We start from the raw sequence: 144,179 nt of genomic DNA, 5'->3' as shown, positions 1-144,179 counted from the left end.
GAGCATAAATATTCACTATGCTAAGTGCTTCTTGGTTTACTGAACCTTTGAGCATTATGTAGTGTCCCCCTGTGTCTCTTTTTATGGTTTGGATTCTTACTGCTGTGTAGGCAGCGTTCCTCGATGGCTTAGTGACCAGCAGTGGTGAGATGTTTCAGTCACTGGAGTGGGGGTTGGAGCCTCAGTGAGGGCCCCAGGCTGCTTTGACCTGGATTGTCAGGGCACCCTTAGCAGCTTTTTTTTTTTTTTGGTTTAGTAATAAAATAGAAGAGTTTAAAAGGTTAAAAATTTAAAAATAATTTTAAACAAAATTTTGGGAGGAAAAAGAAAACACTGGAGAGAGAGGAAGAAGGAGAAGCTAAAAAGAGGAGAGAAAAGAAGTGATAATAGTGGAAGGAGAAAAGAGATAGAAGGAAACCCTGTAGGAAAGGGGCAGAAGAGAAGTACTAACAATAATGGAAACGGAGGAAGAAAGAAGAGAGAAAAGAGAACACAGAAAGTAAAAGAAAGAAAAGAGAAACACCAGCATGAAATGTATACATATATACATACATCTATACATATTTAAATTCCCCCCCTTTTCCCTCCAAGTTCTAGTGATGCCTAATAAAAGGCAGAGGTGGACAAGACCTCACTGCCCCAGGACGTGGTGCTGATCTGGGCTCTGGAGCCGGGTTATGTGGGGGGAAATGCTCTTCAGATCAGCAAGCCCTCCCAGGTCCCTGCAGGCCTGTAGAGTTGAGTCTGTGGGCAGAGGGTACACAGGCGGGAGAGGCCACAGGGGTGCTGAGAGAGCCATAGGCCACAGGGCCCCCTCTTATGCCAGCTGGGAAGGGCTGGGGCAGGCTTAGACGCTGGCGCTGGGGACCCTGCAGGGCACCCTTGTGGTGAGAGCCGGCTAGGGCGCACAGAGGGCTCCGGCGGGGACCACAAAGCCGTGTCCTAGGCTCCCTAGCAGGTGGACGTTTTTCCACGCTTGAGCTGCTGGCCCTGTGAGCGGAGGTGGCTCCTCAATGACGTGGTCCGAGCTGGCTCGGACAGCAGTGGCTCTGGCGGGAAACAGCGGCAATGGCACCTGCCCTCCCCACTGGGAGGGCAAAGTCGCTCCAGCAGAAGTGCCATACCCTGACGTCGCGCTCCCAGTAGGCAGGGGCGCCCACTGTTGCGCCCGGGGCTGTCAGCGCTGGAAGGGGTGCCCTGTGGCAGACAGGCCTAGCACCTGGCCTTAGGCACGAGAGTCTCCGCGGTGACGCAGGCCAGCCTGAAGTGGTTCCGGCGGAAACGGAAACGCAGTTTTGGGGTAGAAGCAGAATGGGCTCCAGCTGTAGGCCCTGCGGGCGGGAAGTGCGCAGCGCAGGTTCCCGGGCCTGGAGTGGAGCGAGAGCTAAGCTGATGGGGGCAGGCGGCCCGGTAAGCCGGGTGCCGGTGGAGAGGTCTCAGGCAGCAGTGGGGATGGATGGTCCCCTGTGGGAGTCGCCCAGGCAGCCCCTGGTGGCCTGCAGGTCAGTTACCGGGCCTTGAATGAATGGAGGGAGGCACATGGGCCCAAGGGCAGATTGCTGCCACTGGGGGAGAGGGGAACTGTGGGAAAGGGATGTTTCTCTCCTATTGGGGTCCCGAGAGTGGGCAGCTACTGTAGGGGGTCCCACCACCACTGCACGTGTCTTGGCAGAGCAGGCAAGCGACTGCATCCAGTCTGTGGATGGAGTGGGGCTATAACTAGTCACTGCCACCATGGCGGCAGCCTACTGACCCAAGATGTTCCACCAATCGGGTCCTGGATCACCGAGGCCCCCGACCTGGCTCAGGACAAATGCATGGGGTGGGGATGGGGTGCTGTCCCTGGAGGGATATTTCACTCACCAGACTCTTACCACTCGGCTACCTGGACACCAAACCCGCTTTGTTCGAAAGAGCTCTCAGAGTATGTAGGTCCCCTGGTCGGCCATCTTCCCAGAAGTCAATAAATGCCTTTCCTCACTTTTTAATGAGCATTTGCTTTTGATGTGTCTGATGTCTTCCCAAAACTTGTCTGGTTTTCTCTAGTTATTCGTATTCAATGCAGTCAATCTATTATTGAAATTATCTCTAAAATCAGATCAGTTATATTGAAAGTAGCACTTTGGCTATAATGGACTTTTAAATTTTTTATTCAGTTTGAACTTCAACTTGCAAATGAGCAATTGGTCTGAAATGCCATCACCCCATGACCTTGTTCTAATTATGATATTCAGCTGCTTCGTCATCTCTTTCTATTGATGTAGTCATTTTGAGTTCCTGTGCATTCCATCTGTCAAAATCTCATGTATGGTCACTGTTTACCTTGTTGAAAACTGTATTTGCAATAAATAAGTTGTTGGCCTTCCAAAATTCTGTCACATCACTTTCTGGGTTGTTTCTCCCACCAAAGCCATGTCTTCTACTTGCTGATTCTTTTTTGTTTGTTTGTTTCCAAGTTTCTCATGCTAATCATTAGTTATTATCAATGCATCTTAATTGCATGTTTGATCAATTTCAGACTGTAAGTTGGTAAAAACCTTCAATTTCTCAATCTTTGGCATTTTAGTGGTTGGTGCATGAAATTGAATCATCATCACACTAACTGGTCTTCCTTGTAGTCTTACGGATGTCGTCCTGTCTCTGACAGTGTCACCCTCCTGGATAGATCTTGAGATGTTCTTCTTGTGGATGTGATGCCATTCGTCTTTAATTTTTCATTTCTCACAGAATAGACTATCTGATCATTCAGTTCAAAATGCCCACTATCCATCCACTTCAGCTCACTAATGCCAGAATAGCAATATTTATGTGTTCCATTTCATTTTTGACAACCTCCAATTATTCTTGATTCATATTTAGTACATTCCACTTTCTGATTCCTAATGGATGTTTCAGCTGTTTCTTCTCATTTCTAGTTGAGTCACATCAGCAAAAGGAGATCCTGAAAGCTTTTCTCCATCCACATCATTAAGGTCAACTCTATTTTGAGAAGGTACCTGTTGTACTCTGAGTGTCTTTTGGCCTGAGAGACTTATCTCCCAGCACTACAGAATTCAGTGTTCCATTGCTATTCATAAGGTTTTTATTGACCAATTTTTAAAGAATTAGAGCACCAGGTCTGTCTTCCTAGACTGTCTTAGTCTGAAAGCTTTGCTGAAATCTGTCCATCATGGGTGACCCTGTAGTTTTGAAATACCAGTGGCATCACTTTTGGCATCACAGTAACATGCGAGTCACCACGGTACAGAAAAATGGTGGGCTGCTTGTCTAGTGACTACAATTTAAGAATCACTGTGCTAGCAGAGGAGTCCCTGAGTGAGACAAATAGTCGGTGTGCTTAGCTTCTAACTGCAAGGTTAAAGGTTTGAGCCCAAATCATGAACACTAGACTAAGGTAACATCATAAAAAATAGAGAAAAGTTTGGAATTGTCCAGGAGTTTGTCTTCCTTGGATCCACAATCAATACTCACAGAAGCAGCAGTCAAGAGATCAAAAGACAAATTGCATTAGGTAAATCTGCTGCACAAAACATCGTTAGAGTCGTGAAAAGGTAAGGTGTTACTTTGAGGACTAAGGTGCACCTGACCCAGGGTATTTTCAATTGCGTTATATGCATGTGTCAGTTGGACATTGAATAAAGAAGACCAACAAAATCAATGCATTAGAATTGTAGTGCTGGAGAAGAAATGTTGGAAGTACCACGGACTACTGAACGGCCAAACAAATCTGTGTTAGAAGTATGGCCAGAGTGCTCCTAGAGGCACAGGTGTTGAGACTTCATCTTAAAGACTTTGGACACACCAAGAGAGATCAGGCCCTGGAGAAGGACATCATTTCTGGTAAAGTAGAAGGGCCGCAATAGAGATGGATTGACAGCATGGCGGTAACAATGGGTCCAAGCATGGACACAATGATGAGGACAGAGTTCCCTTCTGCTGTGCATCAAATTGCTATTGGAACCAAGTCAAGGGCACCTAACAACATGAAGTCTTTGAGTTAAAATTATAAATAGTTAATATTTTCATATGACTCAAATATAAAGGAATAGATATACAGTGAAAAGCCTGGTTCCCACCCATGCCAACAGCTACCAATATGTCCTTCTAGTGAGATATAGCGCCTCTGGCTTGCGGACACAGATGACTTGTACTCGCTGTACACACATGCGCCTACTTTAAAAAGTTAACGATGTGGTTTTGGGTGATCTAATTTAAGTGCTTACTCGCTTTTTTTGCTAACTGTACAGCACAGTACACTATTGCATGGAGGTGTCATGCTTTATTTCATCATCACTTATTGATCATCATTTAGGTGGTTTCCAATCCTGGGCTTTATAAACACAGCTGCAGTGCATAATCTTGTAAAAATGTCCTTTTATATGTGTGAACACATTTGTAAGATAAATTCCTGGAAGTGGAATTAGTCAAAAGATATTGCACAAGTTGTGTGTATATAGCAACTTGATATAGATAGATACTTATATATAAATATATCTCGGAATTACTCATACATGTGAGTAATATATTTAGCCAAATTACCCTGCCTGGAAGTAGTTCCAATTTATGCTCCCATCAGCAATATCTGAGTGCCTGTCACAGATTGTTATAGAAGTTTTTGATCTTTTCCAAGCTGAAGGGTTAAAAATAGTTCTAGAAGGACTTGAGCACAGCAGGACTTGTACAAGAAGGTACATAGTAACCATCTATGTGATAGTAAAAGGCTGGAATTATTCAGAAGCCCATCATCAGGAGAGTTTGGGAAAAGGTGCTGTATACTCCTACAGGCAATATTCAGCTATTTAAAATACATGCTGGTGAAATATCTCATAGACATGTTGAGCAAAAGAAGCAAAGCACATAATACGCGTACCATTCCATTTATGTGAAGTTAAAAGCTGGTTAAAGGAATCCCTGGTGCTAGAAATCAGAAGGGGCTGCTGCAGAATGTAACTGGGTTTATTTGGAAAGAGGCATGAAAGAACTTTCTGGGGCAATGGAAATGTTCTACATTTTGTTTGGATGGTGGAAGTTTGTGGGAAGGAGAGTTTTCCTGAGGGTTCAGTCTGCATCCAATATTGACATTCTACCTGAGCTAGCTACCTTGCTCTGCACCATGCTTCCTGCTCATCATCACCTGACCTCAAGATTCTATCACCCTAAAAAAAAAAAGATTCTATCACCCTTTGTAGCCTGTGAAGAGTCAGCAGCCTGCCAGCTGACCTGCTGCTCTGGGATTCATCAGCCCATGTAGCTGCACCAGTTAGGAGAAGTCTCCAGTCAGATCCTTGATTCATGGCCTTGGAATATGGCAGCCTTTACAAACATATGAGATATTTCTTTGCTAAATATAAATAGATATAGATGGATTGACTGATGTATCAATTGATATATCTATAGCTCTCTGTGTATACATAGGCATATATATACATATACAGATGTGAGCCTGTGTGTGTGTTTTGAGAAACCAGTCTAAAATATTTGGTACCAGGAATGGGGTGCTTGTATATACTAGTCTTTGCAGCTAGGTTTGCGAAATCATGGAACAAGAGAGCTGAGTGTGTTTATGATGAGACTTACTGGTGGTGTTGAGTGCCTCCAATTTATAGGCACTTATACCTACTTACAGGTAGAGCTGTAGCGCTTGGAAATGCTAATCCAAGCAGAGCAGAGGCTGGTTCAGCACTAGAGGCCCTAGGCACTGAGGGATCGAGAGGCCAAAGAATGAGGAAGCAGAAGGTGACAAGACAAGGAATGCAGGTAGCAGAGTTACCTTAGTCTCCAAGAGTAGGGCCTAGCCTCTGGGATCTCAAAAGATTAGGTCATGACCTTTGGGCTTTTAAAGGGTAGGGCCACTCCCTCCTGAGTTTCAAAGAGTCATATCTTTACCCTCTTGGCTCCAGCAGAATGTGGAACTGCTATTTATGAGTTCCAGGGAAATACCACTGGATCCATTGCCCAGAGTTGAGAGGTCAGGGCTGTCATGCCCAAAGAACAGAAGATCAGAAGCTGCTGGGGCTGCTGGAGTGGGATGGCCACTCAAGTGGAATAGGAAAATGGAGCATCCCAAATCCAGGGAGTACAGGTACCATCCCAGTGATCCTGGAAGGAGAAGTTGAGACCCAGACCCAGGGGATTTCTACCCAGAGTCCAGCGAGGATGGAAAATACTGAGTCTGGAGAGCAGGGCCATTGCTTTGCTGGTCTCAGAACACAGAGGATTCAAGTCTTGATGGCTAATGCGAACTGTTTTTCTGGGAGATTGACTAGCTTAGTGCCTCTTATTTTTTCTCTCCCTCTCACTCCCCCCATTTGTAATGGAAATCTCTATTTTGTCTGTGGTCCACCACTGTACTTGGGAAGCAAATAACTTGTGCTCTAGAAGAACAGATGATACGGAATTTTGCCCCCAGATGAAATTTGGACTTAGAGTTCATTTAAGACGTTTGGCGTGATGTAATGGAATGGAGTGTTTGGCACGTGGCCCATGAGCTGAGAAGCTCCTGAATCCAGGAAAAGATCGAGACACTTGGGGATCTCTAAGGAATGCTGGACCCACAGACACTGAAAGGAGAGGAAACCTTCCTCCAGAGCTCACGAAGAGAGAAAGCCTGGACTTGTAGTTCTGGTGGTGCAGTGGACACAGCGTCCTCTGCATGGGGGAAACACGGTGCTCTCCACCCCCATAAAGAGCTGTAGTCTTGGAAACCTGCAGGGGCAGTTCTCTCCTGCCCTGTAGGATCACTGTGAGGTGGCATTGTGGTTCGATGGCAATGAGTTTGGTTTCAGTCTCAGCAACAATGAGAGCCTGGATTTCTGTGTGTTGAAACCATCCGTATGTGGTATTTCTCTGAAAGCAGCACCGGAAAACAACACAAAGCACTTATTGAGGACGCTCAAAGACTACGATCTTACAAAACAAGAGACTCTAGCCTTCATTATGAATTATGCATCAGCATAAAGAAAATAAGACTCCCCACAATGGGAACAATAAGCAGTATCATGGCGAATAGGAAAAAATTGGTATTTTCAAGGTTTTCGTGTTACTTGGATCAACAATCAACAGCCGTGGAAGCAGCTGACAAGAAATTAAACCATGTGATTGATTACACTGGTCAAATATACTGTACAAGACTTATTTAAAGTATTAAAAAGAAGAGATATCGCTTGAGGCTCCCCCAAATGGAATTGTATTCCTTTAAAACAATCTTCCTTTGAGTCACTGGATCTGGGGGCTCAGAGCCACGGTCTCAGAGGACCAAGGTGGATTGGCATAAGACAGTCCAACAAGGATAATGTGATACATCCTGCCTTGGTCGGGAGTAACTGAGGTCTTAAAAGCTTGTGAGTTTGGTCCTACTTGATGCTTGCCTTCATGAAGACATCATGAAGTAAAGTGTGGTGAAGAAATCAGACAGTGCCCGGCTGTCAGGAAGAATAGCCTCTGGAGTCTTAAAGACTCATTTTCAAACAAGTAGCCAGCCTAGTAAGGCATCAACGAAGTCTGCATGGAAGAAGCTTATGTGATCCAAAGATTGTAAATAATACAATCCGAATCTAAAGAGGAAATTGTGTCAGAACTTAAATTGTGAACAACCAGTGTGCAGAAGGCTATGGATGACAATGAAAACCCAAAATCCACTTCCAGGGTCCACACGTGGATTAAGCCTGTGGTGAGGCCCTCTGACCACGGCCGAGGGATGTGACCAGCCCTGTTACCACACAGAGAGCTTTGTAGAGTCGATTAGGCCACCTGGCATTAGTTATCGTCTGAACTTTTTTCAGTTTTTCATATTTTCTGCTTTCTTTTAAATGAGGTTTTTCTGTCTGGTTAGTCATTGTCATTGGGTTTTGTTTGTTAGCTTGTTTGCCTCCTCTGTGTTTTCTATGACTTCCTAGATACGGAATCCAGGATGGGGAGATGTACAGAGACAGACACAGGGTTGATTAATGCCTAGGGTCCTGGCAAGGACGGATGGGGAGAAACGAGGTGCTAACAACAGTGAGCACAAGGAGGAAATGTTCTGAAATCAATTGTCATGATGGTTGCATAAATCTTAATGTGAGTGAACAATTAAATTATATGATATGAGAAGTATATGCCAATAAAGCTATTAAAAACAATAAATAAGAGGGAGAAAGTATGAAATAAACAAATGAAAATAAAGCAAAACAGTCTTCCCAGAAATTCTCATATCTCATCGTCAAAAAGCTAAGTTCTCGGTGCACGCCTAGAAGTAGGATTTGGGAAATGTAGCCATTTATCACAGAACAACGTACTCTGCAATCTGTTACTAGAATGAAATAGGGATATTGATTTTAGGATAAATAACTTGTACTCTTTCCATTAACTAATAAGGTTGCAGCAGGCACTAATTTTAGCTTACCCTACAGAATTGGCTTTTTCAGTCCCTCACGGCTTGAAATTTAGACTCTGTTAACTTAGATCAGAGACTTCAGACAAAGAAGTCATGTTTTCTTTCTCTCACCAGTCTTACCATAAATTCTTCCCTTTCTTGTAGGACATCACTGAAATATTTATGCCAACTCTTTATCACAAGCTAAGATTCTGATCTCATACTTCTATTGACCTGAATACAGCCCCAGGCTGCGGAGGGGAAGAAGTATGCACGATGCATGGCCAACGGAAACTTCAGTGCCATCGGCCAGTCTCGGGGTAATGGATCCAGTTACGATCCTTGTTCCTGCACCAGATGCTCTGTGACAGCCATGCAAGTCCAAGGAGACTTTCAGCAGACTCCCCAAAGTATTGGAGCAAGTCACATTTTCTTTTCACTACATAGCAATTTTCCTTTTGAGGACGAGAATAGGGCACACCTGGAGCCCAAGGCAGTTAAAGTGCCTATGCGCAAGGCATTATAGGAGCCATCTAGCTAGAAAGTGCCCAGCACAGTCATGGAAAACTGGGACCAAGGAGCTTATTGAAAGCACTACGCAGGTGGCAGATACTCCCAGAATGCTTGACCTTGCTCCACTGCTACCCCTCTGCACACCCCCACCCACAGCTTCATGGGGAACATCTCATAACAGTTTAAATGGTATCGCTGACTGTTACTGCCGTCATTGGGGGTGGTCTTAAAGAGTAGTCAGGAAATGTTATCTGTTTTCCATTTGTCCTCACAAGAGAGGTGACCTTATTATATATTTAAGGTGGACTTATTATATTAATGCTTAATCGTTAATGGTTTGAATGAATAGTAGGGGATTTTGGAAGGACCACGTTTGGAGATTGCTGACAAGATGATTTGAGATGTGGGCGGACTTTTCTAACTGGTGTCAGAACATGAAGATATCTCTGTCGCTTGTAAACACTCCGGAAATGCTTCCAACATGTCTCCACCAGCATATCTATGGATTTCCTGAATTCTTCATAAACCATGATGGTATCCCTACAACATTACCCCAACCAAGGAATTCGCATTGTGGCAAAAGTAGTCAGACAACATGCTGATTCCTTGGGGAGTCACTGGTCTCACCATAGCGCATCACTCACACAAAGCTGTTGTTGTTAGGTGTCATCGGCTCGGTTCTGACCCAGAGTGACCTTATGCACAACAGAATGAAACCCTGCCTGGGCCTGTACTGCTCCAACCCACGGTTGCAGCCACAGTGTCAATCCAACTCCTCAAGAGCCTTCCTCTTTTTGCTGCCTCCCTGCTTTACCAAGCACGATGTCCTTCTCCGGGGACTGGCCTCTCATGAGAACATGCCTAAGGTATGTGAGATGAAGTCTCACCACACTTGCCTCCAAGAAGCACTCTGGCTGTACTTCTTCCAAGACAGGTTTGCTTGTCCTTTAAGCAGTCTAAAGTACTTTCAAAATTCTTTGTCAGAACCATAATGAAAAAGCATCGATTCTTCTTCTATCTTCCTTATTCAGTATCTAACTTTCATATTCATATGACGCCATTGAAAATACCATGGTTTGAAGGGGAGGGTATTGTTTATATCTCCACAGGGAAAGAGGGACCAGATTTCAACCCAGTGCTCCAAGATGTGAATGCAACATGCCGGCGTGGAGTAGGGAACCAGTGGAGAGGTCAGAGGAACCGACCCCAATCCCAACTATTATGTGGACATCTGCCCCTCCCCCCAGAAGAATTTATTTCAAAGGACAGCACTGAATCTGCAGCTCCTGAGAAGAACATATCTGATCGGAGTACAGGGGAGCAGATTAAGGGGGAGGAGGGGAGAGTGGAGCACATTCTGGCCCATCAAGCCTTGAGGATAATGTTCCTGATTAGAACAACCAGTCTAGAGAGAGGACCACATGGCCAGCCCACTATGAGATATGACGTCCCTCACTGACCCATAGCCAGCACCAGAGACACAGTGTGGGAATTGTGCCCGATCTGATCCCACCACATCGAGGTAAAACACTAAGGGGGTGCAACAGAAAAGTAAGGGAATGGAGCAGTGAGGTCCCCAGGGAATGCCGAAGGTGGACTTTGGGGCCAGGGCTTGGTGCCCCAACAGACTGGACTGGAAAACACTCCTAACGACCAACAAATAGTCTTTGAACTAACTACAAGCTTTTCTTTCTTGTGTTTTGTTTTTTTGTCATTGGCTTGTTGTTGTTGTTGTTGTTTTGTTGTATATTGTTGCTCGGTTTTGCTCTGTCTTGTTTTTGTGCATGTTTTTATCTCCGCATGTCTGTCTAAATAAGATAGGCTGGATGAACAATCTGGTGGAGAAAATCGGGACCGACAGTTCTGGGGGGCCATGAGAGAGGGGGAGGTAGGGAGAAAGGTAGTGGTGTTAACAAATCCAGGGACAAAGGAATAACAAGTGATCCAAATCGGTGGGGGAGAGGGTGTAGGAGGCCTGGTAGGGCATGATCAAGGGTAATGTAACCAAGAGGAATTACTGAAACCCAATTGAAGACTGAACATGATGGTGGGACAAGAGATAAGTCAAAGGAAACAGAAGAAAGAGCTAGGAGGCAACGGACATTTATAGAGGTCTAAATAAAGGCATGTACATATATATTTATGTATGAGGATGGGGAAATAGATCTATATGCATATATTTATAGGTTTAGTATTAAGGTAGCAGAAGGACATTGGGCCTCCACTCAAGTACTCCTGCAACACAAGAATACTTTCTTCTATTAAATTGGCATTCTATGATGCTCAGTCTCCCGACACAACCGCTGAAGACAAAGCGGGTGAATAAGCAAATGTGGTGAACAAAGCTGATGGTGTCCGGTTATCAAAAGATATAGCGTCTGGGGTCTTAAAAGCTTGAGGGTAAACAAGCGGCCATCTAGCTCAGAAGCAACAAAGCCCACATGGAAGAAGCACGCCAGCCTGTGGTATCATGAGGTGTAGAAGGGACATCATCAGAACAAAAAAATCATATCATTGTGAACGAGGGGAAGTGCGGAGTGGAGACCCAAAGCCCATTTGTAGGCCATTGGACATCCCCTTACAGAAGGGTCTCAGGGAGGAGATGAGCCAGTCAGGGTGTGATGTAGCAACGATGAAAAATACAACTTTCCTCTAGTTCCTAAATGCTTACTCCCCACCACCACTATTATGATCCCAATTCTACCTTACAAATCTGGCTAGACCAGAGGATGTAGAATGGTCCAGATAGGAACTGGAAACACAGGAAATCCAGGGCAGATGAGCCCTTCAGGACCAGTGGTGAGAGTGGTGATACCGGGACGGTGGGTTGGAAAGGGGGAACCGATTACAAGGATCTACATGTGACCCCCTCCCTGGGGGACAGACAACAGAAAAGTGGGTGAAGGTAGACATCAGACAGGAAAAGGTATGACAAAATAATAATTTATAAATTATCAAGGGTTCATGAGGGATGGGAGGAGTGGGGCGGGAGGGGCAAAATGAGTAGCTGAGGCCAGGGCCTTAGGTGGACAGCAAATGTTGAGGGCAATGAATGTACACATGTGCTTTACACAATTGATGTATGTATGGATTGTGATGAGTTGTATGAACCCCTAATAAAGTGATTTTAAAAATACCATGTTTTGGGTCAGGCACACTTTAGTCTTCAAAGTATAGCAAGCATGCAAATTATCTATCAACATTGCAGAGGGGGAACCTGAAGATGGCTGCCACATCCAGCCAAGGAAGACAGAAAAAGCTAGCTGTGTAAAATAATTGAAGGCAAACTCTTGTCCTTCTTGAAACTATGTATCCACAGTAATTATACAGAACCATTTCTCTCTTAGCCCAAATATAGGTCCAAGAAACAAGTGGTAGAAATAAGAGCCACATCGACTTATACCCAACCTTTTATATCTAAACACCTACTGCAAATATTCTTGCTTTATGCTTCCTCAACTGTGGGCTTGGCTGATTTAGTACCCAAGGAGACCCAATAGAGACCTACTGAATTAGAAGCTGAGACAGCCACGTGACCATTTCAAACATCTAAAGTCACCAAATAAACAGGTCAAAAAGGAGATGTCAATTTAGCCTAGGGTGACTGATCCTAAACATCAATGAGAATCTGCTTGCTACTCCAGAGTAGGGACAGGAGGACTGCTGAGGGACCCAAGACATACTCTGAATTACCTCCTAAGTCAGCAGTTCTCAACCTGTGGGTCATGACCCCTTTGGGGGTTGAACAACCCTTTCACAGAGGCCACCCAATTCATAACAGTAGCAAAATGACAATAGCAACAAAAATAATTTTATGGTTGGGGGGGGTCGGTTGAGAACCACTGTCCTAAGTACGATGACTTGTGTTAGGTCCCACTGGATGCCTGACACAACAGTCATGCCCTCTTCTTTCCTGCTAACAAAACTGCAATGTTTTCCTGAACTTGATCTTAGCCAAAAAGCTGAGAAGTGATAAACTGCAATATTTTCCATTATCAAGTTGTCATGTGCTTTGGAGGTGAAGTTGAATCCACACTCCCACTTCTGCTTTCCACCCTTACTAGAGTGTTGCCTGGAGTTAATGACTTTCTTCTAAAGAATAGAATTAATAGGAGTGGGAGAAAATGTCGCTTTGTAGGGGAGAAACTTGGGAAACACAGCCTTGGACAGGTGGTCAGGGTTAAGATTCTCAGGGAAAAGGCATGGTTTCATCATGTGCCTCCTGATATAAATGGATGATATGAGTGGCCACCTCTGTGAGAGTCATTCCAAATAACTAATAATTCCAGGATAGTAAAAAGAAAAACACCAGACAAAATCAAATATGATACAGCCTACAGAATACCTAATCAGTATTCTGAGTCGTCTTCAGTCTACTAACCATAGGGTTTGAGTAATAGTAATGTACCAATGTTGGCTTCTTAGTTTTGACAACTATTCTTCCGTCTTCCTTACTCAATGTCCAGGTTTCACATGTATATGAGGTAACTGAAAATACTCTGGCTGGGTCAGGCCCACCTTAGTCCTCAAAGAATCATCCTTGCTTTCAACACTTTAGAGAGGTCTTGTGCAGCAGATTTGCCGTAGGAGTTACATGTTGGGCTGCTAACCCCATGGTGAGCAATTTGAAACCATCAGCCAGCTCCACTGGAGAAAGATGAAGCTTTCTACTCCCATAAACAGTTACAGTCTTGAAAATTCGCAGGGGCAGTTCTCCCCTGTCCTATAGGGCCACCATGAGTCAGAACTAATCCGGGGGCAGTGGTCTTGGTTTTTTGAATGGGTTATTTGATCTCTTGACTCCTCTCCCATGAGCACTGGTGTGGATCCTTGCACGATGAAATCCTCGACAATTTCCATCTTTTCTTTTTGTATCACGAGGTTACCTGTTAGTCCAGTTTTAAGTGTCTGTGCTCTCTTGACATTTAGTTGTGATCCCCACTGACCGCTGTAATCCTTGATCGTCATCCGTATGCTGGCTCCCCTTCTTAGAAATATCTGCTTGTGCTTTTGGCGGTCCATGGTGTATTCAGTGTGCTTGGCATCAATTCTTCTTTGGCCTTCCAAAGTGCTTCCAGTCCTCCTCACCTTCAGCAAGCAAGGTTGTGCCCTCTGCATACTACAAGTTGTTAATAAGCCTTCCTTCGTCCAATCCTAATGCCAAATTCTTCTTCATATAGCCCAGCCTCTTTGATTGTTTGCTAAGCATGCAGATTGAATGTATGCTGAGAGGGTCTATCCCTGACGTACACCTTTCGTGATTTTAAATCATGCATAATTCCTTTGTTCTTTTGTCCAACTGTCTCTTGATCCAGGCATAGGTTCCATGTGAGCACAATTCAGTGTTCTGGAATTCCTCTTCAGGCTATCCATAACTGATGATGACCCACAGAGTAAAATGCCTTTGCATAGTCAATAAAACACATATAAACCTCTTTCTGATATTCCCTGGTTTCAGTCAAAATCCATCTGACATCAGCAATGATATCCCATATTCCATGTCCCCTTCTGAATTATGCTGAATTATTGGCAGCTCCCTGTCAAGGTACTGCTGCAACCATTGTTGGAAAATTTACTTGGGGGTAATATCAGTGATGTTGTTCTAAAATTTGCGCGTTATGTTGGGTCAACTTTCTTTGGAATGAGTACAAATATGAGTCTCTTCCAGGCCAGGTAATGACTTCCAAATTTCTTGGCATAGATGAGTGGGTGCTTCCAGTGCTTCACCAGCTTGTTGAGACATTTCAATAGGATGCTCCATCAATCCATAGAGCCTTGTTTTTAACTAATGCCTTTACGGCTGCTTGGACTTTTCCCTTCAGGACCATTGGTTCTTGCTCATATGCAACCTGTAGAAATAGTTGAATGTTGACTCGGTGTTTTGATACAATGATTTGATATGTTCTTTCCATATTCTTTTGATGTTTCCTGCATAGTTCAAAATTTTGCCCAAAGTGTCTTTAAATACTGCAACTCATGGCTTGACTTTTTCTTGAGGTTTTTAAGATATGCTGAGTGTGGTCTTCCTTTTTGGTTTTCTAACTCTAGGTCATAATGCTTCACCACTTCTTCCGTTTACCTTAGTCACTTCACGATGAAGAGCACGTTTCAGTCTCTTCTGACGTCCACTTTGACCTTTTCTTTCTTTCCTGTCTTTTAATGACCCAGCAGCCATGCCCTTCATGCTTGCTTGCTTTCTTCATGTATGACACCCTTGATGCACCCTCACAATACATCTTGACTACTTCCATTAATGTTTAATGAGTCAAATCTGTTCTTTGAGATGTTTTCAAAATTTAGGTGGGATATACGTAAGGTTGTATTTTGGCTCCTGTGGACTTGTTTTTACTTTCTTCAGCTTCAACTTGAACTTACATATGAGTAACTGATGATCTGTTCCACAGATAACCCTTGGCCTCTTTCTGGCAGCTGATATTGAGCTTCTCCATTATCTCTTTGTGTGGATATAGTCCATTTGATTTCCGTGTATATCGGGAAAAGGTACTTGTTATTAAGGAGTGGTGTTCTTGAAAAATTCTCACATATGATCTCCAACTTCATTTCCACCACCAAGATCATATTTTCAAACTACGGTTCCCTCCTCTCTGTTTCCAGCTTTTGCATTCCAATCACCATATATGCATCTTGGTTGCACAGTTGATCAATTTTTTACTGGAGACATTGGTAAAATTCTTCATTTTCCTCATCACTAGCTTTAGCGACTGGTACATAAATTTGAATAATAGTTGTACTGAGTGGATTATCCTATCACAGACAGCATTGCAATCCAATGACTGTGGTGTCACTTTTGGACAATGACTGTGGTGTCATTCCTCTTGAATTTGTCACTCCTGGCATTGTAAACCATATGACTGTTTGAGTCAAACTGGCCAATACCAATCCATTTCTGCTCATTAATGCCTAGATTACCTATCTTTATGTGGTCCATTTCATTCTTGCCTACTTTCATTTTTCCTAGGTTCATACTTCATACATTTCAAGTTCAAGTCTTAATAGATGCTTATAGCTATTTCTTCTCATTTTGAATCATGCCCCATCAACAAATGAAGATCTCAAAGAGTTTACTTCATCCACGTTTTTATGGTGGCCTCTACCTTGAGATGGCAAATCTTCCTCAGTCATGTTTTGAGTGCCTTTTGACCTGAGAGACTCATCTTCTGGCAGCATATCTGATGATATTCTGATTCTATTTCTTGTGGTTTTCCATATCTGACAATGTCCCACTGCTACTCATAAGGTTTTCAGTGGCTAATTTCTCAGACGTGGACAGCCTATTTCTTCTGTCTAGTCTGTTCCTAGTCTGGAAGCTCTGCTGACTGTTGACGTTAGGTGGCCCTGCTGGCATTTGAAATACTAGTGACATAGCTTCCAGCATCACAGCAACACACAAGCCAACACGCTATCACAAACCAACAGGCAAGTAGTAGATGTAAGATACTAGCAAATTGGAAATTGTGTATGGAGTAGATAATAAAATGATTAAGTGTTCAAATGATAATTAATAAGTTGGTGACTCAAGCCCATCAGTCACTCCACAGGAGAAAGATCAGTCCAGCTGCTCCCGTGATGATGATTGAGGTAGTTTGTTTATTGTGCCAACCAGGCCGATAAACACATGTGGGGTTAATTGAAAGGCGGAGGGATTAATTGCTCTGTGAGCCTTGCCTTTGGAGTTCTCAGGTCTCTTGCTTTGTGATGGTCACAACAGGGTGCAGCTGCCTTAGCCAGTTCGCTGCTTCAGCTGGCAAGGCTCACTTCCTGCAAGACATCCCCAAGGAGAAGCCACATGGACCTGCCCCGATGCAGCCATGGGTGCTGGGGCAGCCGTGTGGAGACCCCTGCCAGCCCTGAGATGCTTACACATTCACCGATTTGGCTTTCCTCCTGCAGTTGGCGTCATTGCGTCTGTTTTGTGAGATGGAGGAGAACTTTGTGGATTGATGTTGGACATATGAGTTAATGTTGACTTGTGGACTTGGGCAGCACTGGGTAAGGATGTTTTCTTGATGTGCACGTACCCTGTATATAAGACTCTCTCTTATACATGAGTTTCTGTGGATTTGTTTTTTTTAAGTACCCAGACTAACGCAATGATCATCTTTGAAACCCCATGCTGCAGTTCTGCTCTACCCTGTAGTAGCAATGTAAGTCAGATTTGACTTGATTGAATGGTTTTTTTGGCATAGGCTCTATCTTAAAACTTTTCTATAATCCTAAAATCATCCCCAAACTAAAAGGTTATCAAAAATAATAATTCCACATGGTTGGTTCTTTTCAGAAGTTAGTTTTGTAAGAATAATTTAGCCCTCCTTAATTTTGGAATACTTTTTATCCCATTATAAGTTCTTCTCTCATCTCCTTTAAATCACTGCTTGACTATCACCTTATCAATGAATCCTTCTTTAACCACCTTATCAAAAGTTGCAAACCCTCTCTCACGTGGTTTCTCTAACCTGTCCTGCTTTTCCCCATGACACTTATCATGTCATACCATAAAAATAGTTGCTCTATGTATTGCCTGCCTCCGCCAATCCGCCACCTATAATATTTCACAAAGGGAGGGATTTAATTTTTTTTCACCACTAGATCTCTAGCACTTAGATACAGTTGAACAAATGAATTAGTAAATATCCTTTTATCTTAGCGTATTGATTGAAAACAAAAGGTTAATTAAACAATACACATGTCCACTGATTCAAGAAATGGAAGACTAGAGTTTGTCCTAAGGAAGCAGAATAAAGGGCTCAAATAGAAAGGAAATGTTTAGAAAATTATGGTGGCAACATATGTACAAATATGCTTGATACAATTGATGTGTGGAATGTGTTATAAGAGCTGTAAGAGCCCCCAATAGATGATTTACAAAGAAGGAAAAAAAAGAAGCTGAATAAAAATAAAAAGAAGACGAAGAGGCAGGAAAACCAAGAATTTAAGCCTTTTATAATGAAGGTTTAGGTTACTGTACTGAATAACAAACTCCAAAACCAAATTCACTGCCGTTGAGTCAATGCTGACTCATAGCAACCCACTGGGTTTCCTAGACTATAACTGTTCACAGGAGTAGAAAGTCCAGTCTTTGTCCCTCATAGCTGCTGGTGGGTTCGAACTGCTGATCATGTGGATCACAGCCAAATCTGTAACCACTACACCACTACAGCTCCTCTCACTGAATAACGAGGCTCTCTCAATTGAGATGTTGAGTAATAAAGAGAACAAGAAATAGGTACTATAGAAGGAAGTCCTAAATATAAAATTCAGTTTCTTGAGTAGTTTAAAAACAAGCACTATAGCATCTCACTTTATTTTCTTTCCTGATATACCAGGTAAATGTTTATGTATTTTAACTAATTTCCTCCTTTTAGTCCTCTTCCTTTTACCTCATCAGTTTATATGTGGTGTAACAGTAGGCGGTCTGCAAGAATGGATCTTATCCAAAGATCCTAAGCAGACATCGGTGAAGTAACTTTGAGCCTTTCCGTCACTCCTTTTGAGGGCAAAGGGATTGATCCATTTTCAGCCATATGATACTGCATTATGTAAGCTTGCAGCTTTTAAATTTACACTTGCGAATGAAAATAAATGTATGTTGACATTTGGAAATGCAAATATTGGAAGAAGAATGTATATTGACATTGGTCAACCAAACTAGTGGATTCCAATGGACATCTATTTTTCTCTTTGGCCACACAATATTTGAACTCCCTATCTTCAGCTAATACTTATTTTCAAACAAACAAACTATGTGTCCAGGCATGGTGATCCCACCTGTCGCAGAGTGTGTCCTCAAGCCTGTGACCTTTCCAAACAGGTTGCCTGGATTTCCTTATGAGGTGACTTTGGGTGAGTTCAAACTGCCAACCTTTAGAGCCACTCAGGACATTTGTACTTACCATTGGTAGAGTGCTCATTATGTGTCAGATAGCATTTTAAGTTCGTTGCCTAAATTAACTAATAAAATCTTCACAGTCACCCTATGATATGGGTATTATTCCTCTTCTTCTTCTTCTTACTTAAAGACCAGAAAATTGAGTCACAAGGATATTAAGTAACTTAGCCAAAGTCATAAAGTTTGTAAGTGGCAGAACTGGACTTTGTACTTAAGGAGTTTGACTCGAAGTTCGTATTCATATCCATTATTCTATATGGTCCCAACTATATTAATTACTATGTAATGATATGGATGCCTGTGAAAGCAACAGTCAAGAAATCAAATGACATTGCCTTGGGCAAACCCAATGCAAAAGGATTTCTTGAAAGGGTTCAGAAGCAAAATGCCACCTTGTGGACTGAGGTGCACCTGCCCCAAGCCATGGGATTTTCAGTCACCTCATATGCATGCAAAAGCTGGACAATGACGAAGACCAAAAAGTCATAGAAGCGCTTGAATTATGGACTGCCAGAAGTCTGAACAAATCGGTTTTAAAAGAAGTATGATTAGAAAGGAGGGTGAGGAGACTTTAGACTTTCTCAGGGTCCCTGGAGAAAGAGATCATGCTTGGTAAACAGAGGGTCAGCAAAAAGGAGGAAGTCCCTTAATGAGACAATGGACATAGCGACTGCAACAATGGGCTCAAACATCGCGAACACCGTGGGGGTGGTGCAGAGTCAGGCATTGTTTCCTTCTGCTAGTCAAAGGGTCGCTAGGAGTGGCAACCAACTCAGCAGCACGTAACAACAACATACTGGTTAAATTCTCATCCTTCATTTTGATATTTCTGATAGAATCCACCTTCATTTTAAAAGCATTTAGAAAAATTGTATCCCCAGATCTCTTGGCAATTAGGTCATGGGCCCATGGCCTAGACTTCATCAATCAGAGGCACTACCTGGTAGGCAATTATGACAAGAAGTAAAAGCTCATTGAGAATTCTGTCTGCCAATACTGGTATTACATCAAAATTTAACTCCCAGACAACAATTGCTGTTGTCTTGTCCAGTGTCGGTGTTGTTACTTACACACAGTGTTAAGTGGCAGCAGCGAAGCTCATAGATGGGATGGTTTAGTCTTGGGGTAAGAAGTACTTTTCATCATCATTGTGCACCTCTTATGCTAGTTCTCCAAGTCATTCCGTGTTTCTGTGAGCTACTCGATATCCTTTTCTTTAAAAAATCGCTAATATATATGAACTCTGTGACATAGTGACTTATGAGCTGGGCTGCTAACTGCAAGGTTAGCAGTTCAAAACCACTGGTCTCTCCATGGGAGATAGATGAGACTATCTACTCCCATAAAAAGTTACAATCTAGGAATCCCACAAGGGCAATGTTACTTTGTCCTACAGGATTGCTATGGCTTGGAACTGGCTCAATGGTAGTGAGTTTGATGAGTTTTGAAAATATGTCTCTGGATAAAACAAAGACAGACACATGATGCCATGTTAAAGTGATCGAGTGCTAACTAAAGATCTAAAGAGCAGTGATCTGAATCAGCTTCCATAAAGATTTACAGCCTCAGAACTCTATGGGACAGTTCTACTCTGTCCTATAGGGTTAGTATGAGTCATAATCAACTCAACAGCAGGGGGGTTTTGGGAGGGGGAGGAATATATGTGTGTGTATCATATACAAATGTTTATTTACACATATACATAAATATTTACCTCTGCAAGTCAGTGATATTAATTATATTTATCAAGTTATGCCACTCTCATTCCTATTTGTTTCCTTCATCCTTAACAGAAAGAAGTTCAGTGCCCCCTGGGCAATAACTCTCTCTTGCTTTCATACGAATGAACTTTAATATCTATACATTTGTCTATTATAGATATGTCATATAAGTAGGATCATATGATATTGCACCTTTTGGTGTTGCTGTGAGGTGCCAACAGTCAGCTCCAACTCACATCCACTCTATGGTATAACAGCGCTAACCACTGACTGTGCCATCTTCACAGTTGTTTCTGGTTGAGCCCATTGTTGGTGCCACTGTGTCAGCCTATCTCAGTGAGGCTTGTTGTCTTTTTGCTGACCCTCTACTTTACCAAGAATGGTGTCCTTTTCCAGGAGCCAGACTCTCCTTATAACATGTCCAAAGTACATGGATGAAGTCTCGCCATTTCATTTCTAAGGAACCTTCTGCCTGTCCTTCCCCCAAGGTAAATTTGTTCACACTCTGCCAGTCCGGGATATACTCAACACCTTTGCCGATGCCTTGATTCAAATGCTTCAGCTCTTCTTTGGCCTTCTTATTCATTGTCCAACTTTCATATGCATGTGTGGTGATTGAAAACATCATGGTTTGGGTCAGGTCCACTTTAGTAATCAAAGTGACATCTTCTTGGTTTCATACTTTCAAAGGGCCTTGTGCAGTAGATTTGTCCAGTGTGATACATTATTTGATTTCTTGACTGCTATTACCATGAGCATTGATCCAAGGTCCCAGTAAAATTAAATCTTGGGTAACTTCAGTATTTTATTGGATTATCATAATGTTGTCATGTTGAAATAGGACAAGCTGATGAAGCGCTGGAAGCTCTCACTAAGCTGAGAAATACACAAATAATAGAACAATATCATTGATTCACATGCAAGTAAAGTTTTGCTGAAGATGATTCAACAATGGTTGCAGCAGTACATTAACAGGGACTACCAAAGAGGGCTCAGAAAAAGATGTAGAACAAAGCTTATCATTGCTGACACCATATGGATCTTGGATGAAAACAATGAATATTAGAAAGAGATTTGCGTGTGCTTTATTTACTGTGCAAAGGCATTCAACTCTGTGGGTCATAAAACACTACTAGTGGACAGCCTTGCGAAGAATGGTAATTGCAGAACCACTCCAGTGTGCTCATATGGAACCTGTACATGGACCAGAGGCAATTGTAACAAGGAGCACAAGGAAATACTACATGGTTTAAAATCAGGAAAGGTGTACATCAGGGTTGTATTCTTTCACCATATTTATTCTATCTGTATGCTGAGCAAATCACCAGAGAAGCTGGTGAATGTGGCATCAGGATTGGAGGAAGGCTTGTTAACAATGTGAGATATGCTGAGGACACAACCTTGCTTGCTGAAAGTGAAAGAGACATGAAGCACTTGCTAACGAAGATCAAGGATTGCAGCCTTCAATATAGATTACAACTAAATGTAAAGAAAGCCAAAGTCTTCACAACTGGACCGATAGGTAACATGATAAATGGAGAAAAGATTAAAGCTGGGAAGGAGTTTGTCTTGTTTGGATCCACGATCAATGCTCATGGAAACAGCAGTCAAGAGATTAAATGATGCATTACATTGGGTAAATCTGCACAAGTCCGCTTTAGCGACTTGAAAACAAGATGTGACTTTGAGGACGAAGGTGTTCCTTACTCAAGTCATGATGTTTTCAATCACCACAATGCATGTGAAAGCTGGACATTGAATAAAGAAGACTGAAGAAGAATTTGATGGATTTGAATCATTAAGTTGTTGAGGCATATTGAAAGTACTGTGGACTGCCAACAAAAAACAAAACAATCTATTCTGGAAGAAGTCCAGTCAGAACGCTCCTTAGAAGCAAAGATAATGTGATGGCCATGTTATCCGATGAGACCAGTCCCTGCAAAAGGCCATGGTACTTGGTAAAGTGGAGGGGCAGTGAAAAAAAAGTAGACCCTTGACAGAATGGATTGAACAGTGACTGCAACTATGGGCCCAACAACGATGGGGTCAACAACGATGGGGTCAACAACGATGGGCCCAACAACGATGGGCCCAACAACGATGGGCCCAACAACGATGGGGTCAACAATGATGGGGTCAACAACGATGGGCCCAACAACGATGGGGTCAACAACGATGGGGTCAACAACAATGGGGTCAACAACGATGGGCCCAACAAGGATGGGGTCAACAACGATGGGCCCAACAACGATGGGGTCAACAACGATGGGGTCAACCATGATGGGGTCAACAATGATGGGGTCAACAACGATGGGGTCAACAACGATGGGGTCAACAACGATGGGCCCAACAACGATGGGCCCAACAACGGCTGTGAGGTCGGTGCAGGACCAGGCAGTGTTTCCTCCTGCTGTACACAGGTTGCTGTGAGTTGAAATTGACTAGATGACACCTAACAGCAATGTGAGGTCCTCTACTGGTCCAGTTGTGAAGATTTTGGCTTTCTTTAAATTGAGATTCAATTCATACTGAAGGCTGGAGCCTTTGATCTTCATGAATAAATGCTTCAAATGCTCTTGGCTGTCAGCAAGCAAAATTGTATCGGTTGCATGTTGCAGGTTATTAATGAACCTTTCTCCAAACCCAATGCCACATTTTCCTTCATATAGTCCAGCTTCTCTTATTACTTGTGTTGCATCATATTGAATAAATGTGGCACACTTTTCCATGACTTTAAACCATGCAGGGATAGGCTCCGCATGAGCATGATTAATGTTCTGAAATTCTTATTCTTCATGATGCTACCCATAGTTTGTTATGATCCACACAGTCCAATGCCTTTGTGTCGTCAATAAAACACATGTAAGCATCCCTCAGGTACTCTCTGCTTTCAGATAGGATTCATCTGACATCAGTAATGATGTTCCACATTCCATTCCCTCTTCTCGCTCCAGCTTAAATTTTTGGCAGTTCCCTGCTGATATATGATGGCAGCAACTTTTTTTTAAATTATTTTAAGCAAAATGTACTTGCATGTGATATGAATGATATTGTTCAATAATTCCTGCATTCTCCTGGGGCACCTTTCTTTGGAATGGGTGCAAGTATGGATCTCTTCCAGTCACCTGGCCAGGTAACTGTCTTCCACATTTCTTGGCATAGACGAGGGAGTGCAAACAACATAGCTGGCATCAATTTGTTGAAACATTTCAAGTACTATTCCATCACTCCCTGGATCCTTGGTTTTTGATAACATCTTCTCTACAGTTTGAACTTAGTCCTTCAATATCATAGATTCTGGATCACATACTGCCTCTTTAAAACGATGAAACATTGACCAATTCTTTTTTGGTACAGTGATTCTGAGAATTCCCTCCATCTTCTTGTGATGTTTCTTGCAACATTTAATATTTTGCCCATAGAATTCATCAATATTTTAATTTAAGCTTTGAATTTTTTTAGTTCTTTCAGTTTGAGATATGTTTAGTGTTTCCTCCCTTCTCCAGCTGCCTTTTGAAATTTTCTGCTCAGCTTTTTTCTCCATCATTCCTCCTGTATCCCATCTTTTACATGAATGTCTCTTTGCTTTCTCCGTGTAGGATGTTCTCAGGGTCACCCACAATTCATCTGGTCTTCAGTCATCAATGCTTCAAATCTGTTGCTTGAGATGGTAGATAAATTCAATTGAGATCTACTCGGGGTTGTATTTTGACTTATAGAGTTGTTGGAAACTTTTACCTGAACTTGCATATGAGCGATTGATTGTCTCTTCTACAGTTGCCACCTGGCTTTGTTTTGACTGGTGATATTGAATTTCTCCATCATTTCCTCCCACAGATAAAGTCTGTGTGATTCTTGTGTATTCCATCTGGTGTGGTCCACGTGGATAGTCATCCTGTATGTGGTAAGAAAAAAGTATTTGTGATGAAGTTGTTGGTCTGGCATGATTCTTCTCCATCTTTGTTTCCATCACCAAGGCTATATTTTTCAAATACCACCTTTTCCTCTATGTTTCCAACTTTCTCATTCTGATTGCCAGGAATTATCAGAGTATCTAGATTTCCTGTTTCATTAATCTCAAACTAAAGAAGCTAATACAATTCTTCATTTTCTTCATCACTGGCTTTAGTGGTTGGTGCATAAATTCAAATAAAAGTTATATTAACTAGATTTCCTTGTAGACATATAGATATTATCCTCTCACAGACAACATGGTACTTCAAAATAGATCTTGAAGTCTTCTCTTTGACAACGAATATGATTCCATTCATCTTCATTTTGTCATTATAAGCCTAGTAGGCCATATGATTGTCTGATTCAGAATGGCCAATACCCATCCATCTCAGCTCGCAGATGCCTTAGTCCTGTGAGTTGTATTTCATTTTGAAGGATTCCTAATTTTACTAGGTTCATACTTTGTACATTGCACAGTCCAAATATCAATGGATGTTTACAACTGTTTCTTCTCATTTTGAGTCATGCCTCATCAGCAAATGAAGGTCCCCAAAGCTTTGCTCTATCCATGGTCAACACTACTTCCCAAGGCATATTTTGAATGAGTGACTTCCAACCTGAAGTACTCATTTTCTAACACTATATGTTATCCTGTTGTCATAACATTTTCAATGGCTAATGCCTCAAAAGTGAATAGCATATTCCTTCTTCCTCGTCTGTTCTTAGTCTAGAAGCTCTGCTGAAACCTGTTCATCTTGGGTGTCCTCACTTGTATTTGGTATACTGGTAGCTTCGCTTCAACAGCAGAGCAACTTCAACACGAAAGCACCACAGTACGACCAAGTGAAAACAATTGTCCTTTAAGTGAGTGACTTACTTCACTCAGTATATTTTCAAGGTCCACCAATATTGCAACATCTGTCAGAACTCCATCTATCTGTATGTCTGAGTAAGATCCCATTGCATACAGAGATCCTGTTATCTCACTCACTTCCAGGGAATCTGTTCTGACTCATAACAACTCTACAGGACAGGACAAAACATCCCCTTTGAGCTTCTGAGACTTTAACTCTTTGGGAGTTGACAACCTCGTCTTTCTCCCAAGGAGAGGTGGGAGGGTTCAAACAACAGACTTTTTGATTAGCAAGTCAGTGCTGAGCCCATTACGCAACAGTCTCCTTCCATCCATTTCTGCACAATTTCCTTACTCAGCACAATTTCTTTACTTCAGCACAATTTCCTTACTCATGGAGGTTGGAAGGCTTCCTTTTCTTTGCTCATTTTTGAGGTCTTCCCAACCATTTTTCAAATGCTTGATCCGTCTAAAAAGTATTAGTTTTGTGTGGGGAATATTTCCCATAAACTTGCTGCAAAGCTTCAACGATTTGGGATGATGTTTGCTTGAGTTTTGTTAAAAATTTGGTACTATTTGATATTATTCCTGACACAAAAGTAACCTTTTATTTTTAAGTCACTTTAATGAGAATAAGACAAATGTGTTACTGAGAGAACTGGTCTGCCGGGGTGTATTTAAACACATTTGGTTTGGGACAAATTCATTCATGTATGAGCTGGAATTCTAGTTAGTGAAACTTTTGACTTATGTAAAGTCCTTTCTTGAGGATGATGGACTCAGAAATGTGTAGGCTCTAGGCACTGGAAATCTGGTGGCACCGTCCAGCCAGAAGCCTGTGTTATGATGATGGTGGATTGTAGGCTGCGCTGCTTCTTGGAAAAAGTTCTGCGCGCTCTGCTCTGCTGGAGTTCAGACATATCTTACTTGGCGTACTAATGGAATGGCCGTACATGACCCTGTTTTGAGGGACACTAAAGACACCGTGGGGAGAGAAATTATCCTAGAAGAATAAGGAAAAATCCATGAGCCAGCAAGGAAAGAAAAGATCATTTTAAGGAGGACTTTTTACATGAAGCCAGGCTTTCTCAGACGTTGGGCATTCGCAGACTACATTTGGGGGATATAGTACACCAAAATTAAAATAACCCCACTCTTGTTGAGTTGAGTCCAGCTCATAATGACCCAATAAGGCAGAGAAGAACGGCTCCATAGGACTGTAATTCCTGGGCTGTATTCTTCATGAGAGCAGAGTTACACATCTGTCTCCCAAAGATCACCTGATGGGTTCAGACCACCTTTGTGGTAGAATACGAGTGCTTCATGACTGCACCACCAAGCTCCTTTAATTGGTATGCGGTGGAGTACACATCTCACCAACGTGTTAATAATGAAAATTTAAATACTTAAAATTAATAATGCTCAATTAGCAAATATTTGTTATTCATAGTTTTACAACAGCAGCAAACTTAATTCCTATCAATGAAAGGAATGATCTTTTGAAATCTTTTACTCTTTTGGCTGGATGACATCATTTGAACCACCAGATTCCATATCCAATTGGTTTCTCCTCTCTATTTCTGCTTAAACCCCAATTATAAGTTATCAGGTATGTCAGGAAGAGTTTGGCTCTGGCAGATAGTGCTACCAGTTGGGTTGGGTAGGGACATAGAAATCACAGAGAGATGACTCACCGAGGACTGCTTTGATCTCTCTGTCATAGGCGAAGTCAATAAGCATATCGTCCAAAAAGCTGAAGGGGTAGCTCCGAGCTTGGATGTCAATGCTGAATGAATTCCCAGTCTACTCTGGAAAGCAGCTCTTCATGCTCCGTTGCCACCCTTGGAGGTAATTTTAAAATATGCCCAATAATACATCATTGATTTCTTTCTCCCTGTGTAGAAAATCACTAAGTGCTGGAGAAAAGACAAACTTTCTGCAACCAAGCTGTTTATACCATGAAGAAATTCTAATGTCTTATCCTCTCTATTAAAATTCATGATCACTCAGCCCTAGGGCAATAGGTTCAAGCCATTAAAGACAATAAACCTATCACTGAGCTACACCAGCTGAGCAAAACACTTGAAGTTTTAGAAATAGAGCTTATGACATTATTAGTGTCATGAAGAAATGTTTTCATTTCATCGCCATTTCGAAACTCTTGAGAGCTGTTTTTCTTCCCAACAGCAAAAGCACTTCGGGGTGAAGAATCCATCTTGGACTCGCTGCCCATTTCTTGACCTAGCAAACTTAGCAGACATGCCTCTAGTGGGAATTACTTGGATGGATTCACAAGTCTCACTATTTCCATCAAGCTTGACGCAAGATCAGAGTAAGTACTGTTGGTCCCCAATCGCTCTTAATGTATAGAGAAGTGTAGGAGTCACCTCTTTCCCGTGCAGAGCCAGGAATTCCCCCTCCTTGCTGTGGACAAAGTGAGGTGGGCTCAGCCTAGGGTCCAGCATTTGTTTTGTCCAGTCGACATCCCACCTCACAAACTAATTAGAAGCCAAATAGCCAATTCCCTCAGTAGAGCATGTTTTTATAAACAATAAACAATCTTTCCTCCTTCACATCTATAAAAGAGGGTGAGGGGTCAGAGAAATCGGTTGCCTGTGAGTTGATTTCAACCCAGAGTCCCCTGTGTATAACAGAATACAACTGCTCCATAGGTTTTCCTTGGCTGTGATCTTTATAGAAATAAATTTCTTGCGCGACACCACTGGTCAGAGTCAAACTGATGACCTTTAGGCTAGTAACAGATCACCAACCACTTGCATCTCCCAGGCAGTATCATACACATACCAAGAGCTAATTCATGCTGGACATGCCAGTGGTTTCATTCCATGATGTTGTTTCTGTTAGATGCCAGTGGGTCAGTGCTGATCTATAGTGACCGTATGTGCAACAGCAAGAAACACTGCATGGTCCCATGACATCCTCTCAACACTGCGTGATTGACCCCGTTGTAGTAAGCACTGTGCCACTCCATCTTGCTGAGTCTTCCTCTTCTCCCCTGACACTCTACCTTTCCAAGCAGGATGTCTCTCCTGGTACCATGTCCCAAGTACACCATACTCACGTCTCAGGAGCATGCTGGCTATACTTCTTCCAAAGCAGATTTGTTCCTTTTTCTGGTAGCTCATGATATGATCGGTATTCATTGCCAAAATCCTAATGTAAAGGCACCCATTCTTTTTTGGTCTTCCTTAGTCATTGTCTAGCTTCCCCATACACATGAGGTGATTGAAAAGGCCATGACTTGGGTCAGGTGCAGCTCAGTCTTCAAAGTAACATCTTTGCTTTCTAACACTTACAGGGGATCTTTTAAAAAAAATTTGGGAGGCAACAAAGTTAGCCAAATTCAACACATTGTTTGATTTCTTGACTGCTGCTTCCATGGATATTGATTGTGGAACCCAGTCAAATAAAATCCTTGACAACTTCAATCTTTGCTCCATTTATAGTGATATTGCTTTTGAGTTCAGTTGTGAGGATTTTTGTTTTCTTTTTTTTTTTACATTTTATTAGGGGCTCATACAACTCTTATCACAGTCCATGCATATACATACATCAATTGTATAAAGCACATCCATACATTCCCTGCCCCAATCATTCTCAAAGCATTTGCTCTCCACTTAAGCCCTTTGCATCAGGTCCTCTTTTTTTCCCCCTCCCTCCCCGCAACCCCCAGTTTTTGTTTTCTTTATGTTGAGGTGAAATCTACATGAAAACTGTAGTCTTTGGTTTTTGTCAGCAAGTACTTTTAAGTTCTCTTAGCTTTCAGCAAGCAACCTAGTGTCATTTGTGCATTGCATTCTGTTAATGAGTCTTCCTCTGATGTTGATGCTGGGTTTGTCTTTATGCAGTTCAACTTCTCAAATGATGTGCTCAGCAGACTCATTGAATAAGCACAGTGAAAGGAGGGGTATAGCCCTGACACACACCGCTTCTGGTATTTCCTTCTTCTATTCCAGTGACTGCCTCTTGGTCTCTGTCGTTGTTCTATCACATCAACTGTCATGTCCAATGTCATCATTTTTTAAATGAATGTTTTAATAACTCATTCTGATTTCTCTCCATATATATCCATCATCCACTTTTGGCTGATTTTATAAGCTTCTTGTCAATAGCGTACCTTATACTTCTTTTCACTACAAAAAAAACCCCAACAATTTACTGCCATTGAGTCAATGCTGACTCATTGCCCAACACCCTCCCCCCCCCCCCCCCCCCCCGGTAGGTTTCCAAGATGAACTGCTTACAGGAGTAGAGTTCAATCTTCTCCCATGGAGCTGCTGGTGGTTTCAAACTGCTGATCATGAGGATCATAGCCCGATGCATAACCACTCCACCATCAGGGCTGTTAATGTAGTTTTGGCCTCTTCTCTGCCTTTAGCAACAACATTAACCAGTTGGAAGTTTACTAAAGGGGTTTCCACCATGGTATTACTCTGGGTACTTCAGAGAAATAAATCAACAGAAACTCATATGTATAAGAGAGAATTTTATATAAAGGTTAAGCGCACATCAAAAAAAACATCCCAAGCCAGTGCTGCCCAAAGCCCACAAGTCCAACATTAACCCATATGTCCAACATCAATCCACAAAGTCCTCCTCCATCTCACAAAACACACACATTGACGCCGACTGCAGAAGGAAAGCCAAATCAGTGAATGTGTAAGCATCTCAGTGCTGGCAGGGTTCTCCACACGGCTGCTCCAGCACCCAGGGCTGTATCAGGCTAGGTCCATGTGGCTTCTCCTCGGGGATGTCTTGTAGGAAGTGAGCCTTGCCAGTTGAAGAAGAGAACTGGCTAAGGCAGATGCACCCTGGTCCGACCATTACAAAGCAAGAGATCCGAGAACTAGAAAGGCGAGGCTCACAGAGCCATTTATCTCTCTGCCCTTCAATTAAGCCCACATGTGTTTATCGGCCAGGTTGTCACAATAAACTAACTACCTCAATGCAAGAAGTTTGATGACCTCATATTGCGATTTGAAAAAGTTTCATACCAGACAGCACATTAGGAACCAGGGAGAAACTGATTGCCTATCCAATAAATCCAATTTCTAAATTAATCATATGTTCCTTATTTGCATTCCCCTTTTGAAAAATCGGATGGCCTCCCTTATGCCAGCACATGGACACATTCGACATTCATGCTATCTCACTGTTAAGTCACATTATTCCTTTGAGTGTCAGTGTTTACATTATTGTGTTCACCTCCATATTCATTCTTCAGGGAACCACTTTGGAGCCATCTAGCCAGCCCTGTGACTACTAGCCATCTAGCCAGCCCTGTGACTACTAGCCATCTAGCCAGCCCTGTGACTACTAGCCATCTAGCCATCTAGGAACTACTGTGACACACTTGGTGAGTGGTTACGTGTTGAGCTGCTTTTTTCCTTAGAAACAACGACTATGTGTTCCTTGATAGCTGCGTAGGGACCACAAGTAACCTGTGGGTCTGTCCACTCTACTGACCTCCAGGTTAATAAATCAATAATGCTTGTTCCATTTCCCAGCAGCTCTGGTTGATTTTTTTTCTTTGAATTTAGAAAACACATTATTTTAAACACCTGCTTGCCCTCTTTTTTGATTCTTGCCCAAATTCTTTGCAATATTGTGTATAATCTAGTATCTCTGTAGGAGTTAAATAGATAGATATAAGCCAGACCCATTGCCATTTCAACTCATAGCAACCCCATGTAGAGCTTTTAAGACAGTAAAGCTTTTGGAGACCCGAGGCCCAAATGTCGACCACTGGAGATCCCCCTCATAGAGGGGTTTAGGAGAGGAGATGGGTCAGTCAGGGTGCAATGTAGTACCGATGAAGAACACAGCTTTCCCCCAGATCCTGGATGCTTCCTCCCCCCAACTACCAGGATCCGAATTCTACCTTGCAGGACTAGATAGGGCAGAGGTTGTACACTGGTGCATATGGGAGCTGGAGGCACAGGGAATCCAGGGTGGACGATACCTTCAGGACCAGGGGTGTGAAGGGCGACGCTGGGAGAGTGGAGGGTGAGTGGGTTGGAAAGGGGGAACTGATTACAAGGATCCACATATGACCTCCTCCCTGGGAGATGGACGGCAGAGAAGGGGGGGAAGGGAGACTCCGGATAGAGCAATATATGACAAAATAACAATCTATAAATTATCAAGGGCTCATGAGGGAGGGGGGAGCGGGGAGAGAGGGGGGGAAAAAAGAGGACCTGATGCAGAGGGCTTAAGTGGAAAGCAAATGCTTTGAGGGTGATTAGGGCAAAGAATGTGCGGATGTGCTTTATACAATTGATGTATGTATATGTGTGGATTGTGATAAGAGTTGTATGAGCCCCTAATAAAATGTTTTTTTAAAAAAAGACAGTAAAGCTTTCTTGGGATAGACTATCTCACTTTCCTCACCAGGAGGAACTGGTGGGTTTCGACTGCTGATTTTGCAGTTAGCAGCCCAGTGCCAGATCCACAGTACCATGAGGACTGACACTTCCCTTACTGGTTGATTGGTCCAGCAGGAAGAAGAAAGTCATAAATATCAGTATCTTTCCAGAGTTCTCAGCATCCAGCCTATCTTCCTTGTAACTCATCTTTCATCAGCGATAATTACCTAAAACATAAAAACACCATACCGGGATTCAAACCCTTCATGCATTTACATTAGCCAGAGAAAAAGTCCAAGTCTTAGTAGACTCATTCAATCAGTCACTGGCTCATGGTTTTTGTTTTGTTTTGCTTTATTGAGACAAGAATGCATTTATTACTCCACTGAGCAGTAAAATTAATATACAAATTTCTCATGATTCATCAACCAGTACATGAAGTAAGCAATATCATATGTTCCCAGCCAATTTATTTGCTTACTCTGTCATGATCTTTCTGTCTACTATTATTTCATGTTGTGTTGACCACTTTGTACTGTTTTTATTTTTTTTATCCAAAATGGGTTTTTTGGGATGGCTCCCACTAATCTTGATTCAGGGTCTTTTGGTGCTGCTTCTGTCTGGAGGAACATCCTTCTATAAGCCTTGCTTTTCTTCCCTCAGCTGACAGGACAGTAGAACAGCCAACATACAGAACTACTGTTTGTGCATGGCTGAAGACTGTAGTGATTTTACACCACAGAGCAAATGAAGAGGGAAGAAGCGAGTGAAAAAAATCCTGACCTACGAAGCCTTGAGGACGATATCCCTGCTCAGAGCAGCCAATGCACAGAGAGGACGATATGGCCGGTCACACTGTGAGACACGAAACCCCTCACTGACCTATAGCCCTACAGGGGACCACGCTGGAGACACAGTGTGGGAATTGTGCCTGATCTAACCCCACCCTCCTAAGGCAAAACACTAAGGTTGCGCAACAGAACAGCAAGAGGAGCAGAGCAAGGAAGTCCCGAGGAAATTCTAAAAATAAACTATGAGTCAGAGCACCGCACCCCATCAGATTCAACTGGAAAATACTCCTAAAGGTCAACAGACAGACCTTGAACTACTTACAGACTTTTCTTTTTTGCCACTGGTTTTTTGTTATTGTTGTTTTCTTTTCTTTTGTTGTTTTGTTTTGTTCTCTTGTTTTTTGTGCATATTATTATCTCCGCAGGTATATCTAGATAAGATAGGTGGAATAAACAATCTGGAGAAAAAACAACAAAAAAAACTCCAGGGGGACATGGGAGAAGGGGAAATGGGAAAAGGAAGTGGCTGTTAGCAAATGCAGAGACAAGGGAACAACCAGTGATCCAAAATCAATGGCAAGGAGGCTGTAGGAGGCCAGTTTGGGCTTGATCAAGGGCAATGTAACCAAGAGGAATTACTGAAACCCAAATGAAGGCTGAGCATGATAATGGGACAAAAATAAAATAAAAGGAAATAGAGGAAGGAACTAGGAGGCAAAGGTCATTTTAAAAGGTCTAAATACAGGCATGTACATATGCAAATATATTTACATATGATGATGGGGAAATAGATCTATGTACATCTATTTATAGATTTATATTAAGGTAGGAGATGGACATTGGGCCTCTACTCAAGTACTCCCTCAATGCAAGAACACTTTGTTTTATTAAACTGGCATTCCGTGATGCTCACCTTCCTGACAAGATCGTTGAAGACAAAGCAGGTACATAAGCAAATGTGGTGAAGAAAGCTGATTGTGGCCAGCTATCAAGAGATATAGTATCTGGAGTCTTAAAGACTTGAAGATAAACAAGAGACCATCTAGCTCAGAAACAACAAAACCCACAGGGAAGAGGCACACCAGCCTGTGTGATCACGGGGTATTGATTGGATCACGTATCAGGCATCAAAGAACAAAAAATCGTATCATTGTGAATGAGGGGGAATGCAGAGTGGGGACTCAAAACCCATCTGTAGGCAACTAGACATTCCCTTACAGAAGGGTCACAGGGAGGAGATGAGCCAGTCAGGGTGCAGTATAGCACCAATGAAACATATACCTTTTCTCTAGTTCTTAAATGCTTCCTCCTCCACACACACTATCATGATCCCAATTCTACTTACAAATCTGGCTAGACCAGAGGATGTACTCTGGTACAGATAGGAACTGGAGGCACAGGGACTCCAGGACAGATAAACCCCTTATGACCAATAATGACAGTAGAGATACCAGGAGGGAAAGGGGAAGGTGGGGTAGAACCGATCACAAGGCTCTACATATAACCTCCTCCTGGCTTAAGTGCAGATTGGAGACCCAAGACCCATCTGTAGGCAACTGGACATCCCTTACAGAAGGGTCATGGGGAGGAGATGAGCCAGTCAGGGTGCAGTGTAGCAATGATGAAACATACAACTTTCCTCTAGTTCTTAAATGCTTCCTTCTCCCCCTCCCCCAAGATCATGATCCCAACTCTACCTTACAAATCTGGCTAGACCAGAGGATGTACACTGGTACAGATAGGAACTGGAAACACAGGGAATCCAGGATAGATGATCCTTTAGGACCAGTGCTGAGAGTGACAATACCAGAGGGGTGAAGGGAGGGTGGGGTGGGAAGGCGGAACCAATTACAGTAACTACATATAACCTCCTCCCTGAGGGACAGACAACAGAAAAGTGAGTGAAGGGAGATGTTGGACAGTGTAAGATATGACAAAATAGTAATAATTTATAAATTATCAAGGGTTCATAAGGGAGAGGGGAGCAGGGAGGGAGGGGGAAAATGAGGAGCTAATACCAAGGGCTCAAGTAGAAAGCAAATGTTTTGAGAATGATGAGGGCAACAAATGTACAAATGTGCTTGACACAATGGATGGATGGATGGATTATGATAAGAGTTGTATGAGCCCCCCAATAAAATGATTTTTAAAAGAAACCAAAAAATTAATGAAATAAAATAAAATCATTGGCTCATGTTTTACATCTGAACAAGACAGGACCACTTGTAGTTCCTACCAAGGTTTTGTCCCATTTGTTTTCACATATGTATATTCTTGAATGCTGCCCCACCTCATTTCCAATTTTTCTTGTATTTAGAGCAGGTATCATATCACCTCTTCCAGGAAGATGTCCCTAAAATTCTTGTTTGGGTTAAAGATTCTTTATCCCTTATCAGTGCTCCCGTAGCACTTTCTGGATTTTTATCTCACAGTTCTGGTCACAAATTATGTTGACATTCTGTGGTGCTGTCTTCTTCTAAACTATTAGCTCTTCAAGGTCAGCAACCTTGTCTTACTCTGATGTATGTGTCCCCAGTGTATAACCGTGCCAGCCAATATATGTCCGTCAAATGTCTTTGTTGAGTTAAAGTGAACATAGATCATAGTTTCCAACTAAGAAATTTCTACTCATTTTATAATCCATCCATAAAAGTTCTATGAGTACTCAATAAAAGTAATCATTTTAAAAATGATCACTGCCATCGAGTCAATTCGAGTTCATAGCGATCCTATAGGACAGGGTCGAACTGACCTAGTAGGCTTCCAGAACTAATACTCTATAGGAATAGAATGTTTTCTCTATCTCCCAAGGAGCAATTTGTGGTTTCAAGGTCAAGAGCCCAACTTGTAACCCACAATACCACTAAGCCTTCTCAAATTTAATCAAAGTATCTAATATACTGATATTAGAGAATTCGCTATTGTTTTACATGCAATATGGGGTTTCAAGAGTCCTCCGGGACTGGAATACTACCTGACTGCAAGTATCAGCATCTGGACATCTGCCACAATGCTACCATACTCCCTAAAAGTCATGCTCAGCTGAATATCTTGACCAAACAAATTCATTCATTTTGTCACAGTCACAAAACTCCACAACAAACCATGTAAAATAGGCCAATGCGTTGCTGTCAGCAGTGGATGAGCCCTTTGCTGGCAGAAAACTGCAAGGTGCATTCCTTCACCCAGAACACATTCTCAGGTTATCTCTGAATAGTCCCCATGTTCCAGCCCATTACAATGCATTCCCTCCACAACCGCTTTTGATCCGGCCTGATTAACAGCTGCTTCGTCACCATATAATCACCATGACCCACTTCCCACGGGATATTATCCTTGCCTTCAGCACACCTTGCTCACTCATGCTCAGGTGATAACAGTTTCAGAAGGAAAAAAATAGGTTTTGAAGAGAGCACCCAATTTCTAAGTTTGAAGGACATGAAAGAGAACAGGGAGAAATGCTTCTATTATCAAAAAGGATGAATTTTCTATCAGCATCACAAAGATCTACCACACTCTTCTCTAGCCTCCAAGATGGAAGTCTTGCCTGAATCAGCAATCTAGACACCAACACTTCCCGCCATGGCTGGCGAGTCAGCCTTGGGCTTCCTGTTCTCCAGAATTGCTGGCCCAGGGAAGTCAAGGACCAGGCCCTGAGAAGTATCTACTGCTAACTGCAGTTGCCAGACTTCCGGTTGTTCAGGTTCAACCTCCAAAGAACTGCATCTCGGCCTCCATTTACAAAATCATTTTCGCCTGATTTACAAAATCATTTTCACTGAAGTACATGTGAGTTTTTTTAACCTGCACATGAAATAGGATGGTGCTTTTGTTATGAATCTGTACTTAAGGAAATTATTCGGCATTTCTGATAAAAACATCAATGGCCACAATGCAGGCCCTGTGTGTCACAAACCTGAAGAGACTACGGAGGCAGGATGACGCAGGGTGCCTTCCTGGACTGGCTCTCGGGACAGAAAAAGGTACTCGTGGAAAAGCTAGGAATTGAGTGCACTGTAGCATCGTGCCTGTGTAATCCTCAGTGCCAACAGACGTGCCTGCCAGAGGGGAGACCGCCGGGCGCTTTACAGGAACTCTCTGTACCGTCCTGGCAACTCTTTCTGTAAGTCCAACATGATTCCAAAATAAAAGTTATTTTAAAAAGATAAAAATTATATGAAAAAAAAACAAATAAATTTAGAGACGAGACAACCCACCCCTCTCAAGAGAGTCTGGTCGGCGTCTTCCGTGGTAGATAGGTGCGGTTGTTGCTATTGTTGTTAGCTGCTGTGAGTCGCCAGACCATTCCCCGGCCCTGAGCCATCGCACAATCACGTGTGTGTTCGGGTCCATTATCACGGCCGCTGCATATTTTGGATGCCTCTCAACTCTGTGGGTTTGCTTTCCAGTTCTGGATAGGACAATGTTCTATTGGGTTCCAGAGAGTTTTTATTGACTAATCTTTGGAAATAGATTGCTAAATCTGTCTTCCGAGTCTGTTTTATAAATAGCCATCATTTATTGTGTATGTGTTGTTTCTTTTACCTTTGTTTCAAAAATGCCAGAACTAAATTCTAGGCTGCATTTGATATGCAGGTGATAGCTCCTAGGGTCTTCCTATTTCTCCACTTTTCTTGTCCCCAGGTGCCCTTTTCTATTAAGAATAAGACCTAACCTTGGGGCATCTTAACTGCTGCTGTCATAAGCCACTTCTAATTTTTTGAAGGAGGAAATGGTATGTTAATTATAAACCTAAAAATTGGCCAAGGCAGGATAGAGAAGACTCAGGAAATCATGTGCCCAAATGCGGGGCTGAAGGAATCAGGTTCCTTCAGGCAGAGAGATGAGTCAGAGGAGAAATGACGGTTGACTTCAAATAATGGAAAGTTTGCCTTTTCCAAAAGCAAGAAAGATTTGCTTTCCCAGAAGCTAGCCCTGGGGTGGACGCCACTCAAAGGCACTCCCCGTTGAGCCGACAGATTATCAGCTGACCGACTGGGCAATGGTCAGAGCTGCTTTCCTGCTACTATCGAAAGGCTTTTGTAGACGATCTTTACTAAGGCCTCCAGACGTGAGCATTATGCAAATGAGGAACCTACTGAAATGTAGATCCTCATTCAGTAGGTTTGAAATGGAACCCATGGTTCTGTAATTTCAGAAAGCTCCCAGGTGATGTTGATGCTCCTGGTCCACGGGCCACAGGTTGAAGGGCAAACTTCTTGTGTAGACCTTCTGTCGAGATTCCTCACTGAAGATTTCTTTCAGCTGAAAATTTTGAGATTACATCAAAGTGGTCCTTATTATAGCTCGGAGGCGGAAATAAAATGACCCATTCAGTAATGGGTTATTCTAATAAGTTAGACATTGAATAAAGAAGACAGAAAGAAATCAATGCATCTGAATTGCGGTGCTGGAGGAGAATATTGAAAGTATCGTGGACTGCTAAAAGGACAACCCATCTGACTGGGAAGAAGGATGGCCGGTGCTCCTCAGAGGCAAGGATGGCGAGACTTCATCTTACATACTTTGGACATGGTGTCAGGAGAAACCAGTCCCTGGAGAAGGCCATCATGCTTGGTACAATCGAGGGGCAGCGAAAAAGAGGAAAGCCCTCCATGAGATGGACGGACACTGGCAGCAACAATGGGCCACGCCTAGGAACGATTGTGAGGACGGCGCAGGACCATCCTCCGGGTGTTGTTCTGTTGTGCATAAAGTTGCTACGTGTTGCTATGGCACCTAACAGCAACAATGTACAGTACAACAACATTAGTAACAGGTAATGTTCATGAAAGGCTTACTCTGTGTCAGGAGCGGGGGGAGGGGGGGGCATCCAGAGGTCTTTATTTCCTTTAACCCTCCGACATAGCTCTTCAAGCTAAAATCACCAGAGAGTTTATTATGCCCTCCTGGCCATGCTTTCTCACACTGACCTGCCTCTAATGGGGATGTTTCTAAACTAGCTGCTGTGTGAGATCCCAAAGGGAGAATCTAAGCTACTTACACTGTTTGGGAAAGGGGTTTGTGTGACCAAGTCAGGTGACCGACTTAATCAATGGCCATGGCCTTCCAAAACAACTGAATGATTCGTTGAGAAGATGCCAGGTCCATCTGTTCAGGAAGGCAGACTCCTTTCCCTCAGCTTCCCTGGTTTCAAATAGAGCATCCTCCTTTCTCCATATACTTATTTGGGTTAACCTTGTATCACGTATGCAAGTGCCTCTCACAAGCTGTCTGACCTTGGGCTAGTCACTTAACTTCTGTTCACCTTTCACACTCTTCAGGCCATTAGGCTGAAGACGCTTAGGTTACTTACATCATAGATGGTAACAGAAGCTGTAGTGAACAATATCCTTCCCAAAGGTAGGTGGCGCTACTAAATCCCTGATATCTGTGAATGTGACCTTGTTTGGAAATAGAATCTTAGCAGATGTCATCAGCTAACATGAAATCATATTGGAGTTGGGCAGGTCCTAATCCGATCTAAGGTGTCCAGATGAAGAGAGGCAGGAGGGGCAGCCATGTGAAGAAGCAGGCACAAGCTAACAGACCCTGGAGGGACAAGACAGGATCTTACCCTAGAACCTTCCAAGAGAGCAGGGCCTGGCCAACACATTGCTGTGTAGTCTCCAAACCACGAGATTATCCACTTCTGTGTTTCCTAGCCACCCTAGGAAACCAATACAGAGGTGAACTGATATTTTCAATAGCATCCAAAAATCATATGATGAGCTAAGGATCATGGAAATGGTTCATCTTGGACTTTAACTTTTTCTTTACAAAATTCTTACTCATGAGTAATTCTATTTTATTTGTCCTTAAAGGCCTTGAGCAGTAATTCTTGACACCCAATTTTGATATCTGCAAAATGGGAATGTGAGACTTAGCTAACGATGAAACTCTTCTGACCCTGACGAGTTACTACCCTATTTTCAGGTCAGTGAACATGAAACTCATGTCATCACAGCTTCCGTTCCCAGATTGCTGTCACCACCGCACAGAGGATCGTTTGGAAATGGAATAGCACTGGCCCTAAGGGAGTCAAAATCAGGACATTTGGGGAGAGGAGCTTGGTCACCAAACGGGATAGCATAAGCAAAATAAATAGTGTCTACTGCTGAAAAGAGAGAGGAGCGAGACCTGCAGCCCATCAGACAGCATCTCTCCCCTCCAGTTATCAAAAGACAAAAGAAAGAAGCAATGCACTCGGCCACTGGGGTGCAGTCATAACCATGGGTTATAGCGGAGGAGGGAAAATGGTATTTCAGTTAGGGCTTAGGATAGAAAGATTTCTGCAGCTATGCTTATGGAGAGAGAAATAAAAGGGGATCCTAATCAAGAGGACATCTTATAAATAAAGTCAGAAGCAACCAATGTGAAACTCTAACTTTCTATAAGATGTGAGTAAGGGCCGAGGAGGTGAGCAGGAGAAATCCGAAGGAAGGGCTAGAGTCCTTCTCAGACTTAGCCTCCTGAGGAGGGTGGGGGAGACCTGGAGGGCTCTTTCAGCCAGAGGAAGATCGTGGCTATGCTTTGGCAAGATTGCTCTAGGAGTGAGGGATTGTAATTGAAAGGAGAGGAAATTGAGGCAGGAAGCTAGTTAGAAAACGACTGCCGTGGTACAAGCTCACACCATCAAAGGGCTCGATTAGAGACCAGACAGAAACTGGACACGCTGTGCCACGACGTTGTTTGAGAGATGACCAGAGTTTGAGGCCTAGCTTTCCACAAGGTAGATGGCAGCACTAAGCCAGAGAGGCCACAAGTGCATAGCACTGCACAGCTCCCACACAACTTGCCCTGCCACCTCTCACACCGGGGCTCCGCTGCCTCCCAGTCTCTTCCCAGCGTGGTCCATTCCCCATAGCGCCTCCAAGCACTTCCCCACTTGCTCAAGAGTCTGTAATGCTTCCCAGTTGAATTCCTCAGATTTTGGCAGAAAGGGGAAAGGAAGGACTTCTATTTTGCCAGCATTCTTTTTTTTTTTAATCATTTTATTGGGGGCTCGTACAATGCTTATCACAATCCATCCATTGTGTCAAGCACATTTGTACTTATGTTGCCATCATCGTTCTCAAAATATTTGCTTTCTACTTGAGCCCTTGGTATCGGCTCCTCATTTTTCCCCTGCCTCTCCGCTCCCCCCTCTCTCATGAACCCTTGATAATTTATAAGTTATTATTATTTTGTCATTTCTCACACTGTCCAACATCTCCTTTCACCCACTTTTCTGTTGTCCGTCCTCCAGGGAGGAGGTTATATGCAGATCCTTGTAATCAGTTCCCCCTTTCTACCCCACCTTCCCTCCACCCTCCCAGTATCGCTCCTCTCAGCACTGCTCCCGAAGGGATCATCTGTCCTGGATTCCCTGTGTTTCCAGTTCCTATCTGTGCCCAGTGTACATGCTCTGGTTTAGCCAGATTTGTAAGGTAGGATTGGTATCACGATAGTGGGTTGAGACGAAGCATTAAAGAACTAAAGGAAAGTTGTATGTTTCATCATTGCTACACTGCACCCTGACTGGCTCGTCTCCTTCCCACGACCCTTCTGTAAAGGGATGTCCAGTTGCCTACAGTTGGGCTTTGGGTCCCCACTCTGCACTCCCACTCCCTCACAAGAAGGACTTCTATTTTGCCAGCATTCTTCCCCCACCTTGGACCCTGGCGCCAGCCAAGTAGTTCTGTTTTCAAGCTTATTTGAGTGGCTGACTGAGTCTTATCTCTCTCTGGCGGTCCCTTATGTCATTTACTCTACTCACGCCCATCATCAATATCCCTCACTTTCTTCAAAGACCACCTTGGTACTGAAATCTGTGACTAACCCAAACATAACCATTATCAACTGAACGTGCCCACCCATTTTGGTTCCTTGCCTCTCCCTTCTCACGGAGCTCTGGTGGCATAGTGGATTATGAGTTGAGCTGTTAACTGCAAAGTCAGCAGTTCAAATCTTCCAGCCACTCTGCAGGAGAAAGACAAGCTTTCTCCTCCCCTAAAGAGCTACAGTCTTAGAAACCCATAGGGCAGTTCTACTCTGCCCTATAGGGTCATTGTGAGTTGGAATCAACTCAATGAAAATAAGTTTGGTTTGGGGTGTGGTTCCTGCTCAAGGAGCCCTGACAGCACTGTTAGGTAAGCATTGCACTGCTAATCCCATGGTTGGCAGTTCAAAACCACCAGCTGCTCCTCAGGGGAAAGATGAGGCTGCCTGCTCCTATAAAGATGTATAGTCTCAGCAACCCTTCAGCAGGTCACTATGAGTCAGGTTGATCGTGGCTTCTTCTCTCACTGCTGAAGGGCCACAGCACTGGAGATGACCCCACTGCCCAAAGGTCCCTGCGTCAACATCCTCCCATCTAGGTGGGAGCAAGCAGAAAGACAGAACTCTAAATGCTACTGATACTCCCATCTCCCAAAGTTCGACCCATTCATGCTCTGAGGAGGCTGGGCAGGGAGAAGGGTGGGATGTTCTAAGATGCCAACCTGCCACATGAGAGTGCCCGTGTCAACCTCCCTTAAACCCAACTGCCCAGAACACTGCAGATCTCAGGAAGACCATCTCTCCCTCCTGTCAGCAATCTGCCAGAAACCGTGACAGTCCCAAGAGAAGCGGCTATTCAGTGGAGCAGAGGAAGATAAATACTAGAGATAACTGTGCGGAACCCTGGAGATTGTGCCGGGAAGCAGCCATCTTTAATTACCTGGCTATCTGGAGATAAGAATAATGGAAAGTGTCAGATAAGCCATTAGGTTTTAAACCCCTTCTGCAGTAAATGTGCAATTTTAAGTGGCTGTTTACAAGGCATTAAGGATCCCAGTGAAAGGTTTTCAGGAAGCAAGTAAAATTGAAGAATGAGAAAGACACCATAAAGTCCTCCACCCTGCACAGAAAGACTCAATCTTCCCAAATGTGACAAGTGGTATCCAATCACTCCCTAGGGATTCTTGGTCCTTCTGTAACTTTAGCAGTCATCAGAATTCTTTTTCTACCATTCCATGCAAAACATTATCCTTCCGAGGTGTTCTGGTTGACTTTGAATCGCATCGGGCAAATAGCCCCAACCAGGAGCACAAATGCGGAATCCAACCCACTCCAGCTGAAAGAGTCAGCTATAGCCCGGTAAGTGAGTGGCTATGAAACAGCGTGAGAAGCCCAAAGCACGTGAGAGATGACCCAGTGACAAATTCAACTGCCCTATTTTTCCCGCTGAGGGCAGTGAATCTCGTGGAGGAAAGAACATGCCCAAGGCCACACAACTACTTAGAGGCAGACCTACACCTGATCTGATCTCTCGAGTCCCAGACTCTGTCTAACCTGAAATAGAAGTCCCCTCTGGTTTTTCCGTTCTTTGGTATAACCTGTGCGGGGAATGGGGATGCATCGCCAGGTCTCCCTTCAGGAAAGAGCTGCAGTCCCACTGTAAGCAGAGGGGTCAGCACATGGGCACCAGCTCTCAGATGGACCTAAGGCACAGATGTCTGAACCATCCAAGGTCATACCCTTCCTGGGCAGCCCACCTTTAGTGACTGGGGAAGACAGGAGGTTTCTATTCAATAAAGCTGTGTCCAACTTTGCTGGCTGTTGTTCACGGCACCGCTCCCACTGTGTTAGCCGAAGCCTATCAGACCTGCCTCATCCTGTGACTGCTTGCCTGTCCTTTTCTTTTCCGGGTGTTGATCCTTCCTAAACAACATGTCTCCCAATCCCCCACCTCAACATTTGCTTCTGGAGAACTCAGACTGCCCCACAGCCTCCCTGCTGGCTCCTTCACCATGCCCACCCTCCATTGGCAACCACTAGGCCCCACCCCCACCCCCAGCTCATTCATCTTTCTTTCACCTACCCTCATTTTAGGATTCAGTGTTAGGCCACCAATTGCAGATGGGTTTGGTTTAGTTGGTTTGTTTGTTTTTTACATCTTTTATCCTGAATGTTCTCTCTTATCCTCAGTAGCCACTTCATGGAGTGTGCTCCTCTTAAACCTCCTCAACCACGCAGCAGAGCAGGGCAGAGGGATGAGCAGCCTCACAGCTGGACCATCTTCTCACAGGCCCGTGCCCCTCGGCCCAAACCCCTCCCAGAGCCCTCGTCTAAGCCAGTTGCTGAGGGTTGGTCCAGCCGGTTGAGTGTAAACGCACACATTGCTCCCACGGAGCAGCCTGTTCATCCTAGGGAGCTGTGGCCCGCACATAGGTTGATGGCATTGTTGCCATATTGACTGTGCCCAGAGAGATGGGAAGCTTGAAAATTAAGGCATGACTTGGTGGGCCAGCACAAGATGCTGGTGTTTCCATCACATTTGGCTATTTGTGCGTAGGGTGAACATATGTCTGGTGTAATCGGAACAGTTCTGGCTTATGTTACTAATCACACCATGTTTCACTCTCAAGTCTCCCATTTTCAATGAGAATGTGTTCAGACAGAATACAGGACATAACCCTAGGTGCACGGAAATCAGAATGCAATCAGATATGTGTATCAGGTGTGTATGTTGGGAAGTAGGGGGACAACAGTTTGGGATGTCACCACACAACTCACCAGGAGACTCGTCATTCGGTCCCAACTCCACTCAACACAGATCTCCTTGTTGTCTCTTGTCTTTCCCTAACCTTAGGCCTTTTGAAGCAGGGGGAAAGCATGTGATGCGCTGAGTGGGGAGTAGAAAGAACACGGACAGAACAAATGAGTTTGATGGAACCTCTGGAGCAGAGACCAGTGCAGAGGCTCCCTTAACCCATTATTGCTTTATCTGAAAATAGAAGATGTATGGCAAGCCCCGCCACCAGCTCTAATTAGCAACTCCTCTGAAAAAGTTCACATTAGGAAGGCCAGGGTAGCATGGGAGGCAAATGTGGAATCAAACTCAAAATCATGATTGAGACCAAGTTTACTGGTCAGATGGAGACTGCTGGGACCCCTAAGACAGCTTCAGGTCTAGAAGGGAACTCACCTCTGTGTTAGGCCCAAAGGGCAGCATGTGCCCAGGAACAGAGTGTCAGGAAAGAGGAGGAAAGGACACAGACATGGAGGAGGTGGGGTCAGTGATGCTACCCTGATGGATGGCAACGGGAGAGTTAAAGCAAAATATGTAAACATCGTTGAATGCAAAACTATGATGCATTCTGTACACCCTCACCTGACTTCGCTTTTCTACTAAAAAGTTCACATGTTTAAAGAGAGGGGGAAACAACTCAGCCTATCCATTCATATGTGATTGTTGAGAATGTGAAACAGAAAAAAATGCTATAAAGACATTTCTCAAAATTATAAAGCTGCATTCGGATGGCAAGGGTGGATTTAGTGGTTACCAGTAACTATTGGCTGAGTTAATGATTGATTTAATGGTAGGGAGGGAGATGTTAGACATCACTATCATCAACACGTAGCAATGATAACCATCCTTTTTTTTTTTAACCCCCTTCAGTCAATGAAGGTATATTCTGAAAGCAAAATACTTCTCTTGGTACAAACTGCCTGCAAGGAGGTAAGAAAATCCAGACTCCGGCTAAGCTGCTGGAGACACAGTGGGCCTGATGGCAGCCTCTGGGCAGGGGGCCTGTGGAGACAAAGCCACCAAGCACTCAGTCTTCTTTAAGAGCCAATTATGGCTGTCACCTCCACATTGATCTTAATCTTCTTTGAAACCACTGTTCCAGGCACTGCCACCTCTTGGGATAATGGTTCCATAAGCTACTTCCCTGCAGAACTCGTTCAGAATGAGAAAAAACAAACCCATGGTCACTTGATTCACCGCATATTATCACGTTCACGCTTAAGCTTCACCGTTCCAGATGGAGAGGTCTGATATTTTCAGCCACATCCCCCAAGGACAAACCAGGCTGGCACCTAAAACATTCAAAGGCCTGTGGAGTCAATGCCAACGCCCAACGAAATGGGGCTTAACCCCACAGTTTAGTGGTTAATATGTATATGGTTCTAATTGGGAATTTCATTTGTGTGAGAGAAGGCAACACATATTGAAGTACTTGCAAGTAACCGTGTCATGTTCTGAATTGAATGTGAAGACTTGCAAGTATGATTTTTACTACATACTAAGTGGTAAATTTTTTCCTTGGTAATAAAACTCCAAGAGCATAGTTGAAAACAGCAAGAACTCTATCTGCATTCATCATTCCACCCTCGGCTCAGAACCTCTAAGAGCTACTGAGCCTAAGCAACAAAGTGAGGCCCACTCTGCTCAAATGAATGGGCTCCCATCCTATAGGGCCCCTACTTTCCGACAATAGAAAACAAACCTTCAACTGTACAAAGTGAGCTGCTAACTGCAAGGTCGGCAGTTTGAAACCACCAGGCTCTCCACAGGAGGAAAACAAGACTTTCTACTCCCGCATACAGCGATGGCCTCAGAAAGCCACAGGGCCCCTTGTGTCCAGCGGTCGAGGGTGCCTAGGAGTTGGCATCGACTCGATGGTGTGAGTTGGGTTGTAGTTTGGTGTTAACCTACTCTATTCCCTGACTCCTGTGCACACAGTGTTGGGGTGCCTCGCCCTTCCTCTCCAGGCTTACCAACCTTGCCCCCACATTCTCCTCGGCTGCTTTTCCCAATTCCCTTCAGCTATTCTTATAGAGTTCTAATTACTTGTAAGGACTGATATTTCTGGACTTTTGTTCTAAAAACAATGCGTACTGATTCATTTTTTTAATTACATAAAACGTGCTCTATCTTGCAATCACCACATGGATCCAGCGGGCTCCTTTGAAACACTAAGATCCCGTATGGGATCTTAGTGATTTTATTTTTCCTGTGTCTGAGGGCGTTTTACGATTTCATTCTCATGGGAAGTATTTCACTGTGATTTATCATCATTCACCAGTTTATTCCCAGCCACGCTTTAAAAAGACAAATAATTTTTAAAACCAGGAAACAATAGAGATAGAACGTGGAAGAGTGAGATAAAACATCATTCACCGGTCTTCTTGTTCTCTAAAGGATGACATCATCTTTCAGGAAGTTATCAAAGAAGACAGCGACACCATCTTTGTGGTCTACCTTCCACCTTCATTGACGATTAAAACTTCAGAATTTTTCACCCTAAAAAGCAAAGAGAAAGAAGGAAAAAAATAATGGGTGGAAGAAGACATTTCAAGTTGACAGACAAGCCAGAAGATGAATGCAAAGAAGCAGACCTCTGCCCTCTGACCTCTAATGATGGGGGTGACATTTACCCTTTAAATGATATCGCAGACAGTGGCATGCTCCTAGATAATTTTTTCACAAAATTAAGAACCATGGTCCTAATAGCATATTTCTAAGGACAAGAGGAAATGTGGCATTTGTAGCTAGTGAATCAGTCAACAGAAAAGACTTCATCACCAGTATTTTGTGACGAGAACTTGGACCTTGCCATTGTGCTAAAAAGCCATGTGACAGACTTAGTTCCTTTTCTATGATGCTTTTGCATCAAACCTTACTTGACGATCAGGATTTGCTAAGTCGAAGTTTAAATCTATCCTTTCCTCCTGTGCGATAATCATCAAGCCCAAGCCAAATCAAACCCACTGCTTCTGAGTCCATGCTGACCCACAGGACGCCTTCGCAGGGTTTCTGACACTGTAAATCTTTTCTTTTCTTTTTTTTTTAACATTTTACTAGGGGCTCATACAACTCTTATCACAATCCATACATGTACATATATCAATTGTGTAAAGCACATCTGTACATTCCTTGCCCTCATCATTTTCTAAGCATTTGCTCTCCCCTTAAGCCCTTTGCATCAGGTCCTCTTTTTTTCCCCTCCCTCCTCGCTTCCCCCTCCCTCATGAGCCCTTGATAATTTATAGATTATTATTTTGTCATATCTTGCCCTATCCAGAATCTCCCTTCACCCACTTTTCTGTTGTCCGTCCCCCAGGGAGGAGGTCACATGTAGATCCTTGTAATCGGTTCCCCCTTTCCAAACCACTCACCCTCCACTCTCCCAGTATCACCCTCACCCCCTGGTTCTGAAGGTATCATCCACCCTGGATATAGGAGCTGGACACTGTAAATCTTTACGGGAGCACACAAGCCTCATCTTTCTCCTAAGGAGCAGCTGGTAGATTTGAACCACCAACCCTGTGGTTGGCAGTAGACTGCTTCCCTGACAATACCACCAGTGCTGATGATAACTGGGGGTGACTGTTTTTCCTGGTGTCCTGATAGCAGAAGAGCAGCTGGATCCCATCTCCTTGAAGCCATCTCTGGCTATTCTAGTCCATCCAGAGCGTCCCCTTCCCTGAGTGACTCTTACTAATGCACCTCTACCGTAACAGGTGTTAGATATTAATTTTATATTTACTTGAATTCTCACCTAAACTAAATGGTAAGTTCTTTGTTTCTGTATTCCATCAAGTCCATTCTGACTCCGCCATAGATCTCACATGACCGCATAAAACTGCCCCACAGGGGTTTCTTGGCTATCATGGTAAGGAAACAACAGATTGCCGGGTCTTGCTTTCCTGGAGTCACTGGGCGGGTTCGAACTGCCAACCTTTGGGTCAACTGAGAAGCACTTAACCTTTCCACCACCAGGGTTCGTTCTAAGTCTTCTGGGGAAAATGTATTTGTGAACAAACACTTTACTACTGTTGCTGATGCTGTTAGGCCATGGGCAAGTCATCATAGACGGATTAGACATCCTTCCTACCATGACAGCCCTGGCCCAGGTCCTCAACGGTGGCAGCGCAGACCTGAGAGGGCCATGAAAAGCGATTGAGCTTCAGGGTGAGACAGACCTGTGATGGGTTCTGATACCATCACTGACTATCTGCATGACCTTGCGGCTGCTCTTCACCCCTCTGAACTCTGTTCTCTTGATCTGAGATGGGGGTAGCGTTTCTTTCCCTGAAGGGGTGTTATGAGGATTAGTGCAAAGACATAGCACACAAGCTACTACGCAGCTGGGGGTAGTGTTTCTTTCCCTGAAGGGGTGTTATGAGGATTAGTGCAAAGACATAGCGTACAAGCTACTACGCAGCGGTGCTCAATTTTAAAATGATTTCATTGTGATTAGTCTTTTGGCCCATAGGCCAGTCTTCTCTTCCCAGCGTCCTCCCAACAAGTTGTCCACATTACCTGGTTCATACTTGGCAGTCACAAAGTCAGTGCACGGGGGTCCTGGTGCCATAGTGGTTACACCGTGGGCTGCCAACCCTGAGGTCAGCAGCTCAAAACCACCTGAGGTAGGTAGTTTATTGTGCCAACCCAGCCGATAAACACATGTGGGGTTAATTGAAGGGCAGAGGGATAAATGGCTCATGAGCCTCACCTTTCTTGTTCCCGGGTCTCTTGCTTTCTGATGGTCAGACCAGGGTGCAGCTGCCTTAGCCAGTTCCTTGCTTCAGCTGGCAAAGCTTACTTCTTGCAAGATATCCCCAAGGAGAAGTCGCATGGACCTACCCCGATGCAGCCCGGGGTGCTGGAGCAGCCGTGTGGTGACCCCTGCCAGCGCTGAGATGCTTACATATTCACTGACTTGGCTTTCCTCCTGCAGTCAGCATCATTGCGTCTGTTTTGTGAGATGGAGGAAGAATTCATGGATTAGTGTTGGTCATATTGGGGTGTTTTCTTGATTCCACTTACCCTTTATATAAAACTCTCTCTTATACATGAGTTTCTGTGGATTTGTTTCTCTAAAGTACCCAGACTAACACACCACCAGCCACTCCTCAGGAGAAAGAGGGGGCTTTCTATTGCCACAAAGAGCGACCGTCTCAGAAACTCACAGGGGTGGTTTAACCCGGCCTCTATGGTTGCCATGAGTCAGCATCTGCTCCATGGCAGAGAGCTTGGTTTGGGGTTTGTTCACTTTTTTCAGCCAGCGTTCACCCAATTCTTTGCCACATGTATTTCCTCTCACTCCCTAGTAAGGGTGTGAAGTCCAAAAAAAAAGAGAGAGAGAGAGAATCCTGTCCTCCATTAGTGCCATAGACAATTTACTTCTGTGTACCAGGAGCCAGGGGCTGCACCCACAGGAGCTAACAAGGGTGAACACATGGCAGATCTGCAGCACCCATCTGTATCAGGATGTCAGGCTGTCTTTCACACGCAAGCTAATAAGGAATTGGAGTCTGAAAAACTGGGTTCGAGTCTGGACTCTTGTCATTGACTAACATGTGACTGTGAACATAGTACTTAATCTAAGAACCCCTTCTTCAATTGTAAATTAAAAATAAAAGCACCTATTTGGCATGGTTACCTTTTTTTTTAATCGCTTTATTGGGGGCTCGTTCAACTCTTATCACAATCCATACAAATATCCATTGTGTTAAGCATATTTGTACATTTGTTGCCATCATCATTCTCAACACATTTGCTTTCTACTTGAGCCCTTGGTATCAGCTCCTCATTTTTTCTCCCCCTTTCCCGCTCCCCCCTCCAAGAACCCTTGATAATTTATAAATTACTATTATTTTGTCATGTTTTACACTGTCCAATATCTCCCTTCACCTACTTTTCTATTGTCTGTCCCTCAGGGAGGGGCTTATATGTAGATCCTTGTGATAGGTTCCCCCTTTCTCCCCTACCTTCTCCTTACCCTCCTGGTATTTCTACTCTCATTATTGGTCCTGGATTCCCTGTGTTTCCAGCTCTGCTCTGTATCAGTGTGCATCCTCTGGTGTAGCCAGATTTGTAAGTAGAATTGGGATCAAGATAGTGGGGTGGAAGAAGCATTAAAGAACTAGAGGAAATTATATGTTTCATCGTTGCTATGCTATCCTCTGACTGGCTCATCTCCTCCCCGCAGCCCTTCGGAAAGGGGAGGTCCAGTTTGGGCATGGTTATCTTGATGCCTGCATGGTATGTTTGCGAAATTAGTTATTCCGACACAAAGTAGGAGATCAGTAAACATTAGTCATGGAGACACAGGGCCAAAATAAACAAAATTGCTAGGGTTTTTCTCTGTTATATTTTGTTGTTGTTGTTAGCTTTTATTGGTCTTTTGTGTGTGTTTTGTATGTTTGTTGTTATATAAAACCCAGAGTATGTGAGTCTATAGAGATGATAACTGGATTGATGGTTCTTCGTGGGTACGGCAGGAGAGGCTGGGGAGCTAAGGAGCTGATAACAGGGAGTGCAAAAAAGATGAAAATGTTCTGAGGTTGATTGTAGCAGTGATGTACAACACTTCTTGATATGACTGAACTATCGAATTGTACCATATTTGTGTGATGTCCCAATAAAACTGTTTCTGAAGGAATCTAAAATAAAATAAATGAATAAGTAGAAATAAAACGGCTGTGCTCCCACCAGCATTGTAATGCAGGTAGAACTGGGTTCTGATGAGCTCCCAAAGGTAACATGGCCACAAACTGAACTGAACCCTTGGTCTTGGAATTGGTGTTGTGGAATATTACAGGTATTTCCAGCACCCCCGGACATCCTGATGGAGAGAGAGAGAGAGAGAGAGAGAGAGAGAGAGAGAGAGAGAGAGAGAGAAGCCAGTATGTTTGCTCTCTGGGTCCCTTCTCCCCCCACCCAACCCCACCCCCAGCACTGGGACAGAGAGTGATGGGTAACCAATTCATGTTAGGCCACTCAGATTCTCTCTTGATTGACTCCAGATCTAGGGCAAGATAAGTACAAGATAATTCTGGAACACCTTGTGCCAGGAAACACACACACAGAAATGTTTAAAGACTAATGGGTTTAGTGCAGGAGGACACTGGAACCAGTTTGAAGAGGCTCCTACTGGTCAAATTTGAGGCAATTTCAGCATCAAAAAGAATAATTATAGTAAGTACTTATGATGCATTGACTTTGAAAAAATAGCACGAAACTACACATCTATATTACTCCTCAAGAGAAAATAAGGAGAAAAGAGAGAGGAAATGAGGGAGGTGTCTTGACAGTGAACACCAGCTTATTAATGAGAAGATATGATGATAGAATTAGAAAATCATCATTTTGCCTGCCCCAACAGAATACTTGACTCAGACGAAAAATCATCAGAAAATATCAGGTAAAACATTGTGGAGAAGCAGACAGGTCACACAGGCTCAAAGTTACCACTCCACAGATTTCTGATTGACCAGCAGCCAGTCTATTAATTAAGTCATCAAGCCCCACCACCAACAGTGGCCTCCTAATGGGCTGAAACAACAAGTGACCACATCACCGAGGGGTTTTTGGTGTGGTTTTCTTTTCTTTTGGGGGTGGGGGCAGTTTCAAATCTAGTAACAAAAGCAACCAGACAAATCCAGAAGGAGGAACTTTTGCAGAACAATTGTCCTAAACTCTTCAAAGTAGTCCATGCCAAGAAACCCCCCCAAAAAAACAGGACTGATGGTCCAGAGTTTTAAAGGATTAAAAAAATGCAATCAGCAAACCTTGATTGTGTCCTTTATCAGACCTAAGTGTACATAAAGGGAAGTTTTTTTGTTTTGTTTTGTTTTTATTTTACATCATTTTATTGGGTGCTCATACAACTCTTATCACAATCCATACATACATCCACTGTGTCAAGCACATTTGTACATTTGTTGCCCTCATCATTCTCAAAACATTTGCTCTCCACTTACGCCCTTGGTATCAGCCATAATGGGAAGTTTTTGAGTTCCATGGGAAACTTTAAATACATACATGATGCTAGATGATATTCCTGAACTGTGGTTCATTTTCTAAGGTGTCATAAGAGTATGGTAACTGGGGAGACCAAACACTGTCATTGAGTCATTGTGACTCATGACAACCCTATAGGGCAGAGTGGGTTTCCGAGACTGCAACTTTTTAGGGCAGTACAAAGTCTCATTTTTCTCCCACAGAGCAGCTGGTAGTTTAGAACTGCTGACCTTATGTTTAGTAGTCCAATGCCCAATCACTACACCACACCACCAGGGCTCCTTAGGGAAGACAAAAATGTCTTTGTCTTAAGAGATGAGTGCTGAAGAATTCAGACATGAAGCAGCATGAATTGTATCTGCAACTTTTCTTTCAAATACATTAGCCATAAAACTAACTCCTCTGGCAGGGGAGATACCATGCTCAGGAAGGTGGTTTCCCAGGGCGAGGCTTGTCCATTGCACTCCGGATGTGCTGACCCCTGCGATTTCCCCAAATGTGGGAAACTCGACTGCAGAATTTGTGGTAGTGGGGGACTGCATTCACGCTCTCCCCTGGAAAAAAAACAAACAAACTCCTCTCTCTCTCTCTCTCTCCCCCACCCCCCACCCCCTGTGTGCCTGCATGTGTGCGTGCTTTTGCATGCGCATGTTTCTCTGTGGGGGGGACACAAGAATATGGCAAATACAACAGTTGATGAATCTGATGGAAGATGTTATTGTTCTATACTTTCACCTTTTCAATAGACTTGAAATTCCTCAGGAGTAACGTCACAGGAAATCACCTCTCTCCTGAGAATTTACAATGGGAGTTTAGAAATGTTAAAAAAAAAAAAAAAAAAAAACTAAAAACACACACATTCAGTGTTGGTTTTTTGAACTAAATACCAGTAAACCCAGAACTGTGAGTCACTGCCTTCTACCAAATGCTTAAAAGAAAGGAGCAAAAAAAAACGGGAGGGAGGGAGGGAGGGAGGGAGGGAGAGAGAGAGAGAGAGAGAGAGAGAGAGAGAGAGAGAGAGAAGGGGGATGATGCAGTTGCAAAGATAGATGGCACAGCCAGACAAAAATAGGACTGTCTTGTTTCTAGAGTCTGGTGGCGCGGTGGTTGAGTGCTCAGCTGCTAACTGAAAGCTTTCTGATTCGACCCCAGCAGCTCTCTTGTGGGAGAAAGATGCGGCAGTCTGTTTCTGTCCACGTCACCCTGGAGCCCAGTCGGACAGGAGCCGGCCCCAAGGCAGTGGGCTTGGTTTTTAGGCCTGCTTTCTGCAGACTTGGAATAAGCTAGCAGCACCTCCTGCCCTTGCCAAGGTTCTCAGAGACATTTCTGTAGCTAAAGTCCTCCTTTTTCACTTAAAATCATTGGAGTGGATTTTTCTGTTCCGTGCAACTAAAGTGTGTGCGTGCATACGTACGTTGGAGAGGAGGTGACAGAATTTGAAAGATAGCATGCATAGAGAAACATTTGGTGATCTTGAAACCCCAACATGAGCAGGTGTCATCTCTGAAAGGTAGACTTTTCAGATGAGTTCCAAACTCCCCTTTTTATACTTTTAATAATATAACATTTAATCCAATTTTAAAAATTTAAGTATAATCCAATTTTTAAAACAATCAGCCTGTGCTTCTTTGGCGTGGAGGGGAGGTACACTTTTCTCTCCCACAGGTGGTTTTTCCAGTTCAGGAAATTCCTGGGACAATCGTCTTGGGGTGAAGCATTTATGCATTCAGCAAGCATTCACACAGGCGGGCATAGTTTGTCCCTTGCAACGACTCTGGTTCTAGCTTAACGATCTTTCGATCTAAGCTTTGTCTCATTCTCTCCCTATTTTGCTACATAGATATTACAGCAACCGCACAGAATAAACTATGGAGGGGAAGCAAAGGCAGAGCCATTGTGTCCGTGGTCTCCTTCCCTCTCGTTTCCCACTGAGAAGCACACGGATGACTTTCGCCTGTTATAATCATCTGCCCTTCCCTTTACTACCTTCTCTGGATTGGTTCATTCATTCTTCTAAACCCTTCTGAGATCGAGTCACCGGGTGGGGAGCAAGGGGGGCCTGCATTGCTTCACCTGGGATGCATCCTGGAAGCTTCCAGGGCTGTGGGGTGGTGGCGCACAGGGATCTGCTTCACCCTCATCTCATCCCAGCTCCTCTGGTCCGTGTGTGCAGAGTGAATGAGCAAGAGTGCACCTCTGCTGGGAGGAAGGGGCCCCGTGTGTGTGTGTGTGTGTGTGTGTGTGTGTGTGTGCACACTCATGAAAGCCATGGAATGCAAATAGGAACGCCTCCCCCCCCCCAGCCCAGAGCCCTGCCTGACTCAGAGCCCTCTGGTGCCTTTGTCTCCAAGCAGCAGGGAAATCAAGCAGAAAATTCACTATTAATGGTTCAATAAAACATTCAGGTCCTGCATGCAGCCCCAGCGGAGGCCCGCCTGGCAGCCCAGAATACAGATGTGCCTCCTCAGGAGGGAGCCCGCTCTGACTGTCACTGTGGTGGCTGGGACTCCCGGGGCCGGGGCCGGGGCCGAGGCCGGGCTGGGACCGACTGACCGACGGACCGGAGAAGAGGCAGGAAACGGCAGAGCAAAGTTTTGTCAAGTGCCAGTTCGTGGCTCTGAGAAAGTTGCTCTCCTGGAGTTCTGCACTCTGCTGTGTCTGACATGACACAGAGGTTAATCGCCTACCTCTCCCTCCCAGAAACAATTCCATTATCTTAACCGACCATGTTCGTGCCTTGCTCCCGAGGTTCAGGCACAGACACTTCGCCAGGGATTCTAATGGCGGCGGCTTGCACGGGTGCTGCTGGCTTCTCTTGGATTGCCACGGGGGTAGAAAGAGCTGTCCGTGCCAGGGGGCTGGAGGGCGAACAGCAGAAGCAGTGTGGGCAGAGGAGGTCACACAGAGCCCTTTGGAAATAGAGAGAGAGAGAGAGAGAAAGAGAGAGAGAGTGTGTGTGTGTACCTACAGAGCGAAGCCGCATCCACTCATTCATCAGTCTCTGTGTACCTTCAACAATGCTGGGTACCTTTTCACGTTCTGTCTCCATTCAGGAAACGTCTTTTAATTGATGTGAAAAATTAGCCTCGAAGATCCATTATTTTATTTTGAAAAACACTAGGGCATCTTTTTTTTATTTCTTCCAAGGTGGGGTGGGATTCTCTTTCATCTTTTCTCTTGCAGAGGCATGAAATCATTTTGGGAAGATAGAGATCTCGCTGGAGCACCAGCAATTTCATGAAATGCCAGCTCTGCCAGCTTAGAGGCAACGCCTGCTGGATGTGAGGCAGGGGAGGGGTGAAGAAGGGGGCCCTTTGTGGGGGGCGGGGTGCAGGCTCCTACAGAGGCTGTCTCTAGGCTGGGGGTGGAGCGGGAGAGATTGGAGTTGATCTAGAAAGAGGAACTGTCAAGCGATTAGCAGATTTTCATGTGACACTGCTGAGAAAATGGAAAGCGTTCTGTGCCGTTGCCGACCTGACTGTGTGTGTGTGTGTTTCAGGATTTGGGAGTGACAGTCCTCCACACAGAACTGCCCACACAAGGACACAGCCCCCTGCTTGCTTTTACAAATAAGGCTTGTGTGCCGCCCCTAGTTTAAGACTCCAAAAACATTCCCAGTGTCTACACATGGCCTGGGGAAAGGGCAACGCCTTCAAGCCCCCACGCAAGACCTTCTCTTAATTCACTCGGCCTGCATTCTCAGCTCCATTTCCTGAAGCTCTCCCACAACACTTCTTCCGTTCTTGTTCACTCTCTCCCTATGCAGACCTTACCATCCTTAAAGAGCCTGCACTAACCTTCCTTGTCTGCCATGTCTTTCCCAGCATCCCCTTAGAAGGGAGTCCATCTCCTTTAAACAACCAGAGGGTGTTCTGCGAACACTGCTAACTGAAAGGTTAGAAGTTCGAGTCCAGCCAAAGACATCTCAAAAGGCAGGCCTGGAGATCTGCTTTCACACACACACACACAAAAAAAAAACCCAACCAAACATTATAAACCCTGCAGAGCACAGTTTCACTCTGACACAAGTTAAAATTAATTCAATAGCAACCGGCCTTACTGGTAACTGCCTCACACATAGGGGCGCTATCGGACTGGGTAGAACTATCCCTGAGGATTTCCAAGGCTAACTCTTTACCGAGTAAGAAGCCCTGTCTTTCTGCCTCCGAAGGGCAGGTGGTTTCAAATGGCTCAGCTTGCAATTAGCAGCCAACTAATTGACTTTGGCTCAATGGTGGTGAGTTTGGTTTCGGGTTGCCTTATACATCTGCTTAGTTCCTGCAGAGCATCCTCCCGCCAAACGGAAAGTTCTGTGAGTGCCGCCCTGTATACAATATGCTCTGAATCTGCTGCCCATGTATCTGTGCCTTGAGCACGTTAATAAAGCCCTCAAGGCGTACATGATGGATTGACTTTGGTGTAATTGGCCCTGTCATCAGCAGAAGAGGAACAGGATGGAAGTGCATGTGATTTCACTTAGGTGGCTGACTGTCTGTCCTCCTTGGTAGAAAGACAAGTTGAAAAAGCAACAGACAACAGGAGGATTCACAGTATGCCATGCAAGCTGAAATATGAAAATAAGCCATTGTTTGAGCACAGGCAAAAGTGCTGTGGAAGTTCAGGAAAGGAAAAGGCCAATAGTTGATTCCATATAAAAAGTGCTTCAGATGACCTTGAAGTATAGCTATTGTCTTGATTTAATATTTTTAATTTTTAACAGTTTTGATTGGCATATGATTCATACAATTCAATAGTTCAATAGCATGAAGAAGGGTTCTGCAGTCACCACAACCATCGGTTTTACGACAGCTACTGTATTTTGAACACGTGTGGTACCTTGTAGTTTTCAAAGTCCTTTGACTTTGCATTAACAGAATGACTCCTCGTACCACCACCATTGGGCCTTACTAGTCCAAGACTAGGAAAGCAGGAGCGAGTCCATCAGAGTCAAAGGAAAGTTCAGGCACTAAAGTCTGAATACAAACCCGGGTGTGCTGAGTGGCAGGCCAATGTGCTATCCAACCGCCTACTAGTTCCCAACATTATCATAACCTGTCCCTGCCTTAGCATTCCGCACCAAAATGAAAACGCAATCTTAAAGAAATAGGCAAAAGCTACTGTGTACAGACTCAAGGGAGAGAGTGAGCTAGGGCTTCTGACAGTGATCAAAGTGCATTGATTACACTTGATAACATATCAAACATAAAAAAATGAGTGCAATGAAAAATCACTCAGGTCATAAAGCTGAGCAGGAGTCCCTGGGTGGCACAAATAAGCGGTGAAGTCCCTTAGTTGCTAAGAAAGTTTGGAATCTTCAGGCCATGCAGAAAGCCTGGGGATCGTCACTGAAACCCCTGTGAATCACAACTGGTGGTGATAAAACCGAGTGTCTGTGAGAACAGTATTATTGCGAACAGGAGTCAGCCAGAGAGGACGTGACAACTCCCTCAGGCAGAAGACGAGGCTTTCTACTCTCAGAAAGAGTTTCCCTCGGGGAAACCCACTGGGGAAACCCACTGGGCCGGTTCTACCTCTACCCTGTCCTAGAGGGTCACTGTGAGTCAGCATCGCACCCGGTTCTACCTCTACCCTGTCCTAGAGGGTCACTGTGAGTCAGCATCGCCCTGAGGCCAGTGAGTTTGGTTTTGCTTCATGAGGGCAGAGGTAACAGCTGAGTGAGAACCTTCTGAACTCCATAATGGCCTCTCCTTCCCTTTCTGGAACTGATGGGGACAATTCCAATCCCCCCCCCCATCCCTACACTTGTGCATATTGAAGATCACCACCACCTTTCCACATGCCCAGAACCGTCAAGTTACCCTGAGTGAACATTTCATTTAAAAAAATAAACAGCAGTTTCTTGGGGAAAAAAACCATTTTATTAGGGGCTCATACAACTCTTATCACATTTCATACATATATCAATTGTTTAAAGCACATCTGTACATTCATTACCCTCATCATTTTCAAAGCATTTGCTTTCCCCTTAAGCCTTTGGCATCAGGTTCTCTTTTTTCCCCCTCCCTCCCCGCTCCCCCCTCCCTCGTGAGCCCTTGATAATTTATAAATTATTATTTTGTCATATCTTTCCCTGTCCGACGTCTCCCTTCACCCACTTTTCTGTTGTCCATCCTGCAGGGAGGAGGTCACATGTAGATCCTTGTAATTGGTTCCCTCTTTCCAACCCACTCTCCCTCTACTCTCTCAGTATCGCCCCTCACACTCCTGGTCCTGAAGGGATCATCTGCCCTGGATTCCCTGTGCCTCCAGCTCCTATCTGCACCAGTGTACAACCTCTGCTCTATCCAGACTTGCAAGGTAGAATTCGGATCATGATGGGAGGGGGGTGGAGGAGGAAGCATTTAGGAACTAGAGGAAAGCTGTATTCTTCATCAGTGCTACATCACACCCTGACTGACTCTTCTCCTCCCCTAGACCCCTCTGCGAGGGGGTCTCCAGAGGCCGATAAATGGGCTTTGGGTCGCCACTCTGCACTTCCCCCTTCATTTACTATGGTAGGATATTTTTGTTCTGATGATGGCTGATACCTGATCCCTTCGATGCCTCATGATCGCACAGGCTGGTGTGCTTCTTCCATGTGGGCTTTGTTGCTTCAGCAGTTTCTCTCTCCCTTCTCCCTCAACCCTCCCTTTCCCTTCCAGTCTGATCTTCAGTGAACACTTTATTCAGTCCTTTCTAGTTCTCGAATGGTCTGAGCGGCTGAAGTAGATGGTCACCATTAATGAGCTCGAGTCTTGTCCCCCAGGCTAGCATCTCAAGGGCAAAGACACCTTATTGTTGACCTTCTTAAGATCTCGCCTCCGCTGGCACAATACATGACTGGCCGTTCACCTACATTTACAAAGGCAATTAATTGGCTAGTTACAGTGTACCATATTCACCTAACCCTTCTTAAAATCTTCCTGATTGCCTGCTTATGAAACTCAGTTTGCCGAAGGAAATGTAAAAGCCAGTCCATTTTTCTGAAGCAAAGTTGCAGTGCAACACGTGTGTCTCTCTATTTTTAAAAATCCATTTGTGTTCTGATTTTAAGTGTTTTAAACTATGAAGAGGATTTGCCCTCTTAGAAAATAAGCGGCAGCATTTCCAGCTAGGACCCTGCTCGGTGGTTACTAAGGAGACCAATGGGCCATCGTAATTAATCAGCGTATCCAGCAGCCACATACCTGGTATGGGGAGAGGCGCGCGACTTTGAGAGGGGAAAATTGCTCCGTGGGTGGAAGATCATAGAGTTCGATGTGGGAACCCAGCAACTCCCTCTACTGAAATATTTTGGTGGCTGTTTGAAAATCATCTAAATCTGCCCCCAAACTTACCTGTCAGGACGGCACAATCTGATCTCTGCAGCCCCTCTGGCTGGCCCATCTCTAGTACAAGAGGATGCTGAGCTGCCCTGAGCTGTACTGACCTTCCTCTGTCTGGAATGAAGAGAACAGGGCTGTGTCTCTGTGACCTGTGCTCTCCAACAAATTTAATAAACGCCATTATTATCGTCATCAATATCGTCGATCAGGAAAGCAGAGGCAGCGCTACTCTGTGACTGGCAGATGCCCATAGATTACAACCCAGTGGTGCGGAGTCTCTCCGTTCAGACAAAGTGGAGAGGAGAAAACTCGCTCCTCACTCACTGGCCATCCAGTCTCTCCCGATTCAGTCTTTAAGGGAACAGAAAGCCTTATCTTTCTCTTATAGAGCAACTGTTAGGGTTGAACCGATGTCCTTGCGGTTCGGGAACCAACACATATGTAACCCAGTATGCCACGAAAGTGTGATCTTGCAAAGCCATGTGGTTAAGAGACTTTGAATAAACCACATACTTTCTCCCCTTTCTAGTTCTGTCTTGCTTTTCTGAGAGCAAAACCGTCATTTTTTAAAGTGAAGCCCACTGCCATGAGGTGATTCCAACCCTACAGGACAGAGTAGAACTTAACCTTCTGTTTCTGAGACTTGAAATTTCTTAATTTTATTTTGTCAAAAGATTATCTTATTGGGGGCTCTTGCAGTTCTTATAACAATCTATACATCAATTGTATCGAGTATATTTATACATATGCTGCCATCATTATTTTCTGAACATTTACTTTCTATCTGAGCCCTTGGTATCAGCTCCTCTTTTTTCCTTCCCTGCTCTCCATCCCGCCCCCAACCCCCAAACCCCAGCCCACCCCCACCCCCACCGGAGACTTGAAATCTTTAGAAGCAAACAGTCTCATCAGCTTTCTCCTGCTGAGCGACTGGTGGGTTCAAACCACTGACCTTGCAGTTAGCAGCTGAATGCATAATTCACTTTGCCACCCAGGAATCTCAAGGTTCTCAAATTCCCACATTAAAAATGAAAGAACCTCAAGCTCACTGCCAGAGAGTCCATTCTGATTCATAGTGACCCTGTAGGACAAGGTAGCATTGTCCCTGCAGGTTTCTGAGACTGTGATTCTGTATGGAAGTAGAAAGCCTCATATCCCTCCCAATAAGTGCCTCGTAATTTCAAACATCTGACCTTGTAGACAGCAGCCTATCTCATAACCCATTACTCCACCAAGGCTCTTCCGAATATTGCAAAGACCACAGCAAATAAATGACTTAGAACAAATGTGCTGTGAAAGGCTCCCTTGTGCACTTCAGACGCTTAGGCACCCTATGAGACAGGGTGGCGCAGCTCCTGTGGGTTCCGAGACTGCAAATTTTCATGGGAGTTGAAAGCCTCGTCTCTCCCTCAGAGAGCCTGCTGGGTTTTCAACTGCTGACCTTGTGGGTAGCAGCCCCATTGGTAACCCACTGCGCCGCCAAGAGGCTCCTCCCCCACATCATGATGGCTTTGAACTCTCCACCTCGTTCTATTCCTGCCGTTCTCTGTGTAAGAGACAACAGATTGTCCAAACACAAAGAACCACCAAAGAACTTCCATGTCGTTTGGTTCACCTCTCCCACTCTAACTATGGAGAGAAAAGTTCAAAGAGGTGAGTTTTTCAGTCTCCCCTCCCACTCCTCCTCCTGGCCCTTACCTGAGAGGGAAGAAGAACATTTGCCTTCCTGAACAGCCGACCATGGCTAGGTCCTCATGGTCAAATATCCCATGTGAGATGACATCCTATTGCATGTAACAGAAAATCCACAGAAGTCGGTGAAACAAAAGAAGGATTTTAATGATCGATGACTCCAGTTAATGGTCCCCGTGCACCGTCATTCTTTATCCTGTCACTCTGTCATCCTGCCCCCATTCTGGCTCTGGACTTGAACTTGTAATTGACTTTATCCAGTAAGTGCAACAAAAGCTGTAGAATCAAAGCTCGGGCCTCCAGAGCTTCTACACGCTTTTGCATCTTCTTGTGCTTGATTGTGTGTGCTCATGCCTGCAGCTCAGCCTTGCCATGAGAACATGCCAGGCTAAGCTGGAGGGATAGGAGATACATGCAAGATAAACACATAGAGAAGACCAAGGTGCCCCAGCCAGCCAGCCTCCTGAAGTCAGCTTGCAGCAGATTGCAGATGTGTGAGTGAGCCAAGCTGAGATCAAAGGTACTGCCCTGCTAATCTCAGCCTAAATTGCCAAACCGCAGCCTCATGAGCCAAATAAATGGTGTGTTGGCTTAAAGCTCTGAGTTTGTGCGTGGTTTGTTATGAACGACGACCAACTGAACCCTGGCTGGTATCTTAAATAAAGAATGGTGTTGTTTGGGTTTTCTCTTTTAAAAGTCAGAGGGAGACCAAACAGGGCTGGCTTATTTGCTCCACAGCCATGAATCCTTCTCTTCATGCCCACGGCTTCCATTCTCAGTGCTGTCTCATAATCCAAGATGGCTGCTAGGGCTTCAACCACCCCAGTGCTGTTCCAGGCAGGAAGGTGAGACACCAAAGTTGGTTTGACTTCCTTAAAAAGAATTTTCCTGAAGTCTCAGCCAATGAATAGCTTAATTCTTATTGGCCACCCCTAGAGGCAAGGGAGGCTCCATTTGCCTTTAACTGAGCATGTATGCCACCCAGAATAAAAGCAAGGATATTATTAGAAAGAACAACAGAGGCACAAGTGTTAGGTAGGTGGCCAGCACTCTCTGCCATCCATGTGTGGAGTCGGACTCCAGGCCTGGGCCCCAGGGTATACCTGGACACAACACTGGCAATGTACAGGGCAGTGCAAGTGCTCCTTTTCCAAAGAGCTTCTAGTGATACGTGCTCGAGCTTCTTGGCCAACATCGGCTCCAAGATAGGCTCCAATGCTGGGGTTATGGGATGCTTCAGGCTGTCTTAGGAGAGCCAAGGTGAAGGATGTGGTGCATCTTCCTAGGACAAAAGAAGGAGGGAATCCAGACTCTCTAGAACGGCAAGGTCCTCAGCCGGGGCTTACTTCCACCCACCTACCTTCTTACAGTCCACCCCTTACCTCAGCAGCAGAAGCAAAGGAGGCTCTGCCCTGAGGGCAGGGCCCTAATCAATAGCTTCAAGTCCAATGGGGCTTGGTGGTGACACCTTAAGCTATAGAAATAGCTTTTGCGACCCTGCTCTGTGTGACACCAGACACTGATACAGGATCTCTAGATTGAGGTGTGATTATCTAGTGTGCAAAGTGTAGGGTAAATGTGATGCATAAAGGCCTCATGTTCCAGCTACCAGGTTTGATGGTACTGGCGGTTACATGTTGGGCAGCGAGCCTAAAGGTCAGTGGTTTGAACCCACCGGCTACTCCATAGAGGAGAGATGCAGCAGCCTGCTTTTATAATGATTCACACCCCTAGAAATTCCCATGGGGCTGTTATACTATGCCATATCAGGTCACCATAAATCGGAAACGACACAGCATCAGTGGTTTGGGGTTTGGCTTCCTGTCCCAGCTAGAAACAGAATGTCATCGTACTCCTCACAGGCTTCCTGTGAGGCAACCAGACCCATTGTACAGAAGAAGAAATGGAGGTTTGCAAAGATAAGCGCGTTGCACTGACAGGAAAGCAGCACTTCAGAGACATCCACCTGATTCTCCAGCCTCAGCACTTGACCCTGCACCTCCCCGAAGGCTCCTGGGAAACGGCTTCTGGCCTGGCCCTTACACTGGCCTTGTTGTGACATCAGGAGGGCGAGTCGCTTGGCTCCTGGGTTCCCCCAGAGCATGAGCTCCCCCTCCTTATCCCCCCAGACAGGAAAGGTTGTTCAAGGAGACTCCAGGCTTTGGGGTCCGCCTCATCACTGTCACCGGGAGTCTTTTCCCTGGCTGTCTTGCCAGAGCTCTCGTCAGTCCTCCGAGCGCCTCTGGAAGCAAAGGGAAGGCAGCTGTGGGATTCCTGGCTGAACCGAGTCCAGGTAGAACAGGCTGGAAAATGGACTGATGGGGACGGTGGGGATGTCACAGGTTTGACTGCACAGCAAGGGGGAGGAGAAGCAGTCAGGAAGGATGGTAGGTTCTGCTGCTCAGTTGATTAAGGGGGTCAGCGTGTGTGTGTGTCATCGAGGTGGGCAGGGAAGGGGAGGGCTGTGCGTGTGTGAGGGGGGGTGGGGGGAGGATATATATGCTGGCGTGGCTGACACAGCAGCACCGAGCCTCGCAGCTGAGGGAGCCCGGCCACCCACAGCTCTCAGGTAAGGCGACTGCATGCACACCCCAGCCCTGGGACAAAGTGCTCAGAGCCCCAGGACCCGGGGAGAGCAGGCCGCCAGGGGCTGTCTCCTCAGCCTCTCCCTTTTGTCCAGTTGGGATGCTGCTGGCCTTCTGATTAGATTATTCCTTCATTCATCTTCTCTGCTCGGATGGGTGGTGGTGGTGAATTTTGGGGGCGGGGGAGGGGAGATTGTTTTTGACTCTCGAAGGGAAATGCAGAAGAAGAAAAGAGGTGAACTTAGAAAAACGAAGGAAAGTTTGGGTTCCCCAGTTTGTGCCCCCACTTTGTTAATGGCTATTTGTTGAGAAGGGGTGAGAAGGGCACCCTTCTTGGAGCTCAGCTAAGTGGTAGGCAGGCACTTTGGCAGGGGGCTTGCCTTGGCTCCTTTCTGAGGGGTTCTGTTCAGAGGCTGACTTCTCTCCCTTCCCTGATCTTCCGTTCAGGCTGCTGTTCCCCGTCCCTGGACTGCGCATTGTTTGTGGTTGAGTTTGTAATCCTAAGAGAAATCTCCCTTATGTACTGAATAGAAATGGCTAACGAGGAGGTTGATTCAGACCTGCGGGAGGAGGGGGCACTTCACCTGGACGTTGCTGAGCTCAGTGGTCGCTGGGGGTGGATTCTGTAGCGAATTTCTGCAACGATGCCCTTGGTCTCCGAGACCCACCCCCAGTCGTTTGGGGGGCTGAGCGGGGATCCTCTTTCTTTGTTTCTTGCTCACTCTCGCATCCCAGCTCCCGTGGAAAACTACTTTCAGAAGTCACAGCATCCAAGCTCGCTCCCCTCTTTCGCTCTCCTCTCTCTTCCTGTCTCTCTCTCCCTCCTTCTCAGCCGCCTTTCTTTCTCCTTCGCTCTTTGTGCGTCTCTCTCCCTGGGAGTCTCGCTTCCCCTCATTACCCAGCCCTTCCCGCCCCCCCACTCGGAACATGTGCAAGTTCGGGGGGAATTTCAAGTAAGGCAGGATGATTCGGGAAGTGGACTATTTAAAGCAGGCTGCTTTGGGCTTGAATACCCTGATCCTAGGTTTAAACATCTGTGTTTAGCTTCTTTGAGCAGCTCATAATTGCCCCAATTATAACCAATAACATTGTTCGGCGCCCTAACAAAAGATGAGCTTTGCACGGCATTCACCAGCAAGCCAGAGTTTTCAACATACAGGGGAAAGTAACTGCCTGGCTTCTGATCCAAAGCTCCCAGGGAAGACACGGCTGTTTCTCCTTGCTGGTGGGTGGCGGCCGAACGCCCCGCGCACGTTACAAAGTGTGGCAGGGAGGGCGTCTACAAGCCTCCCCATACTGAGGTAGTTTGAGCAAAAAAGACGAGTGCTCCTTGTGCTTGCCGAGTGCTCTGCCGGGAGAGCCCCTGCAGACACGGTCTGCAACCGCCACCTTCGGGAGAGGAGCCGTGCCCGCGGTTCCGTCTGCTGTCTGAAGGGGGCGCTGCGACGCAGCCTGTCTCGGGGTGTCCAGTTCTCTGCCGAGAGGCAGGCCCCTTGCCACGGAGGGATTTAGAAAATGCAGAGGTTTTGCATTGACAATGAAGGGAAGGGAGTCATCGCAGGATTAGGCTCAAACCGGTGCTCTCTGGAGCCAGTCACACACACAAAAAAACCGATTCCCTATTCCATCAGTCTGGTATTTATCACGGGGCGGGCACTCCACCAGAGGGAAATTCGGCAATGGTGCTAAGAGCCCCCCTTTACATTTGTATAAGGATTTGCATTACAGACAGCACTTTCACACCCATTGTCCTGAGCAACACCCTGGTGAGGCAGTGCCCTATCTGCCAGGGGCAGGTGAGGAAAATAAAGCTGAGAGGTTGGAAGCTTGGTTGAGTGCGAGACAGAAGCCAGCCCTCCTGGCCCTGGTGCACATCTCCCCTACAGTCCCCTACAGTGCTTATAAGCTAATTAGGAGGCAACGACATGAACACCACAAACACACACATGAACCAATTAGAGAACAATGCAAGACAGAGTGTAATTAAGTCCTAGATGGTGTATACAGGCAGCAGGCGCTGGAGGGTTTGGGCCTGGGAGTGGGTGGGTGGGTGGGAGGGCGGGGGTTGGAACGTTTAGCTCTGTGGGGCTGTTGGGTAGTGCAAGAGCTCTAAAGGATGTGTTGGATTACTAACCACAGCAAGGTCGGCGGTTCAGTCCCACCAGGCACAGGGGGAAGGTGGGGTGGGAGGGAATGAGATTGCCTTTCTTTAAAGAGGTAATCTCTGAAACCCTAAGGAACAGTTCGACTTTGTTCTGTAGGCTTGCGGTGAGTCATAATCAACTGGGTGGCAGCGGGTTAGAGTACAATGACTAAGTGCTGGCATCTGTCCCCGTAGATGACAGCCCAGGAAACCTCACAGGGCAGTTCTCCTCCTCGCTTCCAGAGGCTCACTGGGAGAAGGGTTTTTGAAGGAGCCTGGCAGTGAAGCAAAAGCTGAGCACTGGGCTACTAATCCAAGGCAGTGGTTGAAACACACCCACAGGCACCTGCGGTCTGCTGCTGAGGAAGGCCCTGTCCTGTAGACCAGTGCTACTCTGCCCACATGGAGTCACCACGGTCCGCAGGATGGCCGAGGAATCCATCGGGCCTGAAACTACCCTGTTCTGTTTCTTTCTGCTGAACATCAGGCCCCTGTGGAGTCCCAAGTGACTCCATGGCTCCTAATAACCACCCTATGCTGGGGGTGAGCTCAACTTAGCGATGTGCCCTTATCAAATCTCCCTGGGGTGGGTGGAAAGGTGGGGTTTGAAAAGAGTTTTCTACACCTGCATCAACATAGTTCAGTGACTCTCACTCCCCACCCCGCAAACCTCCCTCACTGTCATCACATGGATGCTGGCCTTTGGTTGCGCACTGGGCTGCTAATCACAAGGTAAGCAGTTCAAAACCACCAACTTCACTGCAGGAGAAAGATGAGACTTGCTACTGCCCTAAGAAGTTAGTCTCAGAAGCCCATGGGGCTGTCCTACTGCCCTGTGGGGCCCTAATCCAGCAGCAAGAGCACAGAGGATCCTTGGACATCCATGTGTTCTAAGTCTGGGTGGAGTGCGCATCACGGCAACCCAAGGAGAGAAATGGGCACTTCGCAGGAAGCAGGACTTTCCTGGAACACGTTGGCTTGCCTACCAGGAGTGCCTCCCACCACCTCACCGCAAGGCAGACTTACTTCCACTCACAACAGAGACGTGAGGTTTGGGCCACCCTCACTTAGGGTCCTGTCACTTTTCAGGTTCTCTCTCTAGAGAGGCGGCGGCAGTCATTTGCAGCCTTGACTTTCATAAGGTTGTGACTTTTCAAAACACTGGCAGCTGCTTCGGCGTTGCAGAAGCACAGTCTTGCAACCTCCAGGGCCGGGCTCGTCTTGGCGGACTCCGGGGTGCTAGGGAAAATAGCAGTCATCATCCTAGGCCAGGCTTGGCTCTGCCTTCCCACGGTGGCGAGGTGCCAAGTCCTCCCCTTCTCCCGTCTGCCTGTGTTCTTCCCCCTCCCCCGCTGCCCATTCATCCTTTCATTCACTCAGCCCACAGACGCGTCCTGAGTTCCTGATCAGGGGCACTCGGGGCGGGGTGCCGGGAATACAGAGCTGTCGGTCTTCTCCGTCCTCCACACGCACAGTCCATGTGGCTCAGAGCTAGTCCGTCCAGCGGTAGCCAGTCTGGACAACAGCGCCTATGGCAATTTGTTTTACATGGCTGATGAGCTCTCACAGCTGGCGATGGAACGTGCGCTGGAAAATAGAAACTGCTCATTGTCGCCTCCTCCCCCATGTGGTGCCCAGCGCACGTTCCACGCCTGTCATACCTTCCACATGCCTCTGCCTCGAGACCAAACCCCCAAACACACACGCACACACACACACACACACGCACGCACACACACACGGGTGAGTCCGATCTCCGAGACAGAATCTCTATGGGATCATCCAGGCGCATCGCTCTCCCTCCGAGTAGCTGGCACGTTAGAACTGCCCACCTTGGGATGACGAGCCCTAGGCTTATTTGACCATAGAGTGAGTCAGCCACAGGTCTCCAACAACCCTCAGCGAGTTGGGCAACTAGGTCTTTAATTTTCATTTTTAGTGGGTTTGTACAATGCATGTGATTTATCAATAAATATATTAAGCTCAAAAATATTTTACTGCTAAAAGTTTGAAGTTAAGGAAGTTTGAAAGCTCTTGTTCCAGATTCATCACTCTCTCTCCCTATTTATTTATTTATGTTTGCTAATCTATGTTCTCTAATCTCTGCCGAGAGCACTGAACACTTTTGTAAAAATGAACGCTTTGTAAAATCTCTTAAATGTTGACAGTATACAAGGGTAAGTCAAAACATATGCTGCAGATTTAATCCAAACATGTGTTTCGACAGGTCTCTGTGACCAGTGGATGGCAGCAGAGAAGCTCTCTGGTGACATCCTCGTCATGGTCTTGTTAGGGTGCCTTCAAAGAAGGGCCAATCAAGATTACCTTCTGAGGGGATCCGCTGGGCCCCTTAGATTCCAGGCAGAGGTCGGCTCAGGAGGTTATGAGGATGGTTTTTATGGGGAGACGAAGGGGTCCTTTTGAGAATCATGGCATTGGGTGGTATTAGGAAGCTGTTTTAAGATGTTTGAGAACAACATTAGTAAGAAAAAGGCCAGGAAAGGTGCACCAGGGAATGTTTTTTTTCCCACCACAACAATACACCTGCTCATTCTTCAAGTGTGGCGAGGACCATCCTAGGAGACTAGCACTGGGAAGCCTCACCCGATCCGCCCAAAGCCTTGATCTTGACCCATCAGACTTCTCTTTTGCTCCCAAACTCAAGACATCTAAAAGGAACACAATTGCAGTTCCTTAAGGATTCCATATTGCTATTTTGGTATGGTATAAACCCAAAAGCACAGAATTCTTAGGGAAAGGGTCCCATCCACCAGCATCAAGTAGATAGATCCCTGTCCTCTGTGATCCTATGTAGGATTTCCAAGACTATAAGTCTTCACTGAAGGAGACAAACCTCATCTTTCTCCCCCGGAGCAGGAGGTGGATTTGAACTGCCAACTTTGAGATTAGCAGCCCAACCCTTACTCGACAGCACCACCAGGGTTCCTTAAGGAAAGGGTTCCAAACCTATCTAAACTCATTGCCATCGAGTGGATGCCAACTCATAGAGACCACAGGGTTAGAACTGCCCCTGTGGATTTCTGACGCTGTACCTCTACAGAAGCAGAAAGTCTTGTCTTTCTCCTGCTGACCTTGAGGTTAGCAGTCTAGTACACCACCAAGGCTCGAGAGATAGAAATACCACTTTCAGAAATGTATAGACATGGAGCCAGGTGTTGTAGTGTTTGCCTGTGGCTCCGTCTGAGAAAAACTGGACTCTCTCCTCTCACAAAGTTACAGTCTGGGCCACTATAGGTCAGCATCGACTGGATGGCAGTGAGTCAGAACATTCCAAAACCAAATTCACTGCTGTCAAGTCGATTCCAACTCATGGAGAAACAATAGTGCCGCATCTTGATATTTTGGTTTAATATAGGTTTCTATTATTCTATAGCAATACTTCTTGTCCAACCCTCATATGTGGGGCCGTGGGCCGAGCCAGGAAGATGAAGTTTAAGAGTGAGATATTTCCCTTCATGAAGGCCCTGGTGGAACGTAAGGTGTGGGGGGGGGGCCTGTCCTAAGGCCCCTTGAAACCAGAGTTGTGCTGGTCTTACTGTGAAGCTCTGTGAAGCTGCTTCCCCAAGAAGTTCACTTTCCCTTTTCCTGCTCTCCCGTTGCTTCCCCTCACACGCAAAAACAAAAGCAACTCAGTGCCATCAAGCCCGACTCCTAGCAACCCTGTAGGACAGGAAGAGCTGCCCCCTGGGAGTTTCTGAAACTTTATGGAGTGGAAAGCGTTCTCTGAGCAGTGGGTGGTTTCGACCATCTGGCCTTCCCATTAACAGCCCAATGCATAACCAGAAGACAAAGATCCTTGTTCTCTCTTTTAAAATCATTTCATTGGGAGCTCTCATAACATTCCAGAGTTCAATCACATCAAGTACTATTGTACAATTGCTACCACAATCTATTTCAGAACATTTTTTTTCTTGAACTCCTTGATATCTGCTCCCCTTTATCCCCTCCCTCCCCTACCCACCCGAAAGGAACCCATATTTTTTCCTTACAATAGGTTTGTTTGTTTGTTGCCAGATCTTACACAATCCAATATGTGCATTCACACACAATGGCCGTTGTCAGATCCCATTGAGTGGGGTTATACAGTCATTGCTCCTATTACTGCTTCTTCATGTACCGAATGATCTTAAATATACAAAGGAACACACACAAACCTAACCTGATGAATGAGGTAAAACAAATGAAAACCACAATGGTAAAGGGAGGAAGCATTAAAGAACTAGAGGAGAGTTATGTGGTGCATCGTACCACACCTCACCCTAGATTTATCCTCCCTTCCATGTGGCCCGGCTGAGAGGGACTCAGAGACAGATACCTTACAATTCATAAAATAACTGCCTATTAACAAGCTAGTCCAATTGTCTATTTTTACAGAAAGGAAAAGAGACCCAAAAAGAGGAGGGCTCTGGCCCAAGATCCCCTGGGTGAAAGCAGAGCTTGCCAGAGCTGAGAACACGCAGCCCATGTGGGTTAGCAGGGGTGTTTTGTCCTCTGCCTCCTAGATGCCAGGCACCCTGCTGGTCTCAGTTCTACAGTGGACTGTACCCACTGGGTTCAACAGCCCAAACACCCCAGCTCCTCTATGGGGAAAAGACAAGGCTTTCTACTCCCATGGAGATGAACTGCCTGGGAAACCCGGAGCGATCGTTCTAGTCTCTCCAGGGTCACTGTGAGTCGGCATCTACTCCCTGGGCATGAGTTTGGTTTCGTTTGGCTTACCAACTGCCCCTCCCTTTTCCAGTGGAAATGTAAGCGCAGACCAAAAGGCGCTTTGGGCAACGTGCGGTACGAGTCTGAGGCAGAAGGGAGCCTGTCGGAGCCTCCCTCCAGGGTAGGTGGTGAGCCACGGCCAGCTTCGTGTGGGAGTTCTGGGTACAATGAGTCAGAGACTCGGGCCTGTGAGAGACCCACCCTCCTTTCTTCGGCCCAGTGTGATTCATTCCCCCATGCAGTGGGGACTGGCGACAGTAAAAAGGCTGTCACCAGAGAGGGGGAGGCCGAGTGGAAGACAAAGGCTGTCCTTAGACAGGCTTCCACACGAGAAGCACGTCTGGTGAAGAGCCATGGGCTTGGCAGACAAAAGTGCTTGAGCCCCCGCTCCGCCACTCTGTTACTGTCCCTCTCAGTCCTCTTCTCCACAGTAAAATGGAGACACTGACGCCCTCTCCCTAGAGTGAGTGCCCACCGGGCACAGAGCCCATTAGAAGTCAAGTTGCCAGTCCCTGTGGGCTTTCCCAGAAAGCACCATTTGGAGTGCAAACGTCCTCGCTTACATCCTGGAGCTGCTATTGAAACAGGATGGTCTTAAGCAAATTGCTTAACCTCCACGAGTTTATGTTCATGCCATTAAAGGGTGCCCATACTAAGCCTAGATTGTCCAGTTGTCCCTGCTTCCCCACACATGCGGAGTAAAACTGCAGCACGGCTTTGCACACGGGCCGCCCCGCCTGCTGTCATTGTCCAAGGCACCTCTGGTGTCCTTAGGGCTGGCCAGTGACCCGATATGCATACCGCCTGGACCGCGTGTTCCGGTTGAGCCCATCATTGCAGCCATTGAGGGCTGTCCTTGTTGCTGCCTCTCGATTTTACTGAGCAGGATGTCCTTCTCCAGGATGAGCGTCTCCTGATCACATGGCTGGGTGGGCTTAAACCGACAACCTTTTGATAAGTAATCATGCGCTTAACCATCTGGACCATCCAGGGACCCCCTCAGTGACAAGGTTATACATGAACACAAGGGGGCTTCAAAAGGCTCGTGGAATAATTAATAATTCCATTATTTTTTCATTTCATTTTTCTACAAGTTTTTGAAGCCTCCTGGTATGCAAAGATTTGTTACATGTGGTTGACAAGGACGGGAATCTGTCTAAGGGAAGAGGGGCCGACCCCTCTTCCTTTTGCCACGAGAAGTGCCGAAATCACAGGCTGTCTCATAGGTCATAAGAAAAACCCAATTAGCTTCGAGCTTTAGCTAATTCTTCAGCAGTAATCTTTTAAACAGATAAGCAACTAATTACATCGCCCTTGGAAGCAGGATTGCATGCAAATAGATTAAGACTAAAAGATATTTCATCTTTATAAACATTGAGGCATAATTAAATTTATAAAGTGTCACTCCCAAAAGAAAAGGCAATTAAACATTTCTTTATTCAATACAAGATGCCCAGATATGGCATCGTCACATAACTAAGCTTGCTTCTACAGCTGAATACAAACCAAGTCATATTCAAACATCCGCAGGTACGTTTTATTTCCTGATGGTCACTGTTGTTGGGCACTTTAGAGAGAAGTCCTCTTCTGACCCCCATATTCCAAATAACAAGACTGATGTTCTAGAATACAGTGAGAGGGCTTGTCAAAGTCACCCAGCTACAAACTGTGATGTTTAAACATAGATCTAACCAGAGAGGGTGAACCGATCAGCAAATTTGTATGTCCAGGCATACTGGGGCTTACTTATTAACATGCAGTGAACAATTTCATGCAATATTTTGATTCGATGAAAACACAAGAAACTAAAAAAAAAAAAAAGAAAACACAAGAAACTGTTGTCTTCAGATTAGTAAGTAGACATTAGTAAGCCCTTGCTTACCTTGCTTACTGGGGACTCTGTCCCTATCAGAGGTTGGGAACTTAAACTAGGGATTGATTCAGTATGAAGGAACTATGGGAGGACAGATAGATGCCAGCTACACCTCAAAGCAGGATATTTGATGTGGGGGGGAAAGGGGAAAGAAACAAACATGAAATTGTTCACTATAGAGTAGCAAGTAAACAAAAGCAAGCCTGTGCTTGCTTGCCTTGCTTATTGGGTAATCTGACACTGAATATCACTCAGACATTAGCTAGTTACTCACTTTCGTTTTAATTGACATTAACATGTACAGAGATACAGACTTCTTTAAATGAAAGACTTGTATTGAATTTTCAAGAAAAATTCAAAATCTAATTTTACCTAAAACACAATTGAACTAAGTAGTTTGAGGAGTACCCAAAAGGATAGAATGTTGTCCCCTTGACTATGTATAATATTTAAAGTCACTTGGTGGTGCAAATAGTTCATGTGTTCCTCTTCTAACTGAAGGTTGGGGGTTCGAGCCCACACAGGGATGCGTCAAAAAAAGACCTGGTGCTCTACTTCTGGAAAACCAGACCTTGAGAACTAACCATGGGCCCAGTTCTCCTCCGGCACACTGGGGCCGCCCGAGAGGGAATCCGCTCCACAGCCGTTGCGCTTGTTTTGTTTATCTTATAAAAACATTTACATTGATTCTGAGCTGCCGTCTATGTACTTATTTTAATATCACAATGAGCCTTAGAAATGGGACTCTCTGAGGCTCATTGTGCAGATTCACTGCGGAGGGGAACGCTTGTCGTTGAGTATGAGTGACTTCTAAATAATTGGTAGAATTATTAAGCCGGGGGTTGGGTATAAAGGGGTCAGTTACAAAGAATAAAAGGTTGGAGGTGAGAGTGGACAGTTGATGTATGGATTGTTACAAGAGATGTAACAGCCCCTGATAAATGATTTATTCATTAAAAAAAAATTTTAAGGAAAGAGAGTAGAATAGGGTGGGATGTGCCATGGACTAGCAGGGAGGTTCTGATGAAATTTGGTAAATTTTGGGAGATTTGGTAAATTGTCCCCAAGAACCAATCCAAAGAACCCACATTATACATGTCGAAGGCTATTAAAGGGAACACATGCTAAATGTCCTAGACACACTCTCTTTTGTCACCTCACCCTGAAATTCCATTTACCTGGAATTTGAGAAAACACCCCTCAGTCAGTCGACCAAGCCTTCCTGACTGAGCCACAGGCAGCAGTTAATGAAGCTCATGAAAAATCTCAGCCAGAGAGCGTTTCATTAACATCTGTCGGGATGTATCTGCTCAGCCCCCACCACATCAGGTGGTGCAGTTTTGGAGTAGGAAGGGAAGGAAGAGCCCCAGGTGTCTGGTCACCTCCGCTTTCTTTTCTTCTGCGACATACACCACTGCCCCCGTGTGGCGCGAGGAGGCCCAGCCATGCTGTTGCAACAAACTCCGAGACTGTCTCCTGCCCAGGAAGAGGGACCTTTCATTCACTATGACGATTCTCGTATTAAAGGACACACATGTGGAGAGCTTCCTTAACTTAACCTTGGGTTATGTTCCCCTTAACTGAGGACTGGACAGGGTGCTAACACATCTGCTTCTCTGGGGCTGTCTGCAACATGAAAGACAGACCGTGTTTTCTCATCCGTAGAGCCTGTCAGTGGTGATGACCCACCCATTCCTCCCCAGACAGACCTGGCCGCCAGCACCCTTCCAACCATGCCTTCGGCCACTGGTAACCAGCGTTCTGCTGGCAGGCGCATGGGCACCTGCTTAACATGGTACCTTACCATGCTCTGAACAGAGCCAGCTCCCACCACCACTCCCAGTCAAGCTGAAGAATTAGCTAATAGATGCTTTCTCCATGGGGCGGGGCTTGACATAGTCCCAGTGGCATGAGCACCCTGGCCCCCCAATATGACAGGTGCTCTGGACACTCCCTAATCTGGGTTTGCTACTGGGAAGGGTGGGGCTCCTGGGAAATGGCACTGTCCACTGTCCACTGTCTGTCGCCAATCCTTTCAGGAGCCCCTCCCAAATGTGTGGCCCTGTGTGAGCTTCAGAAAACACAGAGAGCCAGAAAGCAAGACCCTGTCTTGCGGGAGGTTACAGTGCAGGGGGAGAAATAGACACACAAGCCCAAGCTAGTAGTATAATGTGGGAAGTGTCTCTCTTTTATAAGTTTGTATATAGTATTTACTATATGCCAGGCGTGGTTGGAGACGCTTACAGATGTTAACCCAACTGATCTTCATAAAGCCTGTGAGATAGGTATTATTGATGCTATTGCTAGTAGGTGCTGGTTGGCCAGGGCAACTTTTGACTCATTTCCACCCCCATGTGATAGAGCAGGCTGCTCCCTAAGGTTTCCTAGGCCGTAACCATCCGAGCAGCAGCTAGCCAGAACCTTGACCCATGGGAGCCTCTGGATGAGTTTAAACCACCAACCTTTTGATCCATGCTTCATCCCTGTGGCACCAACACTCGCAGTTGTGGTTACTGTTGTTGCTAAGTGCCATTGGGTAAGTTCTGACTCATAGCAGCCTACCTACAACAGAATGAAGCACTGCGGGTCCTGAGTCCTCCTCACCATGATGTTAGAAGTGAACCCATGGTTGCCATGGTGTCGGTCCATGTCATTGACAGTCTTCCTCTTTTTCACCAACCCTCAACTTTACCAGCATGATGTCCTTCTCTAAGGACGGGTCCCTTCTGAGGGTATGTCCACAGTTCATGAGAAGCGGTCTTGCCACCCTTACTTCTAATGAGCCTTCTGGCTGGACTTCTCCCAAGACAGCTTTGTTTTTATCTTCTGGCTATCCGTGGTCCTTCTGTTACCCTTCGCCGGCAGCATCATTCAAAGGCATGGTTCTTCGGTGGCCTTCCTTATGCATTGGGCAGCTTTCACATGCAGCGGGGTGACTGAAAAGATCATGGCGGCGCCAGGCGCACCTTAGTCCTCAAAGTGCTGACATCCTTGCTTTCCCACACTTTAATGAGAACTCGGGCAGCAGGTTTCCCAGTGCACTTCTCCATCCCATCTCTGGACCGCTGCTTCCACCTGAGTGTGGATCTGACCCCGCGTACAGTGAAAGCCTTCACAGCATCCGCCGTCCCTCTTGGTTATTGGCCTCATCGTGAAGATTTTCATTTCCTTGACACTGAGTTGACACGAAGTGTAATGTTTTCTTTACACTTGGATCTTCATCAGCAAGTGCTTCAAGGCCTCCCTGCTTTCAACAAGCTAGGTGTGTCAGCTGCATGTTGCAGGTTGTTAATAATCCTGCCTCCGCTCCTGAGGCCAAGTTTTCTTCACAGAACTCAGCCTCTCAAGCCATTTGCTCGGCATACAGATGGAAGCAAGTGTGAATAGCTGTGGGCTCCATTAGGTTATTATCCCAGTTCTGAGATGTACAGGTAGTAAGTTGCAGAACTGGAACTGAACCCAGACAGTCTCCGTACTGAGCAGACAAGATAGCGCACACGGCAGCTCAGCAACACAGGCCTGCTCTTTCTGCCTGGGGGCTCGCTTGCTTCCCACAACACCATCCTGCTACACAATGCCATAAATGGCCGAGGCCTTGGCTTGCCAGGGGCCGATTCTGGAGGTGTATATGAACTAGGAGTTGGAGAAGAGCATTCTAGGCAGAGAGGCCAGCGAGTGGCAAGATCCAAAGACATGAAGGAGCCCGGTAGTTTTGGTGCTTCACAAGGACCAGACGTGATGCCGGGGTGAGCCATAGCGGATGAGGCCTGGCACGTGGGCAGGAGTCAGCACTAAGCGAAACCCTTGGTGGTCATCGTGATAGCAACGAGGTTCTAGAACGATTTAAGTATGAAGCGGCATCAGCCGGTATGGAGATGGCTTGGAGGGTAGCCAGATCATCAGGAGGACTGATTAGCAGCTATTACAATAACCAAGGCAATCAATCTGAGCCAAGGCTCTGGACTGCGAGGTAGAAAAGGTGTGAATCAGAGGCATGTTCCTATGTCTATGTTTAATGTTGGGGGTATACCATAATGCACCGCATAGTTTAAACCCCTCAGGATGGCGAAGAAGCATCTCTTCACTCTGGCCAGCCTCCCTTTGGGTGGGTTGCCGGCCTGGAGGAGGGTAAGCAGGTGCATGAAAACCAGGTCTACTCACCATCCATGCCCTCCCAAGCGGTGATTCCACCTCCTCTATACCTCTGAAAATGCGGTTTCCTGTTCCCGCTTCTCATTCCTCCTAGCAAACTCTGACTGACTCCTCGACACCCACCTCCAATGTCAGCTCATGCACTTTCCCAAGCACTTGTTGAACACCCAGACGGACAGACAGCATCCTCCTGGCACAAGATGCCCAAGACGCGGCCGGTCTCCCGACAGGGCCATCAGGTGACTTCACCTGCAGAATCCTCTGTCTTCTCCTGAGACCAGCTAGTGTGCCTGTGAATGGCCTGCGAGCCAGGGCTTGTCGGGGAGGGCTCGAGATTCTGCCTCTCTAGCCTGTTGCTGGGGTCCACGGCCTGCATTTGAGCAGCCAGACCTCCGACGGTTTCTCAGTAGCGTGTGATGAAAAAGCATGCTTTTCCAGCCCTGCTTCCTACAGGTGATCCACGGCTGCTCTGACAAAGCATTGGAGCGAGTCTCTCAGAACGGTGTTTCGTTCGTCTTTCAGCACGCAATTCCACAATTCCACAGTCGAGGTCCTGTGCCTGCAGCGAGACACCACATCAGGCACATCAGGAAACTTGCTCAAGTCTCCCGAGGGGAAGGGGTGGGGGGGGCGGGGGAACAGACCCGGGCACCTGGCAGAAACAACCTGCGAGAGAGCAGCCGGGGCAGGGAGGCTGCCTGACAAGCTGGGAAGGCTGAGGAGGGCTGCAGGACGTTCAGCCGTTCACGCAGCTCATGTTTGACACATCGTGAGCTCGTCTGGAACTTTGCAGATGCTCCCTTGCAGACCTCATTTCGTCTGGCAGCCTGTGACAAGGCAGGCATTCCCATTTTAGAGCCATGGATGCGGGTGTAGAGAGGCGGCTTCAGGTCACACGGTGGTGAGCCATGAACTGATGCTTCTGGTGCTCGCTGCTGTCCGGTCGATGCCAAAGGACTCGTATCGGCCCCACGTGTCAGAATAGAGCTGCCCCCAGGGTTCTCTGTACCGTCCTCCTTGCAGGGGCATTGGCTGGGTTTGAACTGCCAACCTTCAGTTAGCAGGCGGCACTTGTCATTGCACCAGTGCAGCTTCCTGACAAAACAAGGCCGTAGGGACCTGGGAAAGCTCTGGCTCGACATCACAGTGGCTCCAGAACGTTCTTGGGTGATGTTAAGTGGCAGACATCACAGGAACCCTAGACCCTAGCCCGCCCATGAACATCGGGCCTCTCTATGGAAAAGAGAGTCTGTGGCTCTTCGTTTTAAATGGTGATGCCCTCTCACTGCTGGCAACAGAAACCGGTGCACCAGTACCCACCCTCACGTGGGCCCCAGGGCATGGGCCACTCCTGACATACCCTAGCTATGTCTCTGGGCCTGGCAGACAGGACGCCACCACCTGTGCCCGTGACAATCCACTCCCCATCTACGCCGTCTTGCCCTCAGAAGACCTCTCTCTCTCTCTTTGTGTATTGGGGTCTCTATTCCCGGTCACCCTTCATGGGCAGGCTCCACTAATCGCCTCCCCTCTTCTTCTGTGTTTTAGCACCTTTTTTCCCACTCCTGCACCATGAACATCCTGCTCTGTGACCTCTTGCTGCTCAGCCTCTTCTCCAGCGTGTTCAGCAGCTGCCAGAGGGACTGCCTGACCTGCAGGGAGAGGCTCGGCCCCGCCCTGGACAGCTTCGACCTCGAGGTGAGGGAGGACCTGGCCCTTGGACTATTCATTACCCGCCCCGCCCACTCTCCCTCCAGAGCCCAGTGTCCCACAGGGAAACCGCGTCCTAGCTGGACACACATACCCCTGCCCCCGCCGCCTCCAGCGCACAAACCGTGTGTTCTTTCCCCTCGACGGCGTGCGAAAACAGACATGCCCATAATGTCGTTTTGTTCTGACCATGACAAAGGCACTCTTGCTGTAGAGAATCTAACAGATTCAGAGAAGTATTTTTTTTAATTGTACATCACTTTTAAATCCAGCAGCCTTGTCACATCACCCAATCAGCAAGGTAAAGTACACCGCCATACTGACTCATAGGGACCCTAGGACGGGACAGGACGGAACTGCCTGTGAGTTTCTGAAACGGTGACTGTTTCCTGGAGTAGAAAGCCCATCTTTCTCCCTCAGAGCGGCTGGTGGCTGCAAACTGCTGACCTTTTGCATCAGAACCCAACTCATGATCACTGTGCCCCCGGGGCTCCCTAGTAAGCAAAGTAAATGGAGGCTTATTTGTGTGGCATGAGAAACCCCGGGCTTCCCTTGCTTGCTGGGCTATCGTCCCCGACACCAGGCAGAGAAAGAACCTGACCGTTTTTACTAGATATGCAGGATCACTGCCCGTGTTATTAAATCAGTAGCATATGAAAGTTTTTTCCCCTTGAACCCTGCTCACTTTATTTAATCAGCCCCCTGCTATTCACGTTGTTGTTCGCATTGTTAGGAGCGCTGCTTTCTGCTTTTTCTAGTATAAATAGAAAATGAACATCCAGGTATTTACATGCTCTCTCATATTTTACATTTGAGGGCAAATCTGTTGTTGGATGTTTTACTCATTAAATAAACTGCTTTGCCATCTATTTTAACGTCAGTCTGTACATAATGATTCTATTAAGTCTGGTATAACTCGATTCTTTTGGCTTTGCAGACCAGTAAACTTATTTCAAAAGGTGCAATGTTTTAAACCCCTTAACCTTTTAAAAATAGCAAAAGTAACTGCTATTCCTAAAGCAAATGTACATATATAGAAACCAAAGTATTCTTGTTGCACAAAGGCACCATGGCCTTGTTCCCAGCTCTCAAACTCTTCCTGGCCAGCCTACTTTCTCAGCAATAAAATCATGAACCAAAAAACCAAACTCACTTGCATTGAGTCCATTCTGACTCCTAGCGACCACAGAGGGCAGGGGCAAACTGCTCCCGTGGGTTTCTGAGACTGTAACACTTCATGAGAGTAGAAAGCTTGTCTTTCACTGGCCGGGCAGATACTAGTTTTGAGCTGCTGGTCCTGAGGTTAACAGGCAAACATGTAACCACGACGCCACCAGGGCATATCCACCTTGAAGCCATCCTGACTTTCTGCGGCTGTGGATCAAACAATGAGCTCCCCACGTCCAAAGGCAGGCACTCCTGTATTAGAGTTGATTCTGACTCATAGCAACCCTATAGTACTGGGTAGAACTGCCCTGGGGGAGGGGGGTTCCCAGGTTATAACTCTTTGCAGGAATAGAAAACCTCATTTGAGCGGGTGGTGGTTTCAAACTGCTGAGCTTTCCGTTAGCAGCCCAGTGCATGCCCACTCGGCCACCATAGCTCAGTAAAATCATGTAAAGCATCCCCAATAACCTAGTCATCATTGTGTTTTATGAACACCTACTATGTGTGTCAGGGGAAGCCAGCCCCTAACATCATTACAGGTCCAGTAGGCACAATTGTACAGCATTAATAAGTAAAGATCATAGTCAAGTGATAGAGAGCATGAGAGATAGAAGAGAAATATTGAAATAAATGGGGTCAGACACATTTCACAGTAGCATGCTCACTTCAGCCCCACTTTGTGGTCCATGTGGAGGAAGAGAGAGAGATTTAATGCTAGCCCAGGCTTTTTATATTCTCTGGGGACATACAAGCCCCCTAATTACAGGTGAGGACATACGTCCCAGGAAAGGGTTGTGCTAAGGGCAATACAGTAATGGGGGGGGGGGTCTAGGGAAATCCATGCACTAGAAAGAGGAGGGATTGGGGGTATACATGTAACAAGATGGGCGGATCCTAGATACAGGATGGCAGCCTAACCTTGGATGTCACAGATGCGGTTTGGCCTGTTCCCTGGCTCAACTGATAGAGACCATTAATCCATTGTCTCTAGCAGCAGGGAGCAGGCCCACCCCTGTGGTGTGGGGAGATAGCAGTCTGGCAGTGACTGCTTTCAGGGAAGATGTCTGTAATCATCTGACCTCCCCCCACATATGTGAGTCCCTGGATAGAGTGAACACTTAAACATTCAATTATTCTCTGAAAGGCCAGTAGCTCATCCCCAATCAGATGCAACTTGGAAGAAAGGCCAGGCAATCTACTTGGGAAAAGGTACAGCCATGCACACCCTGTGGAGTACAGTTCTCCTCTGCATAGACGGCATCAACACGAGTTGGAATCAACTCAGTCAAAGGTGGTTTGTGGGTTTGGGGCTTACTATGTGCTGAGCAGAGTTAAGCAGAGAGCCAAAGGGGCAGTTCCACTCTGACATATAGAGTCACCGTGCGTTGGCATCAACGCCATGGAAGTGGGTTTGGTTTGTCTTTACAGAAGCAAACTGCTACATCTTTCTCCTGCGAAGTGGCTGGTGGGCCCAAACTGTTGATCTTTTGGTTAGCCACCGAGTGCCTGATTTACAGGGAAAACTCTATGTTTTTCCTCTTTCCTACTCATTTGCTGGCCTCCCATTCATCTGGTTCCCTCAGATATTCTAGCAGAACCTCCTGGAATCAATGGCATCCAAAAGTCTCTTGGTCATAAGTGGTTTGACTCTTCAGTAATGGAAATGTGACTGTGTTAGTCTGAGTTGACTAGAGAAACAAATCTAGAGATACTCCTGTGTGTATAAGAGAGATGTTTAAAAAAAAAAGAGAGATGTTTATATCAAAGGGCAATTGTATATTGAGAAAACATCCTAGCCCAGTCCAGATCAAGTCTATAGGTTCAATATTAGCCCATATATCCGATACTAGATCATAAAGTCCTCTTCAGACTCACGCAGCACATGCAATGATGCCTAATGCAGGAAGATCACAGGCCAGGGAGTAGAAAGTCTTGGGGATCCAGTGGCGGTAGAAGCATCTCAGCACTGGCGCAAGTCTCTGCGTGACTCCTCCAGCTCTCTGAGTGTGTGGCTCCTCAACAGGAAGAGAAAGCAAAGAGAGAGAGAGAGAGAGGGAGAGAGAGAGAGAGAGAGAGAGAGAAGTTTGCAGAATCTTCATGAGAAGGCCATGCCCACAAGGAGGCATCAACAGGCTGACAGGCTAGACTCCACCCCCACGCTGATCTATCAAGTTGACACAAAATTATGTAACTGCCACAGTGGCCATCTCAATTCGCCCCTTCTTTTCCTCCCAGTTGAGTCATGTGCCAGTCACGTACTTACTGTTCTAATATTTGACTCCAGTAAATATTTCCGTTTCCCCACAAGCCCAACTTCCAGATCAATTTGGCAGCAAGCTGAGATTTTCCAGATGTCATCCGTACTCTGGCTTACTATAGCAGTGCCATCAGTGTGGGCTGTGCAAATGTGTCCAGCTCATGTAACAGACCATCAACCATCTCTGGGAAAAGGCTGACTGGTGCCGCCAACCAGAGGGTTAGGCAGTAAGTGCATTTGCCGTCTGGTCTTAACAAATGTTACTCTGAATTTGGCTTCTGCATATTCCCCCAAAGCCTTCTCCTAAACTTGAGATGGTTTTGATAACACCCGATTCAGTTAACAGTGTGCCAAGCCTGTGCATGGGTTATGCTTCTGGTTGGAAGATGGCATTACATTGCCTGTGATTGACACAAAATCTACTTACCATCTATCTGGGCTTAGAAACCCAGGGGCTCGCACGAGATCTAATGGCCTCTAGGTTTAACAACTCTCCCACCTGGTTCGTGAAAGGCGATGAGCAGAGAGAGCAATCCCGTGAACATTCAGCAGGGGTGGGGAATGTGTGGCCCTGGGCCTTAGAAAGCCAGAGAAATCATCAATACCAGCTAACATCACATGTTAGCAGTCCCAGCCATCGCATTCAGGGTGAGTTAATTAAACATTTGACCGGCATGACCTTTGAATGGTGCTATAAAGAAAAAAGACGTTCCCATCCCTGATTTACAGCTTCCTGTCCGATGATCCCTGGTGACAGAGCATTGGGCTGCTAAGAACAAGGCCAGCCATTGAAAATCACCAGTAATGTTTTACCCCAGTAAATATTTCCATTTCCCCACAAGCCCAACTTCAGATCGATGTGGCTGCAAACTGGGATTATCCAGGTGTCATCCGTACTCTGGCTTACTATAGCAGTGCCATCAGTGTGGACTTCTCCAATGGAGAACGATGAAGCTTTGTATTCCCAGACCCAGAACCCCCACCCCCCACCCCGGGCCAGTCCCACCCTGGCCCACAGGGTTTCTATGAGCTAGAATTGGCCCAATGGCAGTGAGTTTGAGTTGTTCCAGTTTGATCTTGTGAGGATTGGACCAAGTGTGTACGGAGGCCCATTCCAGCTTCAAATGTGTCTGTTTCTATGCCCTTCTCCAAGGAGCTCTGGCAGCACAGTAGTTATGAATTGGGCTGCTAACTGCAAGATCAGCAGTTCAAAACCACAGGTGCTCTGCCGGACAGACAGAGCTGTCTACTCCTGTAAAGAGTTACAGGACTATTTGATCCTGTCCAACAGGGTGGCTATGAGTTGGCATTGACTTGATGGTGTAAGTCTGGCTTATGCACTTTTCCCATGCTGCCAGGCTCCCCTGCAGTCCTGGTTTCCCACGGACTCCATCGAGCAGGGCTTTTAGCATATTGCGCTACGTGAATCTCTGTGGGGGGAGCTGCTCTGTGCATTTTAGGGTGCTTAACAGCATCCCTGGCCTCGATGCACTAGAAGCCAGTATCACACCCTTTGCCCCCCATTTTGACAACCAAAAATTACTCCAGACATTGACGAATGTCCCCTGGAGGCCAAACATTGCCCCCATTTAAGGGAGTTTTTGCTTAGAGGTCAGTGAGTTTGTTTATGGTGGTAGAATGTCCCTCTACATGACATCTTGGGAAGCCTGTAATCAATACCACTGAACAGAGCTGGTAGAAATTGTTAAATGGGTATTTGCTTTGGTGTACGGATTTTCACCACATTTAAAAATAAACAAAATATGTACTAAAAAGTATTACCCCCAATTGATGTAAAGTCATAACTGCTGTAAAGTATTAACCCAAACAGGGCTCTACCTGGCTTTCTTCAAAGCCTTTTGGGAGCAGACCCAGCTGTCTTTCTCTCAGGGAGTATTCTTTCCGATCACCATGTGGCACGAGCAAGTTCCAAAGCAGAATTCTCAAACCTGAGTCACACCAAAGAATCAGCTGGGATGTTTGTTTAACATGCAATTCTTCACAAGGAGATTAAGGAAGGTGCCCCAGATGTTCAGCCGCATTGGCTCTGGGCACCAAAGTTGAGTGGAAGGAGGTCACCCCAGCAGAATGTCAACAAGTCTGGCCAAGGGGAGAGCTACGGTGGCCGAGGGGAGGCACTAGGGGCGGGCCCATATGCCTGCAGGATGGTGTGTGAGGAGGAATCAGGAATCAGACTGGCAAGTCGGACTGGGACCAGATAGTGGAGGGTCTTGGACGTTCTGCTCAGGAACTAGGACTTGTATGGCCAATGACAGTGTTGGACAATGTGGGTAAGCTACAGAGGTGATCAGAGATTTTCTTCAGGAAGAATACTATACCAGGAATAAGAACAATAATAAAACTAGGTTGGAGACGCAAGGATCAAAGACAGACAGACTCTGTAAGCAACTTAGGAGGACCCTAGACTTGTATGCTAATTGCATGGGGAGGGAGAGTGAGAAAGGAGAAGTTGAAAGCAGCTCCGTGTTTTCAAACCTGAGCGAGCTAGATGTCCTTTAAAGAGAGAGATGCCAAGCAGAAGGGCAGACTTGGAGGTGGGAAAAGTTTACCAGACCGGAATTGTGTGCTAGTAACCTAGACCTAAAGTAGCTGTAGCTTAAATAAGACCAGGATTAAAACTCCCCAAAACCGTACTGCCACTGAGTCAGTTCTGACTCATAGTGATCCTGGAGAACAGGGTAGACCTGCCCCTATAGGATTCCAAGACTGTAACTCTTTACGGGAGTGGAAAGTCTCATCTTTCTCCTGAGGAGTAGTTCATAGTTTCAAACTGCTGATCTTGTGGTCAGCAGCCGAACGTGTAACCCACTATGCCACCATTAGATTCCTCGTAAAGAAGGCAGAGGTGGATAGTCCAGGGCTGCCATCCACGCCCCAGGTTCTGCTCTTTCTGCCCCATCAGGACAGCTCCATCCTCACGTGCAAAGCCTCATCCTTAGTCTCCCCTCATGGTTTCAGGATGGCCACAGTAGAAATGGCCATGGCTTGTGCAGGAAGCTAGAGGATGGAAGAAAGAGGAGACCAAAGATATTCTTCCCAGCTGAGTCAGCCTCTACCTTCCTGGAAGCCCCACCTGATCGCTGCCACTTCTATGTTGTTGGCCACCACAGGCTATGAGGAATGAAATGTGTGTTCTGCCAATAAGAAGAGTGGAGGTGGATACTGAGTAAACATTTGGTGGCCTCTTCCCGGGAGGCCCAAACAAAAATCCAAACTCACTGCCATTTAGTCAGTACTAACTCATAGAACTTCCCCTGTTAAGTTTCTAAGACTGCAGCTATTGGGAGTAGAAAGCCTCCTTGTTTATCTCAGAGAGCACCTGGTGGTTTTGAACTGCTGACCTTGCGGTTAGTAGCCCCATATGAATCCACTCCACCACCAGGTTGCTCTCAAAGAGAAGACAGGCATCAGAGCAGTGACTGGGCAGGTTCAGGACATTAAAACAACAGTTGTGAAATGCCAGATACTGGAAGGATAGACTTTGGGGTAACTTGATAGAAGTGACACTGAAATGAACGAAGTCACCAAGGGACCATGTGTAAAGAGAAGTCTAAAAGTACCTTCAGACCCGGACTTCTGAATGAAATATGACAAGGGAAGTCTTCAGAAGGGGCTGGGTGGTCCACACTGTCAAATGCCGCAGGGTCAGGGAGAACGAGGCGTAAGCAGGACGGCGGGATCTGGTGACTGAGATGTCCTCAAGAAGGCAAGGTTAGAATGGACGAGGACGGAGACCAGATCCCCACGAGCTGAGAGGTCATCGCTGCAATATGTGGACACTGGCGGCATCACGTACAGACCAGGAGAAGCTTATTGGCAGCTATCGAGGTTTATAGGTTGGGAGTCAGAGGCAAAGACTTGCAGAAGAAATAGGATTTAAAGAGGGTTTCTTTTTCTTTCTTTCTTTTTTTCCATGAAGCAGAACCACCTATAAGGTCTGTGTGACATCTGCTGCCTAACTCATTGCACCTGGGGCTTAGGGCTCAGGTTTGAAAGCTTGCCCTTGCTCACCCGGAACAGCTGTGTGAGTGCCTTTGGCTCCCCAGATGGGGACTTGGGACACACAAAGCAGATCTTGGTGGCTGCAAAGCCAGGTAAAAGCTCCAAGATGTGGATGAAGGGCTCTGCAGCTTCCCACTGACCTGTGTTGACAAGGTTAGGCTGAAATGGCGTTCCCACTGGCCAAGGCCAGAAAATAGGGATGAAGCCAAAAAGCCAAACGGGAAGAAAAATTGGAAGCAGAGACTTTCAGAAAACCCAACCAAAGGCAGAAAACCAGGAGGGTGGGGCTGAGGCCAGGAAAGGGGTGGGGGGAAGCATTATGGTCAGACTGGTGGTGTAGACTACACACTGGGGATGATAAGGAGGCAGAGAGATAGCAAGAGTCCCCAGAGGTCTTGTGGGTCCACCTGACTTACACTGGTAGAATCTCTGCCCCCACCAAGGCTGGGTTGTAGGCTCAGCCCTAAATGCCCAACCTACCTACATCCCAAGGTGACTTCCTCTTATTTTCCATAAGTGGTGCAGAGAGTGAGTAAATATGTGTGTGTGGGGGGGGGGTGAGAGGGTGGAGATAAAACGTGACTAACACCAGGGCTGAATTTTACATTGTGACCTTAAACGAGCAGATTGGACTACACATTCTCATACCCCCACTTTCTTAACCCAACCCAATCACCCACAAGCCTGACAAGAGAACAAAATAAAGACTCTTTATGAGTGACTCTCTGCATGCGTCTGGCTGCAAAGACTCATCTAACAACGTCACGGTGTGCAGTGTGGGGTGCACTTAACTTGTTCCAACCAGCTGTCACACCCTGGGTAAATTAACCAACCTCCTCTGGGTCCCAGTCTCTTTGTTTTCAAATCGCACTGTTTGACCCGCTGGTTTTGTTTCCAACTCTGAGATTCTCTCAATTCTATAAAACCTAAATATCAACGTGGGGAACACTGCACTGGCTCCATCACGTTGAGGCTGACTTTAGGACATGGTGGAACTGCCCCTGGCTCGGCGTTTCTGACATGTAACATCCCATCTTTCTCCCATGGAACAGGTGGTTTCGAACTGCTGACATTGGGGTTAGCAGTCCAACTCATAAACACTATGCCACCAGGGCTCCCCAAACTATTGCATAATACTCAGCAAACAGCTGTTTGGGGAACATTTGCATATGTATATGCAAATACACTCACTGCCATCCAGTTGATTCCAAGTCATGGTGACCTTTCAAGGACAGTAGACTTGCCCCTGTGGGTTTCCGGGACTGTAACTTTCACGGGAGTGGAAAGTCTCGTGTTTTCGTCTGCAGATCAGCTGGTGGTTTCAACTGCTGACCTTGCAATTAGCAGACCAATGCATAACCACGACGCCACCAGGCTCCTTGCTCAGGGCCGCAGATCAAGACCAATGATGGCGTTGTCTCCTCCTTTGCTTTGACTAACAGAGGTCCCTGTGTCTTTTCCACCCCCACCCCCACCCCCATCCTCCTTGCCTTTGGCAGGTGTGTATCCTTGAGTGTGAAGAGAAGGTCTTCCCAAGCCCTGTCCTGACTCCATGCACCAAGGTCCTGGCCAGGAGGTCGTGGCAGCTCAGCCCTACTGACCCAGAGGATGAGGCTACGACGCTTTCCCAGGCGAGAGCGTCCGAGATGCAGAACCTGAAGCGCATGCCCCGAGTCAGGAGCCTGATGCAAGAACAGGAGAGCGCGCAGCCTGCCACGGAGGAGGCCCGAGAGATGGAGCAGAAGCAGCTGCAGAAGAGGTTTGGTGGTTTCACCGGGGCCCGGAAGTCTGCCCGGAAGTTGGCCAACCAGAAGCGGTTTAGTGAGTTTATGAGGCAGTACCTGGTCCTGAGCCTGCAGTCCAGCCAGCGCCGGCGCACCCTGCACCAGAATGGTAATGTGTAGCCGGGAAGGGGAGCCCCTCCCAGCTGCACCGTCCACTTCAACCCATGAGTGAGTTGGGCACAAGTGAGCTGGGGGCAAGAAGAGACCTTGTATGCCCAGCCATCTCATCCTTCTTCCCAGTCATGGCAGCGCTTCCCGCCCACTCCAGACACACACCACCTCACACTCACATCACACAACCTCAAGGAGTAGCTGCTCTGCCGTCAGCCAGGTAGAGAGTCGTCTCTTTCCCTCCTAAAATGGGGACTTACCGGTCCTACCTTTGCTCTAGGGAATGGAGATTTTTTTCCAAGGCTTGCTCCTGGAGGCTGAGCTCCCATTTAAAGCTTGGTTACCATGGGGACAATAGTAGTGTGTTAAGATAACTAATTCTTCTCTATCTCTCCAGGAGCTTAGTTACTATGGGGACAGTTAAGTGGACCAATTCGCCTATCCAGTTTCCATGGCAACCATTCAGCTCACCTTTCCTCGGAGACACCATCTCGAAAGAGCCAATAGCTGGACCTACTCTTAGTCATTCACAAAGAGTTTGACGACTGTGGTTATGAGGCTGTCATATTTCATCTTCAAAGAGAGCATCTCCCGACCCCCTCCCCTCCCTCCTCTGTCTTAGGTGGCTGGGTTCTATGGGAACTGTTAAACTTTCCCCGCCTCCACCAGCCACTCAGTGCGTGCGAGGACCAGTAGTTATACTTTCTGCTCCTCCACCCTCCACAAACCACTTGCCCATCCTACCACCTTGCCAGAGCCGGGCTGATTCTTCAGACTGATGGCAGCAACACTGAACAAAGCTTCGAGGATTTGTCCCGACTGACCTAGTATCTTTCAGCATATGAACTCAGTGTGCCGCGTGCACCCTCTGCCCACCCCCAATCCTTCTTCATTTTTCACTTCTTCCCCTAGTTCCAATCCTGTCTTGCCTTTTCCTTAATCTCCAGTTGGGTCCCCAATCCCCCACAGGCATGCACATAGATGTACACACCACACACAGTTTGCTCTAGTCAACCAACAAACACACCACTTCAGGTGACGCTGGAAACTCACACAGTGCAATGTTCTGAAATCACAGACATGAGCCTTAGTTTATCCAAATATACACGGGATGGGGTCTTCTACAGAGCCCCAAACATCTTGAGAACTTGACCTAATGCAAAGAATAAATCCATCACAAAACAAAAAACAACCTCACCACCATCGAATCAATCCTACTCAGAATGACCCTATCAAGATTTCCCTAAAATATTATCCAAGTGGGGCTCTTCCCTGACTCTGAGAGGTATAAAACACTCTACTGGAGCAGTTTTATTTTTACATCCCATCCATCAAAGTAGCCAGGCCACCAGGAAGGGCCCTGTGGGTGTAGAATACCTGTGTTAATCCTTGGCCCAGCATGCGGGCAGAGCTCTTTGAAGGTAGCTCTTTGCAGTAGTCAAGCGGGTTGGCTGCCAGCACACTGCCAAATATGGACATAAGAGTTAGGTGGTGAGAAGGCTGCTATGTTTGTTTTGGCAGAATGACTAATCTCCAAAGGCCTTGAGTTAACCTCATTCTGTTTTTGAAGTCATAGTCTGAGATCCTTAACAAGCGTTCTACTTTCTTGCGCGTATCTGCACCGTACCTAACGCTATCTCTTTCAGAAGTGACGTGTAGTGAATGCTTTCAACTCTTAAAAGATGTTCTTCCTGGAGGTGGCTCTTCAGGGACACAGAAACTCATGTCTAATTCGGAACCATCACTGTTTTCTTTACCCCCAAACAGTTGAAAATCAGTCACGCTAGCAGGAATCAATTTATTTCAAAAAGCCATTTGAGCCCTTATTTCGGCAATTGGTTTTTCTAATGTTCTATTCTGTATCCAACTGAGACAGTCTGAAACAAAGCTGGAAACTGGCTTCTGTTGGCTCCTTTGCTTAAGATGTAAAGTGCTTATTGGAATCATTAACCAGCTCATTTGAGTATTATTGATTCTTTCTCCTCCGCCACCATCTCCCCCTCTCGCTTTCCTTTGCATTCACAGCTGCCGAGTTCCAATGTGGAGAGGATGCATTTATGGGTCTAAAGCAGGTAGCTTAAACCTTGTCATCATATCAGTCCTTGACATGCCCAATAATGATCATGCCTCCAGAATGAGGGGCGGGAGGGAGGGAGGGAGGTGCTCCTGCAGGGTTCCGATGCTGTGCTTTGCTTCTAAGATATCAGAACAACCCACCTTTCTACCATTCTTCCCAACCTATAAGGTTAGGAAGAAATGAGGACACATGCTACTGGAAGGGCATAAAAACCCTGTTCAGAAAATGTAGTGCTGTCCTAGGAAGGAATGGGGCGGGATGCAGGCCAGCCCTAATCAGAAATGTCAATCGGGCACAGCTGGCCTTGGTCCTTCCTTCCTTCCCTTTTCTGCTCTCCTTTCTCCCATTGCCCCTGGCGTGGTCCTCCCCTTGTCGTCGGGTGCTGCCAAGTTGGTTCTGACTCATAGTGACCCTGTGCACAACAGAACAAAACACTGCCTGCTCCCGCCCCATCCTCACAATTGTTGTGAGCCCATTGTTGCAGCCACGGTGGCCATCCAGCTCATGGAGGCCCTCCCTCTTTATCACCAATCCTCAATTTTACCAAGCATGACATCCTTCTCCAGGGACTGGCCTCCCCTGACCATGTCCAAAGTATGTACAGTGAGGTCTCTCCATCCTTGCCTCTAAGGACCACTCTGGCTATACTTATTCTAAGATAGATTTATTTGTTCTTTTGGCAGTCTGTAGTACTTTCAATGTTCTTCACCAACACCATAATTCATTACATCGATTCTTCCTTATTCCATAGCCAACTTTCGCATGCATAGGAGGCAACTGAAATTACCATGTCTTGGGCGAGGAACACCTTGATCCTCAAAGCAACATCCTTGCCTTTCAACACTTTACAGAAGTCTTGTGCAGCAGACTTACCCAACACAATGTGTCCTTTGGTCTCTTGATCGCTGCTTCCATTTGAATCGATTGTGAATCCAACAAGACAAAGTCCTTGACAACTTCAATCTTTTCTCCACTTATCATGACGTTACCTACTGGTCCAGTTGTGAGGATTTTCAGTTTTCTTTGCATCAGATTGTAATCCAGCCTGAAGGCATAAATCCTTGTTCTCCATCAGCAAATGCTTCAAGTTCTCCTCACTTTCAGCAAGCGAAGTTGTGCAGGTGGTTCTCCGGATGCCACGCTCTTCTTCATATAATCCAGCTTCTTGGATGGTTTGCTCAGGATACAGGTTGAATAAGCACAGCGGGAGGATGCAACCCTGACACACACCTTTCCTGATTTTAGACCATGCAGCACGCCCTTGTTCTGTTGGCACAACTGCCTCTGATCTATGTACGGCTTCTGCAGGAGAACAATGTAGTGTTCTGGGATTCCCATTCATCTCAAGGCGATCTATAATTTTTTATGGTCCACAGAGTCGAACGCCTTAGCATAGTCCAGAGAACACAAGCTAACATTTTTCTCTGGTATGCTCTGCTTCAGCCAAGACGCAATCTAGACAAGGGACAGTAGATTCATTCATGATGGGGCATGAGTGGCATCAGGCTTTAAAAACCAAGCCCTCTCCTATCGATTCCAACTCACAGCGACGCTGTAAACGAGGACACCATTTAACCGAATGAAACAAATGGCTACACGTGCTATTTCAGCTACTCAGGGCTAAGGAAGTGTTCCTGTCTCTCACTCTGCCTTCCAAGCCTCTGCCCACAGACCTCCCTTCAGTCCATGAGTGCTGACAGTAGACTCTTATCCGGAAGGCAGAAGTGCATACAGAGTTAGGGACACTTCTTGCCACGTTCGGGACGAATGGTTGATCTGATCCTTTCTGTCGAATGGGACAGACAGACAGATAGGATTGATGAGCCAGAAAAAAAATCTGCGTTTGCCACTTGAATCATTTCTGTCTCTCCAGGTGTCCGGGCGATCCCCAAAACAGCATGTCTCCAGCCCCAGACCTGCCGGCAGGGAATCAGGAACCCTTCCTTCCTAAGGCACTGAGCACCCGCAGGCGCTGCGGCTCTGCCTCCAGGTCTCTGCTCCCGGGGAGAAGCCCCCGTCTGGCTGTACCCACCGTCTTCCCCATGGCATGTTCCACCACACCCGTTGCTACATCAGAGTGTATTTTTGTAATTCCTCCAGCTAACATTTAAATGGCCCCAGCTTCCTTCTGCCCTGCCTCTTTCCTCTCCTAGGAGCAGGGTAAAGGAATCAGACCAATCAAATACAAGCCGGGGGTTGACTTGTCACTGCCATAACTTGTTTGTAAGAGAGTTGTTCTTTTTGACTGAATGTTTTCGACAAATATTTCTCCATTAAACTTCTACTGAGCAAATGGTGCATTGCTTTGCTGTTTGAATGAGATGATTGAAAAGCAGATTTTACACACACACACACACACACACACACACACACACACACACACCCCACCCCCGTCCTGGAAGGCAAGGCAAAGGGTTGCTTCACACGAAGTATAGCATGCAAGGTACCTGAGCAGACACACCTCAACGGTATTGTGTTGCCAGGTCCCAGTGGAGTGAAGGGGAACGGATGCACCCAGCTGTGTGGAGTAGTGGGTACAACGGCGGGCAGCAGAGGTTCACAAATCTCTATATCACAGAGGGCAAACTGTGGGGCCAGGTTCTGATTCAGTAGAAATCCGCATTGCTAACAAGCCCCTGGAGCCTGATGGTCTCATGGTATGAGCTGAGCTAATTGCAAGACCAGCAGTTAGAAACCACCAGCCGCTTTATGGGAAAGAATTGAAGCTTTCTACGCCCACAAAGAGGTGCAGTCTAGGAAAGCCACAGGGCAGCTGTATTGTACCCGGTCTGATAGGGTCGCGATGAGTCAGAATGGACTCGATGGCAGAGAGAGGATGAGAGAACACATCTCCAGCTGACGCAGATGTGGCTGACGCAGAAGTGGCTGGATGGGTTCTGTTCTCTGGAACCATTGAATTGGGACATGAGGCCAGGAATGGAGCCCAACAAATCTGATGTCACCTTTATCTGCAGTAACACGACATGGTAAAGGCTGTAACTGACAGGGTCCAAACAAGAAAATAATCACTATCGCACATGGAGTGAGGTTCGATAAATAAAAAGACTATTGATCAAAGTCAACAATGGTAAGAGTAATCAGTAAGGGGTGGTAAAGGACTTGGTTAGGATAATCAGTCACACACTCTGCCAGGCAGTCAGGGGCTTGATGCCCCAATCTCTCTTCCTACCCTCACCCTCCAGCCTGGTGTTGGCCAAACCCAACTGGAAGGCACAACTTGAACCCACCTGGTGATGCGAAGCCCCAGGTACATCTCTCAGGACATCTGCAAACAAACCTGGACCAAAGGAAATGAACTGGGGGGCCCAACAGGGGAGCGGTGCAGGCTCTTTATCAAGTTGCAGTAGTACAGACGGATTCTATTTTTTTCCCTTGTACTTTATCCGAGGAAAAGTGGAGCCAGGAGAAAGGAAACGGGGGGGGGGGGGGGGTGGGCAAGGGAGGGACAGGGGAGAAGTCTTCCATTCTACTGCAAGATATGGGAAAGACTGCATCCCACACCTGCTTTACAGGCTGCTAGGCTCGACCAACCTCTGCCTTCACCGAGACCCTGTGTTTCCTCAGAGGTGGCTGCACCCTCTGTGAAGCACAATTTAAAAACAAAAAGTTATACCTATTGTCATCGAGTAGATTCCTGTAGAGAATTGCATGTCCCTCAGCCCTGGATCAAAGCCATATACAAACTTCATGTATTTACTCTCGGTTTTCTGTCATATAAATTGTGCCCAGTGGTCTTCCTGCCCTTGTTTCCCCTGCGGTCATTAGTTACTTGACCTTTGCTAGGATTGATGCTCAATTGCTAGCAGCCACTATGCTCATTGGACAACACACACCTGGCGGCACTTCTGCCAGCCGTCGGTATGCTTCATTAGCATGCGGACCTGTTTAAGCACAATCACCCGCCATTTATTCCTTATTTGGTAGGTGCGTGACTATTGGCTACCTCAGCTATACCTTATTTCCATATGACGTGATGGTGCCCGCCCTTCACTGGCTATTTAAGCCTCTGCTCTCAGCTCAATAAACGAGACTTGATCAGACTCCCTGTCTCTTGCCCGTCTTCATTCCCAGTCCCTCTTTCAGGTACCCACGCTGTTAATGACCCGCGGGACAAGTCAGATTCCGACTCTTAGCAACCCTATGTAGGCTTTCTGAGGCTATAAATTTCTATGGGAGCAGACAGCCTCATCTTTCTCCCATGGAGCAGCTGGTGGATTTCAACAGCCAGCCTTGGGATCAGGAGTGCAATGCTTACTCAACAGTGTCCCCAATGTTAGGGATCCCTAAACTTTACTCCTAGTACTGTCGCAGTCTGACTGGCTGCCATCTCTCCTCCCCACAGGCCCCTGCCACTATGCACCTCAGTGCCTCACTACGTGAATGTGTGCTTCTCCTGCACAACCGAGTGACTCACTGTGAAATGGCCTTCTCCCCGAGTCTCCCAGCTACCCCCACCACCACTACCTCAGGTTCTTAAAAGGGCAAAACCTTCCCAGTATCTTAAATGGAAGTGCCATACAGGGGCTCATAGGCTGTAAATCTTTCTGGGGAATGATGAGGTCTTTCCGCCTGTGGAGCCACTGCTGCTGTGCGCAAACGAACGCGTGTGGAGTGCCAGCAACGTGGTATCATTTGCTTAACCCCAGGGACTCGATGGTGATCTTACTTCCTCCTGCATGGGAACAGGAACAAACTAAAGAAGACAATGCACCGTTTTATTCTTTATAAAATATATTTCATATTGCTGCTGTAAAAACATTACATTTCACATTTTTAAAAAAATTTTTTTCAACAGTAAAAATAATACTTGGAAGACAGCGGGGGGGGGCGGGGGGGGGAAGGCGCCAATGAGAGAAATTCACAGATGGGGCGGTCTCCCTCTTCTCCCGGGTTTGCGTTCAATGAAATCAGAACCTGGGACGACCCAGAACCGGGCAGGTTTCTGCACACCACACAAACCAGAGATTCCTAGTCCAAAGAAGGTTGCGCTTCAAGGAGTCACCTTGGGAAGCTATAGACACGGTGACAAGGTGGCCGCGGCTCAAAACACTCTCTGAAAGTACAAAATTGCTTCCGGGCTGGTTGAAAAGCCACATGAATCAACCCACGCAATTTTTCTCAATGGTTGGTCCTAGTGCTCAGCCCCTCGCCCCCCTACTTGGCCATCATGAACACGGCCTGCCAGGCTTGTGAACTGCTGTCATTAAGGTGGCGCTGAAAGCAGCACCGATGCTGAAGGCAAGGTCCCGGGGCCACACTGAATAAGGGCGGTCTCACTGGAGTAACCGTCCGGTTTCCCAAGGTAACTGCTTTGAAAATCAGCCCCGTAGGTGGCACAGCAGCGAAGCACGCCTCTGAGAGGCGGCGTCTCGCAATCAGATTCCGCGGTCTGGCGGTGTGGGGAAATCAGGAGATCGGAAGAGGAAGAAAACAGGCATGATCACTAGGTCAATTCACAAAGCACCCCACCCCCCTGGGGAGAACACACGGGCGTCCCGGGGACAGACCACACGTCAGGAACCCAACCCAACAGCGACAAGACGGGAGCGAGGCGCGCAGAGGACGGGCAGAAGGGGCCCATTCCAGGAGAACAGAGCTGATGCCAAAGCAGACAGGGAGGCTGCGCCCAGACAAACCCCAGAAGAGACTCCCTTTTGCAAGGGTTCCACGAGCTCCTCGCCATCGTCCTACCCCCATCCAACGGCCCGAGAAGCCCACTGCACCTTGAGAAAGTCTGTAGATCCAGTTATAGCTACACAATCCGAACGAGGGGAGGGGGGCCAATCAAAGAAGCTTTTCAACAAGGAGGCTGACTGCTCCTCAGGGGCGCTGATGAAGATCTCTGCCGAGAGGGCCCGGGCCCCCTGCTCAGAATGCCCCTCTGCCCTCACCAGCAAGATCTGAAGGGGACCAGGAAGAGTAACAGCCTGCTGTCAGCTTATACTTCTCAATGACGCAGAAGGGAGAAGAGGAAGAACTCCGGGCCACTTCTTGCTGGCCTGCTTTCCAGCCTTCCCAAGAGTCAGAATTCCACATTAAAAAAAAAATTAACTAAGTTATAAAAATATACTCCGTCCCCAGCAAAGACAACCATGCATAACTGTGTCGGTCTGTCCCACCTGTCACCAAACTCAGTCTACCATCACCCATCATCCTTCATGATACATCCCCTGGCCGTGTGTGTGTGTGTGTGTTTCCCAAACACGAACAGTGTACTGAATTGAAAAGCACACATCTAGGAGGGGGCTTAAAACATTTAACAAAAAAACTCCACTACCTTTTCATTACATTTGTCCATGGAGTTTTTTAAACCCCCGCATCAATCCCACAGGAAGCTGGACAAAGGAGCTTCACCCCGGTGCTTTCACCTGGGACCAAGAGGGCAGGCTTGATTACAACACAGGGGTGGACGCGGCTGCTGCTCAGGCCCGAGAGGGGGCCCGGTATTATTCCCTGAGCACCTGACTTCTGGGACATGGTCCAGGACTCCTACCGAGATGGTCACATTCTAGAAGGGCCCGAGGAATTTCTGAATGAGCCATGCTTGCAGGACAGCTGAGGTTCCAGACCACGATCTTGCCCTCCTTTCAGGAACCACCTCACCCAGTCTTCACTCATCATTAGTTAGCATGGCGATCATCTCCCCAAATCTCTAGTCCCCACAGCAGTATCTTTGCTTAAATTACTTCAAAAGCAATGCGACCCAGGTTCCACTAAATTCCTGTGGTCCAGAAACACTCAGGGCCAGGGGCTGCAGATGAACCCGCATCTTCTTCATATGATTGCCTCAGCTTAAATCTCACACTCCTGCCCACCCCACTCTGCAGGCCAGGAATCTGACACCGCCCGCTAGCCTGCCTTCAGGCATGATAGGGTGCTTAGCAGGCATCTGGGAAAGTTACCACCATCTAACTGGATTCTCACACCACACTGACTAGACCAAGAATGCGGAGCAGCTCTCCAGCATTAATGAAGAGTTCTTTCTCACCTCAGGAAGATCAGGTCTCTCCCAAAGGGGCCCATAGCTAATGGAATAATTGGGGGCCTGGCAAACCAAAACCCACTGCCATTAAGTTAATTCCCAACTCACAGGGACCTCTAAGACAGGCCAAATCCCTCCTTCCACAGGGTCTCTGAGACTGGAACTCGTTAAAGGAGCCTTTAGTCTCTTCCTCTTCCACGGGGTGACTGGTGCACGTGAGCCCCCAGCCTTGTGGTTGGCAGCTGCTGCCACCACCTATCTGTTCCTTGCCTCTGTCCCTCGACCCACAGCCCTGGGAGGGGCAATGGTGAAGAAACTGCCAGGGTCTCTGAGGGTCACTTAATAGAGTATCCAGAGTCAAGGCTTCAGAATAAACCATAAAAGAAAGCAAAGGTGTTTCAGAAGTGTCTCCATTCATGGAGAGAGGAGACAGCAGGAGGGAAGTAACTGGGGTGGGCTCCACAGACCCTGTACCCCTCTAGGAATCCCTCAAAGAAGCAGAAAAAGAGCCATCAAGGTAGTGTATAACTGCCATGTGTTCAAAGGTGAGTTAGCTTTAGCCTTTTGGCTCGGCGACTGTAGGACACAGTCTTTAAAAACCTACGAGTCTTGGCTTTAAGAAGAAGCCACAGAATGCCATTGGGAGGAACCCCAATGTCTGAGGGAACCAAGATTCAAACACTTGTCACCAGGAGAGGGTGTCCCTTTCACTGGCACAGAAGTGACTCGGTGAGAAGCACAAGAGCTCCCTGACCCGGATTCAGTGAAGGAGCTGGCACCTCCAAAGGTGGGCAGACACCAACTCTCCCCATCCCCGAGCCAAGGTGGGGCCTGCTCTTTGAGAATCCGTTTTTTTTTTCTTTTTCTTTTTAAGAACAGTAAACCCATCTTGATCCCAGTCCCTTTGGGAAGAGGAGAGAAAGCCAAGAATCCACCCACTCAGCAAGATACAAACTGAGCTTCTTTTGATAAGTACAAACAAAGCCCTAGAGAAACAAGGGCTGGGAGGAAAGGGGCAGGTCATTCTTTGGTCTTGGGTTCGCTCTAGAACCCCCTTAGTCAGTTTGGGCTCTCTACGATTTCAGGGCTGGGAAATATTTTCCTTTCTTTAAAAAAAAATAATAACAACACTCCCACATAGCGGAGGGAAAGAAGAGAACGGATTGGGGATGGGGCTGCTGTAAGTGTTAAGCCTTGGTGAGGGGAGCCCAAACGCTCCACATTTTCACTTTTTCCTTTTAGGTTTCTGCTGAGGGCTTCTGGTGAGACTTTGGCGCCTGCCCGGCAGCAGGCGGGGCCAGAAGGGAAGGAGGATGCAGGGGCAGGTTCAATCCAGGAACCGCTGGCAGGCCTTCTTCCACCGGCAGGCTGTGCACCACTGCTCTCGGTGCTCGATGCCGTAGACCTTGCGGCACTTCTTTGCCTCCCCACGGGCCTTCCTGCCAGGGCATCGGAGAGAGAGGCCAGTCACGAGCTGGAGGGCAGCCCAGAGAGAGGCCCAGGAAGCACACAGAGCCTGGATCCGGCAACCAGGAACCAACGCCAGGGGTCACAAGCACAGAAGAATGAAAGCCTCCCCCCTCCCCCAGCCAGTCCGCTCCACCTCCCTACCCAACCCCCACCGCCCCCGCCCCCCCCACCTCCACCCTGCCACCATCTACGGTGAGGACAGAAACCAGAAAGAAAGGCAAAGGTGGCAGAAGTCTCACCTGGTGCTGCTCTGGGCCCTCGGTGGGGAAGTGACCAGCAGGTGAGATTTCATCGCAGGTGGTGGCTGCTGGGGCTCGCTGAAGCTTAGTGACCGGCTGCGGACCTGGGCACGGGGAAGGGGGTCGTGAGCATTGGGGGTAGTGAGACCAGCCCCAAGCGGAACACTCAGCACCAGCAGTGACACAGCCCCTCCAAGCTCTGGATCCTGCAGCACCCACGAAACAGAGGCCCGGCTGCCTTCTGAGGGTAGAGGAGTAAGGGGTGGGGCTGGGGGAGGGTGCTGGCCAGGTGGAGATGGGCACGTTCTCTGTAGCAGGGGCCAGGTAAGCGCAGTGAGACTGAAGAGTGAGGTGAATGACCAAGTAGGGGTCACCGGGGTGGGTGGGGTCCAGGGCAGTCACTGTGGGCTGTCCAGTGGGTTGCTCCCTATAGGGTCTATAGATAGAATTTCCCCCATGATGCAGTGGGCAATGGCTGGGCATGGGCAGCAGCTCACACCCGCCAGTCGCTCTGGGAATGAAAATAGGAGGCTGTCTGCGCCCATGAAATCTCGTCTCAGAAACCCTATGGATCCGCTCTGCTCTGTCCTTCAAGAGTCGAGTCGCTGTGCTGTGCATCAGTCAGAATGGGCCCAATTGGAAGTGGGTGAGTAGGTGGGTAGCAACTATGAAACCATGCAGAGGGGTCCCCCTGGCTCTTAGGTTTGGAGACCAGAGCTCGCCACATGTGGCCACGAGGACTCCCAGCATGCTGTGTGCAGGGACGAGCAGCCTGTGGCATTGGACTGCAGTAGCCAAGGAAATTCCTGGCTCACTCCACACACCCGGTCGAATGCTCCTAGCTTCTTCACACACACACACCTTCCATTTCTCTTCAACCACCCTACAGAGAATTATTCTCCCTCCCTCTCCTCTCCAAACTAGAACCCACACTGGCACTGACCCGGGGCTTTTCTGGACAAACCTGCTTAATCTATACCCGCCTCTACAAGCACAACCCTCCCCTCCCCCCCAAACAGCCCTGAGAGTCTGTGATCGGCTGAGGCCTGCTATTGCGGGTCAGGGGAGCATGGAAACCTTAGAGAAGTTCAGGGCTGTGCGTCTGTGGGAGAGTCCGAGGTCTGTAGCCGAGCCCCAGGAAGTGCTGGGGGCCACTTACCGGGGAGAGGGAGGCGGCAGCGGAGGGTGCAGCCCAGCTGATGCTGGTGTAGATGTGTGGAGAGACGGGGATCTGAAAGGATGGCAGGGCCTGCAAAGACAAGGGAGTGTCATCAAGGCTCCATCTCAGGAAGCTGTGAGCCTCGCCACTGTCCCTGGGATGTCCCCCCTTCCTGAGCCCAGAGTTCTGGGGGTGACAGGAAAAAGCGCGGACACAAGGGGCTGAGCTTCCCCGGGAGACAGCAATGTCTCCAAATGCCTGGCCAAATCCCAGCCCTTCCGGAACTCTCCATAGGAAGCCCTCACTGAGCTGGCTGGCATGCCAGCCACAAGATGTAACCAGCACGGGGGATTAAAAGCTCAGTTTGATCGCCTACCAAGAACAAGATACAGGCGGGCGGTTCCCACACGTCTACAGGCTTGGTACCTCTGGGTGGCACTCCTGGGGTATGTGCACAGCCTCCCCAGGCAACTGCTTGGAAGCAGCCAGCACTTGCGTGGATACACAGTGAAGAACAGCAGCCGAAACCTTAGTGTCGGCCACCCAGGGTCGGCACCCAGCTGCTGAAGGGCCACCTAGAGCGAGGCAGACCTGACCTGGCCACCAAGGCACTTGTCCTAACACGAGGGAGCGAGCACGGCCTTGGTTTCCAATCAGCTTTGCCTGTGAACACAGCTTTCTAGCAGCGAGCTTTCAGATCAGTCCAGAGTCTGGGAGAGCCAGGCTAGGCTGCAGGCAGCACACAGGATTTTAAGAGAAGCTGGCACCTGGAAGTGGCGGATTCTGTGAACACCTACGAGGTTACGGGTTAGGCCCCCGGAATGTTGCCTGCGAGCCACCTTCCCAACCACAGAGGCACAACAGCCCGCTCCTGTCTGTCCCCACACTCGGCTCACACCTCTCGGGGAGACACTTTGGACTAACCACCATATTGGGACAGTGCAGACAATTCCCTACAATTTCTTCATGACACTTTTCACTATTTGCCACAAAGGGTCGGAGTAACACAGTGACTTCTCTCTCCAGGTAAACCATGCAACTTCACAAAGGCAGGAAGTCAGGGCTTAGTTTGATCTGGAAAGCTTAGTCCAAAATTTGACACATTGTAGACATTAAAAAAAAAAACACAAAAAAAGTCGCCAAGATTGCTAATGGAACACGAGTCCAAGAACTGGAGATTTTTCTCTCTACGATGCCATCCATTTAGTTAGTAAATGGTGCTGTGATAACTCTGGTTACTTAGGGAATCAGCTAGGTTTTCTTCACCACTACTTGTGATAACTACCAATGGAGAATTCTGGAACTTCCGCATTCACTGGGTGTGAAATGACTGTCCTTTCCTTCTTTGTACAAGTAGAGAGGTCGGCGGTTTGGCCCAAGGGGTGTGACCTGTCTGGGCTGTTGGCTGTCTATGTGTCCTCGCAGCCACAAGGATGAGCTCCCGGCCTGCCCCAGCCCCGTACCTGGTAGGCATGATCGGCCTGAATGTGCCAGAAGGAGCCAGGAGCCGACTTGCTGAGAGCATCCGCGGGCAGATAAGACTCCAGGCCAGGGTGTTCTGGGCCTGTGGACTGGGCTTTGGGAGGTGGTGGTGAGAGAATGGCAAGGGGGGTGCTGGTCAGGCTGGGGGTGGGAGCTGGCTCCGCGGTGGGGGTCCCGGGGGTGAGAGTGCCTGTGGCAGCAGCAGGAACAGCAGATTCATCCTTCATCTGCACCTCTGTGTAGTAGAAATCCTCCTCGCGCTTGAACTGCTCAGAGTCCCCAGTGTCCCTGCATAGGAGGGAGATGTGGTCACGATTAGGTGCAAGTCACCTCTGTTCAAACTTAAGGGACCGGGAACCCATGGTGCTCCAGGAACCCATGGTGCTCCAGGCCACCAGCAAGCCAGAGAAGGCGCCCAAGAGAACAGCCAGGCACCTGGCTCCTGATGTGAGGCACTAAGGATTAGACTCTAGCAGGAATGGTTGATCCAGGTGCCTCGGGCTTCTGCTTTCACAGAACATGTGCAAACCTTTCCTCCCTGGAAGTCAGAGACTCCAAATTCTGCCCGAGGCCCTTCAGGCCCCACCTGTCCATGGCTCAGCACCTTCCTCCAGGAGGAGGAGTCCTTGCTCAGCTGTTGGCCCCAGCTCTGTGTGGAAATAAGTCCCCGGACCCAGAAGGCCAGTGCCAAGGGAGCGCCAGCAGCTCAGAACAGGGCCTCTCCACCCTGGCCAACAGGGTGCCATCAGGAACGTACCAAGTGACCCTACTTTGGTCCTGAACCCAAACCAGACCTCTTGCATCCTGCGGAGAAGCAAGAAGACGTGCCGGGAAGATGGGGAGCCATCCCTTTCCACCAACAGCAAATGGAGCGTTGGCACTGCTTCCCTCTCAGCAAGCTGGGGGTCAGCCACTGAGGGTGGAAGGTGAGCGGAGGGTGTCCTCCACAGGTGTTTTTCTCAAATGGATGCTGGGCTGTGGGCGATGAGGGAGGAGCAGGATGGAGGAACCCACCGAGTGGCACCCCAGGAAGAGCCGGAGCTCCATACCTACCCCAGGTGGAGGGCTCTGACGTGTCGTTTGATGCCCACAATGGAGCGCAGGACTTTGCCACAGTTTGGCCACAGGCACTTGTACATCACCTTCAGGGAGTTCTAGGAGCAGAAGCAGGCGGGTTAGCATGGGGTGTGTCCTCCTCCTCCTCCCCCCTCTGTCCGCCTGCACCCCAGGAGGCCTGAGCTTCAGCTGCACGCCACCCTCTCTGCCTTCTGGTAGAACCCAACTGGTAGAACCGGACGCTCGGGGAGCCTGGACCCAGGCGATGGGCATGATGCTGCAGAGAAGACCCCGCACGGGGCTCTCGGGCAGACACTCCTGCGGCCGTGCAGGAAAGAAGGCAGGGGTCGGGTGGAGGCTCAAACAGCAGAACTGCGCTGATCAGAGGGGGGATGAGCGGTTCCCGGGAGGGGGGAAACCTGCAATGGGGCGGAGCCCGGGAGCCAGGCCCCTGTCCACGAGACCCCGGCAGGTACCTTTCTTTTGCGTGGAGCTGGTTCGTCTAACAGGAAAGGGTCCGGGTCGGTTTCAAATCCATGATCCGTCTGAGGGGAGCCAAAGGCATCCCCCAAATACTTGGGGCTGGCCTGGGGGTGGGGAGGCGACGGGGTGGAAATGCCACTGCCCCCGCTCCAGTGCCCGCTGGTGGTACTGCTGCCGCTGTCCGACACGTCGCCGCTCTCCTTCCACAGGTCGCAGGCCACGCGGGACGCTGTCGGAGACAGGGCGGGAGAGGTTGGAGGGCGCCAGTGGCAGAGATCTGGGCCTGGCTGGGGCTGGGCTCTGTCTTGGCCACGTCCCACTCAGAGGCCGGCCCAGGTCGGTAGACCATGAATCTAGCCTGAGGGCTTGGGTTCTGGAGCCTGACTCCCAGCTCTGGCTCTGGCTCTGGCTGACCTGGCTTTGGCACTCCATGAGGAAGAGAGCCACAGCTCCTGTGTGAGAGCCGAGAGGAACAACCTCTTCTGCCTTCTGGGCCTCCCAGAGTGGGTGACAACACACACACACACACACACACACCACCACCACCACCACCACCCCTCCTGCCTTCTGGGCCTCCCAGAGTGGGTGAGAACACACACACACACACACACACACACACACACACACACACACACAGTGTCTTTCAATACCATTTGGAAAGCTGTCTCTATTCACCGGGGTGGCCAAGTTAAGAGCCCCTTGAAGCGGCTATCTTGAAAAATGTCTTTCAATAATTTGAGCTCCAGCAAGAACACACGCCCGTGAGTGAAAAGAAACCTCTGCCCTTGCTGTCTCTACACACACAAGGAACACAGAGACCAAAGGGGTCAGGTCAGGTCCAGGCTGATGTGCATGCGGACAGTGCGCACCATGAGAGTCAGGGGCTTGCTGGTGATCTACCTGACACTGCTGCAGAATATTTCCCTATCAGTAGCTCTTGATATACTCAGGAATAATTAGCTGCCAACAAAGCCCCTTTTTGGGGTAAAAATGCAAACAAGAAAACATTTGCCTGTTCACCAATTTTCACATGCATCATTCAGCGACACTGGCTACACACATCATGCTGGGCAACCACTGCCCTGCCAACATGAGCACAAAGAAGCTTCATTTTCCCCCACAGACTTACGGACTTCAACAAGAGAATCAGAACCATATTGTGAAGGGAAAAGGATCTATGTTAGACAAACTTTTTTTTTGGTTAATAAAAAAACAAGATATCAAGATTATGTCCTATTATCAGCGGCACATGTATATGTGAGGGTAGTGTGTACATACGTAACACACACACACACACACACACACTTCTGCGGGGAACTGGAGTCAATTACTTTATCTCCCTTTCTATTTCTTAGCTCTCTGCCCTACATCTCCCAAGCCTGGAGACTTCCCTGAGAACGTGGAAGGTGAATCTTTTGCTTGTGCCGCTCCAAAGCGCTAACTGAGCAGCCACACGGTCAGATCATCTCATCAGCCTCACCACTAGGCTCTCCCCGGGCTACAGTGACTTCCTTGAGTAGCCCAGTCCCTGGGTGAAAGACTAAAGACATCATTTACCATGCCTGTCCATGTACTTCTCTGAAAGGAGATTACATACGAGGGATAGCTGTCGGAGCCACCTTTCCCTCCTGCCCTGTGCTTAGCCAGCCAACCCCCAAGCTCTTTAAGTCAGATCTAAGGCAGATCTCACCGGTGGAAAAGTCACTCCCTGAGAGTAAATTAAGGCAGCCCTACAGTGACATTCAAATATAAATAAAAATGTCAGGTTTAGTCCCAGCCTTATCAAATGACTAATATCCAGCAACCCCTTCCTTCAGTGTTACAGATGATATCTTTGGGAGTCAAACTAGAAGAATGTTGTCGATTCCCACAAACTGGCTTTAGAGCAATCCCAGATGGGTTTTGATTCAGCCGTTAGATTTGGTTTCGACGTCCGCTGATTCATGCCTGGTCCTTGACCTGCTTGGTTGATGCTGTATGCCATCGAGTCAGTTCCTACTTAGTGAGCCCCTAGAGCCCCCCCCTCACCCCGGGTTTTCTAGGCAGTCGTCTCCTAATGGGAGACAACAGCCAGCTCCTTTCTCCCGTGGAACCGCTGGAGGGCTTGATCTGCCACCAGGACCCCTTCCTTGGCCCACAAGCCCACACTAATTTCCCAGCCTGAAGCAGGTACTTGGAATTGGACGTGGATTTTCTGAGACCCGGGGGGGTGGGGGGGAGGGGGCATTTAGTTTATTTCTACATGGTGAACTAAATCCTCCTCCGCTGGCCCTGCTCCAGGCCCCTGGCAGCAATGTGCCTCACTTGGCTTGCTCCTGTAGAAAGGACTCAGGGCCTGGTGAGGCTCGGGCCTGTGCTCCTGCATCTTCACCGCGCACCAGGACCTCCTCCCGGACGGGGAAATGGAGGGAAGCGAATGGAAGCACGGAACTAACGTGTCACTCAGCAAGTCTGAGATGCAAGAGAGGGAGACTGGAGCCCGCCGGCCTATGACCCGGCTGGTGGGTTCCACACCAGCTGCCTAGAAGCCAGCCCTTGGGCAGCTGCTGTACCCAGAACCCACCGAGGCCCCGCTTGCTCACCGGAAAAGTTGGCCTCGGCCCCAGGAGGACTCTGCACAATTGGGCTGCAGGACAGGGAGGTCAGTACCATGGCGGCCATCATCTCGTCCATTTCCACTGCGTCCGACTTCCTGGATTCCAGTGCACAAGGGGGAAAGGTTAGTTCCTGAAAGGGCCCGTGCTTGCCTCCTGTAGAACTAGATGCTGCTTCCAGTTATTTCGCTAATGATCATCCTTGACTTCGAGATTGTCCCTCCCAAACCTCCACCCCAATCAGCGAGTGTGTCGTTCAAATGCGGTAGGTGAACAAGATCACTGGCACTCCTCTGCGAGCAACTCTCCTTCGGAGTTGCCTTGACTGGGTTAGGCAGCCCTAGTGGAAGCAGGGCGTCCCACTGCTGACACCTGAGGCAGGCAGCTCTGTTCTCTCCCGACTGGTCTTCCTAATGCTGCAGCTTAAGTAGGGAATTTTATAGAGAGCCATGGTTCTCAACCTTCCTAATGCCGTGATCCTTTAATACAGTTCCTCATGTGGTGGTGACCCCTCCACCACAAAATTATCTTCACTGCTACTTCATAACTGTCATTTTGCTGCTGTTATGAATTGGGAGACCCCTGTGAAAGGGTCATTCGACCCCTGAAGGGGTCACAACCCACAGGTTGAGAACCGCTGATTTAGAGGGAAGAAAGAAGAGTCAAAACGAGGTGAAGCTCTGGGAGAAGAGCTGCCCACTAGAAGTCAAAAGCACGTAATGTGGCCTCCCCTTTCCCATCTGAATAGTTAAATTCAATAGGGAGTAATTACGCTCGCCGGGCCCTGCCAGCGGACACACTCTGACCGCTTCTGGAGGGCAACAGGACAGATGATGTAAGCCAATGTGCAAACCAACGACAAGCACTAGAGGAAATCTGGTGTCAAGGTAGCGCTCTACAGATAGGCTGCCAAGCGACGTATGTGTGATTTTCCAGGTAGGTCCATCTAAAGTTGTAGTGTTTAGAAGTACAATAAGAGTGGTCTCTAAGGTCATGTCACAGAATACTATGAAAAGTTAGGCTGAAATGAAATTTGAGGTGGTGGATCTAGTCCAAAGAGCTGTAATTCATCAATTCTTTATCATTCAGGTCCAGTGATACCGTGAATAGGTATAAATCCGATAAGTCAAGAGTACTGGCAAGTAAACTGACCACCTGATGGACTTAACTTGAATTTGTTCTGGGTGCAAATACTTCTTACTGGTTCCGTGACAGAAACTTCTTCCCTGGTTTATTACTATTGGGGTCTTTTCCGTCTTAAGCATTTGTGATAGTTAGGTGTACTGTGCCAACCTGGCCAACATGAACATGTGGGATTAATTGGGTCGCGGATTGATTGGAGGGCAGAGATAAATGGATCTGCAAGGCCCACCCCCATGTCTCTTTCTCTCTGGTGATCGGAGTGTGCTGGAGCCTGTGTGCTGCTGCTGTAGCTATGAGCTACACTACCAGTGGGCCGGGACAACCTGTGGATCGTGTCACTAGGCCTTGAGGCTCATTCAAGACCTGCTTCACCATGCTCCTAGTGCATATATTGCTTAAGCTTAAGGCTGGTGAATTCTGTCACCTTGCATTGCTTGCATTCAATATCCCATCCAGGCCTGCTTGGCTAAGCTCCTGACTCTTGGTGACCCACCCTGTGGGCAGACTGCTTGCCTTGCCCCAGGGAGACTCTGCTGTCTGCTTCCTTGACCTTGGACCCAACACCCACATGAGTTGAAAGACTTCCGGTATATTAACTGTTCCACAGAAGTGAGTTGAACTGAGCCCTCTGTGCTGCTGTGTGGACTAATTAGCTGTCATAGACCTTCTTACTGAATAAAGCTATCCATATACATATGCATACATATATAAAATCCTAAGTGTCCTGGTTTCGTTTCTCTAGAGGAGCCTAACAGCATTATTGATAGTTGTGTCTCTATACTATTATGTTTTTACCCTCACCACCTTAGCGTGATTTTGTTTCCTCCTGCTCTCGATGGGTCTCTCAGCTGTGATGCACAGGAGTGGCTGCAGAATGACAGTTACAGCTACAAGGGGATGCAGGGAATACAAGGGGATTCTGGTAGTAACTGATGAAGATGAAGATGGGAGGGGGGAGGGAGCACTGGAATGAACTGTGATTGCGTAACTCATCTTAAAGGCGATTTCACCTGGGGGGGGGGGGAGATGCTCCAAAACTGATATGGAGGGAGACTGTACTATTCTCCGTGATCTGACTGAACTACTGGATTATATGATACATGAAAAAAGGTAACTGCTGGGAAGCAAGCAAACAAAAAGAGCACTGGCAAATCGTATTAGCACCCGCTGTCTCGATTTCTTCTCCTTTTTCTTTTGTGTGATCTTTGTATTTCCATTTCCACAGACTAGAAAAACAAATTATGTGCCAGTACTCACTGAATACACAATCACAAATATTGTTGCTCAGGTCTGGTTCTCAAAACACTGGGTCTACTGTCGCTGGCAGGGACACCCATAGACAAGGGACACCCACGGGGTGAGGTGGGGAAGGGCTTAACTGTGGCATATCCTGTAGCGAAGACAGTCTGAATTGATGGGTGACTTCCTTCATAAATTGTCAAAGATTAATGTACACAGGATAGACCATAGAGAATTAGAACACGGGCTCTCGGGGGAAGTTCTATCCTAAAACTCGGCAAAGCAAGGCATTTCCTCACTCTCAGCTGTGGTTTTGCACAGCGAAGCCGGAGGTCAGCAGACCACAGGCGTGGGATCAGTCTGGCCAGGTGCCTGCACTTGGATGGCCTGTGAGCCACGACTGTTTTCCACATTTCTAAAAGGTCCTTTAAAAAGATCGCAAGGAGGGTATCATTTCTTGGCACGGGATCCACAGTACTGATATGAAATTCAAACCTGAGTGCCCAAACTCAACGTTTTACTGGCTTACAGCCACACCGCTCGTTTGTGACCTGCTGGTGGTGGCTTTGGTGATGGGGAGCGGGGAGGATTGTGGAGTGGTCCCAGCAGTGACTGGGGGCTCATACAAGTTACTACCTGGCCCATTCAGAATAAGTCAGCTGATCCCTGCCTAAGGCCTTCCTTCCCTGCCTCTCACCATGCAAAATTCAGAGCAGGATGTAGTTCAAGCAGGAGGAGCAGGGAAAAGAGCAGCCTTTGGTCAAACCACGGATGCCTCTGTGACAACAGTCACAGAGAAGAAAAGATGTCTTCCGGGCAGCTGAGAGCTGTTCTCCGTATCCCATTTGCCCTGTATCTTGACGATGAGTCCCAGGTTCCATCCCTCACTCACAAGACAGCCACAACCGAACACCCCACACCACCCACCCAACTTCCACAGACCAGTCGCCAAATCCTTCCCACACACAAACCTCTTTGGGACGTCAATGTTCCTGGAGACGGGCCTGTAGGCGGGCACCTGGGCATCCTGCTCCATGGGTGGGGCCTGGGGAAGGGCACCCTGCAGACCGGCCAGCCACACCTCCTCTGCTCTACAGCAGATCTGTAACTTCTGGTCCAAGAGCCAGACCGTGACCTTATCCTCCGCCCAGCTGTGCTGCTCCACCAGGCCTGCACACTCCTGGCCCCCATGCCACACATACACCTGGGAGGGAGAGAAACGGCAACCGTGGTCAGCTCTGCGGGGAGTTCTCACTGCCCAGCTTCCAGGAGTCAGAGCCTGCCTGGCACGCACGCACACACACACATACACACACACACACACACAAACACACACGCTGCTTCTCAGGCTCGCTCATCTTTATTGCAGCGGGCGAGCACTCACCAAACTGGGCCCATTCCTCCCCACACTGGTACTCATCAACTATCCGGAGTGGAACCGAGGAATGGCCAGTTCTGGGAATGGCCAGTTCTGGGGATGGTATCTGAACTGGGCATGTACTCATTCCTGCCGCCTCCTTGTCCAGCCTTGCCTTTGATGTCCCTGCAGATTGGCTGGTTCCAAACTGCTTCCTTGAGGGGCTAGTATGCTACATCTTTTCCTTCAGAGAATTCTGAGTCTGCCTGGAGCTGGGAGGGGGCGCGGAGGAAGAGGAACCTGGACATTGGCAGACACCTTGCCTTGTGGGAGGGAAGACGGAAGAGAGCGTCGCTACTGCTGGGCCCTGAGTGGGAAAGGAAAGAAAGACCCAGCACCCAGATCTAAAGCTAACATCTGGTACAAGGGACAGGAAAGGGCATCCAACGTCTTCCCAAAGGGACATCTTCCTCTCTTGGAAATGGCTGAAGGAATTCCAAGACGCAATCTTGGCAGGCTCTTATAAGCCTGAGATGTATCACGTCTGCTTTGGGGGGCAGCGAGCTGTACACAGGAGAACCCGGCATCACTCCACCGCATCAATACTCCACATCATCGGATTTCCAAGTACAATGTCGAGAAAAGTTTGCACCGAAGCTTCGAGCAAAACAGGTGAATCTGACCCTATGCACATGATTTTTATATGCAAGAGCAGCTCTTGCTTCGGTCACTCGATGCTAGTTGGCGTTGTTAGTACGCATGGTTTCAACCTTTTGTGGCTGTGTTCCAAGCATTTTGCTATAATTTTCTTAGTTTTTGTGGCTTTTTGTACTGTTTTTAGATAGAAAACATGGGTCCTAAGAGTTTTTTTAAAAGAATCATCATGATAAGGAACTGGTTAACCATGTTATTGTTGATGATAATTTAGTAAACCCTTTTAGAAAACAGTTAAGGAAATGCCAACAGCAGACCACATTAGAAAGATTTATTTTTTTTAGAGAAAGTCAACCTACTGAAAAAAGGCAAAGGGAAAAAAACTCCTGAAAAGCAGCTACCAGTTTATTTTATGGAATGAAATTCCCCTTCTACACAATGACTCTCTCTCCATCCCTCCTCTCCAAATCCGTGTCCACAGATGCAGATCCTCATCCATCTCAAGGTATGGGCCACACTGTAATTGTTAAAAAAAACTTTTAAAAATGTTACGTTTCTTATTTAAATTCTATTATTTAACTTTAAATTATACTATTTAACTCTGAACCTCTTTGCTTTGAAATTCTGTGTAATGTTTTATATAAAAAGGCAAAGTTAGGTGGCCCAGAATGGATTGATCCATTTTCAGTTATTTCTTATGGGAAAAATTGACTCGGAACTCGACTGCATCGCCTCTCACTCCATCGAGAATGGATTAGCGTCGAGGTCCGGGGTGCTACTGTAATCGAGGAAGAAAAATGGCCCCATGGGCATGCTTTGAGCTGAGGCTGGGAGGAGGCAAACGCCCACAGCTGTAAGGCCTGGCCATGTTAGCTCTCCCCCAACCCCCCGACCCCTCACCCCGCACCCCAAATCACACAACCACGAAGGAGCCCTCCAGGAGCTCGGGGGCCACTAATGAAGGCCCCTCCTCTTGGGGCAGCCCATGTGGCTACAAGCAAAGGTCTGTGCTCCAGCTGGCACCCTGAGAGTTTTCCTCCTGCCCCCAAGGGGCATCCTGAACCTCCCGGCCCCAGCCTGGGCAGTGTGCATGCCGGGCACTGACCCACCTTCTGACCAGGCTGAAAAGCCACCTGCTGGAGGCCCGAGAGGCCTGGTGCCTGGAGGACTTCCTTGGGTTGCTCCTGGCAGGAACGGTTCTTGTAGGCGAGGAAGGGCTGTGGGGCAGCCCTCTCCAGCAGCTCCATGGGCGGTTCAGAGGGCTGGGTGGCCCCTGCTGGCCCATCTGAAGCAGTCGGTCCCAGCACCCTGGCTCCCAGGAGGGACCGCTTGCCAAGGCGCCGGGAAAGCACACTGGCCATGCTGCTGCCTTTCCTGGGGAGGCAAAGAGAGCAGAGTCTGTTAGCCCGGGTGGGGAGGAACCCGGAGGCGGGGGCTACCTTCAGCAACATCGACATTTTTCTCTCTCTCTTTACAAAAGTAAAGCTCGTTCTTCATCAGATGACTGGAAAACACTAACGTACCAAGAAAACACAAACCCTTCCGGAACCTGCCCCCGAGAGAGGTGGGCAGCTTTTTGCTTTGCAGTGTGCCAGGCGGTCTTCCACAGCCCTTCGCTACGCCTGCTGGTGAACTGGACTTTAAGTGGACATCTTGAACAGGTTTGAGTCTATCCAGAAATAGCACTCTACAAAAACACACTTAAAAGCCACGCAGTAGTGTCTTGGGGAGTGAGAGGGGGGCCTGTCCACTGCTAAGCGAACACGTAGTGTCCGGTTGTGCCTTCAAGTGAGTATCGTCACCCACCTCGACGGCCGCTCCTGAGCTTAAATTCCTGAATGCCAACTGGCTAGGTCAGAGCACTGGCCTGCCCCAAGCACAGAACTCTGGCCGGCTACCTTCAGATCTGCACGAGCCACTGACGCAAACCGGGCCGCTTGTCACGTGCAGAAACAAGACCCAAGCGCTTCGGTGACACGCTCCTGCTCACCAAGTGGTGGGTGTAGTGGGTGCCTGAACAAGATCTGACTCCAGACCCAGGGCTCTTTCCACGTGCCTGCTCTGCCTTGAAGCACGCTCTTTCCGGCCACACCTGGAGGCAGACCACCCATGCTGCCCCATGTCCTTGCAATGCAGGGACCCGTGCGTGCACGTGAGAGGCAGGGCTATTTATTTGTACTTCCTGACAGACACCAATGGGGGCCATGCTGCACCCCGACAGACCCCTCCCACCAACAGTGTCACAAAGACCCGGTGCTATTCCTCAAATGGCCCGTGCCATTTGGTAACCTCCGGGGATGCCAAGGGCCCTTCCAGCCTACCCCATACCCCAAATTACCTGACAGCGCCTCCAGAAAGCAGGGAGACAGGTAACACTAGCCTCGCCATTTCAGGGAGGGGAAGGCTGGTCAAGAACCCAGGGTTCGTGCTTCACTAGTCAGACTCTCTGCGAGGAAGGGCTCCCCCGATGCTGGCCCTCAATGAAGCGCGGGGACCAGCAGCGCCCTCCGGGGCCATCGGGGCCACTCCAGAGAAGAGGAACTCCATCGCCCAGGTCTGTCCCATGCGAAAGACTTCACGCAGTCATCCAAATCAGTCAACAACTTTCCCAGGGGACTAAGCCTGCTTCTCTGGGTCACATCCTCCCTGCTCAGAGAGGCTCCGAGGAGAAAATACTCTGGTCTGCTCTCAGAGGCCACATGACAGGCAGTCAGTCCCTCTACCTTCTCAGACAGGAGCCCTGGTGGCATAGTGGTTACACGTTGGGCTGTTCTCCGCAAGGTCAGCAGTTCAAAACCAACAGTCGCTCCATGGGAGAAAGACAGGCAGCTGTCTACTCCCATAAAGAGTGAATCTCAGAAACCCACAAGGGCAGTTCTGCCCTGTTCTGTAGCGTCACTATGGGTCAGCATCGACTGGATGGCAGAGTGTGTTTTGGAGTTTTGATTCGTTTTAAGGTTATGGCCGGAATTCCTTCTCTTTGGTGAGTACTGTGATATTATCGGTATCGACGGTTTATGCAGCCTGCAGGCCAGATGTTCCCATCCTGAACCAAACAAGGTAATACTCGACCTCAAGCTTTGTGCTCAGAGCCACCTAATGCTCCCTCCTGACTGGTGATCCCATGCTCCCCTCTGAGAAGTGACTTCCACGCACTCAGTCCACGGGTCTGAACGCTGAGGTTCCTGCCCAGCAAACCCGGCTCCTCTGAGGCTACAGAAAGCTGCTGCTCCCAGGCCCGGGGGCTGCTGGTGAAGGGGAATCTCACACCAAGCACACTGCCAACACCCTCCTTCTGCAGGCCCCGCCAACCTCTCTCAGCTGTGCGGCGGGTCTTCTCCTCAGGAGCCCAGCCCGTGCTCCAAAACTGGTCTTCCAGTGCCTCTGGTCCTTTCCTGTTTGTGTACCCGCTCTCTCTGGGACACCGGACCAGGCTAAACTCCCACAGCTCATTCAGCTGAGCACTGCCACAAACTGCTCCGACCATATTCACACACACACACACGCATGCACACACACACACACTCACTCCTCGTCCCAGACACAGCTCCATTCACATCAAGAAATAAACCTGTCACCACAACTACTGGTTCAAACATGTTCAAAAGCCTCTTACCTTTTACCTCATTCAAAAATGCCTCCAGGCTTGATGTGGGTCCCTCCCATGTTATCTCTATTTCTCCCTCATCCTACTTTCCCTGCCAACCATCCCAGCAGGCCATGCTAGAGAACATCCCCACAATAACACAGAGTGAACGGCAAATCATCATCGTTACTTTAAAATATCGTCATAAAGTTGCACATGTTAAGAAGAGCCTGGTCTTTTTTTTTTACAAGTAAGTTATTCAAGCCTCATGAGCTGAAATTCACACTATTTCCACCAGGAATTCCCTAGAAAACGAAGATAAGAGTCAGAGTCTCCGCAGTCATACAAGTGCCTGGTGATTTTATACCCACTAACCTTGGACTGCTAATCAGTTGGGAGCCAGCAGCCACTCCTCTGGAGAAAGATGAGGCTTTTTTCTACTGTACAGAGCCAGTCTCAGAAGCCCACAGGAGGGGTGGTCCTACCCTGCCATCCAGGGTTTCTATGAATAGGAATGCACTTGATGGTAGTGAGTTTGGGTGCTTTTTGCTTGTTTGTTGTTTGTTTGTTGGGGGGTGGGGCGTGTTTGGGACTTTTATATTAAAGGACTGAACGGTTAACTTCAAGGTCAGTGGTTGAAGCCCACCAGTAGATCCTCAGGAGAAAAATGATGCTGGCCTGCATCTTTAAAGAGTCAACAGCCTCAGAAGCCCTACACAGGGCTGCTTTGAGTCTGGATGGATGGAAGTGGGCTTTTTAAGAAAACCGTATCAAAAAGTTTTACTAAACAATGGAAATGGAGAGAAATATATAAGGAATAAATTTCACTACTGAAAAAAAGAATATTGAGGAGAAATTGATTTTCAAAATTCCATTTATTTACCTTCTTTCTCAAGTCTCAGGCCAGAAACAAATGGCTCTAACCCCCTATCTCATGTCTGATTTCCATTCAACTCAGAAAAGCAAGGGGGGGATACCGCAATGCCATTGAGAGACAGAAGAGGGCAGCATTACTCCAGAGAAAGAGACCACTAAACAGAGAGAGAGAGAGAGAGAGAGCCGCCCCCCACTTTCCTGAACAGGAAGTTTGGGGTTTCTACCACTTAAAATGAAGAAAGGGTAGTATTACCAAAATTCCTGGGTTTCCAATCTTTTAGACAGAGCCCGAAATGTTTGGCTAACAACCTCTTAACAGTGCTCTGTAAGGCTCTTTCTTTTCTTCTATTTGAAGAACATTTTTTATGCTATCCTCTGGCTTTTCACCTTCATTGGCCCAAATTCCACTCTTAAACACTTTCCATTTTATTTTTCAGTATTCCCAAATCACAATATTTTTCTTTTTTTTTAAATAAAAGAGAGAAACCAGAACTTATTTTAAGTGCCCAATAACACTGGCATATTTCCCCCTCATTTCATCCTCAGAACAATTTGAGATAAACATTTCTCCTGAGGTTTCTGGGCCACAGAGAGGCTAGTTTGCAGAAGCCACACATGAAGAGCTGGCAGTCGTGGGGTTTGAACTTGTGTCCATCAGGTGGCAAAGGTGATGTTCCCACTGTTACCCCAGGAGATACAGGTTCTCCCAAACAAAAAGACTGACAGCTGCAGGGATGGCATGCTGGCTGGACAGATGTGGGAAGGAGATGGGCACTGACTTTGGGTGCACATGGAGAATGCAGGATCCAAGTTAGGAACAGTTCATAGACATGGCACTTGGAGGGAATGAGGTGCTGGGCCAGGCCCATCGTCCCAGGGAAAACCAAGGTCAACTGGCCTTACATAACTCACAAAGACAATGTTCTACCTACCATTCATTGAGTAGTGACTGAGTTTCGTTTTTCTTAAAACATTTCATAGGGGCTCCTACAACTCTTATCACAATCCATACATCCATCTATTGTGTTGAGCTCATTTGTACACTGGTTGCCATCATCATTCTCAAAACATATGCTTTCTACTTGGGCCCTTGGTATCAGCTCCTCATATCTTCCCCTCCTTCCCACGCCCCCTCGCTCACAAATGCTTGATAATTTATAAATTATTAGTATTTTGTCCTATCTTACACTGTCCGACGTCTCCCTTCACCCATGTTTCTGTTGTCCGTTCCCCAGGGAGAGGGTTATCTGTAGATCCTTGTGATCGGTTCCCCCTTGCTCCACCTTCCCCTTCCCCTCCTGGTATCGCCCCTCTCATTACTGGTGACCGGGTTCTTATAAGCTCTCAGGTGCGACTATGGCTTCTCCTGTCCAGAGGGAAAAGGAAGGATAAAAATTGGGACGTACTGAAATAATCAGTGCAGTGGATGAATGGACGATGTGTCAGTCTCCATGATGCTGTGACCAGAAGAAAAAGGTGGTCCCTGACTCCCCCTACAAAATGCTCTGAGACACATTAGTAGGTCCTAGATGGAGTGGGAGACGAATATGGAACAGAGCAAAACTTCCTGAGAGAGACCAGGCTTCCTGGTTGCATAGAGGTGGTGGAACCCCCAAGAATACTGCCTTAGTCTATACCCAAACTCACCTCTGTGGCTGAGTTTTCCACCAAACCACAGTCGGTTCTATAAGGGGCACAAGAACACTAGCAAGGAGTGCACAGGTCAGATAACCACTGGGGACCACGGGGAAAGCACGGACCCAGGAGCAAAATGCAGACGGATTAGGGAAGGAAAACTCACTGATTCCTGGTGACCCTAGAGGCTGGGGCAGAATTGCCCCTGTGAGTTTCCCAAGACTGTAATTCTTTATGTGGGCAGAAAGCCTCATCTTTCTCCCAGGGAGCAGCTGGTGGTTTCAAACTGCTGACCTAGCAGTTAGCAGCCCAATGAGTAACCACTACGCCACCAGGGCTTCTTTAGGAAAGAAGGAAGACTAGAAACCGGAGACACGGGGAGGAAGTAGAAGTCCTTGTGGGGATTACAATCCATGGGACGAAACAGAATGGGAAAATTGTTGAAGGAAAGCTGATCCACACTCTATAAACCTTCACCCAAGTCACTATAAAAAGTTTTAAACAAACAAACTACTAGATTCAGTTGCATTTTAGCTACATTTATCTACAATGTTCCCTATGGCAATGAGCTCTGGTAGGAAAAAATAGTCCCCGGTCCTGCAAGTCCATCCTTTACTTTGCTCAGACACTTTCTTTTCTTTCCAAGTCTGTTGAACCTGCATCTACCCTACCACCCACAAAATAATCTGTGGCTGAGACTGACCTCCTCAAACGGCCCGGCTCACTGTTGATCATTTAGTAGTTTGAAAGGACCTTTATAAACACATCACGCTCTAAGAGGACACAACGAGATAACAGAATGCATCCCAACGGCTACAGAAAACTTGCACTAGAGATTAACAGCATGGAAATGGAAACTCTGATAAAAATAATCTAAGGAAAATATATCTATATATCTAGCCTAGTGCACATGCCTCTTTTATAAAGACCAGACGCCTGCAATATTGAAGGCAAATGTAGGTCTTAACCTTACTAATGGGCAGCTAGCTTGAAAGTGCCATGACGTGCAATGGGTAAGTGCTCAGCCGCTGACTGAGAGGTAGATGGTTCAAACTCACCAGCTGCTCTGCAGTGGTCTGCTCCTATGATGATTCAAGCCTGGGAAACCCTATGGGGCAGACATCCCAATTACAGAGTGCCACTCACTCGCTGAGTGTCAGCATCAACCAGATGACACCCAACAGCAAGTGTCTTTAGCTGTACAAATCACACAGGCAACCGAGAGTCCCTGCAGATGCAGGAGTGAGTCAGAGCACTTTCGGGGTCCATCATAAAACTCTACTGGGGCAGCAAAGCTAAATGCAGGCCCGGGACTGACTCCCCAGGATCTCCTGTTGTTTTCCTGCCTCGGGTCTTTTGTTTTGTTTTGTTGGGGGGAGGGGGATAGCGTCTCCAAACAAGGAGGACAGCAATTCCAGCTCGTGGCAACACCCCATATTACAGAGAACTGTTTCCTAGAGTTTCACAGGCTGTGGCCTTTCCTGCAATCTACTCGACGGCGGTCGCCCACGCGACAACACTGAGTGCGTCTGAACCCACAACTCCCCAATAGAATGATCCAAGGCGCAGAATTTGTACCACCCAGGGCAAACCCTCCCCACATCTTATGAATCCCGGTCTTTTCCCAACCGCTCCAACACACTCCGCGAGGGTCCCAACTCCTTAGCATGCTTCTGCCCTTTTAGCACAGAGCAACCACACAGGGCCCATCGGGGAGAATTGCCCATGCGGGTGGGGTTCTCAGTTGGAAACCCTCCTTGCAGGAACAGAGGCAGCATGGAGCCGCGAGTGGGTCAGAACCACCACTTTCTCAGTGAGCAGCCTGGCACTTAACTGCTGCCCCACCTTCAGCCTCTTTTCCCTGACCTTCCCTGTCGGTTTCTTCCCTATCAGCCAGCCGCCCCCTAAATTGCCATATGGTTCTGGCGCAGCAAAGAGAAGTCATAACGACGCAGGGTCACAATGAACAGCATTTCAACACGCAGCCGAATTCTACTTTACAATTTCACCTCCTGGATTCAGGAAGCCCCTCAATGAAAACCCAAACCTGAGATCCACGCTAAAGCACAGCTGAGGTCGCGAGTCAGGGGTCCCCCAGCTCCCTCGTGCACCTCACCCCGACTCCTGTCACCAATAGAAGGGACTGGGTGGCTGCCCCAGAGTATGTATTCTGGTCTGTCTCCAAGGGACATGAGCCTTTTCCAGGCTCTACAAATACTACGCTGGTGTGCTAATAGCCCTTAATGAGGACATCTGCCACCAGTTAAATAACTGGAAGGAACAGAATATAAAACAAACCCTCTCTTGATTCTGAGCTGCAAAACTGCTCTTTGACATATGACTGCTGCCCAACACCACCTGTCCCAGCACACGCAGGCTGGGCACACGCACACTCCCACTGGTGGCTCGCCCTTACCCCCCAGGGACACCCCAGCAAGCCAGGGACAACACCCAGGGGTAACTCTAGAACACGGGGCACAAGGCAAAGTGATCAATTATGCAACCAATGAGGTTGGTTTGTTTCTCAGGATTTTCTTTTCTTTTTTTTTTTCCCCTAAGTTAAGGAATTGACTTCTGGAATCAGTCAGGCTCCCATTTGCTCACACGGGGGCTTGGCACGGCTCTAGTGAATGACTTATGGATCAAGGTCAAGGACATCAATCCTCCACTAAGAATTTCAGGTTCTCTACTCAACCTCATCTTTCTGTTGCGTGACCCCACTGGGTACCACTGCAGAGAAAAAAACAGTTTATGTTTTCGGCTAGTTGCCCATGCTTTTGTTGACTGTTCTTAATGCTTTACCATCAAATTTCTCTTTTTGTTGAAAAACATATAAGAATTTTAACTCTCCCCAGTGTGATGTCTTGAGCGCATCCAAATGGGGAGCTACCAAAGAGTCCAAGAAGAAAATGTTCTGGAATCGGTTGTAGTGACGACTGCACAAATCTTAGTATCAAGGAATGATTCAATTGTATGACACGGGAAGCAGATCCCAACAAAAATATTATCATTTTAACGCACACAACAGCAGTTCCTCCTTTACAAAAAAACTCAATGGCAAATAGGATTCCTCAGCACTTCATTCCCAGAAAAACACTTGCAGAGAATGCCTTCCCTTATAAACACCGCGTGTACTCGCAAGCAGATTTACCGTCACAAATAAGTCTGCAAATCCTGTGAACCTCACTCACAGAGCCCTGGTGACCTACCAGTTAAGCACTGGACTGAGAATCCCAAGGCTGGCAGTTCAAACCCTCCCAGTGGTTCTACAGTAGAAAGACCTGGAGCTTGGTCCCGCTCAGAAAGCACCGAGGATGACACCTAGTGGTGGTTCTACTCCTCACATGGGTGGTCATGAATCAGACTGACTCCATGTCACCTAACACTTGGGAGCCTTGTCATACCCACCATCACTGTCCAGCTGCTGCCTACAAAAGCCAAACTTACTGCCATCAAGTCCAGGCTGACTCATGGCAACCCTGTAGCAGAGGGTGGGGCGGCACCTGTGGCTTTTCAAGGCGCTCGCTCTTCAGAGGAGTAGACAGACTCTTCTTTTTCCCCAAAGGGCAGCTGGTAGTTTTGAACTGCCAACGGATGGTTAGCAGCCCACCTTGTAACCGAGATGCCACCAGGGCTCCTTAACTGCTGCCTAGTGGTTCTCAAAATCAGACCCACTGTCATCGGTTGGGTTGATTTCAACTCACAGCAACCTTATCTAGAGTTTTCTGAGGCTGTAAACCTTTGCAGGAACAAACAGTCTCCTCTTCCTCCACTGGAGAAACTAGTGGGCTTGAACTGCCGACTGTGTAGTTGTCAGTTCTCAAGCCTTATTTTTTCTTGAATGCCTCCCAGAGAAAATTTTTAAAAACTTGACCAAGTGCACACTGATGTTTTCTGTCCAGTCTGGCTTTGGATAAAAAGCCCACAGAGCACACTCGTGCCTGAGATAAAACTTGTAAATCTCAGAAGTTACTTCTCAGACCCCATCTGTAGGACTTTGTTAGCAAATGCGTATGGGTATGTTTTGGACTTTGTTCACAATATGAGCAGCTGAGTGGTCAATGTAACACTGGTGTTTCAAATCTTTTTTTGCTGATGGTTTCTAAAAATACACTTACACCACGTCCTTGTGTAATAGTTTAGGGTGGCCATAAGATGAAAATGATGGAACACTCAGATAGTTAACGTTTATTGTGCCAACATGGCCAATGAACACATGTGGGATTAATCGAAGGGTGGAGAGATAAATGGCTCGGCCAGCATCGCCTTTCTTGTCTCTTGCTCTTTGGTCATCGGACCAGTGTGCGGCTGCCTTGCTTGTTCTGTGCCTCAATTTGCAAGCTACACTACCTGTGGGACACCTAACCCGTGGACTGTGTCGCTGTAATTTGAGGTTCCTTCAAGACCTGCTTTGCCACACCATTGGAATTTACATCTCTTGAGCTGGGGACTGTCGGACCCTGTCATCTGGCTGACTGTTGGTCACCTGCCTTGCTGTTTGCTGCCTGTGCCCGGAATTCTCCCCAGATAAAAAGCGAACCAGTCAACAAACACTTGTGTTGGTCTGATGGCACAGCAGCAGATCAATCAGGGAGGAGAGACCGTGCTGCTGGCTCGGAACAGAATCGGCTCTGATGCTCGAGACTCCGCATGTGTCTGATCCAGGAACCAGTTAGCGTCCCCCTTCCTTCACACCTACCTCCCACTGGGATTTCAGAAACACCAGCACCTGTTCTGCAGGCCTCTCCCATCCTCACGCCATGCCATTCGGTACTACACGAGATAGTGGGGGTTCACTAACTCTCACGACATGCGCGGACATGGTCCCCTACTGTAGAGTGTGAGCCCTGGAGAGCTAAGACCAAGTCCTGCTTCTCTCATCCTCCTAGCTGGCGCTGTCAACACGCCCCGCAAAACACACATCAACTCCATCACTTCGACAGCCTTCAAGTGACCCTGGTTACAGCCTTCAAGTCCTACAGCCATCCTCAGCCCCCCTCTGAGTTGCTAATGGAGGACCATTAGCATAAACTCACTGCCCACTTAGGTTTCTGTCTAGGCTTTTAAGTTGCAGTTGTCAATTTGATCCCCACAGGGGTTTTTTGTTGGTTTGTTTTTTAATGAATTTTTTTATTATAAATTAAGGGAAGGGTTTACATTTCAGAACGCAATTGCATAACCACTCACCCCCAAAACCCCCTGTTCTTACCCCCTCCTTCCCCTCCCTTGATTTCTCTTCTTCCTCTTAGGGATCTCAGTCCTCCCTGTCATGCCAGCCAAGACCCCACAAGGCTTTCAAGGCTGGTTTTCCAGCAAGAGAACACCAGGCCTTTCTTCCAAGAAGCCTCTGGGTAAGGCAGAACTACAATCTTGCAGTCGGCAGCTGAGCTCTGATCCTGTCACATCACCACGCAGGTGATTCCAACTCACAGCTACACCGTCTGTGTGGGCTTACAAGGCACCAAATCTCTATAGAAACAGATCCTCCAAGCCTCTCTGCCATCAAGTCAGCTCTGACCAGAGCCACCCTCCAGGACAGGCTTTCCAAGACGACGACTCTGTCCAGGAGTACAAAGCCTCGTCTTTCTCCCACAGAGCAGCAGGTAGTTTTGAACTGCTGACATACACATAACCCACCACACAACATGAGGGCTCCTTCCAGAAACAGGTAGCCTCCTCTTTCTCCCTTGCAGCAGCTGCTGGGTTTGAAGCACCAATGCGGCAGGACGCTTCCATGCTTAGCCAGCAGTGCCGCCACTTACCTCACAGAGGGGTCATGAGGTCAAAAGCAAGGGCAGAGATTAAATAACATTCAAACTTAGTTCTACAACAGGTGGGACTCTCAAGTCTTGAAAACTGGGAGAGAAGACCATAGAGAAGCGGGTATAAAGGAAATCACGCTCACAAACATGCCATATGAGGGCGGGGGGTTGTCTAGTGCTGTTTTTCTATGTGCTTTGGTGGGGGTGGCGGTAGCATGCACTACAGGGTGAGCACACATGCACGCATGGGCATGTGGGGGCCCGTGTGCGTGTGGCTGAACCTGATTTAGACAGTGCTGAGCCTGTAAGAGTTCCAGGAGGGGGCGGGGAGACAGGAGATTGCTGAGTCGGCACTGTACTGAGCGCAGGGCCAGGAGGGAGCGGGCCTGGAGAAGAGTCCCCGGGCCTGGAGAAGAGTCCCCGGGCCTGGAGAAGAGTCCCCGGCGAGAACGGGCTCCCCGAGCAGGAGCACTTGGTTCATTAGGGCAGTTTTCGGGGTAAGCTCACAGGCGACCTGCCCATGAAATAAAACCACCCGTGAACACCTGAAGCCACTTGGGCTGATATTCACCTTCGCGCACACACATTTGTGGGCTTGCTGTTGTCTGGCTTCCATAGCAGGCTGCCCAAAGTGCAGAGGGGAACCACACCGTCCCGGTGGACAGCGCAGGCCCAAAGTAACCAAACTTGCAACCTGTGCCATTAGCAGCCAGCTTCCCTGGGACCTCTCACCAGTGAGAACCCAGTCGCGAGCAGAACAGGGCCTGGAGCTCACAGCACGTGCATGGCCTCCTCTGGCCCTCCGTCTGGATGCTGCAGGCAGTCTGCAACCAGCGGCTCCACGGAAGAAAGGCCTGGTGATCTCCTCCATAAAGATGATAGCCTGGAAGATGCCACGTGGCCTTCTTTTTCTGTACCCCGGGGAGTTGCCGTGAATGGGGAGCTGGCCCGATGGCAGCGGGCAGCAGGAGCTAGCCCTGTGATGCTGGGGCAGAAAGTCTAGGTTTCATTGGGAAGAAGGAACTTAGTGCAGACAGGTTAATAATGGATAAGCACAAACTGACCATAAGAGAGAACCCCAAAGCCAAACCAGTTGCTCAGACTCATGGCCATCACTCTCCCTGATAAGGGCCGGGGTATGGCTAGGTTCCAGAGGGGATCGATCACCTGGCCTTTCTCCCCAGGCAGCACTGGGTTGGCTGCTGAGCCCTTAACCAGCCGCATGCCAGAGACTCAACACAGAAGAACCATGACAAAAATATAAAATGGAGACTTGAGAATTTTAAAAGCTGGAGGGTCCAGGGCCGGTTCGCCCGAGGCCCTTCATTTAAGTGGCTAAAGTAAAAGAACTATTTGAAACTCCACATTCACTCATGAATACCCACCCACATTTCCTGACAATGCCAAATAAAGGGGAGTCACTCCGGGCAGTGAAATGGTTAAAGAAGCAAGCTTGGGTTGGAGCTCAAAAGTCACTGGGTGAATTATCACATTCCTTTGACACTGCCAAACAAACAGGTGGTGGGGCTTGGAGGGAGGGTTAGAGACCTGCCTGGCAGGTTTGAGGGTAATAAAGGACCCCAGGATCCCCAAAGAAAGGAATCGCCACTCTGGAGGGTCCAAAGGCGAGATAAGGAACAATGCACACAGAGAGACAAGAGGGTCAGTGACCCAGGCAAGATAGCAAACACGCAAAAGAAGGGAGAAGGGACCCGGGGGCCACCCAAATATCCTTCAGGAACCCAAAAGGCAGAGGGTGGAAAGTAAGCTGGCATGTTGGAGTTTAAAAGTTACGAGGCCCAGAACACATATTGTGGGGGTGACAGACCGCTCTAGCGGCTGGTAACATTGGAAACCCACTGCCACCTGCAACAATAGCCAGATACCAGTGCTGGTCTGTCAGCAGTCTAGCAGGGCTGACAGGCCAATGGGACCAGCTCTGGCTGCCCGGGCCATGGCAGAGCAGCTCAGGATCCACCTCGTGGGAGCCCAGGCGAGGCACCCTGGGTGGACCCACACCGCTGGCCTTTTGGTTAGCAGCTGATGCCTAAGCCCCTTGCACAGCCCAGACACCCCATCCTAGCACATATGTGTTTCTTGTTTCTGAATGGGGGTGCCCCTCTCCTCACCAGGAGCACAGTTTCAGAATCACCCGAGCGCAAGGCGGGATATGTCACTGTGCTCTCCTGGGGCTCCGGCCCCTGCACATCACAGAAGTCCCTCGATATTATGTCCACACTCCAGTCCCTCAGGAATGCTGTGTCTTGCGAGGCTGGCCTCCCCTGAGGTACTGACCCAGGGCATGTGGAGAGGGACGCCGAGCCTGCCTGAGCAGTACATTGCAGGGGAGCGGCAAACTGCACCCAAAGACCAGGGAGCCTGCCACTACCACCGGTGTGGCCTCGGCGGGACACTTGTCCAGCATTTTGGAACCTCAGCCCCCTCACCTCATCTGTGTGGCCGTGAGAACAGCAGCTGCCATGCAGTTATGGTGAGGACAGCACGGGTGCACACACTTTCCAACATCTAGAAGCTACCCCCACCCCCACCCCACCCCCCATTTTAAGCTACTTCCCATTGCATCAGGTAGATTCTGGTTTTACGTGGCGGTCCTGTGGGACAGAGCAGAACCACCCACAGGGCTGCCAAGGCTGTAATTTCTATGGATGAAGGCGGCCTCCTCTCTCTCCCAGGGAGCAGCAGGTCGGTTCAAACCACTGACCACTCGGTTACCAAGCAAGCACTGCGCTACTGCTAGTGTGATAAAACGAACCACTGAGATGACAAGATTTGCTGTCAGAGATGCCACACGTGGGTGCCTTTAACAAACAGAAATTTATTTTCGGACAGTTTAGAAGGCTAGAAGTCTGGATTCGGGGTGCAGACTCCGGGGGAAGGCTTCCTGAACTCTCTCTGTTGGCTCTGCAGGGGGAGGGTTTTGTCTCCTGGGAGCTGCTACAGCTGCTGGGTGATCTCCACGTGGGTTGGTCTGTGTCTTCCCCGTCTCTGCTCCTCTTGCTTGAAGGTTTGAGCTCTTCTATATCTCAAAGGGGAAAGACTGAAGGCACACCCTACTCTAATCCTGCCTTGTTCTCATTAACAAAGACAACTCACTCCAAAAAAGGAGGATAACTGCAGGCATCAAACTCACTGCCTCCGAATGAGGCTGGCTCGTGGCAACCCTGTGAGTTTCTGAGACTGTTTACTAGAATAGAAAGTCCTGTCTTTCTCCCTCGGAGAGGCAGTGGTTTCGAAATGCTGACTTTGCAGTTAGCAGTCCCAACATGTAACTACAACCCACCGGGGGTCCTTTCACCACAAGCATCGAGGGTAGAATGTACAGCACATTTTCAGGGGGAATGCAACTCAATCCCTAACAGGCATCTAGAAACTGAGGTTGTAAAAGGATATCCAGTCAGCCCAACAGTAACTCTAAGTACTAGCTCCAAAGGAAATCAAGAAGTTGACTGTGGGCAAGCCGCCCATTAATCGAAATCACCACAAAACTGATTTCAGCAAGGGCCGGGAAGCCCAACCTGCCCCACGTGGAGGCCTCTGCTGGCCCGAACACACCCACTCCAGGGCCCTGGAGCCCAAAGCCCGTAGCCAAGGCTCCGCCCATTCCCATGTGACCTGGCCCCTGCTTACCTCACTTTCAACAAACAGGTCCCCATCCTGCTCTCCTTCCCCCAAACTGATATCTCAGTCTTGGTCCCCCCGCCCAGGCCCAGTGTGGCTCAACGCCTGCTGCCAAGCTTCCCGGAGGCTGTGCCTGATCAGCCACTTGGAACCATCTCCAGTGCCCGCTGCGGAGACCTTCCCAACGTGCCGGCCCCGCCCAGCGGAGCTCTGTCTCCAGGTTCTCTCATCACCCAGATCCAGCCCATCCAGTTCAGACCAACACTCCAGGCTCGTGGGCATCGGGTACAGAGAAACACAAAGACAGCGGCATCTTCAAACATCTGCTGAGGGGCCAGCAAGTAAGGCCATGTTGATCACCCCCGACAAAGGTGTCCTGGTGGTGGATCAGCAAGGTCAGCAGTTCGAAACCACCAGCAGCTCTGTTGGGGTGGGGATGGAGGCGAGCACAGGCCTTTCTACTCCTGTTACAAGTTACTGTCTCAGGAACACACAGAGGCAGTTCTGCCCTGCCCTGCAGGGTCGCTATGAGTCGGCATCGACTTGATGGCGGTGAGTAGTTTTGATCCCCCAAAACACAGTCTACGTGAAGAGAATCTACATCCACCAGCCGCCAAGACATTTTTTGAGTCTTGATTCAATGTCAGTGGAGAACTGTGCCCCATCGGGCTATCAACGTCTGAGTTTTCCAGAAGTAGATCACCAGGCCTTTCTTCTGTGGCACCCCAGGTGCCCGGACCTCCAACTTTTGGTGAGTAGCTGAGCATGTTCACCAGCTGTGCCACCCAGGGACTCCAAGCGAAGGAAATAAAGACGCCATCCAGGGAGATAGCTTACATGCGCCGGCAACAATGTGTGAAGCGAGCCAGGCAGCAGAGTGACACGGACCACTGAAGGACCACACGGACATGGTGCTTAAGAGATAGTCATCTGTGGAATCTCCCTGTCACCAGCTGTGGGGCTAAGAATAGGCCCCCAGGCAGGATGGAGGGGAGCAAGTGACTGAAAGGGTGCTCACCCCGCCCCAGTTCAGGGGAGCAGCCGTCCACTCTGGGGTGCTTTTTGCTTTCACGAGCAGGGTGGAGGCAGTAATCAAACAGTGCTCACCGGTGAGGCTGTCGCAGGCCAACGTGACAAAGTCAATGGAGGGAGGCCATCAGAGAGCAGATGGCCTGAGCCTGCGAGATCTGAGGGAAGTGAAGGAGAAAATTGGGTCTTGGAAGGCCAGGACACACCGATGTGAGGCCCCACCAGGCCCAAAGAGGACAAGCCACGGGAGTGAGGCTGGCGCACAGCGAGTCCCACCCAGCAGGTAAAAACACTGCCAGGGCAGGGGTTCCGGCTCACAGCAGCACAGCGCAGCAGAGCCACTCCGTGCGGTTTCAGTTCTGTACGGGAACAGAAAGCCTCGTTCTTCTCCCAAGAGAAGCAGCTGGTGGAGTCGGTTAACAGGCTGAGGCTGACCTACTCATCACCACGGGCGCCACAAGACTTTTCCACTTAAACAATAGTTAAAGAAAAAGTCTTTTCCCCCTTTCCAGGTAAAGTAGGGTGGTGTTCACAAGGAATAAAATCGCATCTGACTTGTTCGTTTGCACTGCTGCTGAGGCAACAGGGGAACAATTGCAACTGTTGCATGCAAGCCTCCACCTTTCCACACTGCTATCCTTCACCAATGTTGTAACCAAGAAAAACATCAAAGACTCACTGCCATCAAGCCGAGTCCGGCTCATAGCAACCTTTAAGGACATGGAGGAGAACTGCCCCCGTGGGTTTTCCAGACTGTAAGTCCCTGGCGCAGTAGGAAGGCTCACCTTGCTCCCGGGAACAGCTGGGAGTCTCAAGTGCTGACCTGGCAGCTAGCAGTCAAGACCCGATAGGCCAGTCACTTGCTGAGCATGTCACACACCCCCGCCCAGGGCGTCCCCGACTGATTCCATGAGCTTGGGAGCCACTGTCGTCCTCGGTTTGAGGAGAAGGAAACTGAGGCCCTGGGAGGTTGAGTGGTCTTCCCAAGGCCACAGAATTAGAAAGTGACGGAATTCAGAGCTGCACTCCCATCTGTCTGATTCCAAAGGTTCACTGCCACATGACCGGGAAAACTGCACCTCAAGTAAAGAGGCTGAATTGGGCAGCTTCCAAAGACTCCTTGTTACTAAGAACGTGAGTCCCCGAGCAGCTGGTGTGCTGGAGTAGATGTGGCCCAGAGAGGGGATGAGTGCTTCCCAGGTAGCTGAGCGTACAGTACAGGGCTCCACCGCTTCCAACCCTCTTATTTGTTACACCTTTACAAATATCATAAAAAAGAAATCATAAGGTTGCAAATGAGCTGTAACTTCCCAACAACCGTAAGGAGGGAGTCCTGGGGGTGGCAGTTACAAGTTAGGCTGCTAACTGCAATGTCAGCAGTTCAAAACCATGAGCCGCTCTCCACTGGAGAAAGGATGATGCTTTCTACTCCCATAAAGATGTACCATCTAGGAAACCCACAGAGGCAGTTCTGCCCTGTCCTGTTGGGTCAGTGTGAGCTGGAAACAACTTGATGGCAGGGAGTTTTGTTTCTTGTCTCTAAGGATGGACCTGGGGCAGGTGGCCTTGCCTTTCTGTGCCTGTCTCCTCCCCTGTGAGATGAGGAAAGCATGAATGAGCTCCTGCCCCAAAATGTAAGTTGTGACCCCACGAGGCGAAGCTCCTCCTCTGCTCAGCCACCCCGGTGCCCCAGGTCTGCAGGACGTCCCGGGAAGACACCCAGTCAGTATGTGCATACTGAGCACCACCTGACAGAAAGGAGCCAAAAATGTTGGTGTCCAAAAAGACACCAAACTCTGAGTGCCAAAGGGCCAAACTTGTGGGACGATAACAGGCACGTGTGTGAGTGGGACGGGAAAGACAGGCAGTATGTTTTCACATCATCAAGGGTTCTATGATATGTATATAAGAGGGTACAGGTGGGGGTGTGTGGAGGTACCAGGCAGAGTTCTGTGGTAAATTATATCCCAGTAAAGGGACGACTAAGTCACTACAGTGCAGAATGCCAATCTACTGCGGGCACAAAGCCCAAACCAGTTTTGCCCATCACCACTGCAAATGTACTAAAAGGAAACTTATTGCTCACCCCGAAAGCTGGAGGACATGGAGACCACTCTAACTCTGAGACTCGTGTGTGCAGAGCTGGGCAGCTCCACAGAATTCTCAAGGCTGCGCCCTTTCAAGGGAAGACGGCAGGGGCAGTGTTTCCAGGGACCCTGGGCCAGTCTGTACGACCAAACCCTTCTGTTACAGACAAAATGCTGACCCTTTCTGCTAACCAAGGTCAAGCCTGGCAGTTCCTCCCATCTATGGACGCCGCTTGGTGAAGCGAGGGACAGCGAAAGACGGAAGACCCTCACCACGATGGGCCAACACAACACCGTGGCCCTCACTCGGCTCCAGCCCAGGGCTGCACAGTGTTCGCTCAGTCATGCATGGGGTCGCTAAGGGTGGGAGCCGACCAGATGGCTCCTAACTACAACAAAGCCATCCCATTGGCCATAAGATCAGCAAATCAGGACTCTGGGAGCGCCAGCTGCTGCCCATTGAGAGCAACAATCTGCGAAACTTGAGAACAGTCAGCGGAAACAAGCTGGGCCATGGGGATCGATGGAGAAGGGGAGCGTGCTCTTCAAGATAAGGTGGCTGAGGAATTGGTCATCAAACTCTGAAGGGACAGCCAACATGAGCAGGAGAAGACTGGTGCGGGAGAGGCCTCGGTAAAATAAATGCTTGATGGGGTTTAGACAACTCTGTGAATGCCAGCATGGGATGCTCTGGGGCAGGAAGCAGCAGTGTTCCCCTGAACATCGGCTCGGAGTCTGGAGGTGAATGAATGAACACTGAGATCACGGCGGCAGTGAACAGGCCCGACGTCGACCAGCTCGGGGACCCATGACAGCAGCCCATACCCAGCACCCTGGGCGTGATCTCCCAAAGGGGGGCCACCCAGCCCTCTCCCTTGCCACCCTGGCATGACTTTGTCCTGGTATGATTAATTTTCATGTTTTCGAGTTTGTCTAGAGAAGATGGCGGGAAGTGTTGACACAGGAAGGCGCCACACCATTCTTCTGAAAACACACCTGTCCTGAGTGAAATATTTTACATCTGAGTGAAATAGTTCATTCTCTCATTAAAACAAAAATGTAAACACCCAATGATTTTGTTTTCAAATCAATTTTATTATTTAAATCTGAATGAGAAGATTAATTCTGTAGTTAAAATAAAACTGTTCCTAAAAGAAACATTGCCGTACTCTTGTTTTGGTTTTGGGTTTGTTTGTTTGTTTTTTAAGCAATAAGGCTCCCAACTGCTAACTCGTCCTTGGCTTACGTGCTCACGGCACCCTTTGAACTAGAGCCGGTGTGGAGAGGAACCACAGGTTAGAGAAGGAGCTGGGCTCACAAGCAACCATTCGCCTTCTCCACCCGCTGCTACCAACATGCCCTACGAAGTGGCGGGGGTGGGGTAACCTCACAGAAACAAGCATGAAGAGCCAGTCCCCACATCAACTCTTACCTCAACCAGCTCTCACCCAGGAATAGGGATGAACTTATACCTCCAAAAACCACCGCCATTGATTCTATTCTGACTCAGAGCAACCCAGAAAGCCAACGTCGAACTGTCCCTGTGGGTTTCAGAGACTATACTTACAGAAGCAGAAAGCCTCATTTTCCTCCCAGGGAGCACAGCGGGTTTGAACTGCTGCCTTTTCCGTTTCCTACACCCACCAGGGCTCCTTGAATAGACAGACCAAATTCACTGCCACAAATCAGTGCTGGCTCGTAGTGACTCCCCTGTGGGTTTCTGACACTGAAGCTGTTTACCAGAGTAGAAAGCCCAGTCTCTCTACCGAACAGCTGCTGGGGGTTTCAAACTACCAACCATGTGGATCACAGCCCAACACGTAACCACTGTGCCACCAGGGTTCCCTGAACATACACCCCACCCCTCAAATCTTGCCTTAGTCTTAAAATAAGTACTCAGTGTCCTAGCATACTGAAAGTGTCCCCTGGCCCTACGATGTGTCATTGTTAAAACTGAAGCACCAGGTTTGACTTCCACTCAAGGTACTTCAAAAATGGCTGCCACATGAGTCTGTCAATGGATGTTACACCCAGGTGGCACTGGGGGTTAGGCTGTGGGATGATGCCTGTGAGATCGAGGGACTCAAACCCACCAGCTGCCCCTCAGGAGAAAGATGAGGCTGTCAGCGTAAAGGATTTTTGAAGTTATCTCGGACACCCAAAGGCACAGTTCTACTCTGCCTTCTATGGTTACTATGCGTTGCAAGCGACGTGATGGCAGTGTGCGCTTTGTTTTTGTTTGTGTGTTTGTTTGCTTATGTTGAACAGGTCTCAACTTTTAGACGCAGGCAGACCAGGGAGAAGAGGCCTGGCACTCCACTCCCCAAATCAGCCGAATGAAGACCCTATGGGTCAACACAGTCCAATCCCATCATGCATGCTGTCGCTCTGTACCAAGGGGCAACTGGAAGGGGGACAACAACTGCCCACAACCTCACCTTCTCAGGATCGACTGGCAAGGAGCCCTCGCATGGGGCAGATGCCCGTCAACAGGGGAGAGTGAGGGGAGCTGTGGTCTCCGCCTAAAAAGACCAAGCAGGAGTTGAAAACAAAATCAAGATCAATGAGCAATCAAGCTGCGTGGTTGGAAGGGAAGGAGGAGGCAACAATAGCACAATACGTGTCTCGCCATGGGAAAGTTCTCTCTGAATATAAATGCGTAAAGTATTTTGAGGAAACCAGCAAATCCCTCAGAGTGGTTAACCTCCGGGGAAGGAGCCATGGTTAGAAGGGCAGCCCATTCAGGAAGATTCCTGTTTACTCTGGAAGGGCTGTATTTATTTTTTTCCATAAAGAATGTGATCATGAAAGTTGGGACAAATAGCATACCTTTTTAAAAGGAGGAAACTGACCCTACTCGATACATCTCAAGAAAGTGCTTGGGGGCGATTCTGACCCGAATACTGGGTGGTGACCTGACACACTTCCCAGGAGACCGAGAGAGCTCAGCCGTGCAAAGCGAGCCTGTGTTTCCAGCCAGATCTTGTTTCAGTATTACAAGCCCAACTCTGTAACCCTGTGGATTGTTAAAATTTATTTGCTAGTTCAAGGAAGCGAGAGAAAAGGAAAGTATGTCAAGGAGGCTTCTGGGTAATCCAAAGGGATGTCCTAGGAGCAATTCCAGTTCTTCTAACTGAACATTCCAGGTCTTCACACACACACACACACACACACACACACACACACTCCAGTAATGGCGGCACTCGTCCAATCACACTTCTCCCACACCAAACCTCAGAAGCTTCCATCTGGGAGCCAGGATTCCTAACATAAACCAGGATCCCAGAGGCTAAGGCGAATGAAGAATCTTAAGTTTATGAACAGTTCAAGAGTGCTAAAATTCACCTCATGGGGCCACCTAACCAGATAGGATGCTAATTCTTCAGTGCACATCCACACCACCCTGCACCTCATCAAAGCATGCTTATGAAGTCCTACTGATTAAAAAACAAGGTTAAAATAGTAAGAACTTACTGGAAAAAACTAACCCAGGATGGCAGAGATCAGAGCTGCTGTATTTCATGATCTAGGGAAGGGTCAGAAGGTGCTTTCTGGGTGCTGGAAATGCTCTGTCTTGATACACCTTCATCAGAACTGATTAGACTGTACATCGAAGATCTGAGGACTTCACCTTAGGCAAATTGTATCTTAATTAACAAAACAAAAACCTGGAACAATTTCTCTCCGGCTGCAGCAGAACCTTGAGCAGTCCTCTCAGACATCTGAAATCTCTGCTGTGTTACGTAAAGAGCACAGTACCATGGTGACAGTCGCCATAAAAATAGAGAGGGAGATGAAAGCGGAGAGCAGGCACACGGATTTAAGAACAGCATACCCAGAGTCATTCATTTCCAGTGGGGGGGGGGGGAGAAAGGAAAGGAAAAGGAGTTTTTCATTCCTCCTACACTTGGAAAAACAGCCACGAATGTGCTTGTTTTTACTAAGAGAGTTATGGCTTCCCAATACTCAAAGGGAGGGGTTAGGAGGAGAAGGCTGAACTGCTGCTTCTTGCTGTTTTTTGATTTACAAAACAAACAGAAAGCACATGACAGTCCAAACTACACACACACACACCAATTCATTGAGCACGGTCCATGAGCCGGGCCCCGTGCAAGGCACAAACGACAGAGATGAGCTCAAAGCCTGTTTCGCTTCAGTTCTACGTAACTTGGTTGTGCCAACACTTCTCACACAAGTCTAAGACAGACGGCCATTTCTTAGGTCAATGCACCCCAAATTTCTTCACTCTGGTGAAAAGCGCACTCGCTCTCTGCCAAATACTGATTTTTCAAATGCGGAAAGGTGAACCTGGGTCATGTGGGGACAGAAATCATCCTGTGGTTGTCCCCAAGGACAAGATAGAGCAGCCTCCATTCTCTCCGGAGTCAGAAAACCAAAAAGGAAGAACCCGCTCAGCATTCCTCAAGCTGAAAGAACCGAAGGAACAAGTCAAGCCGCTCGTGGGACTCCTGAAGGATCCCGTGGGCAATGGCTGAGCGATGCAGGAAGCACAGCAAGACGACAGCGAGCCCATGCAGCACCACTTACTTTACCAAACGGCATCCGCCGGCGTTCAACCATCTCAGAAGACAGCAGATGGTGCGGAGGCGTGGCGTGGAAGGAAGAAGTTTAAGTTGCGCTGAAAACACCACAGAGAGCAAGGCTCCAGGAGTGGGTAGGATACCAACTGGAAGATTTCTATAAACAGCTGCAACTCTGGGGTGCTCATGCCTCTCTGCCCAGAAATCCGGTAGACGGCTACCTGGCCAACTGTCTGAAAGAGATCCATTTACGTAGCCATTGCAAGAAAAGCATGAGTCATCGGAATGCCAAAATCATCCAAGCAGTCTCGTTAATATCACATGAGAGCAAAAATGTTGCTGAAGATGATTCAAACACAGTCACAAAGTTATAGCCGCACATCAATGGGGAACTGCCAGAATTTCAAGCTGGATTCAAAACATAGCACAAAGGGATATCATTGCTGATGTCAGCTGGATCTTGGCAGAGAGCAGAGACTACCAGGAAGAATTTCTTTGTGTGTTGTTCACCATGCAAACGCATTCGACTGGTGGATCACACAATTATGAATCACATGAAGAACGAGAATTGCAGCATAGTGAACTGTGCCCTTGTGGGACCTGTCCTTGGATCCAGAGGCGGTCGTTGGAATAGATGAGCGTGGTTTCAAATCAGGGGGGGGAGGGCGGGTGTCGGGGCTCTGTTTATCAGCTCACGGTATCTATTCAGTCTTAGGCTAAGCAAATAACCTGAGACACTGGACTCTGAGAAGAACAGGGTATCAGGACTGGAGAAAGACTCACTTACAACCTATTATATGCGAGTGACACAACCTTGCTTGCTAAAAGCCATGAGGATTTGAAGTACTTACTGATAAGGATCAAAAACTACTGCCTTCGGTGTGGGTTACACCCAGCATAGTAAAACCAAAAAGCCTCATAACTGGACCAGCAAGCAGCGCCACGACAAACAGACCAATGTGATCAAGGACTTTACGTCACCTGGATCCACAATTGACACCCGGGGAAGAGCAATCGAGAAAGCAAACCACACACTGCTGTGGGCAAATCTGCTGCAAAAGACCACTTTAAAATGTTTGGTTTTTTTTAAATCGAGGACTATGGAGCGCTCGACTCAAACCATGTTATATATTTCCAGTCACATCATCAGCAAGTGGAGGCTTGACAATGAGTAAGAAGGCCAGAGAAGAATTGAAGCCTTTGGATTACGGCGTTGGTAAAGAATACAGAAGAAAGAATAACCAACTCTTCTAAGAAGTACAGCCAGATGGTCCTCAGAAGCAAGGATGGTTGAGGCTGCACCTCACATACTCTGCATGTGTTATCAGGAGGGGCCTAGCCCTGGACAGGCTGAGCTGCTATCCCTAACAGTAGGATTGGTGAAGAGACCTGCCCCCACCCGACCCCTAGAGACGCACTGACACCGGGGCTGCAACAATGTCCTCCAAACACAGCAACAGCTTGAAGATGGCACGAGGCCGGGCACTGTTTCCTCCAGGTGCAGGTAAGGTCTCTGAGAGTCAGGACTCACTGGACAGCATCCAAGAAGACGGCATCCTCTCTGCACAGCTCTCTGAGAAAACTCTGCTATGTGGTTTAGCCCTACTAGCAACAACGAAGTGGCAGTCAGAATATCAAATGTTGAAAAATAACCGAGCTGTATTTTACTTCGCTGCTCAAATGCCACTGAGGAAAAGGTGAAGCTAACTCAGATTTTTCCCATACATTAACTGCCAACTTAAAAAACGCAAATATTAAGACTTTCAGAAGTCAAACCAAAAGCTTATTGTCTGATAAGAACTAAACGTCTGCTTTCCATGAAAATCCTGCTCCAACGTGTGTTTAGATTTGTCTGCCTCTAGTTCTCTTTGTAGCTAAAACTACAGAGCCATCACAGGCTGAGACTCATCCCTGGGGTCAGGATGGCATTTGGAAACTGTTCCCCAAACGGAACTCCACGGGGTGAGAAGGGATCTTGGAGGCCCCAGTGGAGGCACAGCCAAGGGCAGACACAGGATTCACCTGAAGAGCCCCATCCGGGTGTGTTCACGGGACTGAGTAGAACGGACTGGGGTACATGTTATTCTCCGACAGGTCAGCCTATTTTTATTAACTACTATTTGTCATTCCCTATCCTCTCACCTTGTTGCTTTTCAGAAAGACAAAATCCACTCGCAGCAGCTCCTGGGCTGCGAACTGAGTTCTGAATAACCTCAGAATAGTTAGTGTTCTTTAGCCTTTTGAAAATGACACAAGAGGAGGTCTTATTTATCTGTTTTGTTGTGGGGTTTATTTCCTCAGAGCTCACATGCTGCTAGTAAGTCAAATCTGCAACTAGTACTTGTATGAATCCCCTATTCCACATTATCTCTGAGCTACAGAAAGTCACTTCATAATTGGCTCTATGTATTGAAAGAGACTCTGCAGCTCCCAGTCCTATGCTCACTTCTACGCCCTCCTGACCAACGAGATTCAGCCCTACTTGAATGCCCCCCACAGTGGGAAGCTCATTGTTAGTCCAGGTGCAGAGACCTCCCTTGCTGGAAAGCTCAGCCAATTAGAAAATTATTTTTCACACTGAATTGAAATCTGCTCTCCAAGCCTTGAGAGTAGTGGTTCTCAACCTGTGGGCCACCACCCCTTTCACAGGGGTCGCCCAATTCATCACAGAAGCAAAATTACAGTTATGAAGGAGCAATGAAAATAATTTGGTGGTTGGGGGGGGTCACCCCAACATGAGGAACCATGTTAAAGGGTCACAGCATTAGGAAGGTTGAGAACCACTGCTTTAGAGCATAAGTTCCCAAACGTATTTGGCCTACAGCCTCGTTTCAGGAAAAAATAAATAAAAAATTTACTCCATACTCTCCTAGCAATGAAAAACTTTTGTACCACAGATCCATAATCTAGGATAAAGTGTAGGCATCTCTGCTTTTGCAGCCTACCTCTAGATCATTCCAGCGCCCCCCAATGGGTGGTCTCACCCACTTTCAGACACCGTGCTTTAAAGTAAGCAAAAAACTCAAATCAAACTCATTAAGATCAAGTTGATTCTGACTGGACAGATGATTTGGCAAAACTTTTCTTCCAAGACTGCAAGTCTTTACGGAAGCAGAGTGCCACATAGTTCTTCTACAAAGCAGCTGGTGGGTTTGAACCACCAACCTTTACATTGGCAACCAAATACTAATTTCCTCCTTCAGGGTGAGAACCAAAATGCAAACAAACCCACTGCCATCGCACAGATCCTGATACATATCAACTAGAGAGAACAGAGTAGCCCCTTTGGGTTTCTGGAGCCAATCTTTATAGGAAGAGAAAGCATCCTCTTTCTCCCATGGAGCACCTGGCGGTTCAAACTGCTAGGGTATCAGCTCAACACATAACCCATTATATCACCAGGGCTTCGTGTAACCTAACAGCTTCAGGGTAATCATTCTACAGGTGAGGAATCTGAGATTGGAAAAGGAAAAAGTGGTTGTTCTATCCATTGGTTGTATTTCCATACCAGAAGCACAAGTGAACAAGTCAACTCTTTCTTGCATCCAATAACCAGAAAAATATTTGAAGAGCACACCCCAGAAGTAGACTACATTCATTCCTGATTCTACATGATCCAGTCTCCTAGGATGAAGTCTTCTTACTTGTTCACGTGTCTTTTATATCACTGCTCCCCTGCAGTCCGAAAACAGAACCCCTGGGTTAAGCACTGGGCTGCTAACCACAAGGTCAGCAGTTTGAAACCACCAGCTGCTCCATGGGAGAAAGATGAGGCTTCCAACTCCAGTACAGAGTTACAGTCTCGGAAACCTACAGAGGCAGGTCTACGCTGCTCTATAGGCTTGCTATGAGTCGGAAATGAGAATGGAAAAATGAATGGCAGCACAGGCCGGGAAAACTGGATTTTCTTTTTGAAGCACTACAAGAAGCCCATGGTCAAGACTGAGATTACTCTTTTCCCACGTGACCTGTTCCTGCTCTGAGTGCCTATAGCACCACTGGGCTTGCCTATTAACCTGTTTCCAGGTTGGGAGCTGATCCTCATTTTGGATCCCAGTGATTAATCTAGTACTTGACCTATACCAGCTAAGTGCTCTAGATTAATCGCTGAATGAGCCATCCAGCCTCTCTGACCCTGTTTTTGAGAAATACAATGTCATTAAATAACAGTGTCTTCCTCCCTGGGAACACACATTACAGAAAATCCAAATTATAAAAGCATTCTCAAAGAGTCACTCGAGCCAGCCTATGAGCCCCGTTGGCGGAGTGGGTTATTCACTGGACTGCTAACCACAAGGTCTGCAATTCAGAATCATCAGCTACGCTGAGATACAAAGATGAGGTAGAAACCCCAGTTAAAAGTTACAGTTGGTTACTAGAACTCCCCCACTGTTTTTTCCCCATTTGATACTGTGTACGCACCTTCACTTTCAGCCAAAACTTTTTCCATGTTGTGTAAAACTATTCCTACACATCCCTTGTAACGGCCTCACATAATTTCTTTAAGGACCCAACCTCTCAGAATGCACTATGCTATTCCCTCCAGTGTACACCGCTGGCCATTTGGTGTTTGTCTCTAACGTCACTTTGTGCATAAAACATCACCCGCATGCTGGATACGGTCTCAGCGAAATCATCACAAGTGGAATGATCCTATGACATGTCTAACAGCTCCATGTAGGCATTACAATACAGTGTGCATACATACAATGTATGTAAGACAATTTGGTTTTGAAAACCAAATCAAGACTTTCGATCCTTCACAGATGGCTTTTTTCTTAATTCAGGCCCCTCCTGGTAGATGGTGTTGAGCCTTGATTTATCTCCTAAAGCATCAACCTTGCCCACCCCTGTCTGTGCCGTCCAAGAACCTAATAAACGAATCTGAGAAGCACACCTGCTGTCCTTTCGCCCACAGTGCCGGAGAAATAGAGCAAAGCACAGCACAGCACCTTACAGTGGGCCGTGCATAGTCAGACCTCTTGCCAGGCTGACTCCGTGCAATAATTAGCAGCTTATACATATGACTATCAAATTCAACAAATAACCCCATCATCCGGCCCAAGTTTCACCATCATTTATGATATAATATGCACCATCGTGTCTTGTGGTTAGCAGCCCAATGCTTAACCCTCGGTGCCACCAGGGATCCCGGCAGCATCTGAAACTGTGGACCCTTTAGCAAAGTCGGAGGGCACCACTCCTGGCCATGCGGCCCGGCGCTCGTGAGAAGCAGTGGTCCTCGATCCTACAACCACACATTTAAGCAAGAGCACATTGACTGCGATTGTCACACCACAAAAGCAGTGCTTTGAAGTGATTTTTGTGGTCCAGCCTGTGAAAAGCTGCTCAGATCCCCTCCCTCGTAGCTCACCTGGGAAAAGTTCTGCATCGTGGGGGGCTGTGGGCTCTCCTGGTTAAACCAAAGAGATGGAGCACTTTTCATCAAAACCCAAAGGAGGCGCCAACGAGCAGATTCTGGCTCCTGGCGACTCAATCCCTGGGTGTCAGAACATGGGGATGTTGAGGCTGCGAACTCTCAGGGCAGATTGCCAGCTCTTTCTTCCGAGGCACTCTTGGGTCAGGTTCCAACCAACCTCCTTTTGGTCAGTACATGGGCGCTGAACCATTTGAGCCACCCAGAGACTCGAGTTCCCAGAATCAGGGTGGTCATTTGAGAGGCTGAAAGTAGAGTCAGGTGAGTTAACACCTGGGTTTGAACCAGTTATTCTGAGGTCATGATGATTCTGGAGACCTAACCCCCTAGGGCCATCCTGGTGACAAGGAAATAAGAGGAAGAAATGGCACACACCATCCCTCTCCTTTCCCTTTATTTCTGGCTCACAGAATCAAAGCTCCTGAGAATCCAATTTTTTCAACGTTTGGCAACCCTCGTTCGCATCTCACTAAGTTATTACCCGGGCATCCCGCCATCTCACCGTGCCAACCAGAAGTCAAGGGCTTGATCGACCTTGGCGAGGACCAGAAAGTCGCCTCGCTACAGAGAATACAGGTACACTCAGCAACTCAACTCCCTGCCCTCAAGTGGGCTCCAACCCATAGGTTGTAATCAGCATAAAACTTCCCAGCTGGCCATCAGTGCCTCATAGAAGTGCTGTTGACTCGCTTAAAACAAATCTTTTGCACACAAACCCCTCCCTCAGATATCATCATGCACACTCCTACCCCAGATCCTTCAAAGGCCACCCACCACCCATGACCACCCCCGCTGCCACTGTGTCGATTCCAACTCATAGACGCCATATAGGGTTTCTGAGGCGGTAACTCCTTTCTCCTCTTTTGAACCCACTAAGCCACCAGGGTTCCTTAGAGCCTAAACAGAGATGGCATCCAAACACCTCAAAGTAAACCCACACCCGACAGGACTCCCCTCCACCAGTGGCAGCCGCCACTCAGCACAGAGAGTTGCTAGGTCTGATTCTTTAAGATACCCCCAAATCCAGACAGAGGCTTTCCGGATTATCTCCCTCCCCTTCCCCAATGTTTCCAAACCCCCGTGTAGTCCAAATACCACATCTGCAGGGTTGTGACGTTTTTGGAGTACCGCTTCTAACTCCCACACAACAGTGTGACTGCAGTCCGCCTTTCCAACCTGGTATCTCCTTTGTCCAGATCAAGAACCCCGTTCGTCCTTCATGCACGAGCACACACTCATAACTCCCCAACCCTATGCTCACGCCGTTTCCTGACTGCAGCACTGAAAAGACGCAAGCACTTCATTCTCGTCTTCCTCCCTTCTTCCAGAAAGTTTTCCCAAGCTGCTCCATCCCCTCCCTCACTTGCCCACTGGCATCTAGTTGATTCTAACTCATAGAATCACCCTATAGGGCAGAGTAAACTGCCCTGGGGGGGGTTCGAGCCTGTAAATCTCTATGGGAGTGGAAAGCTATGTCATTCTCTCTAGGAGCAGCAGGTGGTTCTGAACTGCTGACCTTGCAGTTAGTGGTCCACTATGCCACTGGAACTCCTCCCTAAGGCCTAAAGGTGTGTGTTTGTCATTTTTGTCATTTAATTACCTGGTCTTCCCCCTTAATCATAAGCTTGTCTTGTTTTTCCAACCAGCCTGGTACACTATCAATGGCTTCATCCCTTTCTCCACCCATTAGACATTGAAAGGGTCGCTCTTCCCCCAGCCGCTCAAGAAATCCCTAGCCAGTGTGAAGAATCCCCACACCTGTGCTTTTCAAACTGCGCATTAGAACTCAGTAGAGTGATTCAGTCCATTTAGTGGGGCACACTAAGCCTGTTTAAAATAACGATAAAAACTGGGGAAATATTGGATTTTTAAAAAAGAAAATGAACAGTATAGCTTACATTACTTAAAGGGAAACAGTACTTTCAATGGTGAACTTAAATTGGATTGTCACATGCATGACTGTGTGTGCCCAGTCATGGTGTAAACTTTATTTCTCATTGCAAATCATGGTGGTCAAAATAATGCAGTAAACACTGGTCCGCAATGAGTTGGTTATAGAGTTAGATCACTGCTCCATTCAAAAAAAATAGGTGGGGGGCAGATATTTTAAAAAGAAAGAAAAAAAAGGTCATCCATGCCCCTCCCCCACTACACCTCCAACTCTAGTCAGCCTTCCCTGCTAGTTCAGTGAAACTACATCTTACAGGTTAAGTAACTACAATTACGTTCTCAGCCCATTCTGCAACTTGTTGCAAACATCCTTCAAATTCACCAGCTCTCAGATGTTGCAAGTTGAGGCTTGGGGAATTTGTTCAGCAAATCATCCTAAATCACTCTCATAACAATGAGGCGAAATTCACAGATCAGGAAAAATACCACTAGCTCTGCACAGCCTGCTGCTCCAGAGATTCCTGGGGCGATGCAAGCGGCATAGGTTGGAATAGACCTGGCCCTAAGAGCAGCTGGACTCCCTAGGCCTAAAATATCCTCCCACTCCTTCAGGTCATCTTGATGCCCACCATCCCCACCCCATGAGTGGGACACTAAGGCTCACATAACAATCTCAGTAGAGAGCTAAATCTGCAGAGTCCATATTGATATCATTCAGTGCATCCCATTCTATTCCCGTCTCATTCTCTCAAGATTAGATGAATGAGTGGCACATCCTCCGTGCCCCAATTCCCCAGAGATCCTTTGCCAACCTCAAAACAGGACCAGGAGATGTCATTTGAATGGCAATGTAAAACAGATGCCCTTTGATGCAGACCCTCCAGCCCATTCATAGCATCCCCTGCCACCTCCCCCTTACCACAAGCATGCCCCACTTACTCTCGGAGAGCCTTCCCACTATTACACAACCCTGGTTTTGGACCACTCATAGTCCCAGCTGCTTCCAGTTGCTCTCTTACATTTGGACGTCTCAGCAAACACAAGAGACTACTCTGCACCGTGTCAATTACCGCTCTCCAAAACACACATTTCCGATCTCTCCTGTTACCAAATGCGGAGCAGCTCCAAAACCTGGTGTGAAATCAATTAATTCACACAAAGAATTCTTTTCCATTCATCTTTCCTTTACCTTGCCCCTGTCAACAAATGACTCCAACACTGATTTTTCTAAATCCCATCCCCTTTTCTATTTCCGGACACACACACACACACACACACACACACACACATCCATGCCTTGAGCACTCCACCACTGGGAAAAGTCCACAAACTGAGTTGTCCCCTTGCATTCCTTCAAAAACCTTCCCAAATACCTTTTTCAGCATTTTCCTTGGGCTCAAAAACACTTCATCTCCCCGGTGCACACAGTGCAAAGTGCAAACCCTCCAAGTTGGCTTTTGAAGACTTCCACAATCTCAGCCACTCTCCTTCCCCGTCTCTTATCTTTTACGGTTCAAGAAACACCCCCTGGCCTGGTCGACACCATTCTCCTGTCTCTCGGGAAAGCCATGTTCATTCCCACATCATGGCCCATCTAAAATGTCCCAAGGTTCTCTGGGAATACAGTCCTGGAGACTCCTGCTCACAGCTCCTCTTTGGAACAAACACTGCACTTGGACAGCTAGCCATGCTCGATCGTGAGTGAGGTCTAATTTGTTTTCAACTGCTCCACAAGATTATAAACCCAAGGGATGAAAATAATCATCTCATATAGCTTTTGCATCCTCCCTGACTGAGATAAGGGTGTGGACTTCTGCTCCTTTGCTAACTCTCCCGTAACTTGTCTCTCTCTTGTCTGTGGGCCTTCAAAGATTTACTGTCCACATGCATGACTTATTTATTTCAAAACTTAGTATCCCAGGTCCACTTTTCCACCTCTAAACCATCCTTCATTTGACACCCCTGAGCATTTACACACCAATTTAGACATCCACGGCCAACAGTTTGGAAGTTGAGCTCTCAAATCACTTCTACCTAGTCAGCAAGCTCCCTGGTGCCTCTTACCATGTCTTGGAGGGCCTGGCACAGTGCTGAAAGCTCAGCACCTCCTCAAAAGTACCTGTGGAGTTGAACTTAATTGCTGTTTCCTTGTGTTTGAAGTTCCTTGAGACCAGGAAGCTCTGTTTACACAACACCTTAGGAGAGTGTAAAGCAGGCCTTTCAGTGAGACCAGTTGATCACTTACTTTCAGGCAAGCGGCACCCCCTCCCCCCTTTTTTTTCTAGAAAGAGGATGTAATGAAAGTAGTGGTAGCCAGTAGGCAACCCCAGCGCCCAGCGGCCTGGCAGCATGGGAATCCCTGCCTGGTGGCCCAGAGCTCCAGAGCCACCGGGAATTGGCCACCAGCTACAGGAAAACAAGAAAGCAGGGACATCCCTGCTCCTCCTTGCAGGTGGGTTTTGGATAGGGGTTCATCCTAACGCTGAGGCTCTGAGCCCTGAACTCCAAGGCAGGAAAAGCAAATGTTGCCTTTGAAACGGCACACCACAAACTCCCGATCCAGGCCCCCACCCGGGCAACACGTTCACTGCAGAGCCAGGGCCGGGCCGGGAGGAGCAAGGGGGCTGGGGGAGGCGAGACTCCGCGGGGTGGAAGTGCGCGGACAGATGGGGGGCGGCAGAAGGAGCGAGGGAAGCCTGGGGGCAGCCCCCGAGGTGCTGGGCGTGTCGCGCTGCGCCTCCCGGAGTCCCGCTCGCTCGCTGGAGCGGGCTGCAACGCGCGAAGCCGGGAGGGCTGCGGGGGGCGGCCCAGCCGGAAAGGGGGCACGGTCACCGGGTCAGTCTCCACCGGCGACGGACTCTGGACGGGCGCTCCAAGTTGGGGAGGGGAGACCGCTCGAAGCGCCGGTGGCGCCGAGAAAAACAAGGCGGCGCGCGAGCGGGAGGGCGGGCAGGCACCCCCCACCTACCCACCCAGCCAGCCAGCCGGCGCGGGCACTGCCGCATCGCCCCCGCGCCCCGACCGCCGCGGCCTGCGCCTCCCCGGGCCCCCAGCCGCCGGCCTGGCCCCCGCGGGCGTGCGGGGCGTGGGAAGTTCCCGGGCCGCCCGCGTCCCCCGGCTGCAGCGGCGCGAGGTCCCCTCGCAGCTCACCTCGCCCCGCCGCGAGTAGCAGCGCGGGCCGGGCAGCTCCCGCTCCGACGCCTCCGCTCGGCTCAGGCAACAGCTCCCGCGGCCCCTGCCCGCCTGCCGGCCTGCCCACCCGGCGCGGCCCGCGGTTCGCGCCCACCTGGCCGGCCTGCCCTCCCTCTGCGGGACTCGGCGCTCACGTACGCGGCCGCGGCCACAACCCGGCCCGGATTCCCCGCCCGGAAGGGAGCGGAGGAGCGCGCCAGCGAGCGGGCCCAGGGACACACCCCCGCCGCCCGCCGGGGCCCCGCTCCCACCCGCCGCGGCTCCGCGCGCGCCCGCCGCCGCGCGCGCCCGCGCCCGCCGCACACACCCACCTCCCGCCGCCCGTAGACAGTGGGCGCTCAATAAGTGCGGGGCGACTTCTCGCGCACATGCGCACTTGAACTTGACCGAGTTGCGACACCCACCCCCTCCGCCGCCCCCACCCCCAAATCGGAATAGGCGGCTGACGCCCCGAACCAAACTTGATCCCAGCGCTCAGCCCACCCCCACGCCCCCACCCCCACGCAACGGCCAGGCGAGCCCAAGTTTCTTGCTGACGTCTCTCCAGGCCTGGCTCCCGGACAGGCTCCCAGAGCGGGGCTCGCGCCAGGGCGGGAAGGGCGCCCGAAGCGCAGGGCGCCGCGCGCTGCAGCGGGAGGTGGCAGGGACAGGCCCTGGGGAAAGAGCGCCAGGAAGGGAGTGGTGGGCAGCCAACCTCTCCGTCTTCCTTTTGACCCAGTACTTTCTTCTCCATTTTATGACATTTTGCTCATTCGTAAAACGAGGCGTCGTTTAGTGTTTCTGGAAGTGGTGGGAGAAAGTTAACTATTAGCCTTCAGTCCTTAGGTAAACAATACCGGTTCCTTTTGGCACCGTTAGGCCCTGACTTTTGTATAATTTGTAACAAGGAGCATGGAAGCTGTTCCATTGTGTTATTGTGTTACTCTTGTTTTTCAGAGATAAGAGCTGGGCTGAAAC

General features: G+C 47.9%; 2 protein-coding genes and 1 non-coding gene across 3 annotated transcripts; 2 read left to right on the top strand and 1 right to left on the bottom strand.

Annotated features, from left to right (window-relative positions):
* The first annotated feature begins 52,433 nt into the window (after positions 1-52,433).
* LOC142455600 (U1 spliceosomal RNA) lies at positions 52,434-52,596 on the top strand. The gene has a single exon (XR_012785783.1). It is a non-coding gene; the product is annotated as a U1 spliceosomal RNA (small nuclear RNA).
* Positions 52,597-78,092: 25,496 nt separating this feature from the next.
* PNOC (prepronociceptin) lies at positions 78,093-91,928 on the top strand. Its single transcript, XM_075555701.1, has 3 exons — positions 78,093-78,238; positions 87,197-87,649; positions 91,543-91,928. Exons 1-2 carry the CDS (start codon positions 78,113-78,115, stop codon positions 87,599-87,601), a joined length of 531 nt encoding a protein of 176 aa, XP_075411816.1. The 5' UTR covers positions 78,093-78,112; the 3' UTR covers positions 87,602-87,649; positions 91,543-91,928.
* A 2,496-nt stretch (positions 91,929-94,424) lies between these two features.
* ZNF395 (zinc finger protein 395) lies at positions 94,425-143,421 on the bottom strand. Its single transcript, XM_075556467.1, has 10 exons — positions 143,181-143,421; positions 110,658-110,922; positions 108,509-108,741; positions 105,144-105,253; positions 102,555-102,790; positions 102,076-102,176; positions 101,004-101,310; positions 99,541-99,630; positions 98,382-98,485; positions 94,425-98,111 (listed from the first exon to the last, which is right to left on the bottom strand). The coding sequence occupies exons 2-10, from the start codon at positions 110,907-110,909 to the stop codon at positions 98,000-98,002; spliced, it is 1,545 nt and encodes a 514-aa protein (XP_075412582.1). The 5' UTR covers positions 110,910-110,922; positions 143,181-143,421; the 3' UTR covers positions 94,425-97,999.
* Positions 143,422-144,179: the final 758 nt, after the last annotated feature.

The sequence above is a fragment of the Tenrec ecaudatus genome, chromosome 8 (assembly GCF_050624435.1).
Source record: "Tenrec ecaudatus isolate mTenEca1 chromosome 8, mTenEca1.hap1, whole genome shotgun sequence".
Classification (NCBI taxonomy): domain Eukaryota; kingdom Metazoa; phylum Chordata; class Mammalia; order Afrosoricida; family Tenrecidae; genus Tenrec; species Tenrec ecaudatus.
Note: the sequence above shows the minus strand (reverse complement) of the source record. Positions and strands in the feature narration are given on the sequence as shown.

Coding starts and splice junctions, on each gene's coding strand:
- PNOC (XM_075555701.1), top strand. CDS start 78,113: ATGAACATCCTGCTCTGTGACCTCTTGCTGCTCAGCCTCTTCTCCAGC. Junction 78,239..87,196: donor TGGACAGCTTCGACCTCGAG/GTGAGGGAGGAC, acceptor TGCCTTTGGCAG/GTGTGTATCCTTGAGTGTGA.
- ZNF395 (XM_075556467.1), bottom strand. CDS start 110,909: ATGGCCAGTGTGCTTTCCCGGCGCCTTGGCAAGCGGTCCCTCCTGGGA. Junction 102,791..105,143: donor GGCCGAGGCCAACTTTTCCG/GTGAGCAAGCGG, acceptor TGTCTCCGACAG/CGTCCCGCGTGGCCTGCGAC. Junction 101,311..102,075: donor GTCAGAGCCCTCCACCTGGG/GTAGGTATGGAG, acceptor CCTCCTATGCAG/GGACACTGGGGACTCTGAGC.